Source organism: Cryptomeria japonica, chromosome 10 (assembly GCF_030272615.1).
Source record: "Cryptomeria japonica chromosome 10, Sugi_1.0, whole genome shotgun sequence".
Taxonomy (NCBI): domain Eukaryota; kingdom Viridiplantae; phylum Streptophyta; class Pinopsida; order Cupressales; family Cupressaceae; genus Cryptomeria; species Cryptomeria japonica.
The window spans coordinates 817,697,602-817,841,780 of NC_081414.1; the positions used below are offsets into that span (position 1 = coordinate 817,697,602).

Here is a 144,179-nt window from a genome sequence, read left to right on the forward strand (position 1 = left end):
GTCAGCAACCCAGTCAATGTGAGATGAGTGGCACTTGTCTTCTCCTTCCCCCTTTCTCTCAACCTTCACCTTTTCTCATAACCATTCAAATCTACAGATCTAATCATGACTGTTGATCTGAGCCACATCATCTAATCCTCTCAAGGTCTATAAAATCAAGAGCTTCAGTTGAGAGAGTTAGTCTTCAAAAATAGTCTTCAAATCAATCATATGCATCCGTGAGTTTTTGAAGCAAATAGCAATATCATATAGCATTTTAGCATAATCATGTAGTATTGCATATCATAGTATCAGTTAACTACAAGTTATCAGTCCATTCATATGCCATCTTGGAAGCCAATAGTGCATTGTCTGAGAGCACACCATCTGCAACCAAGAATAGTGGAGTTAGGACACAGTAAGACATAAATCCTGAAGGTAAAATAATGTTTTATTTTAATATGTATTTCATGTAGTTTCATTGGTGGATTTTGGATTTCCTATATACATTTCCATTTGTATTTTGTGAAACTAACTTATTGTAGGTAACATTCTAAGGATGAAATTCAAGCTCACACAATATGATATGTGGATTAAAGTGTTTTAGCTTGGAGTACATGTTCATTTGGTTTGTGTAGTGTTCCAGTTTATTTTCCTAGTGTTAGTTTGATTGGCAAGTGGAGTTATGTTTTTCTAAGTTGTATGGTATCAGTTGGTTTGGTTTGCAGTTGATTAAGGTGGTGTACCTTATCTGGATCATGACTCTTTGGTCCATATATGCATTGGAAGTTGAGTTTGGATGTTGATATGGTTCTCACCATGGTGTGTGTATATTGACATTACGTATTTTGCTTTGGAGATTATTTTTGGGTTGATTGATTAACATGTTTTCTTGTTGTTCTACATGTTACAATTGATGCCAACTTTGGTGGATGTTATAGCAAATCAGTTTGTTGAAATTTACTTTGGAGGATGTGTTGTGATGTGTTTGGGTCCACTTTATCTCTTGGGATGGACCACAATGAATTTTATAGGTCTAGGTGGCCAAATTTAAGTAATGTTGTATATTCTATTTGTGGTCAACCTAGTTGAGGTTTTTAATGACTAATCTTGTATATATAGGTGTGTGGATGTACATGAGTTGAGCATGAAATGTGTGTGAATTGATGTGAATGATATGCAAGCAAATATGATGTGAAAAATAGTTTTTTAAGAGCTTTGATGATGATATCTTTAGTGTGATAGTGTTTTGAGATAGTGGTTGATGTCAAATGTGTTTGTCATGATATTGGTCACTTGACACAGTGGTTCAAGGACAATTTCTTGATTAAGAGATCTTTGTTCATTTCAATACATCTATTCTCTGTACTTGTTGAAAGAAGATGTGTTCCTTTTGGTAGCTTTTACAGACCTTTGTATCTTGCCCTAAGGTTGTGCACCTTAGTCTTGCAAGTCCTATTAGGTGCAATAAGCTCCTTGACCTTAAGCCTAAAATATTTTAATCAATTATTCATATTATGAGTGTGATTCTCATTGTGGTATTTCCTTAATTAGGGTTTTTCACATAAATTTGGTGTTCATGTGCTTGTTGTACTTTGTGCTTTCATGTTTTATAATTGTTGTAATAAGTTAACTATAATTTGAAGTTTAAAATATCAAAAGTAAAGTAATTTAAGGTACATGGACTGATTCACCCCCCTTTTAGTCTTGTGGTGTGTTCAACACATTTCAATTAATGTCAGAATCCACATCTTGTCATAGTTATAGTCAAACCATGTTATATTGATTCAATGATGTTAGAACAAGATTGAAGACGTTCCATAACCAAATTGTTGTCAAGGTCACTCTTATAGTATTGAACTAGGTTTAGGACTACAATTATGGTTTTAACATGGGAATAGAAACATTATAGAAAAGGATTGACTCAAATAACTTCCTATAACCACTACAACCCTAACAAAATATTTAGATCTCAAATCCCAAAACATACAAGATCAAAACCAATAGACTCCTCACACATTCCTCAGATAATGCACCACTTGCAAAATTAATTCGTTTAGGTTAAATAGGGTGTCAGAAGATGCTTCTATCAGCTACTAGTCTTCATTCTCCTTTAGCTGTCTACACACAGTCAAGTCTCCATTCGATACCCCATATCTGAAATTCATCCAGGGCGATGTGACAAACATATTATTTTGTCGCTTCTCCTCCCTCTGCTCCCTATCCTCTCGCTCCTCTTTATTGTTCATCATATTCTGAACACCACCTGCCTCCTCAACATCTGACAGATCTTCATCCTCCTCTATCTCTCCTTCTGAATCAGAAGAAAAATAGTAGTTAGGATTAAAACATACTTTAAGAATACTCTCCTTCACTTCATTATGCATCTCACACACTACACCAGCCACCGCATCCCCATAGGCTTCATTAATGAAATCACCCAATATATCAATGCACCTCTCCTTGGATTCTAGAACATCCATAATCAGTGCTAAAACAACCTCATAGATGAAGTCGTCACACTAATGCCTATCCATATTTAAAGATATATCCACCATTTCTAAAATAGCCTCATAAATCTCATCCTCTGCACTGAAAAATGTTATGCACTAGCGTTCAATAGGCTCTGCACAATTTTTGCATGCTATCGCTATAAATAGAGCCATCCTAATCATACACTAGATATGTTTCCCTATACAGTCTCTCTCTTCATATAGAGATCCATTTCTTCTAGAAGCAAGTCATGCACGGACACCACTGTCTAGGAAATCTAATATAGATCTTTTGAATCTGCTAATTCTGACTGACCTGCCTCCTCTAAAAAAGTGTCATATCTACTAGTAAGTAACTATCAAATAATCTTATCTTCCCATGACTAAGACACTTCGTTGGTAGTACTGGCAAAGTCCTTGTTTGTAGTGCATGACTGAGTGAAAGAAATATAAAATTAGAACATAAATAAACTATTATATTGATTCAAGAGATTACATGAGCTTCTTGATCAACTGATCAAGGATCAGACTAACTAATAGAGAATGAATTACAACTACCTCATTATATAGAGGTTTTACATACATCTAGATTTTGGAAAACTTGTATTATTAGAAATAAAGCAAAAAACTAAAACTAAAAAACTAAAACAACTTTTATGCATAATCATCCCAAATAAAGCTGAAAAAACTAAAAGCATAAAACTATGCAAGTGGGAGGAATTACTAAACAATATTCCAACACTGAGAATGTCATATATATTGAAATGCTTAGATTTGTTATAGAACAATTTCATGCACATAGAATTAAAAAAAAAAAATTATTTTTTTTCACCATATATATTGAAATTCTCAAATTTCTTACCGAGTCAGAATAGAAGCTCAAATTTGGCCACAAATTTGTGCTACAAGAATTTTATTTTATTTGCAGTCATATATATTGAAATGCTCGAAATTGACGTTATAGAACAATTTCATGCACATACAATAAAAAACATATGTTTTTTCACCATATATAATGAAATGCTCAAATTTCTTATCGAACAATTTCAAAACATGAATGATAAAAGTATTAGTTGCTGTCAACAATTTTTTTTTGTCCGATAAAACTATATTTTATATTAATTTTGAAAATGTTTACATTCTAAAAGAAAAACTTTCATGGCTAGCTGACTACACTATCGAAGTCAATATACATAATGGTCCATACACAACACATTGAAAAACATTTCAAAAAAAAATAGTCCTTGCTTCAAAAAAGGTTGTATGTTCCATGTCACTACTCCATGTGAACAATCACCATGCCCTCTTCCACATCCGTCACTTCCATGTTCCTCACTTGGTTCATTTTCATCTCCCTATTGGAGCCTTCACTAAACTGCAACACACGACCTTGCTTAGCTCTTCCTCATCCAGTCGGTCGACCCTGTCGTTTTGTGCGTGCAAGAACTGTTTGTTGCACAAGTGCTCTATATTCTGACCAAGCTTCCCATTTTTCCATCTCCACACGAACTTTCCAAACATTGACCACCTCTAGGTATTCCACAATAGTATGCATTCCAGCATGTACTACACTTCTTCTCACCTCTTTATCGAATGTGGTGCTCTAGGGCAAGAATGGTCACAAGGGAGGAGTGAATTCACTCATGTGAATCCATGCTTCATCCACACTATCAAAGCCAACCATGTATCATGCCAAACCCAATAAACCTTCCATTCGCCCTAGTCATTCATTCTTGACACACCTGTTCATGATATCTCTGACTTTCATTACAGGTCAGAGCTCCAGACACCATTCCATAAATAAAGACACTATGTCTGAATTCGTTTTGTACCTCCATCCACTGTCTAGATACTCAGGTCCAAGGATTAACTTCACCACGGAAAGGAATGCGTTGTCTTCATAGATGAACAAGTTCATCAACCTATCATCGGTTATTCCTCCCCAAAATGCGACCTATGTTTTGCTTGTCTGTAAAGAAAAGTTGGCCTCCATATTTCAATTCGAGATACTTGTAATTCCAAAATGGACAAGCGAATCTATCAAACTAACAACAACGTCTATAAATTATTTCATTTTTTATCAAGCTATGCATTAATTTTTTAGTTCTTTCTAATAACTAAATTTATCCACCACAAGTTCCATGCTATTGCCCTTCTAGAATCTAAGTACTTGTCACATATTCAGCACCATAGTCTGTTACAGTGTTTGTACACTTACACCTATCTATGTCCCCTATACCCCCCATATAATCTTCTCCTATGAAGACCTTGGATTCATCATATGCACACAACTAATAGAAAATTTCATTCTAATATTGACTAACAAGGTGCATTATGCACTTTCGCAATTTTGTGCATGACCCCTTCATTGCATTCTCTACTACCATGAAGCAGCGATGAAGAGTAGCACCATGTGTAATGCACTTTTGCAATATCATGACTTCATGGCTGAATGCCATGTGTTGACCCACAGGATAGCAATTGTGCCTAACACACCATATTAGGTTATTTTGCACATTCACGTACGACCTATTAAACACATTCTCTATTAGTGCGAAGCAGCAATTTCAACTAACATGGTGTGAGTACCCTGTTAGAATTTTTCTATTTCACGGGTCAATAACATTTTTTGACTCATGAGGGGGTGATGGAGACTAACACATCATGTTGTCGTCATTCGCAATTTTGCGCATGATCTCTTCAATGTAGTCTCTACTACTGTGAAGCAGTGATGAATACTAACACTGCGTGTGATACACTTTCACAATTTTATGACTTCATGGGTCAATGCCATATGTTGACTCGCGAGACAACAATTGTGACTAACACATTGTGTTAGGTGATTTTGTACTTTCTCACAAGACCTGTTAAACACATTCTCTACCACTGCAAAATAGTGATTGCGACTAACACGGGTTGTTATGGGCTTTCACAATTTCATGAATTCATGGGTCAAACCATCTGACCACCTGCTGGATGGTGATTGTGACTAACATGTAGTTTTAAGCGCTTTCACAGTTTCACATTGCTTTGCTATTTTGCAGGTTAAGCCCAAACTGCTAACCCGCAAAATCGCGATTATAACTAACATGACTTGTGTTTGTGACTTCTAACCCTAACACGACCAATCGAAAACCTAACACAACTTCTAACCCTAATGCAACTTCTAACCCTAACGTAGCTTCTAACCCTAACATGACTAACCCTAACATGGCTTCTAACCCTAACCTGACAAACCCTAATGCATCTTCTAACTCTAATGTAGCTAACCCTAATGCACAATTCTAACCCTAATGTGACCAATCAAAAACCTAATGTGGCTTCTAACTGTGGGGTGGCTTCTAACCTAATCCTAGTCATCCAATCGAAAATCTACGGTTACAAAGATGGGACTAACATCGTGTGTTAGTCCCAGCTGGTTCATTACTTCACGAATTAAGCCCAACATGTTAACCCGCGAAACAACGATAAGGCAATATGTTTTATATATAACCCTAACGTGACCAATCAATGTGGCTTCTAACATGGTTGTGTCTATTAGGACTATCTATTAAGGCACTAAATGACTTCTAATGGCTTCTAACCTAGCAGAATCTCGGCCATCCAATTGAAAACATATGGTTCAAAAGGGGCAACTACCATCACTTCTTAGTCACGTCTTAAGGTTTTTTGGATCTAGCATGCATGTGTCTCGCGCGGTCTCTAACCCTAACATGATGAGATGCATCTATTCTAGCTCCAAAATAGGCAAATATTTGACATATATAGGTGATGGGATGGTTTTTTATGTAAACCTTAATGATTTTAAACAAAAAATCCAAAGCAAAACAAGAAAAATATGAGTTATAGAGGTGGATTTCAACATACCTCACTCCTTATTGTCTCTCCCATGAAACACTTGTCTAGCCCAAGCCACAACATGACACAGAAAAATGCAAAAATCCACCCTCAACCATCGAGAAATCCACCCTCAACCGTCGAGAAATCTGCCATTCAACAATAAACTTGTTTTGTGCTTCAACAATAATGTTTCCATTTGTGCATTAGTCTACCTTTTTCCACATTAGGCCCATAATAAAGGTGCCATGTTTGTATATTGTTTGACGAAGTTACAGTTTTTTGAAACCCATGCCCTCTTTTTCCCATTTGTATGTCGTCTAAATGTGCTTTCTTCATTAGCCAGTTGTTTCTTTGGTTTCTGGCTTTTAATGTGCATGTTATGCACAAAAAACCGTTGGTAACCATGAAGCGAGCCACAACCGTCCTCCGACATGTCCACGTAATTTTGCGTGGACCTAGAGGATTGAAACCAATGAGTCCATGACAACTCCACGTCAAATACCGTGGGTCTGGCCATTGTGGCAAATCGGCATGGTATGCATGTATCGAACATGTATGTTGATGCACATCGTTGGTACAACAAGTCCATTTTGGAGCTAGAATAGATAAGTCCCATCTAGACTGCCTGAATCAAATTTTCATTAACAACACTAATACCTATCCGTTTAATTTTCTTGAGATGGGGTAAGTTGTACACAAGATTGAATACTGATTTTTTTTATGAAATAATTACACATTTTCTTAAATTACTACAACAGAAGGAACACATTCTTTAAGGTAATATCCATTAAGATTTATGCAACAATTATGCTCGGTGAACATGTACAAACAACTAGCTTTAACAGAGAGGTATTCAAAAGATAGATAGTTGTTTGTTGTATATATTTGTTTTCTAAATCATCTAGCAAACTTTCTATTATTTTCTCCTATACAAACCCAATCCTCACCTATTGGATCTCAAAGCTACTTTGTAATATTTTATTTGATATGGATAGGTGACTCAATGTATTTATAAATAACTATAAATCAAGATTCCATTTCTTTGGGTATATATCTATTTGCAAGTAAATGTTTGAATGAGATGATCTATATAAAATAGTTGCGTAAATATAGCATATTATAGTTTTGACATTATTAGAAGCATATTTTTTTTCTCTTTTTATAAGTGTTGTAGAAATTATGCGTCTCACACGGCTATTGTTCTATTGCTTCCGATGTTGAGATTCTGGGAGGAGTGTGTGAACCATGTTCAAATAAACATTTTAGATATGGTCAGATTGTTGATTAAGTCTGACCCAAAATACTTGACAACCTGCAAAAGTTTTCTCTAGTTAGAAAATGTATCCACCTCTTAACCAAACTCATATTTTTGTTGTTCTTTTGAATCATTTGAAGATATATGCTAAGATGTGTAAGTTGCTTATTTAATGTATATAGATTAGGGATTTATGTTTCTATGAGTTGAACAACAAGATTCACATGTATAAGGATATAGAAATTATTTTTACTCTATTCTACCTATATCAGCCATATTACTGAAATTTTATGACTTGTTCATTAAAATATAGTTGTCTCTATGTAAAACGTGCTTATATTTTTAGTATGATGGAATTCCTTAATCCTTTTTTTGCTCAACCTTATCCTACTATTTTGGTATTGCTTTGTTTTGAGGTGTTTCATGATGCAATCTCATATTAACTCCACATAAATTTACATTTTAAGTTGAGCATGACAGTAAGAGACCTCTACTATTAATTAAAATTTGTATAATTTTCATTCTTAGCCTCTTTGTGGTTTTAAATTCCCTTAAGCATACTCATAGGGTGTGAATACACAAAAATATTGTCCTAACTTTATAAGATCTTATCTCTAGAGAATGATACATTCAACATGAGAACCTTTTTTTTTACAACTTGATAACCATCCACACTAATTATTTCATGATAACATGCCAGTGATGTCAAGTTTGTACTTAACAAAAAATGTAACTCTTAATGAAAAGATAGGGGGATACCCCTTTTATCCTCTATCTTAGAGAAATATTTTTATTCTCATTAAAATTATGCCTATGGAAGAAAACAATGGTAGGACTTTCTCTTCTCCCTTCTATCACTTAAGAAATCTCTCAACCAAAACCATCATAAAGTATCTCATCAATTACCATCTTTCAAATCAACACATATAATCATCATTAGATATATTACAATGGAAAATAAATAACAAAGGCTTGCTCTTTCATTACACAATAATTTTTTCTGTTTAACTAAACACTTTGAAAGATATCACAATCATATATGACAATGAGAAAACACAAAAATAAGGCTTTCTCTCCTCCCAACCATAATAGCGTCATGGAGCCTCACAAGATCTAGCCATACCCCCGAGCAAGAATATTGATTTAGACCCATGATAGTGAGGTCTCACACACTCCATAAATTTACTCTCATCCTATAAAACCCTTTCATGACTCTAATAATTTTTCTTCATATAAACACTACATACTAGACTTTGTAACTACATCTCAAACTTGTAACAATAACAAAATGGATTAGAGGAAGTAGAGAACTTATCTCTATAAACTTATACATTTGTTTTCCCTCCATCTCTCCAAGGATGGACTCCTTCCTTACCTCCAATCTATTGTCTTTCTCAAAATCCTGCAAGAGTTCTCTAAAATGGAGAAGTGGGTAACACCCAACTTCCTCTTCACAAACCCAATATAAGGGAGATTAACTTGAAAGACTTGTATAGGGAGGTGACACTTGTCACCTTTCTATCTGTTGGCATTTTTGATGTTTATGTTGTGATTGTCATTGATGGACACACACTTGCTATGAGATCACTTTTTGTATGTATGAATTATGCTCAACTGGTATTTGTTTGAAACCGGTATTGCATTATAGTCTATAGGCTATTGGTGTTTTGCAGAAAGTGTTTACCAATCTCAAGCGGCATGAAAAACTCAAGCGGTTTGAGGATCTCAAGCGGAATGGAGCAAAGGAACTAAAAGTGGCAGTTATCATTTTCCTAGTCTTCATTTTTGTCAACCGGTAATTTGTTTAATAATTAAACCGGTATTACTCTAAGTTACCAACCGGTAATCGGTAAAGTTGTACAAACCAATAATACTCGGTGATGAGTTACCAACCGGTATATTTTTGTGATGAGTTACCATCCACCGACACTTTGACGTTGGTTTTGTGTCATGTTACCAAATGTGTCTAGATACACTGAACCTAGGAACTTGCATTATAATCCTATTGGACCGACATGAGATCAGACTCCTCTTAAGGACATCATGTCTAGGGTTTTATGAGTTGTTAGTGTTCAAGGTGATTATTGAGGTTTTTACATGTGCGATTATAGAAGAAGAATAGGTGTGTGTGAAGAAACAGAGTGTGGAGATATTGAAGACTGAAGTAATGCTGAAATGCATTAATAATGAGCTATCAGGGATCTAACCAAGCATACTATGCTAATATTTAGATCACTCACTTGTTGATTACACACATCTTTGACAAGTTTGAAACCTTTAACTAGGTAGGCTTGGCAAAGCCTTTGTAAATCCTCTAACAAGGTGGTTCACATTTGTGGATCTGGAATCCTCTTACAAGGTAGTCTTTAATCGGACTTATCTCCTAACAGAGATTGATATTCCTAATAGGATCTATTCTGGTGAAGAACATTGTATGACCTTAACCGATCTGACCTTAATTGGTTTGGTTACTATTCTATAGATAGTTACTTGTGAGTTTCATCTCACCATGGTTTTTCCCATTTGGGTTTCCACGTCAAAATCTCGTGTTATGGTGATTGTGCTTATGTGGGTGAATGCCTTATTTGCTATTTGGTTTGCATGTGTGTTAAACAGTGTGTTTGCAAAACTATTTTACCAGTTTACTGCCAGACTGTTAAAGTGTTTGAGTTCAGTAATTTTTGGTATACTAATTCACCCCCCCCTCTTAGTATTCATCAATTGGTATCAAAGACAACCTTTCTATAAGTCTAACCACTTGGAAAGAGATATGGGGGAATATATTGTGAGGGAACTTACTCATCGGCTCACTCAGACTGAGCAAGCCTATGATGAACTTAAAGTCAAATATAAGGCCTCTCAGGAAAAAAGAAGAGAGCATGCTGGAAAACTAATGGAGCTAACTGAAAATAGTTCTTTTGATGAAGCAGACATGGAAGGCCTAGTTCAAGAAGTTGAAAAACTGAATGAGTCCAATGCCAACCTTAGAAGGGAACTTCAAGGACTAACTATCAGAATGTGTCAAGAGCTTGAGAACCGGAGGAAAGCTGAAGATCTGGTAAAAGACAAAGATCATGAGATTTTCAAGCTGAAGCAAGAGATCAGTGCACTTACCGCTCATCTTCATGAAAGTAAAGTGGAAAAGGAAGAAATGCAAGGTGAACTACACATGGTTGTTTATGAGATTTCAACCTTACAGGAATCCAAAGCTGCTATTTCCAAAGAACTCATTGAGTCAAAGGAAATACTTGCCAAATTCAATAAGAGCTCTATTAAGCTAGAGCAAAAGCTTGAATCAACTAAACTGGTAAAGAATACTAATGGACTTGGTTTCTCTGAATATGAGGAAGGTGAGTCCTTTGGAATAAAAGATGGAGCATCAAAGAAGCAACCAACACCAAAGGATAAAGGTAAGCAAAAGTTCAAACCTGTTTGCTTTAATTGTCTCAAGGAAGGACACACTGCTAATGTATGTAGAAGTAAGGCTTACAATAATTTTCCTTATTTTCTAAGCGATAAGCCTAGACCCAATAGATTCAATGGTAATTCTTATGCATGCAACAAGTTTGGGCATAGAGCATTTGAATGTAAGTTTGTCATGCACAACACCGAAAGGTATCCTCAAAGGAGTCAAGGAGTTTTCCTAAAACCTCTAAGAACCAGAACCCAAACTAGTTTAATACCTATAATCATCAGTCAAAAAGTGGTGGCTATAAAGCAGCAACCATATGGAGAGCAACCTATTTTATTTGTCATGGTAGTGGTCACACTGCTGCAACATGCAGAAGGAAGAATGGAAACATGAATAATGGACCTTGGAGAACACCTAGGATGATTTGCTATCATTGCAACAAACCAGGTCATACAACAAGATTTTGTAGGATGAGAAAGAATTTATCAGATGATATACCAGTAACTCTAGAAGGAAAGATTGATGTTGAAACTGTTCAAGTGGATATGAAGAAAGCGTGGAAAAAGAAGCCAGAAGAAGTGATTCAAGAAGAACCGGTTTCTGCACCTAGTGTGGAAGTCATTGAATCGGCAAACTAAGCATTAGAAAAGCTTAGGGGGAGAAAAAGGTGAAACGCTTCGAACCCCTATTTTACACCGGTAAAAGACCTTAAACGATATGTGATACCTGACATTTGGCAGAAGATCAGAAATGGTAAAAGGAAAATTAGGGTTTATGCCCTAATAGTGGAGCATTTATTGTGGTAGGTGAAGAACTTGTTTAAAAGGAATTTTCAATTCATTTTTCACTTATCATTTTTTGAGAGAAGAAGTTTTCAAGAGCAGAGTGAAGAAAGGCAATTTGCATTACAATTCAAAGAATTTTCAAAACCCTGAAGGAGAATCTGAAGCTAATATCTATTGGTCAAGTGTAGAACTCAAAGTGGTATTTCAACAACCAAAGGAGTGTGTGGTGAAGAGGAACTTGCAAGCCCTAAATTTTGATTTACAAAGGTGTTTTTTGAATTTCTCTGTTTATCATGGCTTCCGCATCACACTCTAGTTCTAGTATACCCGTTGATTCGGTAGATTTCATCCAATGGAAGGCAAAATATAATGCCCTATCTCAAATACCCGTTGGTGTTATAGTAGAGGAAGGTATTTTGGATTACATTGACTATAAAATTGAAGACCTAGGATCTCTAGTGATCCATTCTTAGTTGATTTTGTTCTGTGGAAAAGACAAGAAGATCAAACCAGAATTTAACATATTGGAAAAGAAGAATCTTCATAATGTAGTCTATTTCCTTGAAGAATTCTCAGATGATCACATTCGCATCATTCTAAGTAGGGTACATGGTGACAAAATGTATTTAGAATGGACGCATGACATCACACCAGAAGCGATTCATGTCATCATCAGTTTCTATAACATTGGGTAAGTACCAGCCCTAAGGAAGATCAGCAAGACTGAAATGACCAAGCTCACCGGTTCTATGAGTGACCAATGGGAAATTACTATCAATACCATCAAGGATGATTTGGTCAAGTATGCCTACATGGTGATAGGTTACCAAACATTCTATGCTAGCAGGATCAACTCTGTCTCTGCTGCAGCGGTAAATGTTGGGTACAAGATGATCATGGAAGATGCATCATTTGATTTATGCACCTGTATGCAAAGGCAACTTCTAGTGAACCTGAAGTTGATCAAATAGGACAATGCCTTGAGATTCAAATTTGGAAAACTATTGGTCGGATTGTTCTTCTACTTTCAAGGCTACATTCCAGGAGTGGGTGATATTCAGTGGTCTGCTGACCAACCAGTTACAAAGCAAATCAAGGAAAGTCTACAAGCGGTTGGAACCGGTTACCCTGAAGTTCTAAACAAATACTTTGATGAGTTCAGATGCAAAATGAGCCAAAGAGTGAGAATATCAAGTGATATTGTCAAGAAATATGAAGATGACATCTACTTCACCATCAAAGTTGATGAGTGCATAATGGAGGCAATGGAGCCTAGATAGGAAGAAGTGGAACCCATGGGATATGAGGTAATGTATGACATGCTAGATGGGTATGCCTCTACCCTACTCACCTTGCCCCTTAAACCAAAGTCAAAGAGAACCGACACTTATTTGGAAAGGGTAACATTGGTTGAAGAACCTTTTGTAAAGAAGGGAAAGGAAGTGCCTTCAATATCAACACCGGTTACTACAGCAAGTCCCAAAGTGACCAAGTGGTCACCAGCAAAGAAGAAACTAGAAGCTACACCTACCAAAGTATTTGAGAGAAAGTAGAAGACAAAAGGAAACACACCAGACTCAGAGAACACTGTGTCTGAAGAACAGCCTAAGAAGACTAGGCAAATGAGGAAAAAGACAAAGACAACTAGTAGTGAACTGGCAACATCTGCACTGGTAAATATTGATATTTCCTCCTACAAACCTTTGACACATTGTCAAAGAACTGTTAAAAACATTAGAAGAAAAGTGCTTGGTGATTTGAAAGAGTGCTTTGATGATTTTAATGATGATGAAAAGGAAGAAGTTGAATAGGAAGTCATCAAATATTTATGTATTAATGACCGGTGGCCATCAGAAATTAAATCTGAGACACCTGATTCTTTATATAATTATTTAGATAACAAATGGCACATTGCCATAGAGAAGGAATAGGAAATAAGAGAGAAAGTATTTGCACAATACTTTCTTGATGTGCCTAAATCAGAACTTTATGAAGTAGTGGAAAGATATAAGGGCCTCTTCTTCATGAGAAGAAGGAGACTCCTGTTGCTAGAAGGAAAAGTCTAGGAAGTGGTAAAAGATACCCACTCCCTTGCTCAATCCGCTCTAAGGTTGCACCAAGTGGCAGAAGCCAACAGGAAAGCTGAGAAAGAACTAAAAATCAATATACCAGATGAGGTGTGTGACAGTAAAGGAATATCAGTCACTAATCAAATGGAAACCATTGATGTTGATGCCTTGAATGGTGAAGATGTTACTCCGGGTACACCAATAGAAGCTATAGGACAGGAAAAACAAGCAGAGGAAGAAGAAAAGAAGAAACAAGAAGAAGAAGAAGAGAAGAGGAAACATGAAGAGGACAAGAGAAAAGAAGAGGAGAATAATAGACAAGAGGAAGAGAAGAAGAAGAAGAAGAAGAAGAAGAAGGAAGTGGAAAAGAGAGAAGAAGAGAAACAGAAGGAAGAAGAAAAGAAACAGGAAGAGGAGAAGAGAAAGGAAGAGGAGAAGAGGAAGAAAGAAGAGGAGAAGAAGAAGGATGAAGACGAGGAGAAGTGGAAAGAAGAGGAGAAAAAGGAAGAAGAGAAAAGAAAGACAGAGGAAGATGAGAAAAAGAAGGTAGAAGAAGACAAGATAAGAGTGAAAGAGAAGGAGGAAGCGACATAGAGCACTCAAGTGGAGAGCCCAAAGGCAACCGGTAGTCAAGCCAAATCGGTTGACATTACCAGTCCCATTGACCTCCAATCTACAAATGAATCGGAGCTACTGCAAAGTATTAAACTTGCTCAAGAATGCTTGGAAGTGATAAGGAGGAAGAAGGAGCAAGACATGATCCAAGCTGCGGTGGACACTCTTACCGGTTTCATACCTGGTACCAACCTCCCTAGTACCGACTCCTCTCTGGGCCAACTAAAACTCTTATGCACAATGGTGGAGGACCAGGTACAAAGCTTGGAAGAAGTTGTTGAAGCTAGTGTACAAAAGAAGCATCAAAAGGCTTTGAACACTACCTTGGTGAAAAAGTTGAATGAGCTTTGATCAGAACTTCAGAAAGAACAAAAAGACATCAGGGATGCAATGGATGAGGGGAAATTATTGCTCAGTAATATAGGCCAACCCCATCTATTTTGTGATGATGTGCTTACTCAAAAAGACAAACTGCAAACTGATTTGCAGACATTCTTAAGCACCTTCAAGACACCATATGATTCATTTATCGCTTATGGGCAAACCATTCACCGGTTTCAACTTCAGGCTGCAAGAATTGATTTGGAGATCAGCAACTGGACTAGGGATTTGTAGGAACTACAACTGGTTCTACTACCAAGACTGCAAATACTTCAAAAATGCTATCTCAATCTGGATGCCTTGACGACTACTCAAGAGATGAGTACCTTGGACGCCATGGAGGAACAGGTATCCCAAATGCAAACGGATAATGAGGTTTCTACCTCATTGCTTGAGTCATGGTCCTTATCCATGAAGCAATTTATGCAGGACTTTAAATCTATTTTTGACAAGTTTCACTCCTTATTGTCATAAACACTTATTCAGCTAATAGAAACAGGGGTTATTCAGCTGCATTTTGTCATTGTTGGCAAAGGGGGAGAAGTATTCTGGTATTTAAAATTTTGATGCATGCTATGTATACTTTCATGTTTATCTCTATAAGGGAGTAGTATATATTGTATTTTTTGCAAAGGGATAGTGTATATGCTTAGGGGGAGTAATTTTGACTATGGCATATTTTTGTTGTAAAACACTTAGATGTCAAAATTTTCCTAAGTGTTGCCATCAATGCCAAAGGGGGAGATTGTTGGCATTTTTTATGTTTATGTTGTGATTGTCATTGATGGACACACACTTGCTATGAGATCACTTTTTGTATGTATGAATTATGCTCAACTGGTATTTGTTTCAAACTAGTATTGCATTATAGTCTATAGGCTATTGGTGTTTTGCAGAAAGTGTTTATCGATCTCAAGTGACATGAAGACCTCAAGCGGTTTGAGGATCTCAAGCGGAACAGAGCAAAGGAAATAAAAGTAGTAGTTATCATTTTCCCAATCTTCATTTTTGTCAACTGGTAATCTGTTTAATAATTAAACCGGTATTACTCTGAGTTACCAACCGATAATACTCTGTAATGAGTTATCAATCGGTATATTTTTGTGATGAGTTACAATCCACCAACACTTTGTTGGTGATTTTGTGTTGTGTTACCAAATGTGTCTAGATACATTGAACCTAGGAACTTGCATTGTAATCCTATTGGACCGACATGAGATCAGACTCCTCTTAAGGACATCATGTCTAGGGTTTTATGAGTTGTTAGTGTTCAAGGTGATTGCTGAGTTTTTTACATGTGCGATTACAAAAGAAGAATAGGTGTGTGTGAAGAAATGAAGTGTGGAGATATTGAAGACTAAAGTAATGCTAAAATGCATTAATAATGAGCTATCAGGGATCTAACCAAGCATACCATGCTAATATTTAGATCACTTACTTGTTGATTACTCACATCTTCGACAAGTCTGAAACCTTTAACCGGGTAGGCTTGGCAAAGCCTTTGTAAATCCTCTAACAAGGTGGTTCACATTTGTGGATCTGAAATCCTCTTACAAGGTAGTCTTTAATCAGAATTATCTCCTAATAGAGATTGAGATTCCTAACAAGATCTATTATGGTGAAGAACATTGTATGACCTTAATTGGTCTGGTTACTATTCTGTAGATAGTTACTTGTTAGTTTCATCTCATCATGGTTTTTCCCATTTGGCTTTCCACATCAAAATCTCTTGTGTTATGGTGATTGTGCTTCTGTGGGTGAATGCCTTATTTGCTGTTTGGTTTGCATGTGTGTTAAACGGTGTGTTTGCAAAACTATTTTACCAGTTTACTGTCAGACTGTTAAAGTGTTTGAGTTCAGTAATTTTTGGTATACTAATCCACCCCCCCCCCCCCACCCCCCTCTTAGTATTCATTACTATCATCTTCCTCCATGAGGTCTTTTCCTCATTTAATAGGGGACAACAATTAGGACACCCCATTCCCCAAAGTCTTCCCTCATAAATGAGGTATGGGGGTGGAGTGGGTACCCCTCAACTCATCTTTCCTCCAAATTCGTCACTCATCTTAGTGAGGAAATTTGGAGAGTGAAAACAAGTCCTAGAGCCTTTATTGCATGCCCAATAGGCCCCCACCTCAAAGGTATAGACCCTAGGGGTCTATTTTTGTAATTAAAACATGGTAATTGACTCAAAAATTGTTAGGATTCCCAAAGATATTGAGAGGGGGGAAGCGGGGGGGTGAATCAGTATCTAACGGGTTAATGGATTTTTTAAACTTATTAAATGAATTGCATGCCAAAATAGTGTACTGGTAAACCAGAAATAATGCAGTAAATAAGATCAGTAAACACAACATAGAAAGCACACCATAACACAATATTTTTAATGAAGAAACCCGGTGTGGGAAAACCTCGGTGGGATTTGTGACCCACAGTATTCACTCACTGGCCAATAAGTGAATATTACTGAAACAATAGGGGCCTGCACATGAAGGAAGGCCAACTGCCTAAAGCTCACTACTTAAATACAAAAAGGGAAGTCTCACTGAATTACAAAAATGGATTATGTAAATCCAATATCATGTACTACTTCAGTTCAACATCTGCTATGCCAAGTTCAGTACCGGTTTAAGTTCATACAACTTCCATAAACCTTATTCCAAAATCTACCTTAATATTCGCATCTGCCTATTACATTCCTTCCATTTTTTTCTCTCTATCTATTACAAATTATTTACAAGATCTCATACTTATATGAGTCCTAATACAATTCGCCTTGTTGGCTTACAAAAAAATTTTACAATTAAATACAAAATACAATAAACAAAATCCTATCAGCCAGGGGGCTGGTAAACATCTTTGTCGTTGTCACTACTAGTGTCTGTGCCTGTGCTGATATCTGTCAGTGCCATAGGATTGTAAGGTTGCCATCAATGACAATACCTTCAATCACCTACAATTTCTCATTGGAGTGTGCATTTGCCAACAAAAATACTCATTAAGGACCCACAATAATAGACTCATAGACATATAGATATGTTCGATAACAAACCTCATTTCCTTCTAATTAAAACATAATGGTTAGACTTGTAACTTCTCATAAAGGAAGTTAATTTGAAATTAGTTGTTTCTCCATTCTTCCATTGTCCTCTTTACTTCCTGTACATAACCAACACATTCACGAGCATAGTTAGATCCCAATTATAAACCATATTATTTTCTACCATTTCTTTATCAAGTTCACTAGGTAATGCTAAGAATATTGTCATAAAATCATCTCATTTATAATCCCTTATTCTATCTAACCATTTATTGAAGAAAAGCATGTAACTGATTATGGTTGTATTAGCTATACACGAGGCAGGGTGTTATAGTATTGCTATGCTTTCAATAATTAGACGTATGTATTTAACTTAACAAGCAACATGATAAATTATGTTCTAAAATGAGATGCAGATTCTTATGATATAAAACTTTATTTTATCTTATATGAATATTTACAATAAAAGTCTTGGATATATGATTCCTATTAAGTCATATGAAAAATAATGTTAAAAATTATTCAATTTTTCCACAGTAATGATTACCTAGAGAGTTTCTTCATCTCCATTATATATATATATATATATATATATATATATATATATATATATATATATATATATATATATATATATATATATATAGAAATCCAATTTGGCCAGCTCTAAAATGATTTTGTCCTTCAATCTGAAAAATTAAAAAGTAATATTTTTTTTTAGATTGTGATATTTCTAACTTCAAAACAATAATTTTTATAATAACATTATACAACTCTTACCTTGAGCTATCCAATTCATATATTTCTATATAACTTTGTGTCTCCCATCTAGAAAATTAGAAGGCCATTCATATGGGAGGGCATACTCAGCCTATAAAATTAAGAATGAACATAAATATAGTCAATATAGAATTTGAGACTTATTATTTGTGTTTTTTTAATCTCTACCTTAGATTTAATATCTATTATTTGGAAAAAAAATGAAACCAAAAATCCATTACCTCTTTCAGAAAGGTTCTCAGCTTTATATCATAAGATTTTTCTAACAATTGTTTAAGACAAGCAGAGCTGGAGACTTTAGCATCTTCCATAACTGTCTCTCCAAGAAATGCTAGACTTTTTAAGAGGTGGATGACCCTTCTCATCATGTGTTCCTCTCTTATATCAATTGGATTACTATCATTACTTCCTCTATGGGAAATGAACAACCCATTTTTGTCCTTGAAATTCTTCAATGCATCTTTTTAATATACAACATATTAATAAATAATTAATTGTTGGTAAATAAGAAGATGACTCGGTAATTGATCTTGCTAATGTGACAGTGTGGATCTGAAATCTTAATTATAATTAAAGAACTTGCGATTTCAAATTGACCAATAAGTAGAATTTTGAAAAAGGCAAGAAATTAAGATGCTCAATTAATAGATTTTCTTACACAATGAGTTAATTGAACACCTGCAGAAACATGATAATGATGGAGTTGAAATACTCTGAGTACTGAAGTTGTGGCTTTCAAATCCTTTGTAACCCTTTCGCAACCTATGATTTGAAATCAACAAATAAGTAGAATTTTGAAAAAGACAAAAAATTAAGATGGTAAATTACTAAATATTCTCACATAATAAATTAATTGGATACCTGTAGAAACATGATAACGATAGAGTCAAAGTACTCTGAGTCCTAAAGTTGTGGCATTCAAATCCTTTGTAGTGCTTTTACAACCTAATCCAATCCCCACACTTCCATCCAAACAACTACATCCATTTAATAGAGAATTTTAACACACTTTTTTTATTTTATTAATCCAAATCTTAATGTTAATAGAGAATTTTAACACAATTTCTAATTCTAACAATCCAAATGTTAATATTAAGAGAGAACTTTAACAGACCAGTAAACGTAATGAAGAGCTTCTTTTATATCGGCCTCAAAATATCAATCTATTCTGAGGCATTGTAGTGCATCAACCATTTCAAGCTGCTCGATCAGTCTGCATTTCATTTAACAACATTTTGACTTGTTTAACTAGTGTTTCCACACATTCGTGGTATTCAGATGCCTGCAAAATATACAATCAATAATCTAGAAAAGAAATAGAGATAGCAAAATAATGTAGAAAACAAATAGAGATAACATAGTAATACAATGAGTATAAGTAGATTAGAGTAATGTAGAAAAAAAAGTATTGGGTATGATGTTTCCATAGATTGGACAAACTCATCATTCCACAAATTTAAAGATTTTTGTGGTGTTTCCATGAAAGAAATAGAAGAAATTTTATCTCCCTTCAATGTAGACATCGAAGAAGAAATGTTGTGTCCAAAATAGTTGAGGTCAACAAAAATTTATAAGTTGAATGCTTGTGCTCAACATTACAAGCACACTAATATTTATATTTTCCAATGCGAAGAGTGGAATTTGAATGCTTGCATGATATTTATTGTTCAATGAACGTGTTTGAAGTTTTAGCCATTTATTTTTCTAGAAATGTAATTATGCTAAGTGTGTTCGGAAATGTGAAATGCTTTTCTCTTCAATTCAACTAAATAAATACTTTAATTCACTTATTTAAATTACTTTGATTATTTTAATTATTTAAATTTGGCTATCCTAATTAAATAATTACGCATTGTTTAATTAATTAGCGTTCCTTCCTTCTACCTAATTCAGCTTATTAATTACACTATAGTCCTTCTTTTATTAATTATTTGACAATAATAAATCATATAATTAATTAAATTTGACCCTCTTCTTCTATTAAATAAATCAATGCATAATTTGATTATTTAATTCACTTATGTCCTTTCCTCCAAATATTCTCTTATAAAATTAATTAATTCTATTTCCCCACATGTCTCCTAATGCTAACCCTTACCTAACCCTTTCTCTATCCTAACCCATCTAACTAACCAAGGGTTTTAGTCAACCCTATCCATTATCCCTCACCATATTTGTGCACATTAAAAAAATATCCCAAATTTTTCCTTTGAATCTATGAGAAATTTCCTAAAATTTGGGAAAATATCCCAAATATCCTAAAACATGGGAATATCTCTCTTTTGGAATAAAACCTTCTTATTTGGGTGTCTCAATCCCAAATAGGCATGTATCCTAAGAGACAAATGCCATTCCTTCCAATGACACATGTCTTTCTTAAGGACACATGTCATTTACATCCATGACACATGCCCTTCTTAGGGATACATGTCTCCTTCTCATACCCCTCCATATCCCATTCAAGCCTATTTAAACCTCCCCTCATTTTCCTTTTTAATTCATCCACTTTCATTTTTCATACTCTCATAATGCAGAATTGTTCATCTACTTTCATTTTCATACTCTCATAATGCAGAATTGTTCATCCACTTCCATTTTCATCCCTCAGAATGTAGAATAGATTACTCACCATTTTGCACATCCATTAATTTTTCACATCCATCTTGCATCCCATTTTAGCTTAATTTTCATCTTGCGTTCAATATCATGGAGCATAATTGAGTATGTATCATATAGCAAGTACAAATCAAATCAAGGCACTATCAGATTGAAGGATAATCTAGAGTTTGTTGGCATTTTTTATGTTTATGTTGTGATTGTCATTGATGGACACACACTTGCATTGAGATCCTCTTTATATGTATAAGTTAGAGAAAAACCCGGTATTTGTTCCAACCGGTATGTTGAATTATAGACTTTAGACTATTGATGTTTTGTAGAATGTGTTTCCCGGTCTGAAGCGGCATGTTGACCTCAAGCGGTATGAGGGTTTAAAGTGGCATAACACATTTCTACCAGTCTTCATTTTTGTCAAACTGGCAACCAACACTTAATATGAACCGGTATACTTTGTGATGAGTTACCAACTCGCATTGTGTGATGAGTTACCATCCATTGATTGTTTGACGGTGCTGACACTGTAGCGGTGCTTTTTGTGACGTGTTACCAAGTATGTCCAGGTTCATTGAACCTAGGAGATTGTAATGTAATCCTATTGGACCGACATGAAATCAGTTTCCTTTATAAGGACATCATGTCTAGGGTTTTAGGTTGTTGTTGTTATTGTTATTGTGATAGTTGATATTGCGGCTAGGGTTTAGGGTGGTTGAAGAGTTGGAGAGATTATGAGTGTGTAGAAGACTGAAGTAATGCAGGAGTGCATTAAGAATAAGCTATCAAGGATCTAACCGAGCAGTCTGTGCTATTAGCTAGATCAAACACTTGTTGATTACTCACATCTTTGACAAGTTTGTAGCCCTTAACCGGGTAGGCCCAAAAGCTATTTGTAAATCCTCTAACAAGGTGGTTCACATCTGTGGAGCTAAAATCCTCTAGCAAGGTAGTCTTTAATTGAACTTATCTCCCAATAGAGATTGAGATTCCTAACAAGATCTGTTCTGGTAAAGAACATTGTAAGACCTTAACCAGTTTGACCTTAACTGGTTTGGTTCCTATTCTATAGATAGTTACTTGTGAGTTCCATCTCACCATGGTTTTTCCCATTTGGGTTTCCACGTCAAAATATCTTGTGTTATGGTGTTTTTGCTTCTGTGGGTGAATCCATTATTAGCTATTTGGTTTGCATGTTTGTTAACCAGTTTGTCTGTTAAACTGCTTTACCAGTTTACTGTTAGTCTTGCAAAGTTTTTAAGTGCAAATATTTTTGGCATACTAATACATCCCCCCTCTTAGTATTCATCAATTGGTATCAGAGCTAACCTTTCTATAAGTTTAACCACTTGGAAAGAGATATGGGGGAATACACATTGAGGGAACTTACCCACCGGCTCACTCAGTCTGAGCAAGCCTATGATGATCTTATGGTCAAATACATGGCATCTCAAGCAAAACGAAGAGAACATGCAGAAAAGATGATGGAGCTATTTGAAAATAGTTCTTCAGATGAAGTAGACATGGAAGCCCTAATTGTAGAAGTAAATAAGTTGAATGAATCAAACTCCAACCTGAGAAAGGAGTTGGAAGGACTAACTATCCAGATGTGTCAAGAGCTTGAGAACTGGAGGAAAGCTAAAGATATGGTGAAAGAAAGAGATCATGAGATCTCCAAGCTGAAACAAGAGATGAGTGCCCTAAATGCTCAAATCCATGCAAGCAAAGTGGAAAAGGAAGACATGCAAGGAGAACTGAACACGACCATCTCTGAGAATGAGAACCTATTGGAAACAAATGCTGCTATTTCCAAAGAACTCTTTGAGTCAAAGGAAATACTTGCTAAGTTCAACAAGAGTACTGTCAAGCTAGAGAAAAAGCTTGAATCTACCAAACCAGTCAAGAATACCAATGGAATTGGTTATTCCGGTCATGAGGAAGGTGAGACCTCTGGTACAAATGTTGTAACATCAAAGAAACAATCGACATCAAAGGATAAAGGTAAGAAAAAGTTTAAACCTATTTGTTTCAACTGTCTTAAAGAAGGACATACTATAAATGTGTGTAGGAGTAAGGCTTACAACAATTTTCCTTATTTCCTAAATGATAAGCCTAGATCCTATAGATTTGATGGTAACTGTTATGCATACAACAAGTATGGGCATAGAGCATCTGAATGCAGGTCTGTTATGAATAACACTGGAAGATATCCTTAGATGACCCAAGGAGTTGGTCCTGAACCTTTTGTGAACCAAAATCACAACCGGTTTAATGCCTGCAATCATCAACAAAGAGGCGGTGGTTATCAAGCAACAACCGGATGGAGAGAAAATTGTATGATCTATCATGGTCATTGTCACACTACTACAACATGCAAAAGGAAGAATGGAAACATGAACAATGGACCTTGGAGAGCACCTGGATTGGTCTGCTATCACTGCAACAAACTGGGTCACATTGCTAGATTCTATAGATCAAGAAAGGACATATCTGATGATATACCAGTCACTCCAGAAGGAGACATTGATGTTGACACTGTTCAAGTGGATATGAACAAAACCTGAAAGAAGAAACTAGCAGTGTTACAAGAGAAACCGGTTTCTGCACCTAGTGTGGAAATCATGGAATCGACAAACTAAGCTTTAGAAAAGCTTAGGGGGAGAAAATGGAAAAATGTTTCGAACCCCTAGTTTACACCGGTAAAAGACCTTAACCTATATGTTATACCTGTTGTTTGGCAGAAGACCGAAAATGGTAAAAAAGGCAAATTAGGGTTTACGCCCTAATGGAGGAGAATTAATGATGGTAGGTGAGGAATATGTTTAAAAGCATTTTTCAAATCATTTCTCACTATCAGTTTTTGAGCGAAGAAAAGTTTTCAAAGAGCAGAGCAACGAAAAGGCAATTTGAGTAGAGATTTTGAGAAATTGAGAAACCGCGAAGGAGATTCAAATTCAAACTGGAAACGGTTAAGTGGAGAACACAAAGCGGTGATTCAGAAACCGATGGAGTGTGAAGTGAAGGAGAATCGACAAGCCCTAATTTCACATGTTTCAAAAGGTATTTCTTGAGTTCTTAGAATTTCTATCATGGCTTCCACATCTCTTACCAGTTCTAGTGCATCTGTCGAGTCTGCAAGTTTTATTCAACGAAAGTCCAAGTATAATGCCCTATCACAAGTTTTGGCTGGTATGATAGTAGAAGAGGGATTTTTTGACTACATAGATTGCAAGATAGAAGACCTAGGGTCTCTATCTATCCACACCTAGTTAGGTTTATTTTGTGGAAAAGATAAGAAGATCAAACCGAAGTTTAATATTTTGGAGAAGAAAAAGCTCCACAATGCTATCTACTTCCTAGAAGATTTCATAGAGGATCATATAAGGATCATTCTGAGCAGAGTCCATGGTGATAAGATGTACCTGGAAAGAACACATGACATCACACCACAAGCAATTCATGCAGTCACCAGATTCTACAGCACAGGGGAAGAGCCAGCCCTAAGGACAATAAGCAAAACTGAAATGTCCAAGCTCACTAGTTCAGTGAGCGACTCACAAGACATGATAGTAAATTCTATCAAGGATGATCTAGTGAAGTATGCATGCATGGTGATTGGATACCGGACATTCTCAGCCAGCAGAATTAACTCCGTATCTGCTGCAGTGGTAAATGCCACTTACCGGATGATAAAGGAGGATGCATCATTTGATCTGTGCACTAGTATGCAGAGACAACTCTTGTGGAATATGAAGTCGATCAAACAGGATAATGCACTCAGGTTCAAGTTTGGACAGCTACTGGTTGGGTTGTTCTTCTATTTCCAAGGCTACTTTCCAAGAGTAGGAGATGTCCAATGGTTTGGTGACCAATCGGTGACCAAGCAAATCAAGGAAAGTATTGAAGCAATTGGAACCAGTCACCCTGATATTCTGAACAAGTATTTTGATGAGTTTAGAAGGAAGATGAGCCAAAGAGTGAGGATATCAGGTGACATTGTCAAGAAATATGAAGATGATATCTGCTTCACCATCCAAGTAGATAAATGCATAATGGAGGTTGTTGAGCCTAGACAGGAAGAAGTGGAGCCAATGGGCTATGAGGTGATGTATGATATGCTGGAAGGGTATGCCTCTACCCTTATTGGCTCACCACTTGACCCTAAGGTGAAGAGAATCGACACCTACCTAGAGAGGATAGCACCGGTTGAGGAACCACCAACAATGAAAGAAAAAGAACCGACAGTAAAGAAGGAAAAGGTAGTGCCTGCAACATCAATGTCGGTTACTACTACAACTCCAAAAGTGACCAAGTAGTCACCAGCCAAGAAGAAACCGGAAGCTACACTAGCTAAAGTGTTCCAGAGAAAGAGGAAGACAAGGAATACCTCTCCAGACTCAGAAGAAACTGTGTCTGAGGAAAAGCCAAATAAAACACATCAAGAAAAAAGGAAGACAAAGATTGAACCGACATCATCTGCACCGGTAAATATAGATATCTCTTCCTACAAACCCTTGACACATTGTCAAAGAACAATAAATAATATTAGGAGAAAAGTGCTAAATGACTTACTTTAGTGTTTTGATGACTTTAATGAGGATGAAAAGGAAGTGTTTGAAAAGGAAATAATTCAGTATTTATGTGTTAATGACCGGTCGCCCTTAGAGATTAAGTCTCAGACACTAGATTCTTTATATATGTCATTAGACAATAGATGGCGCATTGCCATAGAAAAGGAACAAGAAATTAGGGAGAAATTTTTTGCACAGTACTTTCTCGACCTGTCAAATTCTGAATTGTTTGATGTTATTGACCAAAATAAAGGACTCTTCTTCACTAGAAAAAGAAGACTCTGGCTGTTAGAAGGTAGAGTCACTGATGTCGAAAAAGACACTCATCTGTATATAAGAGCTATTGTCCAAACTCACAAAGTGCGTCTAGCCAACTGAAAAGCTGAAGAAGAACTAGTTATATCCAAACTTGATGAAGTATTTGATGATGAAGGAAATCCGGTTGTTGAACTGATCAACACCATTGATATTGATGCTCTGGATGTTGAGGATGATACTCAGGAAACACCATCTGAGGCAACAGGACAGAAGCAACAGGCTAAACAGGTTGATAAGCAAGTCGTGGACAGACAGGAAGCGGCAAAGGAAGAGGAAGAGCAGAGGAAAAAGGATGAAGAAGAAAAGTGGAAAAGGGATGAAGAAGAGAAGAAGAAGCAAGATGAAGAGGAGAAGAAGAAGAAGGAGGAGGAAAAAGAGAAAAAGAGGCAAGAAGATGAAAAGAAAAAGAAGGAAGAAGAAGATAAGGAACAGGAGAAGAAGAATGAAGTAGAGAAGAAGAAGAAGGAAGAGGAAGAAAAAGAAGCAGAAAAGAGGAGAGAAGCAGAGAAAAGAAAGAAGGAAGAGGAAGAAAAAGAAGCGGAAAAAAGGAGAGAAGCAGAGAAAAGGAAGAAGGAAGAGGAGGATAAGGAAGCGGAGAAGAGGAGAGAAGCAGAGAAGAAGAAAGTGGAAGAGGACAAGGCAAGAGAAGTGGAGAAGAGCACCCAGATGGAGACCCCAAAGGAAACTATGAGTCAAGACAAACCAGCTGATCTCTCCAGTCCTATTGATCTCCAGTCTACAAGTGAAACAGAGCTAATGTAGAGCATCAAGGTAGCTCAAGAGAACCTTGAAATCATTTGACAGAAGAAGGACCAGGATGTAATTCAAGTGGCTGTGGATACGCTTATCAGTTTTATACCTGGTACAAATCTTCCCAACACTGATTCATCACTAGCTAAACTCAAGCTCCTATGCATAGTAGTGGATGATCAGGTGTAGAGCCTTGAAGAGGCAATAGAGGCTAATGTCAAGAAGGAGCATCAAAAAGCTCTTAATATAGCTCTGGTGAAGAAGTTGAATGAGCTCTGAACTAAACTGAAGAAAGAACAAAAGGATATAAGGGATGCTCTAGATGAGGGGAATCTGCTACTCAGCAAAATCTGCCAACCCCATCTATTCTATGATGATGTGCTAGCTCAAAAGCAAAAACTTGAAACAAACTTGCAGTCCTACTTGAGCACATTCAAGCCGCCTTATGATTCCTGTACAACTTATGGGAAAACCATTCACCGATTTCACATCCAGTCAACAAAAATGGAGCAAGAGATCAGCACTCGGTCTAGAGATTTGCAGGAGCTCCAACTAGTTCTACTCCCACGATTGCAAATTCTTTAGAAGTGCTATCTGAACCTGGATGCCTTAACAGTTACACAGGAGATGAGTACAATTGATGCCATGGAAGAATAGGTCTCCCAGATGTAGATAGAGAAAGAAGTAGCCACCTCCCTACTTGAGTCCTAGTCTTTGTCGATGAAACAATTCTTGCAGGACTTTAAATATGTTTTTGACAAGTATCATTCCTTGTTGTCATAAACTTTTATTATTTTTTTTAATATCAAATGAAAATAGGGTTGTTCAGCTGTACTTTGTCATTATTGGCAAAGGAGGAGAAGAATTCTATTTGGAGAAGTATATGGTAAACAAAATTTTGATTATATGCTTTGAATATCTCAATGTTTATGCTCTATATGCAAAAGTGCTATACATTGTATTGTTAAAGGGATAGTGTATATGCTTAGGGGGAGCAATTTTGCTAATGGCATGATTTTGTTGTAAAACACTTAGATGTCAAAATTTTATTTTCCTAAGTGTTGCCATCAATGCTAAAGGGGGAGATTGTTGGCATTTTTGATGTTTATGTTGTGATTGTCATTGATGGACACACACTTTCATTGAGATCCTCTTTATATGTATAAGTTAGAGCACAACTGGTATTTGATCCAACCGGTATGTTGAATTATAGTCTTTAGACTATTGATGTTTTGCATAATGTGTTTCCCAGTCTGAAGCGGCATGTTGACCTCAAGTGGTACGAGGGTTTAAAGTGGCATAACACATTTCTACCAGTCTTCATTTTTGTCAAACCAGCAACTGACACTTTATATGAACCGGTATACTCTGTGATGAGTTACCAACCAACATTGTGTGATGAGTTACCATCCATCGATTGTTTGACGGTGCCGACACTGCAGCGGTGCTTTTTGTGACATGTTACCAAGTATGTCCAGGTTCATTGAACCTAGGAAATTGTAATGTAATCCTATTGGACCGACATGAAATCAGTTTCCTTTATAAGGACATCATGTCTAGGGTTTTAGGTTGTTGTTGTTATTGTTGTTGCGATAATTGATATTGTGGCTAGGGTTTAAGGTGGTTAAGGAGTTGGAGAGATTATGAGTGTGTAGAAGACTGAAGTAATGCTGGAGTGCATTAAGAATGAGCTATCAAGGATCTAATCGAGCAGTATGTGTTATTAGCTAGATCAAACACTTGTTGATTACTCACATCTTTGACAAGTTTGTAGCCCTTAACCGGGTAGGCCCAAAAGCCTTTTGTAAATCCTCTAAAAAGGTGGTTCACATATGTGGACCTAAAATCCTCTAGCAAGGTAGTCTTTAATCGGACTTATCTCCTAACAGAGATTGAGATTCCTAATAGGTTTTGTTCTGGTAAAGAACATTATAAGACCTTAATCGGTCTGGTTCCTATTCTGCAGATAGTTACTTGTGAGTTCCATCTCACTGTGGTTTTTCCCATTTGGGTTTCCACATCAAAATATCTTGTGTTATGGTGTTTGTGTTTCTGTGGGTGAATGCATTATTAGCTATTTGGTTTGCATGTTTGTTAACCAGTTTGTCTGTTAAACTATTTTACCAGTTTACTGTTAGACTTGCAAAGTGTTTAAGTGCAAATATTTTTGGCATACTAATTCACCCCCCCCTCTTAGTATTCATCAGAGTTTGTAGTTTAATTGCTTCTATTTTGTTTATCTAGTTTTCTTCCTTCTTAATGTCTTAATCTTCAGTATTTAGTTAATATGTATATGTTTGATTGTTAATTTTATCTTTTCAATCTATTTAGTTTAGCATTCATAATATTATGGATACATTTCTAGCATGCTTGGTGGGACCCACTTCATGGGCCATTTTAATCTTGTGTTGTTGTTTTAGTGATGTTTGAATTATAGGTTTTGGCGCTTGGAGGCAAAAAAATGCATTCCTATCTTTCCATTTGTAGGATCTAGTAGGGTTTTTTGCATTAGTGACTGGGATTTCACATTCGTATTATCAATATTTTGCATGTGTATAATTTGTGTTTCACATTCATCTTGACAGTATTTTGTATTCACTCAAAAGTTATTTCACATTAGTTTGGTCGATGTTTTGCATGCATCATATGTAAAAGTGGGTGAGGTCTATAAGTCGGTTTTGTTATTTTTGGGGTCATGTGTCAATTTTCAATGCTGATTTGCTTCCAGTTTTAAGAATTTTTTTTGGAATAAGGTAGGTAAATAAGTTTACAATGCTTAACCATATGGCTCATAGTGTTAATATTAATCATGCAAGATCTGAGCAAATAAAAAAAAATTAGACAACTATAGAAATAACATCCTAAAGCCTTGCAAGCAGATCAAGTAAATAATGAACCAAAAGAACAAATCAAGTATTTTCAATATCGATAATGAAACCTAGTTTACATACATAAATGCATGATGCTTTCAGAAACACAATTATACTTTTAACGATTTGTCTAAAACTAATCTATCTATTTGGAGGACCTAATTTTTAAGTTTTACATAGAAACTAGTTTTGCATCTATGAAGTTATTGTTTCCCATTCATACGGGTGCTATTCCACATTCATACAGGTTATATTTCCCATTCATCTGGTAAAGTTAATTTTGTTTTTTCTCTATTTATTTCAATCCTTCGGGGTTTTTCTATGTTACTCATAATCTATCTTCAACATGTGAAAAGGTGGAGTGCAACAGAGGTGTTTTGATTAGTCAAAGACATAAATAATACCTCAAACTACTAAGCACTTGCTTGAAGAGGTAGATAAGGGGATTGTTTTCTATTTAGAGTAAACAATCTTTCAATTGGTGCTTAAAATGAATCAATGTCTTTGGTGTTCGGAAATATTGTGCATGTGAGTGGACCTATTTCTAACACACACTATCCTCTCCCCTAGCTCTCATGGTCTTGGGTGTGAGAGAAAAGTGTTAGTGTCACTCGATTTAGTTTTTTTAGGTAGAGGGCATGGTCTTTTGGTATATAAATATTTGTTATTTTGGAGAAAGCCATAATCAACTGGTATCATTGTGTTATACCCATACTTGTTGTTTGACTTTGTTCATCAATTCAGGTGTCCAGGTTGATTCCAGAGGCTTGTCATGAGGTTGTTATCTATTATATCAATGTATGGGGGTGATTAAGGCTTTATTTGTGATTTATTCATGTCTTTTTATGTGTTCCTATGCTTGGATATAAGAATATCACATGGTTATGGCATTTGGAAGTGAATTCATTGATGTATATTGATGGTAAGGCCAAGAGAGGCTCTATGTATGATCTATGATTCTAATTCTTGATTATGGATTCATGTATGATTCATTTGAGATATCTATGTTGTTGATGTTTATCATACCTTCAGATAAAACCCTAGGTTGGAGGTGTCTAGGTGTAGTTTAGGGAGAGTGGCTCTCAATGGGTGTTGGGGCCCTAAAGTGCCTAGCTAGGATAACTAATTGTGAGTTTCCTTAACTAGTGATAACTTAAATAGTGAACTGGGAGGGAAAAGGACATTAATCAAGATAATTGTGACTACCCCATTCATGGCCTTGTGTGCTTGTATAGACAAAGGATGAGATTGGGAAGGCCAATACATTTGGTAAGGCATTTGGAACTGACATGATCATGCAATACCTTGTCTTAATGAAATGATTGTTCAGTTCCGCATGGGTTCGCCATGGGTGTCGGGGTCTAGAGTTACAAGAGGGTCAAACTACCAAGATATCCCATGTGAGGCTATATGATGACACTCTTCCCTAATTACATCTTCAAACCCTATCCTATGTGGTGTTGTAGAAGCCTATGGTGAAACCTTATAATAAGCCATGTTTTCTCATATGTTTCCTTGTGTCTTCTTTAATGTTTGTTTATCAGCCTAGTTTTCTTGTGTTGTGTAGGGCCTCATGTTTATCTCCTAAGCATAGTGGGATGGACCTAAGGGTTCCACATGGTCAAGTGGTTGTTGCCAACCTCCATTGGGGGCTAGTGGACATGTTTGTGTGTTGGATGGGTCCTATGTCATCTTTCTATTTTTCCCCTAGTTCTTTGGGAAAATGATTCAATGATGTATTAAGAGATGCTGTGTATTTAATTATCATTGTTATTGTATCATTGTAATTGTTTCATTATCATTGTCATTTGGACACTCCCTTAAGGAGATTGATGTAATATAAAGTAGTTTGATGGAATCAAAATAATGTAATTCTACACTAGTCTTAAGTGGTTCAATGTTGTTACTGACCACTCTTGCGTGATTGGATGTATCATTACATCTTTGCAAAGGTTATCATAGGAATACCTAAATTGGTTAATTAAAATGAATCTAATGTTAGAGATGTTACTCATGTAAATGCTATGCCATGATGATTATTATGGTTTGAGTTATTTATGATGTTTAGAGTGTTTCTTAGGTAGTGATGTTACGGAACATAGATGAGGACTTAGTTAGGAGAGTTATTTTCTTTCATGTTGAGTTTGTAATGTTATGTAATTTTATTTTTAAAACAAAAAAATTGTTGTGTTTAATTTTTTAGTTAGCTGTCATCCTCTAGGGTTCTTTGGTGGGTTGTTACAAAAAGTATCCTTCTTCAACTATACTAACTCTTTGAAATGCATTTCAATATAATTCCTTTTGACTCTATCAATCAACCTCTACATAAAATAATAATATTTTTTTATAAGGCTATGATCTTGAGTAATTGAGTCATGATATCAACATTAATGCACTATTCATTTCAAGTGAAGGGTAGAAAACCCGATTTTCTATTATTGATACATCAAGCTTATGAAAAAGTAAGTATTTAGTTTGCAGATCCAAGTTTGGATTAAGCAATTTTTTAGTCCATAAATAAATAAACTATGAGCTATCCTAACTAGTGGTGGAGATATTTATGAGTATAGTTATGATTTAGCCTCCTCTCATTCTTAGGACTATTTATTAAATATAACATGCACAAATCATGATTATGTTGAAATATTGATTCATTCTTGTGGTAGAAGATTGCCATTTTCTTCCACTACCCATAGAAATAATTATAGGATTTAATTTGAATGTATAGAAGATTTGGTTAATAAAATTAATTATCTATGGTTTCCCATTATTCACCGATTTTGTGGTCTCAATTAATTCATTTTTTGCCTTATTTTCTACATTTATTACTTTTGTTTATTTGTATTTTGTGCTTTATTGAGGACTTGCTTTAATTTTCTTTTTTATCATTAACTTTGGTACCCTAGAGACAAGCAAGAAAAAGTATGTGATACTATTGTTATTATTTATAGCTAATTTATTTAGTAATATATCGCATAGAGAATAAAAGAATTCATACATAGGATAGAGAATAATATTTTTATTTAAATCGCCAATAATGGCATGTTGTGATGGTTAATTTGTTGTGTTGTTGTTCTTGCCATCAAGGTTCTAGCCCCACCGGTTCATAGCTTCAAATTAAAAGCATTTACCCTTATATATATATATATATATATATCAAATTGAATATTTAAAATAATAGCATACAAATGCTTGCTTGAATGATAGAGTATAACCTTTAGCATAGATTGCAATTTTTGAATAAGATTATTTTCATTAAAAAAGAGTATTTTTCTCCTTTGATCTCCTAAATCTAATTGTAGTACCCCTACCGTAATCGATCTCTAACCTGGGTTTAATCGTGATTAGTTATCTTGATATTATGATTATAATCAGATGTTGATTTTACGCATAGCTATCGATGTGGTTCTCACACTAGTTGTATGCAGGTTATTCAGTGTACCTAGTTCGTGATTTTAGTATCGGACTAACGCTTTCAGTAAATTTTATAAATGTATGCATGTATGATCTTTTGTTGCAGGAGATTTCAGGTACGAAGTCGCATGAGTGCGAGGTTCGTCGTCACCTGGTTTTGCAGGTTTGAGTGTACCCCTTTTAACCCCTAGAGTCGGATCAGGTGGTCGTAAGACCTTAGTCGACCTTAGTCGTGCTCTAGTGAGCATCGCCAGTCGTCGTCGATAATCCCTTCTTGTTTGGATTTGCGAGTCGTCTGTTTGGTTGACCTTCTCGGTTTGCGTGCCTGGTGTGTTTGGCTAATTGATGAATTAGTCCTTAGTAATTTCTTGATTAAATATGCGTTAGTGCATTGATGATTAATGGATTAATTAATCTGGTTTCCATTAGGCGATTTTCATTGATATTGATTTGCTCGTTTTTAATTGGGAGTGAATTCGATTAAATGGCTGATTTTGATTATTAAATGCATTATTTATATATGCTGATGAAAAAGAAGGATTTGTATTTAATTGCAAGAGGTTTAATTGCTTTCTGTTGGATTCTGGAATTTGAAAGGTTAAATTGAATTGATTGTGAAAGAAATCGATTTTTAATTGATTAAGCAAGTTATTTTGTTGATAGTTAAAAAGAAATAATTTTTGTGAATTATTGGAAAATAAGAGTTTTTATTCCAAAAATGGAATTTTTGGGTCAACTCTTCCATATTACCCAAATTTGGGGAAATTGGAAGGATGGACAATTTTGGAGGAGATTTTGGGGAATCTGACAGGTGGGCTCTCCCTCAGCCATACCAGGATTGCGAATTGAGGTAGGATTCTGAATTGGTTATTGAAAATCAATTTGATTGTTCATATGAATTTGGCTGGAAAATTTGGTTTTGAGTTTTTGGTTTTGAGATGCTAGTTATTCCTCCTTGATTTTGGGCATTTGAAACCCTTGGGATTTTGTAGAGAATGAGAAAACCCTACATGAGAACATGATATCTATCTTATTTTGTTTAATTCGAATTTAAATTGAATCGAAATTTATACTTTTTCCTTGTGCTGGGCGTTTTGTGCTGGGCGTTTTCGCCGTGCTTAAACCCGTGCGTTTTGTTTTATAATGTCGAACTGTGTTTATTTTAAGGAAAATGAAATCATGGATTAATCATATCGAACTATGTGTTCAATGGGTTTTTTTAACGCATTTTGTTTTGAGGCGAGCTGTGCGTTTTGGTTGTAACCGAGCTGGGCGTTTTATATTTTTTGTGTTGTTTCGGACTGTGATTCGGGGTTTGGGAGAGCGGGGAGCGGAGCTCCACCCGCTCCCCTCCCCTCCCTCGCACGTCCCCCTTGCTCTTCCCCTAACCCCCGCTCCTTTCCCTGTATCTGGCTGCAGACCATGGCGGCTGCGACCCACGATGGTGGCCGCAGGGCGCCGCGGCACCTGCGAGCACCACCGTGGCGCCGCCCACGTGTTTACCCAGGCGCTGCGGCTAGGGCACGGCCCGCCCTCGCCTAGGGTTTCTATGCGTTTCTTTTTCAAATCATAGTTTTTAATGTGTTTTTTTTTTATGTATTTTTTTTTATCATTAAGAAAAAAGATGCATTTGATTATAACATCATGTTTATGTAAGAGATTCTTAATGCTAAGTTTAGAAGTGCTCTTAATTAGGACTAAGAGGCAATATTTTGATAAATGTAAAATTGGATACTAATTAATTCTATAATGGAATTTATAAGTTAGTTATTATCCAAATTCATTTTGTGGCGTGTGTATTTTTGTGGTTAAGTTTTAAAATTGATAATTTCGTCATTGAATCTAATTGGCTATATTTTAGCCCAATCTTGGGTTAATAAGTTTATATCATGTGCGTTTGGGAAATGAGTATCTATAATTGAATTTCTTTTATATTTTTAATTCCGTAATCCGTATATGTATCTGGAATTGAAAATATGAAACTGAAGAGGTCGGTTTTAGACCAATGTGTTAATGATGTTTTTGCTGGAGATTAAATGTCTTATTCAGTCGATTAATGATTGTTTGAATTTTAATAATATGAATTGGTTAAAACTCATTATGGCTTAGTTTGCCTGTTCGTTGTTTGAATTTTTAACGAGTTAGAAAACCCAGAACGACTTATCCCTGGATAAGGTAGGTGACTGTAAGTTGTTTTAGATCTTGTAGAAAACTTGATCGTCGTTTAATGATTAAATCAAATTGAGGAAATATTGTCTTTTCTGATTATTGCATTGCGAGTTTAATTTATGTATTCGCCTTTAATTATGAAATGGCATGTTCTGCTTTGTTTAGAAGGACCCTGTCGTATGGATGATTTGGTGTTCCTGTTTTAGTCCTCGATTTCCGAGTTGACTGTTGTACTGTGATGTTGTCATAATTGGTCATATCCTCTTTATGTGAGTCGAATGATGATTCGTGGTTAACCTTAGTTGTCAGGTCTCTAGTTAGAGTACCGTTAGTAAGTGATTACCCTTGAGTCGTGTTTGACCAGATGATTGGTTCTCTCTTCTTGAACTCCGTTTGTCTTACCATGTGTATCCCTTGGTTCGAGTTCGTCTGAGTTAGTCTAGTGTCGTATGGGAAAGTGGCTTTCGATTGGGGGCCGCGCCCAAAGTGGCTGCTGGGTAACTCGTCGAAAGTGAGTCTAATAAGTGATAACCTAAATAGATTAGAATGAAAACTTTAAATAAGATAATGTGCCTCACACATGGGACGAATGCTATCATAGATTCGGCATGCTGTGAGAAGGCCTGAAATGGCAAACCATCTTCCTTGTCTTCATGAGAGGATGTGTGGGTCCACACGAGGCTTGGATGGGCCGGAAGTTCGGATTAGGTTGCCAGGGTTACCAGTGTATGGGTCGGGACCTATGAAGACTTGCCATGGTATCCATACCAGGTTGTGTGATGACACGTGTCCCTACGTTCGCTAGTGTGTTGTCGTTTTGTCCTGCTTTGAGTACCTTTGAGAGTCGTCCTTTTGGTCTCTACCCTTGTGAGTGTCGGTTTCAGGTTAGACCTTGGGTGGTGATGGTTCAGTTTTATGGATGCTCTCATGGACTCTTATGTTATTAGCTTTGATTATGTTCAGCTGGATCCTGTTCCTTGTAAGGATCGTTTATGTATTTATTGACCGGTGTGGTCGCTTGTATATTGCTTATGTATCGCCTTGATGGCTGGATTGTATAGTGTAACCTCTTGTACTCTTAACCTTATTATTTATCCGAGGGGGTCTTGCAGTTGCGCAAACCCGGAGATGTAGCCCTTTAGGGGTGAACTCCGAGATCATTACGGTGTTATGTGATGTATTCTCTTGTGTTTCTTTTATTCAGCTTTATCATGTATGATTAATTTATGTAAAATGGTTAAGTGGATAATGGAATTAACTTTGAAATGCTTATATTCAATTCTATCTTGAATGCCATGTGGATCGAATGCATAATTGGTTGAGATGCGATTTATCGTAATGCATGGGTGATATCGTCCTTTTAATGCCATAAGTTAGAATATGAATGAATGTAACTTAGAGTAATGAATTATACTCAGTTGTTGTTAGGAATTTAAATATGCTTGGAAAGATCTCTTATGCTTTGATGAAATCCTAGTGTATTAGAATGTAGATGTATGGGTTGCAATTTTTAAATGAAAAGCTTGAATGAGAATTAGGAATGGTTCTTAATGGATGAATCTTTATTGTGATTTATATTTCCATCCTTTGAAAGAAATTATCCTGTTTATGAATTATCTCATTATTAAGATATTCAGCTTTTGGATTTATTGTGTGAGTTAAGTGAATTGTGAAATTTAAGTAATCTCGTTGGGAAACTCTTTAGGAGTTAGTTGAAGTCTTCCGCTATGTAATCTGAATCTTTGTTATCTTGTTGCATCTTATGTGTTGTAACTTTATAAAAAAAAAAAATTTGCACTCTATTCTCGTTATTGTGGCTTATCCCTTCCGGGTTTCCTGGCGGGGCATTACATTTGGTATCAGAGCCCATGTTGCAAACATTGGGATCTCTGGTGTCGCGTGTGCCCTCTATTTGTGTGAGGTGTATCGACCTTATGTATATGCTTGTCCTCCTTTTGCATGTGAGTGATTGAGCAGATCTTGACTGGTGTGTAACGTGTGTGTGTTCACACCTTGTTTTCGCCTTCTTGATGTTGGTGTTTGAGTGCTTATATGTGCTTTGTTTGTTTATTGATGTTTTGGTCTACGATTACTATTATTTTGATAGAGAGTCGTATGTACCTTCCCTTCTTGAGTGTTGTACTCTTTAGACTAATCCGTTTGGATTGGTCCGTGCTTGTCTTGAATCTGAAAGTGCGAATTGTGTTTGTTTAAAGACTATGATATAGCTTAATGATGTCCACTTGAAGGACTTGTATGGAAATTATTGTATGCTTATTTTGTAGAAAATTAAATGATCCTCTCTCTCTTTCTGGAAATTAAAATGATTAAGATATGTGTAATTATCTTTGATTCGAATTTTCTTGTTTGCAAGAGAGAAAAGGTTGTGACTTCTTGAACCCTTGTGTGAGCCTTATGTCACTTATGTTTTTAGATTATTAAATGGGCTATGGGTTTAAAAATTTATATGGGGTGATGGGAGAAAACTGTATGTGTATGTTTAAAGAATTCTCCATGTGTATGTTGTAGGAGTAGCATGATTAAATTCTACCTTAGTAAGGTGCATTAATATGCGAATAGATGAATTATGTGAAACTGCTTGGTTATAGAAGAAGTATTATAAAAGAGCATGTTATTGTAGCTCCAAGAGAGTATTAATGTGTTCTCTGAAAGATTGATTTATGTGTTTTCCGAAAGATTGTTTTCTGTGTTTCATTTAACCAGTTGATTGAAGATTTAGTTTAGCAAATGCTCCATTGAACTCGCTTTTGGGTATGTGGAATTACCTTAATGTGCTTAGAAAGTGCGAATGGAAAAGCTTGTTTGATGTGCGTGCATTAATATGTGTTATTTGGGGTAATAGCTTCTTGCTTATCTTTGATCGTAATGTGATCTTCTCTAATAGGTTGCAAATTATGACATGTGTCTATATTGTATTATTATTAAGCGAGTGTTCTTATGAGGTCTTGCATTATCGAAAATATTGTCTCTCTTGATCTATGCTTTGTTTGTAAACTAGAACCTCCTGTTGCAATCGTAAATATTGGAAATGTTTTGTTAGGCTGATTGTCATCCTTCAAAACGGTAGCGAAATGGAAACCGTGTAATTAAATGATAGGCTTATAGTGAGAAATTGTATAATGTAGCGTGATCTTGTTTGATCTTGCGTGTTTTGTAGGAAATAGTTTGGTTATCAAACTCTTTTTCCCTTCTCTTTGCCTAATCATGAGATTTTTAGAAATGGTATTAAAGAGTGCATTGATTTAAATAGAATGCTTATTAAACATGTGAAATTGTATGTTGCTTTTTGGCTTCATATTGATAGATGAAAGTCTTAAGCTTTAGAAGTGAATTTGCTTAGCTAGTAATTTAATTATGAATGTTTAGTGAGATTTGAGAAAGCTATAGGAATGATGTTATTTCCTTATATAATGGTGAATTGTTAATAATTTCAGTACTTGAATCTAGAGTAAACCTGATTCAATTATTTATATAGAAAGCATAATTGGAATCTTCCTTGAATAGATGTTAGCGTACTGAAAAGTATTCCCCATAAAAGTGACTAAACCAGTACTGGTGTATTTGTATGTATTGTAAGAAACCAGTGCTTATTATATGTGCCCATGGGTTGGTGAAGTAATCAACCATGGAGAATATGTTGTTTATGAGTATGGGAAACCATACTGTTTATGTAATGTTGCTTATTTGTTTCCCTACTGAGTACCAAACCTCGGGTTGTGGGTAACTCGGTATGTTAAGGGGTAGTATTCGAAGCGACCGTTCCTTGAATAGTATGGATTGGCGTGCGAGTAATGTCGACGCGAAGCGACTTTAGCTTCTCTACTTCGAGGAATGATATAGTTGTACTACTAAACTGTATCAAGGTGTACTCAATACTTTCCCTTTGATGAATCTATTTATAGGTTTATGTGTGTCAGCCTATTCTCTTCCTTATCTGAGCATATAGATGGTAGTTTTTGTGCATATTGTTGGATTCTATTGGAGTATCTGTTGCCTTGTCTTCTTGAGAGGCGTGTTATTATTCTTACATAAGTTGCCAACTGGCCTGTGTTGGTAGACTTGTGGGTAGACCATAGTCATGTATACCTCTGACTTACGGCGAGTATCCTTCTAGATACGTCGCTATGCGGGATGTGACCTGCGCGTGCTTTTTCCGCGAGGTGCACTACCATGCGGGATACATCCATTGTGTGTTTTCTCCACTTGGGGTATTGCCATGCCACGTGACGACGTGATGCGGGGTGATGTCGAGGTGCATACCGCCATGCCATGTGGATAGTGTGACTATGTCGCACCACATGATGAGCTACTGCAATAGCTAGTCAGTTGTTCCTTCCTTCCTTGTTGGTGGCTAGATGCTAGTCACACAGTGATGTTACGTGCAGTTGTGATATTCTTTATATTTCTTTGGGGATCAGCAATTTATTTTTTTTACCTTGACTGTGAAGGTTTAGCCATGATCTTGTGATCTTTTGCACTTTGATTTGGTGTTGAAATTCTGGATTATTTTCTTACCTTACTGTTGGAATTGATGATTTATTATCTTTATTCATCTGTGCTTTGGTGGCTGAATTGGTTTATCCTTATTGTTTTCGGATGCTGATCTTGTGTCGAAATGTGAAATTCCTCTCCAAGGACGTATGATACGGAATTGGTAGAGTGTGTGCGAGGAAGTTGTTATAGGGAACCGTGAGGATGGGGGTATGTGAGGCTGTGATGCAGCTAGTATCCACTACCTACCTTTGTGTGGTGACTATCTCTTGGAGGCTAACCACCTTGCACAACAAGGGATGTTCACAAAGGTCTTGTATGGAAGGTAGCACCGCTATGGTGTGCCTAGCACCATCGAGCCTTGAGTGAGATATTGGATATTTATGATCATATTGTTGTTTTGAGATCAGGCATAGAGATGCTGATCGTGCATGTTATCCTTGACCGAGCATTAGACATGCTCACATGTGGCCTTTTCTGTTATGCATTCCAGTCATGTGGATGGTTATTATTTGTATCATGGAGTAAATTGTGTTAGCTTGTCGCTATGTTATGGGACATAGTCTTTGGAAAGGTTTTCTTATGCCTGGCAAGTGTAACCATTGAGTTATTTATGTTGCTCTTATTTCATGAAAGTTAATTTGGTTGTAGAAATTGATATTTTGAGTTAGTTCCATTTGATAAAATTTTATGATAAAGATGGATTGGTAAAGGAAATTGATCTTATGGCATGTTTTTCTGTCATTTTTGATCGATGATTATGGTAATTGTTGGTTACCTCCTTGTAATGTTTTAATTTGGTGCAATGAAAGGAAGGAATTTCCTGTTTCTCTGCTATGATTGTGGATAATTCCTAGAATATTTTATTAAGGAATGTATGGTTTTAGATGTATTTGGCCAATGGATAATGGCGTTTGTAAAGGATTTTGCAATAATATTTCATTTATTTATGAAAAGATTTCTATGTGCAATTTGATCTTTGTTGAATGAGTTTCAGGGCTGATGCGTACGACATGTTCTCCATCTAGCCTTACGACTTCCAGGAGTAAGTCGGAACCTAGGGGGGGAGAATGTAGTACCCCTACCGTAATCGATCTCTAACCTGGGTTTAATCGTGATTAGTTATCTTGATATTATGATTATAATCAGATGTTGATTTTACGCATAGCTATCGATGTGGTTCTCACACTAGTTGTATGCAGGTTATTCAGTGTACCTATTTCGTGATTTTAGTATCGGACTAACACTTTCAGTAAATTTTATAAATGTATGCATGTATGATCTTTTGTTGCAGGAGATTTCAGGTACGAAGTCGCATGAGTGCGAGGTTCGTCGTCACCTGGTTTTGCAGGTTTGAGTGTACCCCTTTTAACCCCTAGAGTCGGATCAGGTGGTCGTAAGACCTTAGTCGACCTTAGTCATGCTCTAGTGAGCATCGCCAGTCATCGTCGGTAATCCCTTCTTGTTTGGATTTGCGAGTCGTCTGTTTGGTTGACCTTCTCGATTTGCGTGCCTGGTGTGTTTGGCTAATTGATGAATTAGTCCTTAGTAATTTCTTGATTAAATATGCGTTAGTGCATTGATGATTAATGGATTAATTAATCTGGTTTCCGTTAGGCGATTTTCATTGATATTGATTTGCTCGTTTTTAATTGGGAGTGAATTCGATTAAATGGCTGATTTTGATTATTAAATGCATTATTTATATATGCTGATGAAAAAGAAGGATTTGTATTTAATTGCAAGAGGTTTAATTGCTTTCTGTTGGATTCTGGAATTTGAAAGGTTAAATTGAATTGATTGTGAAAGAAATCGATTTTTAATTGATTAAGCAAGTTATTTTGTTGATAGTTAAAAAGAAATAATTTTTGTGAATTATTGGAAAATAAGAGTTTTTATTCCAAAAATGGAATTTTTGGGTCAACTCTTCCATATTACCCAAATTTGGGGAAATTGGAAGGATGGACAATTTTGGAGGAGATTTTGGGGAATCTGATAGGTGGGCTCTCCCTCAGCCATACCAGGATTGCGAATTGAGGTAGGATTCTGAATTGGTTATTGAAAATCAATTTGATTGTTCATATGAATTTGGCTGGAAAATTTGGTTTTGAGTTTTTGGTTTTGAGATGCTGGTTATTCCTCCTTGATTTTGGGCGTTTGAAACCCTTGGGCTTTTGTAGAGAATGAGAAAACCCTACATGAGAACATGATATCTATCTTATTTTGTTTAATTCGAATTTAAATTGAATCGAAATTTATACTTTTTCCTTGTGCTGGGCGTTTTCGCCGTGCTTAAACCCGTGCGTTTTGTTTTATAATGTCGAACTGTGTTTATTTTAAGGAAAATGAAATCATGGATTAATCATATCGAACTGTGTGTTCAATGGGTTTTTTTAACGCATTTTGTTTTGAGGCGAGCTGTGCATTTTGGTTGTAACCGAGCTGGGCGTTTTATTTTTTTTGTGTTGTTTCGGACTGTGATTCGGGGTTTGGGAGAGCGGGGAGCGGAGCTCCACCCGCTCCCCTCCCCTCCCTCGCACGTCCCCCTTGCTCTTCCCCTAACCCCCGCTCCTTTCCCTGTATCTGGCTGCAGACCACGGCGGCTGCGACCCACGATGGTGGCCGCAGGGGCCGCGGTGGCCGCAGGGCGCCGCGGCACCTGCGAGCACCACCGTGGTGTCGCCCACGTGTTTACCCAGGCGCTGCGGCTAGGGCACGGCCCGCCCTCGCCTAGGGTTTCTATGCGTTTCTTTTTCAAATCATAGTTTTTAATGTGTTTTTTTTTTATGTATTTTTTTTTATCATTAAGAAAAAAGATACATTTGATTATAACATCATGTTTATGTAAGAGATTCTTAATGCTAAGTTTAGAAGTGCTCTTAATTAGGACTAAGAGGCAATATTTTGATAAATGTAAAATTGGATACTAATTAATTCTATAATGGAATTTATAAGTTAGTTATTATCCAAATTCATTTTGTGGCGTGTGTATTTTTGTGGTTAAGTTTTAAAATTGATAATTTCGTCATTGAATCTAATTGGCTATATTTTAGCCCAATCTTGGGTTAATAAGTTTATATCATGTGCGTTTGGGAAATGAGTATCTATAATTGAATTTCTTTTATATTTTTAATTCCGTAATCCGTATATGTATCTGGAATTGAAAATATGAAACTGAAGAGGTCGGTTTTAGACCAGTGTGTTAATGATGTTTTTGCTGGAGATTAAATGTCTTATTCAGTCGATTAATGATTGTCTGAATTTTAATAATATGAATTGGTTAAAACTCATTATGGCTTAGTTTGCCTGTTCGTTGTTTGAATTTTTAACGAGTTAGAAAACCCAGAACGACTTATCCCTGGATAAGGTAGGTGACTGTAAGTTGTTTTAGATCTTGTAGAAAACTTGATCGTCGTTTAATGATTAAATCAAATTGAGGAAATATTGTCTTTTCTGATTATTGCATTGCGAGTTTAATTTCTGTATTCGCCTTTAATTATGAAACGGCATGTTCTGCTTTGTTTAGAAGGACCCTGTCGTATGGATGATTTGGTGTTCCTGTTTTAGTCCTCGATTTCCGAGTTGACTGTTGTACTGTGATGTTGTCATAATTGGTCATATCCTCTTTATGTGAGTCGAATGATGATTCGTGGTTAACCTTAGTTGTCAGGTCTCTAGTTAGAGTACCGTTAGTAAGTGATTACCCTTGAGTCGTGTTTGACCAGATGATTGGTTCTCTCTTCTTGAACTTCGTTCGTCTTACCATGTGTATCCCTTGGTTCGAGTTCGTCTGAGTTAGTCTAGTGTCGTATGGGAAAGTGGCTTTCGATTGGGGGCCGCGCCCAAAGTGGGTGCTGGGTAACCCGTCGAAAGTGAGTCTAATAAGTGATAACCTAAATAGATTAGAATGAAAACTCTAAATAAGATAATGTGCCTCACACATGGGACGAATGCTATCATAGATTCGGCATGCTGTGAGAAGGCCTGAAATGGCAAACCATCTTCCTTGTCTTCATGAGAGGATGTGTGGGTCCACACGAGGCTTGGATGGGCCGGAAGTTCGGATTAGGTTGCCAGGGTTACCAGTGTATGGGCCGGGACCTATGAAGACTTGCCATGGTATCCATACCAGGTTGTGTGATGACACTTGTCCCTACGTTCGCTAGTGTGTTGTCGTTTTGTCCTGCTTTGAGTACCTTTGAGAGTCGTCCTTTTGGTCTCTGCCCTTGTGAGTGTCGGTTTCAGGTTAGACCTTGGGTGGTGATGGTTCAGTTTTATGGATGCTCTCATGGACTCTTATGTTATTAGCTTTGATTATGTTCAGCTGGATCCTGTTCCTTGTAAGGATCGTTTATGTATTTATTGACCGGTGTGGTCGCTTGTATATTGCTTATGTATCGCCTTGATGGCTGGATTGTATAGTGTAACCTCTTGTACTCTTAACCTTATTATTTATCCGAGGGGGTCTTGCAGTTGCGCAGACCCGGAGATGTAGCCCTTTAGGGGTGAACTCCGAGATCATTACGATGTTATGTGATGTATTCTCTTGTGTTTCTTTTATTCAGCTTTATCATGTATGATTAATTTATGTAAAATGGTTAAGTGGATAATGGAATTAACTTTGAAATGCTTATATTCAATTCTATCTTGAATGCCATGTGGATCGAATGCATAATTGGTTGAGATGCGATTTATCGTAATGCATGGGTGATATCGTCCTTTTAATGCCATAAGTTAGAATATGAATGAATGTAACTTAGAGTAATGAATTATACTCAGTTGTTGTTAGGAATTTAAATATGCTTGGAAAGATCTCTTATGCTTTGATGAAATCCTAGTGTATTAGAATGTAGATGTATGGGTTGCAATTTTTAAATGAAAAGCTTGAATGAGAATTAGGAATGGTTCTTAATGGATGAATCTTTATTGTGATTTATATTTCCATCCTTTGAAAGAAATTATCCTGTTTATGAATTATCTCATTATTAAGATATTTAGCTTTTGGATTTATTGTGTGAGTTAAGTGAATTGTGAAATTTAAGTAATCTCGTTGGGAAACTCTTTAGGAGTTAGTTGAAGTCTTCCACTATGTAATCTGAATCTTTGTTATCTTGTTGCATCTTATGTGTTGTAACTTTATAAAAAAAAAAAATTTGCACTCTATTCTCGTTATTGTGGCTTATCCCTTCGGGGTTTCCTGGCGGGGCATTACACTAATTATTGTTGTCTACGATGTCACTTTATAGCACAAATAAGCTATAAATTCTAACACCCCATTTCATCTCAAGATAGTAATTTAAAAAATAAATAAAATCTTTTCCTAAAAATAACCCACACTTATCATGATGTCATCCATTAACTCATCGTAAATGGCAACTCTTTTATGAGAACACCTACCACTTTATTTTAGAATTACTCTCTTATATAATTTATTGACAATACATAACCTCACTTATTAAATATTATTCGATCAAATTTATAACCCTACAATTAAATTTCTTTATTTCTTACTCTCATTAATTAAAAATAAAAATTGCACCCACATAAACCAAATTAACTAAAAAGAAACATTACAATTACTACTTCCTCCCTGTAATCTCCTAGAAGTGATGAATCTTATGTTTTAGAATCTTTATATAAATTTTATCTTTTACAGATTAAGAGATAATCCGAATAATCTCTGGTCCTTTGCAAATTAAAATTTAAAATCTTCATGTAGCTTGTATTGCTCTTTATATTAAAAAATTTAATGACGTCAACCCTTTTATGATGTCCTTACAATGACTTTGGAAGTAACCATCTAAGAGGAGGGCAGGTTATTCAATATACATAGAATTATGATTATATCATTCAAAGAGTTTAGAGAGATTCAAAGGGAAGTGTGTGTATTAGAGTCTTAGAGAATTAGATTTAAACATATCAATTGTTAGATCTTCATTAGACAAACACCAAAATAATTAATTTGGCATTGAGTGTGTTTTGTTTCTAACATTTATCATTTATTTATTTGAAATGAATCTATAAGCTATTTGTTTTCATCTAATAACATTTGAGATCTTCTTCTAGCCCATTTTAAAGGTGATTTGATGAAGAAATATATTTCAATAATTAAAAATGAACATTAATTTCAATAAACTAATTTATATATAATTGTTTTCTATTAAAATATGTAGGGAAGGCCCCCAGCCCATTATAAATTTGAAACCCATTACATCGTATTTTGAATCAAGGCTTTGGGACTACTTATGTAACACTCTAACTTGAAAAATAAGAAGACTTGTTAGTGGGATATTTCTTCTAATAATATTTATATATTCTTACTCAATTTGAAAATCAATATATAGATGGTGTAGTAACAATAACAAATCAATATATAGACCTATCTAGTAAGAATGAAAATATTGCTACAATGGAAAAGAGGGACATTCTCTATAAATATATTATATAATTTTAATAAGAATATATATCAGATAACTATTATATAATAGGATTTTATCTTTTGGATGATAGAAGCTCTACCTTTTTAGAATTTTATTGGATCAACACGAATTTTCTTTATCCATTGCTTGTTTCCTTTGTCATGATATGAAAAGCCATCTCCAAATACATAGAAACATTGCAATCCTTTGTTGAGGTTGAAGCTTATCTTTTCCCAATCAAGCAAAGCACTATCTTGATTTAGAAATGTTGTGCCTATTAAGTGTGATACCTGCAACTGCAACACAAACACTCAATAGACCATTACAAGCATGGTTAGCAAATTAAAAGAAACTGAAAGGTAAACCATGACAAAGTGACCTATCATCTCCTAAGAGATGAGAGTATGGATTTGATCTTAGATCCGGATAAGCAATCCTAGTGACTTGACTACACCTAGACAGAGGATTTGAAATGATGATGTTGTGCAAGCTATATGAGATTGATTATGCTAGATTGATCCAAGAGTCTAATTAAGCTAATGATATGCATGATTAAGCTATGATGATGATGTAATTAAGCTAGAAAAGAGATTGATTAAGCTACATGATTCAACAATTAAGCTAGAAAATGATCAAATTAAGCTAAATCTAAGATGCAATTGCCTATAACAACAATGCTCAAATGATATGCCTATAGTAACAGTGCCGAAATTGATAATGAGATGGGATCATTTGTGCTCCAAAATGGGGGATATTTATAGGATTTCCAAGGCTAGGGGTGAGGTGGTAGGAATCAATAGTTAAGATTGAGTCTGAAGATATCAAGGGTGAAATTGGAGGTTGGAGAAGAGGTTGGAGGGAGGGACACTTGTCATCTCTACGGTGACAAGTGTCAAGGATCCTTGCTCATAAGAGGGAAAGTGTCCAAGAGAGGAGACATGTGGCCAAAGTGCCATGTGTCTCAAGGGGAGAATATCCATACCATAGGAGGTTAGGATAAGGAGGTTAGAATGTGCAAGATAGGATAGGGTTAGGCAAACCCAAGGTTAGGTGGAATGGGTTAGGTTAGAGGGATGGTTAGGCTAGGTGGTTAGAAGTTAGGAGGCATGTGGGTAATTTGAATTTAAAAATTCAAATAATAGGAAAAGACTAAATAATTTTCAATAACTCATAAATTGATTTGTTTTAATTAATAAGAGGATTAGAAGAATTGATTGAAAGTGGGGGGGGGGGGATTAATGAGTTTGAATTAATTAATCAGAGGGGACCGTTGAAATGAACCTATTAAATAAATCCTTAGATTTATTAATAAGTAGATAAAATGGAGAAATTAATCAAATTGCTAATGAATTCAATTAAATTAGGAAGGGGGATTAATTAAATAATTGCTTGTTTAATTAATTATCTTCAGACCATTTTTAGGTGTATACATTTTGCCCCTCTTTGAAGCAAGGTTTGATGACGCATTGATTCAAAGAATAATCTCCTTTTAATGATGATATTGGTTCGATAGGATGCCCCAGACATTGATTAATAAATTGTGGTACAATGATGCCCCCTCAGGAGATCAATTGAGATAATTTATTTTTGGAGTGTGTGAAGTGTTATGAAATTGATGTCCCAATTAGAAATAATTCGATTTGTACAACTGTGGTTGATGAAAGTGCGAGTTCTACGATCAGGATGATGTGGTTATTGATTATTGATAAAGCTTGATTGAGGAGATTGATAAGATCAAGATTCAGTCTGGTTTCAGGAATGACACCATTTGTATAAGACAAAGATGATCAAAGCATTTGGTTTCAGGAATGATATATCCTATATAAGACTTGATCAGAATGTTTGGTTCCAGGAAAGATACATATTGTATAAGACATGATAGAATTGATTTAGATGCGATCGATTGATAGAATTGATAAGGTTTATTAAGTAAAGAAGACAGTTTGTTGATATCAAGTTGCAGAAAGATTCAGATATGCTGATGTTGGTTCTGTTGAGGGAGTAACATAAAACTTGCGTTGGGTCAACAATATCTAGAGAGAGATGAGTCATCGGTCTAATTGTGTATACACTTATGATGATACCTTGATGATTCTTGCGATAGATTTAACCTTGGATATGATGATCGTGCGGGAACCCATGCAAGAATGAAATGCAAACTAAATGCAAAGCTACGACCGGACCAGTCACTGGGTTATTGCATTTTGGCATCATTGAGATTTTTTAAATGTGGAAAGTGGGTGCAAACATCAATGGTATAATTAAATCATTATGACTAAAGCATTACTTTCCTGGAGTTTGATATTGTAAGTTAGCACAAGCATCGAGGTATAATTGAACCAAGATGACCTGAGTGTTACTTGCGTAAAACAGGTAGTATCAACCATTTCAATATGCAAATTGGAAATGTCTTCGATGATACTCTAATGATCATGTCCCGAGACAAATTTGCACATATTAATGATTAATTTACAGACAATAGACAAGAAAAATATCATGTTCCTTCCTTGTCCCTCTAGTCAGAGACATCATGGAGTCACTGAGAAATCATAATAGCAAAAATCAAGATAGAAAAGTTGAACCAAAGTGTTAAAATCCTTATCCAAAAGATACCATCCATTGAAAAGTGTGTGATGTGCTTAGACTGACATGTGATAGTTAGATGGTTAACAATTTGATCTCGTGTTCAACGTTGGATGTGTCTCTATTTTTGCTTGATAAGAGTTGCCTAACTATTGTTCTACCTGTTTGAATAAGATCAAAATGATCAATAATTTTGCCCCTAGCTAGGAGCAGGATTTTTCCCCAAGCCTAGAAACAAAGTCATTATGATATACTGAATGATCCAAACCATGGCAAGAAGCCACCCAGGATGCCTACGTATGTACAAAGGCTTATGATGGATATGAACAACACTGATGGAAAATGAATGCAAGCGGAAGGATGCATGAACTAATAGATGGAAGAGCTAGCAGATAGATAGCACCTATTTGCCAAGTTTTCACCATCTGTTTTTATTGCATTTTTTCTCATATTTAATTTTTTTTTTCCCTGTTTTTCACCATTTTTGCATTTTCTGATTATTCACTATTTTTGGATTTTTTTGCTTTTTCACTGTTTTGGATTTTTCTGCTTTTTCACCATTTTGGGATTTTTTGCTTTTTCAGACATAAAACTTCTTGAGATGCATGTTATTGATGGATTCCTCGAGCTGATCCTCATCCTGTGTTGATAGCTGATATACTCTTGACCCAAACACTATTGTGACCACAAATGGACCTAACCAGTTTGGTTCAAACTTCCCTTTCTTTTCTCGATCTGCCTAGTTGTGTGGATTTTCTTTGAGCACTAGTTCCCCTACTTGAAATGTTCTTGGTTTGACCTTGTGATTATAACTGCGGCACATTCTTTGTTGATATACCTTTAAATGATCAAAGACATTTTGTCTTCATTCAAGGATTAATTCTAACTCCTGCAATCTAGATACTATTAGGATCCCCAAAGATACTGAGAGGGGGGGTGAATCGGTATCTAATCGGTTAATTGATTTTATTAACTTATTAAATGAGAAGCATTCCAAAACTATGTACCAATAAACCAAAATTAATGCAATAAATAAGAACAACAACCACAACATGAAAGACACATCATAAAACTATATTTTTAATGAGGAAACCCGGTGTGGGAAAAACCTCGATGGGATTTGTGACCCACAATATTCACTTATTGGACAATAAGAGAATATTACTGTTACAATAGGGGCTTGCACATGCAGGAAGGCCAACTACCTAAAGCTCACTGCTTACATACAAAAGAGAAGTCTCACTGACTTACAAAAATGGATTATGAAAATCCGATGTCATGTACTGCTACAAAAGGGCATCTGTTATGCTAGATCTAGTACCAGTTTAAGCTCTGCAACTTCCAAAACCTTATACCAAACTCTACCTTAGTATTCGCACATATTATCCATCATATATCCTACATACAAATGTTCTCTAATATCTCACACTTATATATGAGCCTTATTAAAATACGCCTTGTTGGCTTTCAAAAAGATATTACAATTAATTACATTTTGTAATAAATAAAATCCTGTCAGCCAGGGTGTCGATAATCAATCTTTTTGGTGCTGGTGAATGTATGCCAGTGTAGAGTTTGTCAGTACTGATGCCTGCCGGTATAGTATGATTGTAAGGTTGCCATCAATGACAATACCTTTAATCACCTACAATTTCTCATTGGAGTGTGCATTTGCCAACAATCTCCCCCTTTGGCATTGATGGCAACACTCATGAGAAAAATCCAAAAAGTGTCCAAAAAAAGTTTGTCCAAAAGAATCTACCAAAACTGTATTACCAAAAAGTGTGCTCCCCCTAAGCTGATGATGTCTTCTGCTAATCATTTTTCTCATCTCCACTACTCCCCCTTTGGAATCAATGACAAAGGTTGTCATTCAATGTCAATTGAGTGTGGTTCTTGCCTAGATCCTTGTAATTTGTTTATTACAATCTGATAAATTTCTATTAAGGCAACATTTAGAGTGTATTTTCTCTTCTGGTGTCTTAAGTCTTGGAACAAGAGCCTCAAAAATATCTTTTCTCAAAGACATGAGGATATCCAGTTTAGGACTTAGTTTGCATTTAAGTTCTTTTGCCTTAAATTTTATCGTTTCCTTGTCTTTCTCAAGCTTTTCTATTTTCTCTTCAAAAAGTGCAATTTCCTGTTCAATTATTGATATTGAGTTTGATGATCCTATCAAGTTGTCAACAATATCATTTATTTTCTTATGGGGCTATGCCGATATCTTTATCTATGTCTTTTGTCAAAATGTTTGTTTTACATGTGTCTCTATACAATTTCTTGAAGTCCAAAATTGCTTTACCTAATATTGGTAATAAGGTTTCCATATGTTCCTTATTATTCTTAACTTTCTCCTCAAATAATTTTTCCTTCTCCTTATTCATTCTCTCAGAAGGTGTCTTCATTTATCTAATCCAATATTATTAGGTTGTCGGTTATATACTTAGACAATGTGTATAATTGGCTCAAGGAATCTTTATTTTCTATGTTACACTTTGGAGCTATCATCTTCAAAATTGGTAAAGTATCATTTGTAACCTTATACGCCTATGCATTACACTCTATTATTTTCTTTATTGAATCTAAGAGTACCTCAGTTACATTGGTTGGTCTAAATTCAGACATAGATGTACCAGATGACTGTCCAACTATTTTCACAATCTGTAAACCATCGGTGGTTCTGATAGCTTTGCTTTCCTCTTTCTCTGGAGGATCTGTTTGTGTTTGCATTTCCACTACCAAAGGCTTAGGTTTGTCAGATGTAGCCAGTGGTACTATCTAAGTATGTACCTATGAATCCTATTGCTCTACCTGTTTTTCAATGTTTTCCTCAGCAAGAGCCTGTTGCTCTGATGGTTTCTCTTTGTTTATGCTTTAGATGATTTCATTGTGTCATCCACTGCTGATTTCTCTTTGTTTACCTTAGTACTATCTACTGTCGGTGACTTAGTAGCTACATTAATGTGTGTACGTGTGATATTGCCTTTCCTGTATCCAGGAGATCATTTGGTGCTTCAGTTTGTTCTTCTGCCCCAATTCCAATGTTTTCAACTGCAATAGTTTCTATTGGTGGCTCTATTGCCACATCCCTCTTGTCAGTTGTTTCTTTATCTACCACAATATTGACTTCCTATCTATCAATGTTCATTGTGTATAACACCTTAGAGTCAGGATTTGTTTCCTCGTGTGGTGTATTCATACTCTCTGTTGCCGGTTGTGTGTCAGTAGTTTGTACCGGTGGAGTATCAAAGGTTGGTGGGGGTAAATTATCTGTTATCTTTAGGCTTGGAGGTCCACCTACCTTACCTTTCCCCTTATCCTTTTGGTAGACTTTGATAGTCTTTGGTCTCTTTAGTTCTTCTTGTTTTTCCTTCTCAACAAAAAATATGTCCCACTTATCTGCATCTCTTATGATATTTCATTTACTCTTCCTACCATTAATGCTACATGTCGGTGTCTAGTTGAGAATACTATCCGGTTAGATTCATTGATTAGCTCATCAATCTCTTGAGTGGAGTTCATTGGGTGAACTGCAAGTAGTTTTTCTATTTTGATTTTCTTATCTAGTTCAACAATAGCTAGCCTTCTAGCTTCTAATCCTCTATACAAGTCATTTGGTATATCATCTACAATCTCCATCAAAAATCTCTTATAAATGTCTAAGTGTAAGATTACACTATTTTATATGCTCTCCTTTTCATCATTGGATAGTGTATTATACAGTTTGTTGATGTTTGTCATTTTTCCATCTTCAGTGATCTCTTCCAAAAGTTTGTCAAAAGGAGGAATAACCCATTTTTGTTTCCTCTTCTTTGGTGTCAATTTCTTAGCTGGAGGCCTAACTACCTATTGTTTTTCTCTTGTCTTCCTGGGTGTGGGTGAGGGTGCTGGTGAGGGTTTTCTCTTTCTTTCTACCCTTTTGAATTCAACCAGTATCTCATTATCAGAAGAAGTAGCAACTGGTGAGAGATGTATCTCCGGTTGTAGTCCTTCCAATTCACTCTCCTTAATACCAGTTTTATTCAAAACATCTTCCTTTATTGCTTTAGCCTACCTTGAACCTCTTCTAGCTATCTGCTTAGTTTTCTTAACTCTTTTCTAAGATTGAATGCCGCTTTCAATTGTTTCAGCATTGCCAAAAACTTTTTCTGCCAGTTCCTTAGGGGCTTCTAAGAGGGCTTTTGCATAAGTTTCAACTATATTGTCATCTTCCTCATATCCCATCTCTATAACCCAAACAATTCTAGGGATAACTGCCTCCATCCAGATTTCATCTTTCTTGATCACAAAGCATATCTCCTTTTGATACTTATCAACAATTTCTTGAGATAGCCTTATCCTTGTCTTCATTCTTTCTTTCAAAGTTTGAATGTATTCATTTATATTTTTCTCTCTGTCATCTCCCATATTGTTCAGTATATCTGACAGTTGTTTTCCTATCGATATATCAAAACCAAAGTCTTTCCTACCAATACCGGGTACTTCCTTAGTAATGTACAACATTAAGCACACAAGCAGGTTGCCAAATCTAGAAGTTCCTTTCTTATCACCTTTGATTTTCTTCATGTTGTCTATCAGTTCATCTTTAAGCCACTCACATACATCAATTCTTGCATTGTCATTCACCATCTCATATGCACTTTTAATACATAAGCTAGAGACTGAGTTTAGTCTATTTTCACGTGTAGCCTTATAACCAAGAATCATGCTAACAAATCTAACATTTATATCTTTCACATCATTTACTCTTAGGGATCTTTTATCAAATGTTGCACTAGTTAGGGTCATCACAGTGTCATTTTAAACTTTCTTTGTTCTATCAGGCTTTCTATCAGTGGAAGGTAAGCCTGTCACTGCCCTAACTGCCTCTTTAGTAATCTTATGGATGGAATCCAACTAAAATAACTCACCATGTACTCTGCTCAAGACTACCCTTATCACATCTTTAGGAAAATCGGGGATACTAAGAATGTCCACAAAGCCTAGGGTTTCCACAATCTTGTGTTCCGGTTTAACATTACCATGTTCATCACAAATTACAGTCCTATACATGTTCATTATTTCTTCAGCTCCTAGTTCCTCAATATGACAATGTATATACATTCTAGGATCTTCTGCATAAACTACTCCCTTAGGTACTTTTGAGAATGCTCCTAGGGTATCATCTTTCTTTGCAATTTCGGGAATAAGTTTGAACATGGGTCTAGGGTGCTTGATAACCTTAATCACAATAGGGTTTGTAATAAATTCAGGTGCAGATGAAGAAGCCATAGTTATAAATACCTTAATCTTCTTTTAGGATGATTGCTTGGATGAATTGCTTCACTTTTTGCTAAGGATGCCTTCACTCAGGATTTTCGTGCTCTCTGGAGATTTGAATGCTCGGTGAATGAAAAAAGAGCCAAAACACTTGCTTTATAATGTTATTTCTTTCAACTACCACATTTAATGCCTGTCAGTTAAGTCAAAACTTAACTCATCTTCAGATAAAGAAGTAATCCAACTTCTCACCATCAACCGAGGGTAAACTAGCATGTTTTTCAATTTGTTGTCATACCCTCAAAGGATTATTTCTCAATTAGATGAAGGATCTCCTTCCGGTAGAGTGATACTCTGTTCTACTAGTAAAGGAATAGCTTCACTAACATTCATGTTAGACTTTCTAATCCAATGTTTTGAAGATTCTTTCTTTACCTCTTCAACCTTTTCTTTACCTTTCAAGCTGGGTCCTTTGTTATTTGTCGGCGATGCCTTCTACAAAATTTTGCAATATGTGCAATCTTGTTACAAGCATAACAAGTCACATTGTTTTTCTAAATAGCTTTCCCATATCCTATGCCGTTATGTGTTCTGCATTGATTAGATAGATGTCCAAATATTCCACAAATATAACATCTTACATTCATTCTACAATTTGCATTTAGAGCATTGACCGATGGGTGCATTATTATTCTGATAGTTTATAGATCTACAATAATTTTCTCTATGACCGTACTTGTTACAGTCAAAGCATTTTTCATTGAATTTATAAGCATTAGGTTGTCTTACCGGTTTGCTGTGATCATGTTTGTTTGCAGTGCCGAAGCTTTCACCAACTTCAAAGCCAAGGCCATTAGTGTCACCATTAGGTTTCTGATTCTTCAGCATGTCATCAAGTTCTTCTGAACTTTTCTTGAATTTCTCCTTGTGTTGATTTGCAGTAGCCAACTCATTTTCTAAGAAATATTTTTGTCTCATGAGTACAGTTTTATCATGTTCTAAGTGAATTAGATCTGTCTTTAGCATATCATTCTCATGACTGAGTCTTATATTTTCATTTTCATCGTCATTGATTCTTCTAGCCAAATCATCTTGAATCTTCTTTCTATCTTCAATGTCCTTACAAAATCTCATAGACATATCTTGCATCTCATTCTTCATTGTACTATTTTATTGTCTTAGTTTGTTCACCAGATCATTAAGAGTTTCTTTCTCATCATCATCACTCCGCATCTTCTCAGAAAGTTCTCTTCTTTTGTTCCTAGCAATAGTGAGATTTTTCTGAAGTCCTTGAATGATTTCCTGTGCAGCCTTTAGATCATCTTCAAGTTTGAAATTGTTCACTTTTTCTGCATCATAATCTGCAAGAGATGTTTCTAGTTGTTTCCTCAAGTTTTCCATCTCTACCAGTGTCAGAATCTTCCTCAAGTTGTTAGGCTTTTGAAAATAGAGGACCAAGCTCTAATACCAATTGTTAGGATTCCCAAAGATATTGAGGGGCGGGGGGGGGGGGGGGTGAATCAGTATCTAACTGGTTAATTGATTTTCTTAACTTATTAAATGAGAAGCATTCCAAAACTATGTACCGGTAAACCAAAATTAATGCAATAAATAAGAAAAACAACCACAACATGAAAGACACACCATAACACTATATTTTTAATGAGGAATTCCGATGTGGGAAAAAACTCGGTGGGATTTGTGACCCACAATATTCACTTATTGACCAATAAGAGAATATTACTGTTACAATAAGGGCCTGCACATACAGGAAGGCCAACTACCTAAAGCTCACTGCTTACATACAAAAGAGAAGTCTCACTGACTTACAAAAATGGATTATAAAAATCCAATGTCATGTACTTCTACAAAAGGGCATCTGTTATGCCAGATCCAATACCGGTTTAAGCTTTGCAACTTCCAAAACCTTATACCAAACTCTGCCTTAGTATTCACACATATTATCCATCATATATCCTACATACAAATGTTCTGTAAGATCTCATAGTTATATATGAGCCTTATTACAATACGCCTTGTCAGCTTTCAAAAAGATATTACAATTAATAACATTTTACAATAAATAAAATCCTATCGGCCAAGGTGTTGGTAATCAATCTTTTCGGTGCCGATGAATGTATGCCAGTGCAGAGTCTGCTAGTGTCGGTGCCTATCAGTATCATATGATTGTAAGGTTTCCATCAATGACAATACCTTCAATCACCTATAATTTCTCATTGGAATGTACATTTGCCAACAGATACTCATTGTTCTTCATTTGGGATAAGACCTTTTAATGATACTCATAGAGAAGGTATCTCTACTTCTATTGGTAGTATTGCTTGTGATCCATAGATAAGAGAGAAAGGTGTGGCACTTGTTGGTGTGCGGATACTAGTATGGTAGGCTCATAGAGCAAGGTTCAATTGAATATGCCAATCTCTTCCAACATCATTCACTATGTTTTTGAGGATTTTCAGAATGGTTTTGTTTGATGCTTCTGCTTGCCCATTCCCTTGTGGATAGTAGGGTGTTGAAAATCTTTGTAGGATTTTGAATTTCTCACATAGCTCTTGGACATCTTGGTTCTTGAAAGGTCACCCATTATCAGTGATAATGGTCATGGATATTCCATAGTGACAGATGATGTAGTTCAAGATAAATGCAACAATTTGTTTTCATGTGATATTGATGAGAGGTACTACCTCAATCCATTTTGTGAAATATTCTATAGCTACAAGGATGAATTTGTGACTATTGGATGAATAAGGATTTATCTTTCTTACTAGATCAAGACCCCATTGGAAAAAAGGTCAAGATGTTGCTAAAGCATGAAGTTCTTATGCCAGTGCATGAATCAAATTCCTATGGATTTGACATTGTTTGCATGTTTTAGCTATCTGAAAAGAATCTCGTTCCATAGTTGGCCAATAATAGCCCAAGCATATGAGTTTTTTTGAAAGGGTAAGACCACTTGAATGAGTGCCACAAATTTCATTATGGACTTCACGTAAGCCCTTCTCAGATTCTTCTTGTTTGAGACATCTTAAAAGAGTACCGTCCAGACCTCGTTTAAAAAGGGTATCCATGACAAGAGTATAATGGGAGGATTGACAAATAAATTTTCTCTTTTGATTCTTTGATAAGTCAGGAGGGAGGATATTATCTCATGTATGTGTAAGTTTGGCCATAGCAAGAGGAATCATGCCCAACAAGGTCACAAGATAGTTTGGGAATTAGGACAATTATGTGCAGGGTAAAAAAACTCTTCCACCAGGAATTCGTAACGCTCTTGAATTTCTCGTGTCTGAAGGAGAGAAGCAAGTGTTGCCATGGCATCTGCTGCTTTGTTTTCATTCCTTGGGATCTACTGAAAAGTTATTTCTACAAAGTATTTCTTAACATCATCAACCATTTTCTTATAAGGCATTAACTTTTTATCCTTTGTTTGATAATCATCATTGATTTGATTAATGATGAGCTAAGAGTCTCCAAAGACTTGAAGTTGTGTAATGTTCCATTCTATAGCCATTTTCATACCTGTAACCAAAGCTTCATATTCTTTTGTATTGTTGGTACATGGAAATCTTAATTTGTATGCTTTTGGAATTGTATGACCTTGTGGTGTGATGAATAGAATGCCTGCTCCTGATCCATGTTCTGTGTATGAACCATCAAAGTATAATTGCCATGTTTTGTGGTGACCGTTAGGATATCAGCATCAAGAAACTCAATTTGTAAAGGATGATCATCTTGAAGTGGTGCCTCTGCTAGTTGGTCTACAGTGACTTGCCCCTTGATAGCTTTTCTGTCAATATACTCAATATCAAACTCACTTAGAATCATGATCCATTTTGCTAGTCATCCTATTAATGTTGTCTTGTTGATTAAATACTTCAATGGATAGATTTTAGCAATCAACTTGATGAAGTGAGATAGTAGATAGTGTCTTAATTTTTGAGAAGAAAAAACTACCACCAAGCATGCTTTTTCTATTGGAGAATGGTTGATCTTGTATTCTACTAATGTTCTGTTGATATAGTAGATGGCTCATTCTTTTCCTTCATTGTCCTGTTGTGCAAGTAGAACTCCTAATAATACTTTGGTGTGGTATACATAGAGTAACAATGGATTTCCTGGAATTGGTGACATTAGGATGGGTGGTTGCACGAGATAGGCTTTGATCTTATTGAATGCATCCTCACATTGATGGTCCCACCTGAAATGAATATTTTTATGCAATAGATGAGTAAATGGTTGGCATTTATCTACTAGCTGAGAAATAAATATTATGATTGACTGTAGCCTTCCTTGAAGTGATCTTAGTTGACCGATATTTTGGGGAGATGCCATTTACATGATTGCTTTGACCTTAGCTAGATCTACTTCGATACCTCTAGCTGAAACAATGTATCCCGATAGCTTTCCTGAAGTGACACCAAAGGCACATTTCTTGGGATTGAGTCATAGCTTATATTGTTCTAACCTGTCAAATATCTAGTATTCCTATATGGTCTTCTTTGTTGTATGATTTGGCCAATATGTCATCCACATAATCTTCCATGGATGTATGCATCATGTCATGGAATATCATTGTCATAGCTCACTGATATGTAGCACTTGCATTCTTTAGTCCAAAAGGAATGACGTTCCAATAGAAAGTACCCCATGGGCTTTCTTTTCTTGATCTTTAGGTGCTATTTTAATCTGATTGTATCCGGAGAAACCATCCATTAGAGAAAACATGGAGTGTCCAGCAGTTAAATCTACAATGATGTCAATGTTAGGAAAAGGAAAGTCATCCTTTGGACATGCATTATTAAGATCTCTTAAGCGTGTGCATATTCTGATACTTTTATCTAGTTTAGAAATAGGAATGATGTTGGATACCCATTGAGGATAAGCTACAGGTCTGATAAATCCAACATCCAATAATTTCTTTAGTTCTGCTTTGACTAGAAGAGCAATATGTGGATGCATTTTCCTTAATTTTTGTTTAACTACTTTGGCTCCTGGACTGACATTTAACTGATACATAATAAGATTTGGATCCAATCCTAGCATGTCTACATATGACTAGGCAAAATTTATTTGTCACCATTTGAAGAATTCCATATATTGTTGCATTTCTTGCTATGACAGAGAATTTGATGGATGGAGAATTTTTGGTTGCTCTGGTGTCCTAATGTTAAATGCCTCTATTGGTTCGATCAAAATGGATGACCTTTCTTGATAGTGTGTAGGTAAAGTGTCAAATCTCCCATCTTCTAGCACCTTGAGGAGGTTTTCACTATTAGATGCACCCTTTCTTTTTACTTTTTCTTGATCTAATGTTGCCAAGAAATGGTTTTCAGCATTAGACTTGATATTGTTTTCTTTATTTTCAATTTTGCGACTAGAAGATTTGGCACCCACTTGACTGGAAGATGTGTTGTTGAAATTCCTAGTGAAATTTGTTGTGGGTTTGATTGCATTAAGATATACAGATATGGCATGGTAATTAGGAAAGGTATCAATGGCAGTATGTCTTTCATTTTCCCAATCAATAAGTTCAGGGTAAATTAGAGGTAAGAGGTCATCAGGCTGAGATGTTTCAAGGGTATCAAGGGTCATGATAGATGTGTCAAAATTTTCAATATGTATGTCAATGTCTATAATGGTACTCTTGTCAGAATGACCTCGCACAAGGAGCTCCTAATTGTCCTCGATTAAGTCCAAGTTAGCTGAATGTGATTCTAATTCAATTGAGCTAGTTCCTAACATTTGCCCTACATACGTGTGAACTACATCAACTCCTAAATCTTCTTCAAAGCAATTTTCTTCAGCTGATTCTTCAGAGTGATAGGAATCCCATTCCCATTCATTAGAATCTATCTCACTTGCAGCTTGCAATCGACAGATTTGTTCATATAGTGTTTGATTTGTTTCATCTACTTTTCTTTCTATATCTTTTCTTCTTTAATATTCAACCTCTTCTGGAATGAGATTGAGTTTTATCAACCTTTCTATGAGTTCTCCTTGAGTAGTACTAGGTTCATGCTTTTTTTGATTGAGAGTTAATGTTGTTTGGGAGGTGTTTTTAGTTTGTTTTTCCTATTGATTTGAAGCTTGCTTCTTTTGCTATTTCATGTTTGCTTGTGCTTGTTGCTTGGCTGGTAAATCTTCCCTTTCAATTGCAAGTTGTTCTTTTTTGTTTTCATATTCCTCTTGTTGTTGGTTGGACGATGTGTCTTCTAGTAGAGTAACTTGTCCATACCCTAAGCCTTCTTTGTCTATAGCCTACTGAGTGTAAGGTTGGATAGGTTCTGATATACCTTCTTTTCTTTTTCCTATAGGACCTGTTCTAGTGTATCCCATTTTTCAAAAAATATTAAATCCTTTTCCATACTTTTTTGTGGGTATGCAAACATTATTGATCTTTTGTTGGACTTCTTCATCCTTGTATAGCCACTGTAGTACATCTTTGTCTTTTGTTTCCTCTGATAAGGTCCCAACACTAACAAATGCTCCATCAAATATTGGAAGATGTTTCACAATTGGTTGTTGTTTAAAGTTTGATGGTTTTTTATAGGACTTAGGAGAGAGTGGTAATTGTGATATTGAATATCCTTCATTCTCTCGATCTCTCATCTACATTTGTTTTTCCATACTTGACAAAATTGAGGCAAATGATTTTTATTTGGATTGTGTGGTTGAAGATGATGCCTCCCTATTATGAGGAACAATGAATTCTTGAACTAGTTTGAGATTACTACAGTACTGAAATGGATTTGAATCTACTGAGATCGTGATTTCTTGCCCATTGTAGGGAAACATTAGGCACTAATGATATGTGGATTGAATAGCTTGTATGTCTTGTATCCATGGTCTTCCCAAGAGTATGTTGTATGATAACTCTAAGTCTAGAACTTGGCATGTTGTGTCTTTCTATAAAGGTCCCACTCTGATGGGTAACATCACAATTCCTTTAGAGGAACGCTCTTCTTCATCATAGGCTTTGATGGTGATCTTTTTCCGAGGATCAACTGTATCTTATGAATGATGACTTTGATATGAAAGGGAGAATTATGGGGATGTTTCAAGGACATGTTGTCTTCTTCGATAAATGATAAGCAGTGAGGGGTTGTGAGGTGCCCCACCATGGTTTGGAATTGATATATATCAAGATCTTTAGACACTATTGTATCTACTAATGCTTGTTCAAGAATTTCTTTGTGTGCAGGTGAGATCTTTAAAAGTTCTAAGATGGATATTTGTGTGGGCTTTTTCTATAATTGCTCCACTAGATTATATTGTTACACAGTGGATGATATGTTAGTGGTAGGACCTAGAAAAACAACTTTAGCTTTGCTTCTGGTGATAGCATGAGAAGGTTCTTGATTTTTCTTTTCTTTTACTACAATCACATTTACCACATTATCATATGTATGAGCGTAGTTTACCTTTGCTTTACCCTTACCATTATGTGTTGCTGATGATTCACCCTTCTCATAGTTTGGAAGCAGAGTTTTAAAAGTTGTATGAGATTCGTTTGTAATATGTCCATCCATAGTTATTACTCCATTATCAATAAAATCTTGGATGACATGTTTCAACCATTGACAATTATCCATGTGATGTCCCTTGTTTCGGTGGAAATCATAATAATGGTTATCATCCCACCAAGGGGGTTTTACTTGAGGTTCGTAGTTCCTTCCTTCTGGAAAAGTAATCAATTAGTTTTCAAGAAGTGTCTTTAGTGCTGACCCAAGTGGTTCACCAATGTTTGTAAATTTCCTTTGAAAGAAGTTGTTGAAAGTTCATTTTTGGTGATTGTTGTTTTGTTGAGTTGTTGCTGAGTGAGTGGATAAATTGAAAACTGGTTATTTTGGTTTTACATTATTGTTATCCACTATTCCATTGTTGACGATATTTTGATTTCTATTCCAAAATTTAGGCTTATCATTGTTATTGTTGCTAACATTGTTGTTAGGAGGATTAACACACTCTTTGTATAGCTTCAACTCACCATTCTTTACCATAGCTTCTTCCATTCTGATACATTATCGATCATCTTTTCAAAATTTTGATGGAATTGCATTTTTAGATGATAACTCATTTGTCCATTTAGGTTGTCAATGAATATGTCTATCTTCTTGTATTTCAGCACCGTTCGAGGATATCATGAAGCTAATCATCTCCATCTCTGTAGAAACATCATGAAAGGTTCTCCACTCTTTTGTTTAGTGTTACATAAATTGAGCATTGTTACCTCATGTTGAATGTTGTAAGAGTACTGTGAAACAAACTTATCCACCAATTCTGTGAATGATCTAATTCCAGGTGGAAGTTTTGAGAACCATTCCATATCTAGTCCACTTAAGCTTTTTGGAAATAATCTCATTAGATAGGTATACTCAGCATGCAAAATTCTCGTATATGATCCTGGGATCAATGCTTCCATTATATTTATCATATCAAGGAGTTTCACAACCTGTAGTAAATGGTATCATGTTTAGATTTCTATCAAAGGGGCAAGGACATATTTCTTGAAGCGAGTATCTTCTAACAGTTCCTCTTTGCATATCTTGAATTTGTGTTTGCATCATTTGCATTTGTTGTGTAAGAGCTGTGATAGGATTATCAACATGATTTGTCCTTGTATGAGTGTGTGTTCTAGTATGATCTTGATCTCTTCTTGTGTCATCTCAAACCCTTCTATTGTCTTCATTAGATTTGACATGGTTGAGAATGTCTATGTCATCCTTTTTGGGAATGGAAGTTTCCTCATTAGTTCTTGTGTTATTAGGAATTGATGTGTCATTCATTTTGAGACCAAAAATATCCTCATGTCATATCAGGGGAAGAGTCACTTCTCTTTTGTGCTAATTTTCTCATATCAAAATATTGGGGGAGTGTAGCACCAGATCTAGCTAACATTAAGAAGTATTTTTCTTTTTCTCCCTCCAATATTTTCTCCATAAATTTATCAAATTTAGGATCTTGTTTGATTTCTCAGAGATGTTGTTCCGTTATTTCCCCTTCTTATTGTATTTCATTTTTCGAGTTCCATGTTCCTATAATCTTCAGTTATTTTCAATGTTTCGATTTTCATTTCTACGATCTACCATCTATGCGCTCTAGTTAAAACGGGCATACACGTGTGTTTAGATATTGTGCTAGGATTCAATTGTCTAAAATTTGTTTTGATAAGTGATCAACTATCAATGTAAATGTGATAGAGTGATATGACACGAAAAGATGATTCAAGTTTTTAAAAGTTTGCAAGTTTTTTGATCTTCGATTTTGGAGTGTAATGATGATGATTTTGATAAAACCAAGTCCAATAGGAACGATATATCCTACGATGTGGGACAAGGTTTTCCTGACCAAATGTTGTAGTTTCATGATGGAGGATGATAGATCTTGATGAGAAACTATGTTTTGAGTGATCTGTTTATCAAAGAGGGTGATAATGCACTTTGAGATGTTTAGATCTTGAACTTGTTGAAGGCAAATACTTGAAAATATTGAGGTGTCTATTTCTAGAATCTGATTTGACAGATGATAACTTGACCAAGTGAACCAAGAAAACAATCTAAGCACATAATGACAAATATCAGGTGTTTATGCTCACTGTAAATTGACCAAACAAATATGATAGGTCTCAAAAGACATGGAAGAAGATAGCTCTGGACTGACAGAGACAAAAATTCATACGACACCTTATACAACTCTGAATGATGACTTAGACAAGCCAGTACGACAAACCAAAAATCTCGCACGACAAAAGGCATAAACTCGTACGATCTTTCTCATAGAACCAGACGACAAAAGATGACACAAAATTCTCTACCAAACTGACTCATACGACAATTCCCATTGGACTAGATGATAAAAGATAACACAAAGTTTTCTACTAAGATGACACATACGACTAAGGACAGAACAGAGACAAAAATTTTGTTTGGACAAATTTTTGATCAATGAAGTTTGATGTTTTGCTTCTATTTTCTAATTTTTTAGATGTCTAATTTTCTATTTTAGGGATGAAGACACATCAAACATGTGATATGATAAGTAACCTCAAGCACAACATGCTAAATCCTAAGGAAGTTGGCTAAGAGAGAAAACATTTGCTTGCAAAATTAGGTACACACCCAATAGCTAATCAGAATACGACCGTTGAGTCTCATGTAATGGATTCTCAACGCCATATTATCTGACTCCAAATGTTAATGGGGGCACGATATGGCAAGTGTCTTGGGAGAGTTACTATCTCTCTTGCACAAAGATTATCCCCCTTTCGGAGGGGAATCGGGTAGCCTCTATCTTAGGGTTCGTAGTAAGGGTTTCCATTTGAAATTACCCCTTGTAGTTGTGCAAGCACGATTGAGGCCTATAGCCCTACAAAGTACCAAAACAAGAACTAGTCACACAAACATGATTGAGACCACGAGGCCCTACTAAATGTATGATATGAGAGATCTGAAAAGAGAAAACTCAAATAATCCCATCCTCCAAGACTTTAATCCCGAGAGGCCTATTTTTTAGAGTGAGTCAAAAAAGCTTAGGTCGAGTTGTACTCACTTGGGTCGTTCTCATAGGGCGATTACTTTTTCCCACTGTGATAGGCCTGCTAAAGTTAATCAAATATCAAACATAGAAGTGCTTCAAGGGTTGGGATTTCCGATTTTCCAAATGGACAAGAGCATACTCTCCTACCTCTTAGACAACTTCTCAAACATAGAAAACAAGATGTTCATTTACCATTAGCAAAATAAGTGTGCCTAGAAAACTTAAAGAAGACACAAAGTTTGGTTGAGTCCTCCTAGGCAACCTGCAAAATAGATACATTAGTAGTCATGATGTGTTTTGATGAAATGAAGCTTTGACAAGCATAATCTTCAAAAATCGTCCTACAAAAACCAGTTAGGCTGTCGAAAAACTCACAAATAGACCAAGGTTAGCATTAGTAATAATCAAATTGAAGCATGAAAACCCTAAAATGCAATCTATTTTGAAAACATGGAAACATAAATTTGTACGACAATTCTCACCTGTTTGTATGACAATTCTCACATGCTCGTACGAGGGAACAAAGGAGCTCATATGAGATAGAAAGGGAACTCATACGAAATTCTGATTTAGACCCGGCTAGAAACCTGCTAGATTGAAAATTTGATGATGTTAAGAGGCCGAAAATGAGATTTTCGGCCCCACGGTGGGCACCAAAATTTCATGCCTATGAAGTGTGATACCTATAGCTATCACCTCTTAAGAGATGTGAGTGGATTTGCTCTTAGATCTGGATAAGCAATCCCAGTGACTTGATTACACCTAGATGGAGGATTTGAAAGGGTGATGATGTGCAAGATATATGAGATTGATTATGCTAGATTCATCCAAGAGTCTAATTAAGCTAATGATATGTATGATTAAGCTATGATGATGATGCAATTAAGCTAGAAAAGTGATCGATTAAGCTACATGATTCAACAATTATGCTAGAAAATGATCAAATTAAGCTAAATATAAGATGCAATTTCCTATAACAACAATGCTCAAATGATATGCCTATAGTAACAATTCCTAAATTGATAATGAGAGGGGATCCTTTGTGCTCCAAAATGGGGGATATTTATAGGATTTCCAAGGCTAGGGGTGAGGTGGTAGGAATCAATGGTCAAGACTGAGTCTGAAGATATCAAAGGTGAAATTGGAGGAGGTTGGAGAAGAGGTTGGAGGGAGGGACACTTGTCATCTCTGTGGTGACAAGTGTCAAGGAGCCTTGCTCATAAGAGGGCATGTGTCCAAGAGAGGAGACATGTGGCCAAAGTGCCATGTGTCTCAAGGGGAGAATATCCACACCATAGGAGGTTAGGATAAGGAGGTTAGAATGTGCAAGATAGGATAGGGTTAGGCAAACCCAAGGTTAGGTGGAATGGGTTAGGTTAGAGGGATGGTTAGGTTAGGTGGTTAGAAGTTAGGAGGCATGTGGGTAATTTGAATTTAAAAATTTAAATAATAGGAAAAGACTAATTAATTTTCAACAACTAATAAATTGATATGTTTTAATTAATTAGAGGATTAGAAGAATTGATTGAAATGGGGGGGGATTAATCAATTTGAATTAATTAATCAAAGGGGACTATTGAAATGAACCTATTAAATAATTCCTTAGATTTATTAATAAGTAGATGAAAGGGAGAATTTAATCAAATTGCTAATGAATTCAATTAAATTAGGAAGGGGGATTAATTAAATAATTGCTTATTTAATTAATTATCTTCAGACCATTTTTAGGTGTATACAAGAAATTCCCATGTTAATTCTTTAAGTAATTGGTCAACCATATAGTTGATGTGGTTTATTGCCTCTTCTTCTGAACATTCAAGATGATCTATCATATAACAGGAAATTGTTGAGGTTGTCTATCCATGGAGTTTATCATCCTTCATTACCATAACAAATATGTTAATATGCTAATCTTATAAGTATAATATCATGTGGTTTTGGATCTAATCACCAATTTAAAAGAGAAAGAGTAAAACCTAGTAATCATAAACATCATCAATTAAACGTGTACACAACCATATGAGCTCATAGAATCTACGTTGATTATTAAATGTCTTCTGAATAGTGTTGTCTTCTAAATGTTGAGCTGCCAAGAGAAGAGGGTGCAACAATGATGGTTCAATTGTTGCAGTTGTTGATGCAATCTTAAGGTACTCATTATAGGTTGGAGCATGTTTGCTTATGTTCCACGGTTCTTGTTGTAAACTAGCTTCAACATAATCTGCCCACTAAATCATAATAAACTTGAATTACTAATTCAATCTCCTAATTTTATTTCACAGTTTATATATTTAATTTGATCTTAAAAAGTACTCACAATAAATTTGTCCACAAAAATAATACAAAAATAATATCTCTTATATATTTTACATGCTTAGTGTACTTTCATTTCACTTACTTTTCTAAAAGAAATTGAAATTTTTAAGTATTATAAAGAAATAAAATTGAAATAAAATAAATACTATCAAATAATTAAATTAATTTTTAAATAATTTAAAAAATTTATGTTCACAATAAAGTAAATAAAAATAATCTTATATTAAAGTAAAATAACTCTTAAATAAATAAAATATGATATCTATACTACTATTAATATTAGTTTCTATAATCCAATACTGATATATACAATAGTTCATATTCATGCAAACATGAGTATTATTTTAATAAATTATCTCAAATACCTCATCTATTTAAGGGTAGGTGTTGTATGGTATTACAAAATCCTAATTGTGGTTGTACTTATTTAAATAGTAAATATTTTGTATCAGACCTTTCTAAAAAAGGCACTTCAACTGGAGAATCTAGAAGATTATTCATTCATGATACCATTTATATTTTTCTAACTAGCTATAATGAAGTTGAATGGCTCCAAATGAGCCCACCAAGGATCAAGTCTTGCTACGTGCAAAGCTCCAACATCATAAGGGATGAGGTCGGGATCGTGCCGCAGGCAAATATGACGGAATGGATACCCCTCAGTCCTTGGCTATTAGCCAAAGAGGTTCAACCTATCGGCTTGTGCCCCCATATCGGGTGACAAAAAATACTTTGTGAATACCCTCGATGGGCTAGCACCTCGCGGGCTTCATGCCCTTGTTGGGTTGTCATGCTCGTAGGTGTAGACCTCCATAAAAAAAAAAAAAAACTTTCAAATTAAGTCGAGATGTGATCTAGATTGGTGGTAGGATGAAGTAATTCATAGCCTAACTTTGAAATAAAAATAATTTAAAATAAATATTTATTTTTAAATATATAGACTTCAAAATCTTAAAATATCTTAATGTCTATCATGAAACAATTAAAAGTTAGATATAAGTATATAATATGTACTATATTTTTTAAGTAAAAAAATCACTTCTAATTTTACATTTTAAATAAAATAATGAATGTAGATTTTTTTAAAATATAATTAAAAGTTACATACAAAATTAGAAAAAAAACATTACTAAAACTAAATTTTAAGATGAAATGAAACAGTTTTAAAATTAAAATTAAAACATATTTATAAAACAAAACAATTCTAAACTAAAAGAGAACAAGAGTTTGTTTTTTCTTATTAATGTTGAATCTAAGGTATTTTTTAATTATTATTATATCATGTAATATTTGAATTAAAAAAAAAGAAGCAAATAATAAATTCATATTTTAGAAAAGTATACTTACTGCTTTTGTAATAAATGGCATCATGTCATGTCCTTGCTTTCCAGTTGCCTCATTTACCAATTAATGTACTGTTTGAAAAATAAATTCTAGAATTCTCCTGAAATTAGTTGGAATATCTTGTACAATAGAAATATCCCAACCTTGAGTAATAGCCCTAACAACAAGTTCAGCTTGCTCAAATGTTAATTAATCATCAAGAAGATCGTCGATTAAAGAAAGAAGTGTTGTTGATTTGGTAAAATCCATTCTACTACTATAAAATTCCTCTTCATCTACAACACTAACTCCTAACAAATAATAATCTATGGGACGTTGTCTAATTGAAATCAATTTAATGATCGTGCATTCTGCCCACCAACTGTCATAAAAATAAATTAAATTATTACGTTCTTTATAATAATTAATTTTAAAATTGATAGGTTTAGAATAATTGAATTTTTCTTTTAACTATATCCATGCTCTTATCAAGAATACAAATGTTTTAAATTGGCAGTTCTCATGCTCAATGCATGATAAACCTTGGTTGAATTCATTCAATTATATCAACAAAGTAATCAACTATTTAATTTATAATTAGATCAAACATTAAACTATTGCATAAATATTTATAATCTTTTCATTATTATTTGTTTTTGTTGCTTTCATATTATTTAAATCTATAATTTTCAAAAAAAATTATTTAATTTGTTTGACAGTGATAATTACCTAAAGATTTTTTTCATTTCCATCTTGTACTACCAATTTCAGAATCTTGTTATCCTTTAACCTGAAAAAAAAATCCCTTAATTAGCTTAAAGAAGTTTAAAATCTATTATTAATTGAAAAGTTGAAAAACAATTGATAATAATATTTGTAACTTTTACTTGAAATTGCCCTCTTCATATATTTCAATGAAATTTTGTGCCTCCCATCTAGAAAAGGTACAAGTCCATTCATACAAGAGTGCATATTCCACCTATGGAATTGAAATGATAAAATTTAATAAATATCCATTAACCTCTATTTTAAGAACATTCTTAATATAATAATTCGATTTAAATTTTTTTAAAAAAACTTACCTCTTTCAGAAAACTTTTCTTATATGTATTTTCAAATTTTTGTAACATTTGCTTAAGATATGCTGAGCTAAACATTTTAGCTTCTTCCATAACTTTTTCTCCTGGAAATGCCACACTTGAAGCTCTAAAGAGATTGAGAATACTTTGCATCCCATATTCCTCTACAATAATATTCTGATTATTATCATTGTTTCCTTCCGAGAAAAAGAACTGCCCACTTTTATCTTTGAAGTTATCCAACACATCTTCCCACAGTATAACACAAACAAATCATTAACCATCTTTATGTAAGTACCAAAAAATAATAAAGAAATAATTAAGGTTGATAATGAAAGAAAAAACACTTTAAAAGTACAGTGAGTTATTGGAATCAGTATAAATTTATCAAAAAAAAATTAATATATGTTCTCTGATAGTTGTAACTTACATATATAGCATAAGGATTGAAAAACATATTTAAATTATATTACGCTATTTGGGTACCTATAGATATACCATAACGATGGAGCCTAAGAAGTTTGAGTCCTAAAGCTGTAGCATTCAAATTCTTCATAACACTTTTGGATCCTAATCCTATGCCCACACTTCCATCCCAACATCTGCATCCATTATTAACTAAAACTTTTTGTTAATGTAGTCAATCATGTAAAATCCATTGCAAAACTATTTCTATCACAAGCGAGTTGTGTAAGCTCAATAGATATTTATCGCCTGTATAGAAACTCTAACATTAACAATCAAATAATATGTTAGGATTTCCATCACAATTTATATATTTTGTAAGCAACCCAAATGGTAAAAGAAAAATTCAACAAACCTGTAAACATAATCAAGAGCTTCTTTTATTTCAGCCTGAAAATATCGATCTATTCCGAGGCATTGCAATGCATCAACCATCTCAAGTTGCTCGATCAGATCACCATCTAATCTAGTCTGCATTTCTTTTAAAAACATTTTCACTTCCTTAACTAGTGTTTCCACACATTCTCGGTATTCAGATCCCTGAAAAATGCACAATCAACAAGGAAGAAAAAATAGCAGAAGAATCTACAAATGAAAACTTTGTTGAGAATAGAAAAGAAGTTATTTACCCCATATGGTGTTTCCATAGATTGGACAAACTCATTATTCCATAGATTCAAATATTTTTGAGGTGTTCCCACAGAAGAAACAGAAGAAATGTTGTGCCCAAAAAAATTGAGACCAACAAAAATTTATGAGTTGAATGCTTGTGCTCAACTTTACAAGGATACTGATATTTATATGCTTTGCATGGTATTTAGTGTTTAATGAATTTGTTTGAAGGGCCTCAAAAATGACAATGAAAAGGAAACAAACATAAGAGGGAAATTGATCCTACACCACTAGGTGCTCTTGCATCATCCTATCTTCTACCATTAATCTATCTAAAGTTTCAAGATAATCAAGAGGTAGACCATCCCTTCCACTAAAATCCCAACCATCAACATGCTCTGAAGCCCACTTGGCCAAACAATCAGCCACTCTATTCCACCCCCTGGGAATATGACAAAAGGAGACAAATTCCAATGTATTACACAGTTGTAAAATTTGTCTAACCACAGAATCTAATTGCCAACTCACATCATTTGAATTTTTTCTGTTCAATATGTCCACAACAATCTGAGAATCCGACTCACAAATAATCTTCCTCCATCCTAAAGAATAGCCTCGCTCAACAACAATCTTAATAGCTAGGGCCTCCATAATATTTTTAGAGTTGTGCCCAATATAAATAGAGAAGAAAAAAACTGCACAACCATCATCACCTCTACCTATACCTCCAATACCTACATGTCCAGGATTCCCACGGGAAGAGCCATCTGTATTAATTTTTTAAGATTCCCACAGGAGGGGGAATCTACCTTCCATCTCTACCTATCCATTGCTTCACATGTCGAGATCTATTTCCAGCAGCATAGTCCATTTTAATGTTTTCCAATTGCAGAGTCCTTACAGTAGTATAATCACCTGGCTCAACATTTTCAGACAAATTGCACTTAGCTGAGATTGTCTCCTGAAGCCTATTAACTATCTTCTGCCACAACCGAAGACTCCCTATATGTGAATCACAAAAGACCCTTTGATTCCTTTCCATCCATAAATTCTAGATAATAAGGGCTAGCCCAATAGCCTAGGCCACTTGAAGAAAAGAGGTCTTTACTGAGGGTCTACCCAGGCTATCCCAAAAGTCAATTAAGGAGGTAGCATGAAAACAAGCATGTTGCCAAGCCTCCCACCACTTGTGCCAAATCTCCCTAGAGAAAGGGCATAAAAAAAACAAGTGGGAGAAGTCTTCCTCATTATGCATACAAAGATAACAGATGGATGGTCCCTGGAAGCCTCTCTTACAAAGATTCTCCCATGTGAGGCATTTCCTCTAAGCAACCAGCCATAAGAAAAAATTACATTTCGGCCAAGAGAAGCTATTCCAAACCTTCTTCCACCAACAAACATCCTTCAGGCCATGCAATTGCCTATCAAGTTGAGCATAACCTTCAGCAATAGAAAAATTGCCTTTTGGGTTAGGACCCCAAGCCAAAATATCTCTCTCCTTGAGGTAACTACATAACCTACTCTCCAATATATTAACCAACGCCACATGATCTTCATCCGAGACACCCAAGGGCCATTCAAGAGGATCCTTCCAAAAAGTCACCTCAACCTATCCAATGCACCTAATTGTTTTAAAATTCTCCACCTTAACCCATCCAGCATCAGTGAAAATGTTGCAAAGAGGTTGAAGGTGTGGATAACTAGATAGAATAGGAGGGTGGCCATCCCAAGAGTCCTGCCAAAAAAGAGCTTCAGAGCCTTTATTACAAATCCAGAAAAGACCATCTTTAATAAGTTGGGCACCTTTTTAAAGAGTATCCCAGATACAAGAGCCCCTGCCCACTAAACTAAGATGAGGTACCGCATGATCATTAGTCCTAGGGAGATACTTGTGGGTTAAAGTCTTGGTCGAGTCTTGATCCTAACTGTTACACCACCTCCAATATAGCTTAGTCGCCAAGGCTTTGCTAACCAAAGCAATAGATTTGAGGCCAAGACCCCCAGCATGTCCTGGTCTACAAATAGAGTCCTATTTAACTAAACTCCACTTAGAAGGAAGAAAACTACTAGACCAAAGAAATTGATGGGAAAGAGCATCAAACTCTCTCACAAAGCTAGATGGGGGAGCCTACACAAAACATCTATTAATGAGAAGTGCTTGCACCACAGTCTTCAGAAGAATTACTCTTCTAGCAGAGGATAACCACCTGTAATTCCAATGATTAACCTTGCAATGAAATTTATCCAAAATTCCTTGCCAAAAATCTCTACATCGAACCCCCAAATCTAAAGGAATCTTGATGTACAACAAAGGAGGGGACCCTCTCTGAAATTTGAGGATCCTAGCAATCCTATTCTAAATAAGCTGATGGGTGTTAAATAAATATATGGATGATTTATCTTCATTAATTTTTTGACCTGAGGCTTTGCAATAGATATCCAAAGCTCTTCTGAAATTCATTGCCTCATTGGTTCTAGCCCTACCCATCAAACATGTGTCATCCAAAAACTAAAGATGGGAGTAGGGAGGTAGAGCATTGCTCCAACTCCAGCCCTGAGTAAGACCATGTCTCACCTGAGAAGTGATAAATCTGCCAAGACCTTCAACCATGAGAATAAATAAATAGGTAGATAAAGGTTCCCCTTGTCGAAGCCCCCGTGAAGCGCTAAACAATTATGAGGATTCTCCATTAATAAGAATTGAGAAAGAGGTAGAAGTCACAAAACTAAGAACCCAATTCACCCACTCTTCTACAAAACCAAAAGCCAAAAGGATCTTCTATAAGAAATCACAACTCACCCTATCATAAGCTTTGGCCATGTCAAGTTTAATAAACACAGCCTTCTCCTTACTCCTTAGAGAAAGCCATCAAATGAATAGCCTCCATTGCTATCAAAACTCCATCAAGGATATATCTTCCATCAATGAAACCACCTTGCTCTTTAGAAACCAAAGTGCAGAGGAGAGGTTTGAGTCACTCAACAATCAATTTAGTGATTATCTTGTAGACAACATTACATAAAGCAATAGGCCTATACTAATCCAAGCTATTAGCCCCCTCCTTCTTAGGAACAAGAGCCAAGAAGGTAGAATTCATAGATTTGAGCATTTGTTTATTTCTATAAGATTCCTATACCACATCTAGAAGATCATAATTTATAATATCCCAAAATTCTTGAAAAAAACTCAATAGGAAACCCATCAAGGCCAGGAGCCTTGCCTTTTTTCACTTGAAACACAACCCCCTCAAGTTTAGACAACAAAATGGGGTGCAAGAGAGCATCATTCATTTCAAAAGAGACAAGAAGGGGAATACAGTTCAAGATGGCCCTCTCTTCTACCATAGCTTCAGGATCCTCTTTGGTAAACAAATTAGAAAAAAAACTGACAACTTTCGTAACAATTTCTTCTTTAGATGAAAGATGAACCCCTTCTGAAGATATGAGAGAGGTAATAGAGTTACCATACCTACGAGCCTTAACAAAATTATGAAAAAAAATAATGTTTCTATCACCTTCTTGGAGCCAATCCACACAAGACTTTTGTTTCCAGAAAATCTCCTCACGCAACTCCCACTCTTCTAGGTCCTTTAGAGAAAGGGACTCAACCATACTGAGCTCCACAGTCATCCCTTGATCCCTAATTTGACACGTAACCTCGTCTAGCTTGGCTTGAGCTACCATCTTGTATCTATGCAGATTCCCAAAACATTGTTTATTCCACCTCTTCAGCCTATATTTCACATGTTGTAATCTCTTCCCAAAGGTGTACATATCCTACCCATGGGTAGGGACCCCTTCATACCACCAATCAACCATAATATCCCTCAATGACTGATCATGAAGCCACATAAATTAAAATTTGAAAGAGGGATTTTTGGAGGTTCTAACAGATGTAATAGAAATCTTAATAGGCCAATGATGAGAACCCCTCCAATTAAGAATTTTTGAACTAGTGGACCGCCTTTCATGCACCCAATAGCAGGAAACCAAAAATCTATCAAGCCTTTTAGAGATAGCCTCAACACGACTCCTATTATTCCATGTAAAGACACCATTAATTGGCTTCACATAAATGAGATTCAAGAGACCAATATTATCTCTGAGTAAATTTGAGGAAGGATCAAGCCTGAATAACCCACCTTGCTTTTCATCCAAACTGGTAATGACATTAAAATCTCTAGCCAAAATCTAGGGGGATAAAAGGATCTTGAGCCCGAAGATTGATGTGAGCCCAAAGATGTGACTTACCCATAAGATCAGTAGGAGCATAAATATTAGAGAAGAGGCATCTTTCTCCAGTTTCAAAGCTAGAAGCGACCATAGAAATGGAAGACCTACTAGAAAACCACCACAAAGGGGAAACTTTCCTTGGGTTCTTGAAGCAATCAACCCCCCCTGAATTGCCATGAGAGCTCACTCCCTGCCAAAGGCCCTGGGGCCAAACATGAAAAGCACAACTGGCCAAACCATCCATTGAAAGTTTGGTTTCCTGAATAAAAACAACATCAGGAGACTCAAAGTCAATTAGTCTATGAACAACCTTTTGTCTAGGGATGTTGTTCAACCCCCTCACATTCCATGAGAGCACAATCATTTATGTGGTTGAGAGAAGTAGGAATCAATGGGCTTCATAGACCCTGACTCAACCAAAGTATCACTAATAAGCTTAACCTTTTTCTGATCCATTTTTCATCCACTCCTTAAAGGTTTGTCTAAAGAACCCTTTTTGAGGGTTTTCTGCTGCAAGCCTAAAATAGGTGGGGTTTTGTTACTCTTCACAGAACCTGAGGCCACTATAGTGGAAGGAGGAGTAGATGCCATGACCAATGCACCTTCAGGGACTTGTGACCCACTAAGATCTTTGTTGTCCTGAACATGGGAAGGCAAATCCATAACCATTTGAACATCTTGTTGATTCTCCAAAGATAGGGCCCGACCCTCTTTCTTGGAATCCCCATCCACCACCTCATGCTGACATTGGGCACCCAAGGACATTTCAACTGGAACTCCTTCCTCTTGGACCAAATCCTCTAGAACTTCAAACCTATTTAGGGTGACATCATTTTTCCTATCCAACCAGGTTCTCTTCTTTCCTTCGTCTTTATTCTAAGGTTTGATAGGAATGAAGCTATCTTTATCAACAAGACCATTAGGTATAGGGGCTCTCCCCTTATCTTCTCCTAGAATAGAGTGAGGAGGATTGGAAATGGACAGTTTAGAAGATTTATTTCTGGGACATCTCTGCTGTAAATGGCCATATTCATGACAAATTTTGCATCTAAATGGCAGGGTCTCATAGTCCAACTATTGGATCCAAGAAGATGTCCCCAAATAGATTTCCATAGAGTCTAGCAAAGGATTATTTAAATCAACTTCTACACATATACAAGCATAGGAAATTACCTTTCGATCTTGAGTTTATGAGGCCGAACCCATAGGTTTACCAAGAAGCAATGAGATTGAGTGAAGAATATCTTCTCTCCAGAATTCCAATAGAAGCCTCAACAATTGGATCCACATGAGAACACGAGAGGGAAGCTCCTCAATAGAATTAAAGCCAATATGCCAAGGTTTGATAAAGAGTCCCACCTGGTTGAAAAAATAAGTGACACCCTCAAAAGCCTTGTTCCTATCTGCCAAGTTGGAAAAAATAACTAGAAAATAGTTATTGGCTGCCATAAGTAGCTCCATGTCTCCTTCATGATTCCAGACATGGCGTGCCCAAGATTCTAAAATAGGTATAGAGAGGTGAAGACTAATAAACTTGCATATGAGAGCATGATTACACCAATATTCAACATCCTCCAAAATTTTCTTAGGTTGAATAACCAGAACTGGACGATATTGGGATCTCTCCAAACAACCATTCACCTTTTTCATACAAAAAGGCTCTTTCAAAGAATAGACACCTACCCTTGATTGGGAATGACTAATGTGTTCCTTTCCACATGAATGCATCAAATGAGATAGATCTGCTATATCTAGATCTCTAGAGATCATCTGAGAAGAGGATAATCCTCTATTCTCCATGGACCTAGAGATAATACAAAAAGAAGAAAAATAAGAGGGGTGGAAAACCCAACCACAAAACCCCACACACCCCCAATGGCAACCCAAAGTAGAAGAAATAGAAAAGGGTTGCAAAAAAAACCCTACGGCAGCCCAAAAAACCCGACCATGGGAAAGCAAAAACTGACCCCCAACAAGCAAGAAACCCCCCCGCGCGAAAGGAAGCAAGCAGAGTGTAGGTTACAGGCTAGAGAACGACACCCACTCTATTTGATTGATATGTAAAATTAATATATATTTATCTTTCATTATATTGGAATTAGTCGTTGTATCTAGACCACACACTCACAACAATATTAATTAGTCAATTTTTATTGGGAATTGTTACTTTTTTATTATGAAATATGTTATCAATTCTGACCTACTTTTATTGAATTTTTTATTTATGCATTAAATATTTGAAAGGGAAACCAAGTAAAAAATCTGAAAAACCAATTGTCTATGATACTTTTTCTATAACTTACCAAAAGTTTAAAGCAATATTTTAGTTGTCTAATTGTGCCATAAAATGGGTCCCATTATTAATTAATGACAAATGTCAATACAACTTATCTTTCTTACCAACTATGACTTGCTTTAATTGAATCTTTCACTTATCCATTCAAGATATGAAAGGAAAACCAAGTAAAAAAATTCACAAATCAATTGTCCATGATAATTTTTGTATAACTTATCAAAAGTTGAAAGCAATATCTTGTTGGCATATGATGAAGCAGTGACAATGTATGTCGTCATTGATGTCAATAAGTGAACAAGTATGTGGTACCCAAGCAAGTGAACCGGTATGAACCAGTATGAAGATTGGAAGCAACTATAGTCAACCGAGATGGAGTGAACTGGTGTTGGGGTTCACAATTTGACTATCGGTTGGTAGTCTTATTTCAGCTCTAGGGTTTCCAGTTTGGCTTGTGCAGTGCAACCGATGATGTTTTGTGATGTGTTAGTTAAGAACAAGGATAAGGATCAAGATGCCACATCAGCTATGTGGACATGAAGGATTTCTTCGAGGATCTTGCTCATGAAGATCGAATTCATTGAATGTCTACCTTAGGAATGTGAATTTTTCTTAGAGGTATGAGAAAAGCGTGTGATGGGTTACTATTTTCTAGTTGCGGTGAAGATTGGACGATGCAGAATGACTTGAGATATTTCTCAAATTGTTTTATTCTATGCAAATCATTTTAATGGTTAGGATTGGACCTCTTGTAATTGTAAACCTAAAATGCTTAGGGTTTAGGGTTTATGCTACCAACCTAATTGTTGTTGTCTATAAGGTCGATGATGTTTGTTATTGTTTGAGTTGGCAAAAGTTGTGTTTGTGTCCGCATAAAGAGATACTTTCCAAACCAGGGTGTGGAATCTGCAGAGTGTGACTGCAGAGGAGAGGAATTGAAAGGGATCTCCCTTAGAAAGTAGTGTTGTTATCAGATCAGAGCTTTACCTGTTGACTTCTAACCATCTTAATAGAAGGAAAATCCCTTGACCAGGTAGCTTTAACAAGCTTGTTGCAAATCCTCTAACCAGGTGACTCAAGCTCATTGAGTTCTTTAAATCCTCTAGCGAGGTAACCTTTAATAGGGTTTATAGCCATCCCTTAACCAAGTGATCCATAAAAGGATTAGCTCCTAACAGAACCTTATTGTAAATTCTTTAACCGAACTAGGCTCCTAACAGAGCGAAATTCAAAAGAATTCAAAAACAAGCTTTTGGGTATTCATCCCCACCGTGGTTTTTCCCATTTGGGTTTCCACATGAAAAATATGTGTGTCATGGGCTATGTATTTTTTATGTGATGATTGAGTAGGTTTTGTTCAGTTGTATATGCATGCAGAGCTAATGGTTGTGATATTACTAACGCAACTCATGCATGTTCAAACTGGTAAAATAGCTATCTAGATTTGAAAAGTGTTGTATGCTATTTGATGTAATTTTGTTTTACCGGTTTAGTTGTCTGAAGCATTTCTATTTAACCGGTATTGCTATGGTTAAGTATAGTGGTATAGACAACTAGTTATCTATGTTCAAAGAGTGTAAAAATATTAAAGCAAGTTTTTGTCTATACTGATTCACCCCCCCTCTCAGTACTGGTTAGAGTATTAGTTGTTCATCATTATTCATCAATTGGTATCAGAGCAACTCCAAGTCCTTAGTGATATAAGCCTAACCACTTGAGGTAAAAGATCCCACTTTAATGATGAAGAGGGAAGGTCCTAAGTTCAATAGGGATAACTTCAAAATATGGAAGGACAAAATGAAGATTTATATCAAGAGTTTGGTTGCTCAACACTAAAATTATGTTGAGAATGCCTATGTAATCCCTACTGGCACTCTGACCGATGATCAGAAAAGAGAGATTCAAGAAAATGGGCAAGTCATGGAAGCCCTTATTAGTAGCCTGCTTGATATTGAGTTCATTGATGTACAAGATAAGGACAGTCCTAAGGATGTTTGGGACACACTAGAAACCATTTATGGCAGTAATGAGCATGTCAAGTAGGCTAAGGAAGAAAGCCTTAGAGGAAAATTTGAAGACATGAGGATGGTTGAAGGAGAAACCATTCAACAATATGGCATTAGGATCAAGACTATGGTTGGAGATATCAAGAGCACTGGTGAAACAATTTATGATGCCACCGTTGTTAGCAAAGTTATAAGATCATTGTTACCAGTCTGTGCAATCAGGGTTGCCACTATTCAGGATCTAAGGTCTATCGACAAAACCAAGGTATCTTTAGACTCTATTATTGCAAAGTTGACTGCATATGAATTGAATAGCTATGATGGTAGTGTTCAGAAGACAGAGTTAGCCTTTAGAGCATCTATTTCTTATGCACCAACCAGAAAAGGAAAAGAGGTCAGTACCAGTTATGAATCAAGGCCAAGTAGAGATATGGATGATGAGGAGATTCTAATGGAGTTTGAAGCTCTTCTTGCCAAGAGACTTCCAAAAGGAACCGAAAAATACAAAGGTAAGATTCCTCTAAAATGTTTTCCCTACAATAAGATAGGACATATAGCTGTTAACCATCCTAACAATGACAATAAGGATAAATCGAAAAGGTTTAGAAAGTATAAAGGAGGAGGTAGGAGAAATTGTCTTGTTGCAGTGGATGAAGGTGTTACCAATGAAGAATCCGAGGATGAAGAGAATGAGGACATAGTGTTTGTAGTTGTAAAGGAAGAGGTGTCTACTTAGAAAGCCCTTGTCTCTCGCATTGACAACTCTAATGAGTCGATCATTGATAGTGGGTGTTCTCACCACATGACTGGTGACCGGACAAAGTTTCTGACTTTGGAAGAATATGATGGAGGTATTGTCCGGTTTGGCAATAATGCATCTTGCATGGTGAAAGGAAAACGATCCATCTCACTGAATGGAAAGAGCAGTGTGGATGACATCTACTGGGTAGAAGGCCTTAAGTACAACCTTTTGAGTGTTTCTCAGCTGAGTAACAAAGGACTTATTCTAGAATTCAAAGGTGGGGTCTACAAAATAATCAAAAAGAGTGGTGAACTTATTGCCACTGGTAAGAAGAACAAAGGAAACCTGTTTCAGCTAAATGCCAAGATTAGTCAGTGCCTGATGGCAAAATTTGATGATAGTTGGATATGGCATAGGAGACTCTATCATATGAATTTTGATAATATTGTAAAAGCTAGTAAGATCACGACAGTAAGAGGATTGCCTTTGCTGAACAAACCAGAGAATGTTAGCTTGGGAAGATGTCTTCCTCAACATTCAAAGGTAAGTTTTTTTCAGCTGAGAACTTACTTTATCTAGTGCACCCTGATCTATGTGGTCCGATGAAAAATAGAAGTATTCAGGGAGATCAGTATTTCATGATCCTTACCGATGACTGCTCAAGAATTATGTGGGTCACATTCTTGAAAGACAATTCTAAGGCATTTGGAAAGTTAAAGCTTTTAGAGCATTGGTGGAGAAAGAAAGTGGTAGAAGAATAAAATGCCTAAGAACCAACAGGGAGGTGAATTTACTTCTGATGAGTTCAACAAGTACTATGAAGAGAATGACATCAAGAGGTAGTTGTCTACCCCAAGGACACCACAGTAGAATGGTATAGCAGAAAGGAATAACAGGATTGTAGTTGAAGTGGCAAGAACTATGTTGATCCAAGGAAATGTAGCTCACACATTTTGGAGAGAAGTGGTGAGCACTGTAGTCTATACTATGAACCAGGTACTCATCAAGAAAGGTAAAGACAAAACCCCCTATGAGTACTAGAATGAGAGAACTCCTAATGTGAGTTATTTTAAAGTGTTTGGCAGTAAGTGCTATATCAAGAGAGGTGAGAATTTGAGCAAGTTTGATGCTAAATTTGATGAAGGAATATTTCTAGGATATTCCACCAAAAGAAAAGCTCTCAAATGCTACAACAACAGGACTCAAAAAATTGTTGAGAGTATCAATGTCAGGGTTGATGAATCCCCTGAGGAGCCTGAGGAAACCAGTAGCAAGCAAGCAGAAGATGAACCGGGTGTAGCCTTCTAGGAACCAGTTAAGAAGGAAATAAGTTGCAAACACTAGAAAGACCTCAGTGTTCCTATACTGGTAGAATTTGCAGTAGGTGAAGAAGAAGAGGAAAAGAAAGCGGAACCAACTAGGGTCATTCCTAGGTATGTGAAACTACATCATGATCTGAAGCAGATCATAGGAGACAAAGATACAGGGATACTCACAAGGAGAAAGGTGAAAGAAAACTCTTGCATGATTTCAAAATTTGAGCCTCAGACCACTAGAGAGGCACTTACCAATGAAGATTGGATAAAGGCAATGGAAGAGGAGCTGAACTAGATAGAAAAGAATGCAACATGGTCCTTGGTGCCCAGACTGAAACACAAGAATGTCATAGGTGTTAGGGTTCCCATAGATACTAAGAGGGGGAGGTGAATTAGTATCTGGCCGGTATTCAAATTTTCTTTATGATAAAACATGCAGAACATAAAGTAACAATGTACCGGTATGCAAGAATTAATGTAATAAATAGAATAAAAAACATTCACATGAAAAGAACACCATAACACAAGATGTTTAACAAGGAAACCCGGTGTGGGAAAAACCTCGGTGGGATTTGTGACCCACAATATTCACTTACTGGCCAATAAGAGAATATTACTTACAATAGGGGCCTGCACATGCAGGAAGGCCAATTGCCTAGAGCACACTGCTCAGTGAGAAGTCACACTGACTTACAATGAGGATTATACTAATCCAATATTTTGTACTGCTTTATAATAGCATCTCCAATGCTAGATTCAGTATCGGTTCTTTCTCTGTTCTTTATATATACCCTTGACCTATAATTCGCACATTAGGTCTGTCTAATAATTTTCTTTATGCTCGCTTACCTATAACTACAAATGTCTATAATGATCTCCTTTATATACAAGATTCATTTTACAATTTGCCAAGTCGGCTTGCAATAATAATCAAAATATTACATATCAAAAATCCTGTCGGCCTTTGTGCCGGTATACATCTTTTCTTCTGTGTCGGTACTAGTGCTGGTGTAAAGTGGTCTTGTTGATGCCGGTGCACTATCTTGCTTGAATAATGCTTTGCCGGTATGATGTCTTGCTGGTGCCATAGGATTGCAAGGTTGCCATCAATGACAAAACCTTCAATCACACACAATGTCTCATTGGAGTGTCCATATGCCAACAATCTCCCCATTTGGCATTGATGGCAACACTCATGAGAAATTCCAAAAAGATGTCCAAAAATGTGTAGACCAAAAATTTACCAAAAAAAATGAGGGGCTCCCCCTGAGCATATGATCCCTGTGTTTTGAATTTTCTCATCCTACTAGTCCCCCTTTGGCATCAATGACAAAGGTTGTCAAGATGTTAGTAGAGTTTGTAGTTATACCAGTCCATAACCTCAACCTTGTAGTTGGGTAGTTATTATCTGAAAAAGATTGCCCAAAATTAAGTTTATACTATCCATAAACTTTTTGCTATCTCTTATTTTTGTTTTAGTTCTCTTCACAGTGCCGGTGAGATGCTGTAATTGCTCTACCGGTGTTTTACTTCCCGGTGTTAATGCCTTTGAGATTTCCTTCCATAGAGATGCTAGATAATCCAATTTTGGACTCAGTTTAGATCTCAAGTGTTTTGGCTTATTTATTATTGTCTCTTTCTCTTTCTCCTATTTAAGTAATTCTGTCTCAAAATTTTCTAACTTATCTTCAAAAATAGATAATGAATCCGGTGAGTTGACAAAATTGTCTGCAAGCTTGTTTATCTCTTCCTGTGTCTTGCTTATTTTCTTGTCTATATCTATAGTCAGGAAGTTTGTTTTGCATGTGTCTTTGTACAGGTTTTTGTACTCTTTTAACAAACTACACAGTTCCAGTAGAAGTGTGTCAAAATCTTTGTTACACTTCTTAATTTCTTCCTCAAAGAATTTCTGTTTCTCCTTTTCTACAATGTTCTTTACAGATTCTACCTTTATTTTCTCAATATTTCTAGAGATGTATTTACATAATGTATCCAACTATCCTAAAGAATCTTTATTATCTATATTAAAATTAGGAGCAATTTTTTTTAAAATTGGTATTGAATCATCTATTGCTTTGTAAGCTTGTGAACTATAGTCAGTTATTTTCTTGATGGATTCAGGTAATACCTCAGTCACATTTGTTGACTTTGATGGTGACCCAATAAACTGAGTACCGATGGTAGTGACCATGCTTGTATTGACCTTTGGCAGGTCAGTTTGTGTCTACATTTCCTTTAGCACTGGTTTTCCTGCTTCATTGCTTACCGGTGACATCTATTCTGGAGCCTTTAGCTTTGTCGGTTTCTTTGTTTGTGCTTCAGATTCCATCTTTTTCCCTGTATCCACTGCCGATTGCTCTGTATTTCCTATTACCAGAGGCTCTTTGGCCATATCTAATTTTTCACTTGGGTCTTTATCAACTGTTATGTTGATCTTTTGGGTATCAACATTTACAGTGAATAGGACTTCAGGATTTGTATTGCTATCCTCTGCATCCATGCTTTCAGCTGCCGGTTGGTTTTCAGGGATTGCAATTTTTACAGGTGGAGGTAGGTTATCTTTAACCTTTATGCTTGGAGGTCCATCGACTTTCCCTTTCCATTTGTCCTTATCCTTCTGATATACCTTAATAGGCTTGGGATTCCTATATTTTTCTTGTTTTTCTTTTTCAACCAAAAATATGTCCCAACCATCTTCTGTTTCCTCTTAAACCTCTGTAAATCTACTTGCCATCAGTGAAATATGCCGGTGTGCCATGGAAAAAACTATCTGGTTGGCCTGAGCTATCAGATCATCAATTTCTTTTGGGGAATTTAACAGATATACAGCAAGTAGTTTTTCTACTTTTATTTTCTTGTCCAGTTCAATTACTCCTTGCCTTCTGGCCTCAAGTCTTTTGTATAAGTCATCAGGAATTTCATTTATGACTTCCATCAAAACCTTTTTAAACATGTCCATGTGTGGTATTACACTCTCCTCAACTTGCCCTTTCTCATCAGCCGATAGAGTGTCATAAATTTTCTTTATGTTCTTCAGTTTTCCTTCCTTTGTGATCTCATTTAACAAAATGTCTAGAAGTGCCAAGTCATTTTTTGCCTTTTTCTTTTTCTTAGGAGTCAGCTTCCTTTTAGGTGTGACCTTTCTGACCGGAGATCCCACAGCTTGTTGCTTCTGCCTTGTCCTTCTAGGTGAAGGAGTGGTTGCCGGTGAGGGATCTCTTTTCCTAACAACTCTTTTAAAAGTTGTTGGCATATCTCCTTCTGAAGAAGTACCTATCGGTGATAGATGAGCTTCAAGTTGTGGGGCTGCCAACTCATCTTTAGTTATGCTAGTTTTCTTTAATACATCTTCCTAAATGGATTTTTCTTGTCTGGATCCTTTCCTCACAACTGCCTCAACCTTTTTCACTCTTTTCTTTGATTGAATTTGGCTTTCTATGGTTTCAGCACTACCAAATATTTCTTCTTTAGGTTCATTGGGGGCTTCCAGAAGTGCTTTGGCATAAGTTTCAACTATGTGGTCATCTGTTTCATAGCCCATTTCTGTTACCCAGATTGTCCTGGGGATGACTGCTTCCATCCATATTTCATCCTTTTTGATAACAAAGCATATATCATCTTTGTATTTGTCTACAATCTTCTATGATAACCTTGTCCTTTTCTTCATTTTCATCTTTAGTGCTTGGAAAAAGTCATGAATGTTGTTTTCCTTATTCTCACCCATGGTATTGAATAGTTCTATCAATTGCTTTCCTACTGGTATGTCATATCTGAATTCTTTATATCCTATACTGGGAACTTGTTTTGTTATATGAAGCATTAGACACACTAACATATTTCCAAATCTGAAGGTTCCTTTCTTATCCTTCTTTATCTTTCCAAGGTTGTCTATCAGTTCATCCTTTAGCCATTCATAGATGTCAATTTTTGCATTGTTGGTTATTATGTCATAAGCACTCTTAATGCATAAACTTGAAATTGAGTTGAGTCTATTGGCATGAGTGGCTTTGTAACCTAATATCGTGCTTATGAATCTCACATTTGTATCCTTTACATCATTAACCCTTAAAGATCTTTTATCAGATGTTGCACCTGTTAGGTCAATGACTAAATCATTTGAAACTTTCTTGTTTTTATCTGGTCTTTTACCGGTGGCCGATAACCCTGTGATAGCCTTTACCGCTTGCTTGGTGATCTTATGAATTGCATCTAACCAGAAAAATTCTCCATGAACTCTACTTAACACTATCCTAATCACATCCTTAGGAAATTCAGGAATACTAAGGATTTTTGTGAATCCTAGGGTTTCAATGATTTTGTGTTCAGCTTTGATATTGCCGGTATCATCACATATCTCAGTTTTGTACATGGTTTTGATTTCCTCATCTCCTAGCTCTTCAATATTGCAGTGAATATACATTCTAGGGTCTTCAGCATATACAACACCTTTAGGGATTTGAGAGAATGCACCTAAGGTATCATCTTTCTTTGCTATTTTGGGGACCAACTGAAATACGGGTCTAGGTCTTTTAATTACTTTCACAACAATAGGGTTCGCTATGTATTCAATTGCAGAGGTGGATGCCATGATAAAATACCTTTTTCTGTCTTGGATGAATGATTGCCTAGAGTGTGCTTGCTTCTTGCTTGAAATGCCTTAGCTCGGAAATCTTCGCGCTCTCTGAAAGTTTGAAATCATGGTGAAATGAAATGGAGCCAAAACCTTATTTTATAAAGTCTTTTTCGCTACCTACCACATTAATTGCATGCTGGTAATGTATTCACTTAACTTTATTTTCCGGTAATAATTGATTTTCAAAAAAAAAAAAATTTAACCGAGGGAATAATAGCACGTGTCATTAGATTGCCAAACCCTCAAGACAATTTTCTTCAATTAGATGAACAGCTTCTTGCCAGTGGAGCACTGCTCTGTCCTGCTGGTGGAGCATCACATTGTCCTACCGGTGGAGCATTTGTTGGTTCAACCGGTGGAGGAGTATTCCCAATATTTAGATCAGCTTTTCTAATCCATTTCTTTGAGAATTCTTGCTTAACCTCTTCAATTTTTTCTTTACCTTTCAAGCTAGCATTTTTGTTGTCTATCGGTGTACCTTTACTTCTACAAAATTTAGCAATATGCCCAATCTTGTGACATGCATAACAAGTTACATTATTTTTCTGAATAGCTTTCCCATAACCTATGCCAGTTTGTGTTCTGCATTGATTTGATAAATGTCCAAATCTTCCACAAACATAACATCTTACATTCATTATGTAGTTTTCAGAGTTATGACCAACTTTGTTGCATTTGGAGCATTGACCGGTGGGAGGATTGATATTCTGATAATTCCTAGATCTACATTCATTTGCCCTATGACCATATTTATTACAGTTAAAGCATTTTCCATTGAATTTATAAGTATTAGGAGGTCTTACCGGTTTGCTATGATCCTGAGTATTTGCAATACTGGAGCTTTCTCCAACTTCAAATCCAATTCCAGAAGTGTCACCTTTGGGTTTTTGATTCTTCAATAAGGTACTAAGTTCTTCTGAGCTTTTCTTGAATTTTTCTTTATGTTGATTTGCAGTTTCCAATTCCCTTTCCAATATTTCTTTTTGTCTCATTAGTTCATTCGAGTCATTCTGAGTATGCATCAGATCCATCTTCAACATGTCATTTTCATAGCTATTGTGTTCTCATTTGCTGCATCACTTAGTCTTTTGGTCAATTCTTCTTCATTTTTCTTTCTGTCCTCAATCTCTTTGCAAAATCTCATAGTCATATCCTGCATTTCATTTTTTGTTGTCATGTTCTCTTGTTTCAACTTGCTTATCATATCATTAAGTGATTCCTTTTCATCATTCTCATTTTGCAATTTTTCACAAAGTTCTCTTCTCTTATTTCTTGTAACAGTAAGATTTTCTTGAAGTGCCTGAATGATATCCTGAGCTACTTTTAAATCATCTTCTAATTTGCTATTTTTCAACTTCTCTGCATCATAGTCAATAAGAGCTCCTTCAAGTTGCTTCATCAGATTTTCCATCTTTACCAGTTTAAAGATCTTCCTCAAGCTGTTAGGCTACTGAAAATAGAGGACCAGGCTCTGATACCAATTGTTAGGGTTCCCACAGATACTAAGAGGGGGGGTGAATCAATATCTGACCGGTATTCAAATTTTCTTTATGATAAAACATGCAGAACATAAAGTAACAGTGTACCGATATGCAAGAATTAATGTAATAAATAGAATCAAAAACATTCACATGAAAAGAACACCATAACACAAGATGTTTAATGAGGAAACCCGGTGTGGGAAAACCTCAGTGGGATTTGTGACCCACAATATTCACTTACTGGCCAATAAGAGAATATTACTTACAATAGGGGCCTGCACATGTAGGAAGGCCAATTTCCTAGAGCACACTGCTCAGTGAGAAGTCACACTGACTTACAATGAGGATTATACCAATCCAATATTCTGTATTGCTTTATAATAGCATCTCCAATGCTAGATTCAGTACCGGTTCTTGCTCTGTTCTTTATATATACCCTTGACCTATAATTCGCACATTAGGTCTGTCTAATAATTTTCTTTATGCTCGCTTACCTATAACTACAAATGTCTATAATGATCTCCTTTATATACAAGAGTCATTTTACAATTTGCCAAGTCAGCTTACAATAATAATCAAAATATTACATATCAAAAATCCTGTCAGCCTTTGTGCTGGTATACATCTTTTTTTCTGTGCCGGTGCCGGTGCTAGTGTAAAGTGGTCTTGTTGATGCTGGTGCACTATCTTGCTTGAATAATGCTTTTCTGATATGATGTCTTGCCGGTGCCATACGATTGCAAGGTTTCCATCAATGACAAAACCTTCAATCACACACAATGTCTCATTGGAGTGTCCATATGCCAACAATAGGTACCAAATGGGTCTTCAAGAATAAGTTGAATGAAGAAGGCATAGTGGTAAGGAACAAGGCAAGACTTGTATGCAAGGGATATGCTCAGGAAGAGGGAGAAGACTATGCAGAAACCTTTGCCCCAGTGGCAAGACTGGAAGGTGTCTAAATGCTACTTGCATTTGCAGTGTTCAAGGGATTCAAGGTATACCAGATGGATGTGAAGTCTGCATTCTTGAATGGAATCCTAGAAGAAGAAGTGTATATTGAGCAACCAGATGGGTTTGCTTTGTCAAAATATATTAACATTGTGTGTAGATTACACAAGGCCCTGTATGGATTGAAACAAGAACCAAGGGCATGGTATGAATGGTTACACTCTCATCTTGTGAATATAGGATTTCAGAGAACAAGTGAGGACAACAACATCTACTTGAAATCTAAAGGTGATCAGATACTGATCTGTGAAGTATTTTTAGATGACATAATCTTCGGAGGAGATGATGAAATGAGTCATGCATTTGTAAATGAAATGAAGAAAGAGTTTGAGATGTCTCTAATTGGAGAGATAAGGTTCTTCATTGGTCTACAAACTGAGTAGACGAAGGAGGGTATCTTCATTACCTAGTCCAAGTATGTCAAAGAGGTATTGAAGACCTTTGGCATGGAGGAGAGAAAACTGGTTGGAACACTAATGGTGACTAGCTACAAACTAACAAAGGAGGATGATACAACATTGGTGGATGAGAAGGAGTATCGGTTGATGATCAGTAAGCTACACTATGTGGTGCACAACAAACCGGATATTTCTCATATAGTGGGCATAGTGGCCCGTTCTCAGAAGAGTCCAAGAGAATCCCACTTGGTAGCGGTAAAGAGGATTCTTAGATATCTGAAAGGGATAGTTGATTATGGATTGTGGTATCCATATAATGGCAACTTTGATCTCAAAGTGTTTACTAATGCAGATTGGGCAGGTAATGTGGATGACTAGAAGAGTACAACCAGTGGAGAGTTCTTCCTTAGTGGGAAACTCGTCTCATGGACAAGTAAGAAGTAGAGCTGTATTTCCTAGTGTACAGCTGAAGCAGAGTATGTGGCAGCATTTATGAACTACACTTGGGCAATCTAGATGAAGCATGTACTAGATGGCTTCAAAGTGACTATATCTGAACCGGTGAGTATTTTCTGTGATAATACTAGTGCAATCAATATTTCCAAAAATCCGGTATTGCATGCTAGGACCAAGCATATTGAGCTCAAGTATCATTTATTGAGAGAAAAGGTTCAGAGTAAAGAGGTTATATTAAAACATGTTTCTAGTAAGGAGCAGCTAGCAGACATATTCACTAAGCCCTTACCGAAGACTACATTTACCTATTTGAGAGGTAAATTAGGGGTTCTGCCCCTTCATGAAGTGAACTAAAGTTGTGTGCTCCACATCAGTCAAGTACTACTGTGTCAGATCTTACATGATTGATGTGTTGAAGGATGCTACTCCATATGGGGAGCAACATAGTGGAGATTGGAAGCTTGTGCCTCCACTTTGGCATTGTTGTCAAAGGGGGAGAAGATATATTGTTTGGAGAGAAGATGTTGAGCATATACACACTGATCAGTCCAGGTAATGGTGATCCTTTAAGTTGCATAGGTATAGTGTCAACTGGTGTATACATTTTTAATTGAGAAATGATTCATTGAGTATTGCCATCAATGCCAAAGGGGGAGATTGTTGGCATATGATGAAGCGGTGACAATTTATGTTGTCATTGATGTCAATAAGTGAGTAGGTATGTGGTACCCAAGCAGGTGAATAGGTATGAACCAATATGAAGACTAGAAGCGGCTATATTCAACTGGGATGGAGTGAACCGGTATTGAGGTTCACAGTTTGACTATTAGTTGGTAGTCTTAGTTCAGCTCTAGGGTTTCCGGTTTGGCTTGTGCAGTGCAACTGATGATGTTTTGTGATGACTTAGTTAAGAAAAAGGATAAGGATCAGGATGCCACATCAGCTATGTGCACTTGAAGGATTTCTTCGAGGATCTTGCACATGAAGATCGAATGCATTGAATATCTACCTCGAGAATGTGCATTTTTCTTAGAGGTATGAGAAAAGAGCGTGATGGGTTACTATTTTCCAATTGCGATGAAGATTGGACGATGTAGAATGACTTGAGATCTTTCTCATATTGTTATATTCAATGCAAAGTATTTTAACAGTCAAGATTGGACTGCTTGTAATTGTAAACCTAAAATGCTTAGGGTTTAGGGTTTATGCTACCGACCTAATTGTTGTTATCTATAATGTCGATGATGTTTGTTATTGTTTGTGTCTACATGTAGAGATACATGCCAAACCAGGGTGTGGAATCTGCAGAGTGTGATTGCAAAGGAATAGAATTGAAAAGGATCTACCTTAGCAAGTAGTGTTGTTATCAGATCAAAGCTTTACCTATTGACTTCTAACCATCTCAACAAAAGGAAAATCCCTTGACTAGGTAGCTTTAACAGGCTTGCTGAAAATCCTCTAACTAGGTGACTCAAGCTCATTGAGTTCTTTAAATCCTCTTGCAAGGTAACCTTTAACAGGGTTTATAGCCATCCCTTAACTGGGTGATCCCTAACAGGATCGGTTCCTAACAGAACCTTATTGTAAAGTCTTTAACCAGACTAGGCTCCTAATAGAGCGGACTTCAAAAAAGTTCAAAAACAAGGTTGTGGGTATTCATCCCCACCGTGGTTTTTCCCATTTGGGTTTCCATGTGAAAAATCTGTGTGTCATGGGCTATGTATTTTTCATGTGATGATTGAGTAGTTTTTGTTCAGTTGTATATGCATTTAGAGCTAATGGTTGTGATATTACTAATGCAACTCATGCATGTTAAAACTGGTAAAATAGCTATCTAGATTTGAAAAGTGTTGTATGCTATTCGATGTACTTTTGATTTACCGGTTTAGTTGTTTGAAGCATTTTTGTTTAACCGGTATTGGTATGGTTAAGTACAGTGGTATAGATAACTGATTATCTATGTTCAGAGAGTGTCAAAATATTAAAGCAAGTTTTTGTCTGTACTGATTCACCCCCCCCTCAGTACCGGTTAGAGTATTTGCTATTCATCATTATTCATCATATTTTAATTGTCAAATTGTGCCCTAGACTTGGTCCCATAACTAATTAATGACAAATGTCAATACAATTTATCTTTCTTTTCTCTTTTTGTTTTATCTGATTTTTGAAATATTGAGATCATCTTTTAAGTTAATAAAACTCGAAAGTGATCTAATCTTAAATTACATGCATTTCAAATAAATTTTTAATAAAATTTCAGATTACTTCTTATTTTAATATTATTTATAAAAATAGAAATAAAATTTATAGAATTAATTTATGATAAGTAATGATTTATCATTCCTACTTGCTATTACGTAGTTAGAATATGTTTAATGCTTTTGCTCAACTTTACAAGCACACAAATATTTATATTGTCAATGCGAAGAGTGGAATTTGAATGCTTTGCATGGTATTTAGTGTTCAATGAACGTGTTTGAATTTTTAGCCATTTGTTTTTATAGAAATGTAATTATGCTAAGTGTGTTTTTACAGCCATATAATGACAAAAAGCATATATTGTGAATTGTGTGGTAAGAATCCATCAGAGATAAGAAATGCTCTTCTCTCCAATTCAACTAAGCCAATTCTGATGGTAACGGTATTTGATTGATACATAAAATTAATAGATATTTATCTTCCATTATATTGGAATTAGTTGTTGTATCTAGACCACACACTCACAACAATATTAATCAGTCAATTTTTATTAGGAATTGTTACTTTTTTATTATGAAATATGTTATCAATTCTAACCTACTTTTATTGAATTTTTTATTTATACATTAAAGATTTGAAAGGGAAACCAAGTAAAAAATCTGACTAATCAATTGTCTATGATACTTTTGCTATAACTTACCAAAAATTTAAAGTAATATTTTAATTGTCTAATTGTGCCATAAAATGGGTCTCATTATTAATTAATGACAAATGTCAATACAATTTATCTTTCTTACCAACTATGACCCGCTTTAATTGAATCTTTCACTTATCCATTCAAGATATGAAAGGAAAACCAAGTAAAAAAATTGACAAATCAATTGTCCATAAAAATTTTGTTATAACTTACCAAAAGTTGAAAGCAATATTTTAATTGTCAAATTGTGCCATAGACGTGGTCCCATAATTAATTAATGACAAATGTCTATACAATTTATCTTTCTTTTCTCTATTTGTTTTATCTCATTTTTGAACTATTGAGATCATCTTTCAAGTTAATAAAACTTGAAAGTGATCTAATCTTAAATTACATGCATTTCAAATAAATTTTTAATTTTCATTAATTATTTTTTAATAAAATTTCAGATTATTTTTTATTTTATTATTATTTATAAAAAATAGAAATAAAAGTTTATAAGAATTAATTTATGGTAAGTAATAATTTATATATAATAAATGATTTATCCCTCCCACTTGCTATTATGTAGTTAGAATATGTTTAATGCTTGTGCTCAACTTTACAAGCACACTAATATTTATATTGCCAATGTGAAGAGTGGAATTTGAATGCTTTGCATGGTATTTAGTGTTCAATGAATGTATTTGAATTTTTAGTCATTTATTTTTCTAAAAGTGTAATTATTCTAAGTGTGTTTTTACGGCCATATAATGACAAAAAGCATATATTGTGAATTGTGTGGTGAGAATCCACCGGAGATATGAAATGCTCTTCTTTCCAATTCAACTAAGCCAATTATGATGGTAACACTATTTATCTTCCATCGTATTGGAATTAGTCATTGTATAAGGACCACACATACTGATAGCAATATTAATTAGTCAATTTTTATTGGGAATTGTTACTTTTTGATAATGAAATATGTTATCAATTCTAATCTATTTCTATTGAATCTTTTATTTATGCATTCAAGATTTGAAATAAAAACCAAATAAAAAATATGACAAATCAATTGTATATGATACTTTTGCTATAACTTATCAAAAGTTGAAAGCAATATATTAATTGTCTAATTGTGCCATAAAATGGGTCCCATGATTAATTAATGACAAATGTCAATACAATTTATCTTTCTTATCAACTTTGACCTGCTTCTATTGAATCTCTTACTTATGCATTCAAGATGTGAAAGGAAAACCAAGTAAAAAGTCTAACAAATCAGTTGTCTCTGATAATTTTGCTATAACTTACTAAAAGTTGAAAGCGATATTTTAATTGTCAAGTTGTGCCATAGACTTGGTCCCATAGTTAATTAATGACAAATATCAATACAATTTATCTTTCTTTTCTCTTTTTGTTTTATCTATATTTTGAAGTATTGAGATCATCTTTTAAGTTAATAAAATTGAAATTGATATAATCTTAAATTACATATATTTCAAAAAAAAATAAAAATTCATTAATTAATTTTTAATAAAATTTCAGATTATTTCTTATTTTAGTATTATTTATAAAAAATAGAAATAAAAGTTTATAAGAATTAATTTATTGTAATTAATAATTTTTATATAATAAGTGATTTGTCACTCCTACTTTTTATATAATAAGTGATTTACCACAATGCAAAAAACAACACTACAACAACATTAATAGAAACTAACAACAAAAAGAGACCAAGTCTTAGAAAATAAAAAATAGTAGTAGAAAACACCAAAACAAACTATAGGGGTGCCTTTCGCACCTCAGTGGCATCAATGGCACTGTTCCATTCATTAGACGGGAACTTATACATCTCCTTAGCCTCCTTCTTATCCTCCTCTGTGTCTGCAGTGCATTCCCTCAGCAGAGAGAGGGTGAGCGTCGAGCTATGTAAAACCTACAGATGAAATTTGTTAAGGCCCACAATTTGGGAATCCCAGGCCTCCATCTTGCTCTTGAGCCGATTGACATCATCCATGATAGCCTACAATTCAAGCACAGGGCCTAGGTTCTCAATCCTCTGTGTGATGTCCAACATGTCCGTGCGCAACTTTTATATTTGCTCCATAGTAGGGATACCCTAGGGGTTCACAATAGCCATGTCATCCATAGTCTTATCCATCACCTTGGTCACATCTTTAGTAGGGGAATAGTCGATATCATTGCCCAAGCCCATTAGGGGAAGAGAGTTCATCACCTGTTCCGCCATCTTTAAATCTGAGTCCAAGTTACCAAAGTCTGAGGATTTGGTATCAGAATTTTCCTCACCCATGACACCCATAGTGCCCATGTTCATATGGGCCCTATCCTTAACATCAACAGAGTCTTGGGCTTGCATCTCAGAATTGCCTGTGCCAGCGACACCAACAGTGTTTAAAACCATGGGGTTCCTAGTCATATCCACATCCACAACATCCTCACTAGGGGCCCCCATAGTGGTATTAGGGTCCTCTCCCTCCTTGTCCATAATGGGGTCCTCCTCCGAGTCAATATTTTCAATCACAGGGGTCTTCTTTTTGCACAAGCTTTTGGAAGCCAATCTGGAGGATCTCCTTTTAACCTTAGAGTCAGGGGAAGGATTGTCATTCTTAGCATCCTCAAAGGATGAATTGTCATCAAAGACAATGTGTTTGCATTTAACAGGGGTTTTGCCTTTGCCCTTGGATAGGGAGTGGGAGACAATGGGAAAGGTGAACAGAGTCAAGCTGGGCGAGACCGTAGATAAAGAAACAACAAAGGCATAAGCAGGCAGAGACATGGAGAAATTGGCTATAGCAAAGCCTTCATGAGGATACTGGAAAAATCTAGGGAAGGCCATACACAGGGCAACAAGCTGTTGAGGAGTAGGCATGGGGGGCTGAGAGAACGAGAGGTTCTGGGGGGGGGGCAAAGGGCCTCATAAAATTTGTATAGCCTATAAATGAGGCCCTATTGAAGGAGGTAGGGTGGCTTATCCCCATGCTTGGGTTCCATCGTATCTTTAATAGAGCTTTCAATGGAATGTAGTAAATAAAAGGGCAGATAGAGAAAATCATTATTGCGAAAATGATTGAGAAGGGGCAAATGATAGTAGTAAAATTATTTATGTTATTTATTTTGACAGTCAATAATTTAGGTATGATTTATTAAAAAAATGTTAGTTGAAGTTTATTAAGTTAATTACATTATCTAATTATGTTTTTTTTTAGCTTTTTGTAATGCTCACTTCTTACCCAAGTGAACATTACTAAAATGTAGAACTAATTTTTTTTATATAATATATTACTCTAATTAAGGCAAAGGAGATCATTATCATACTCATTATAACATTCAACTAACATTTACGATACCAATGAATCTAATTGGAACAATAGCTTATAACAATACTCAATTAACAAAACTGGCATTTCCTATCCAAGTTCACTTTTTGTATAGTAAACATTGCACCCTGATACATGTACCTACATACCTATTTACACAACTAGATGTACAATACAAAATGTATCAAAGGTTAGATACATAATCATCAAGATAAGTCATATCATTACTTTAAGTGGATCAATCATACAACAAACCTAAGAGCTAGACATAAAGTCTTAGGAGCTCATTGTAGATGGCCTTGCCTACATGAATGCGCAGAGTCTTCATAGTTCGACTTTAAAAAAAATCATATAAATTTATAAAGGAGGGTACACAACCCTTTCTAGGGCCTCATACCCTAGATAGTTCTCTTGTCGGCTACCACCCACTACAGTGAAATAGGGACACAATCTTAGGTATTCTCTTTCTCTTTTATAACTCTATACATAAAAATAAAGGAGGTATTATGCTAATATAAATTATAATTTTTATTGACTAACTTTTATTTTATTTTATTTTTTATACAATAGAGAGACCATTTGTTCTTCTATACTTCTTAAATTTTGAAAGTAAAAGGTCCATCCCTAAAATTACCAATTAACCATGTGGGAGACATAGTATTGAATTTTTTATTATATTGCTAGTTACTTTAATATCACTCCTTTAAATTCTTTGATATGGAAGTATCATTAAATATTAATAAAAAGAAATTATATTAACATCGATGTTAGAATTACTAGACAAGATGTAAATAAGTGGAATAAACAATCAGGAGCAAAATCATTTCTTAACTATTTTAAAATTCAAAATAAATATTCTTTCTTTTTTTGCCAAATAAGAACTCAAATTATAGTATGGAAACAAATCTATTATCTTTTGATATCTATTTTATAGGGTAAAATAAAATAACTCTTCATTCTTTTTTAACAAAACTCTCTTTTTAATTTTTTACATCAATATTAAATTCATTATCTAAATCACTAATTTTATATCAACATTAATCTAAATAATAGGTTAAAAACACAAAGTTGTGTCACACTTTTATAAAGGAAATGATCAATGCTAATTTAACTTTTTAAATTGAATCGATAGAAAGTGAAATATATGTTTTGAATTTTGAAATGATGTAAGCTAATAAAATGTAATTTTTTTTCTGTATATTTTATGTTTTTAATTTTTTTAAAAATTTAAAAAACTATTTGAAGATACTTTCTTTCAAAGTAAAGACTATAATTTAGTTGTTGATAAAATACTAAAATTGAAGTTACATGAGGTGTAACACTTTATGTAGTAAATTTTACCTTTTTTTGTTCATTTTTTTTGTGTATATTGATATCTTGAAACTTTACCGCAAAAATGTATTTTTAACTATATATATTTGAAAAGTTGTGTCTACTGAAATATAACTTTTTATGTTCGGCATCACTTTTTTTCTTAATTATTTATCCAAATTAGAAAATAATTATATCATCTTGACATAGACTCTTTTCTCTAGTACATTTTTTTTTTAATTTTTAAATAAATTTTAGTATTTTTCCATTACAAGATAATCAACCTCACATTTTAGTGTTGATGACTTACTTTAGATAAAAATAAAATATAAAAAATAATTAAAATATTAAAAGATATATATATAGTCCAAGGGGTTGAGCTTAGTTGGTTAAAGCATTGAGTTCTCAATGTGGAGACCCAAGTTCAACTCCCATGAGGGACACCTTTGTGTAGAATTCTAAGTTGTGACCCTTGGTCTTCCAATTGTTGTTTCTAGTTTGGTGCTCAAAAGGAGCTAGTATTTGTAATAAGTTTGCTCAAAAGGAGCTGGTATTTGTAATAAGTTTGTAACGTGGATGCTCGAATGAGCAAAAAATGAGCTTTGTGATTCTATGATACACATATATATGTGTGTGTGTGTGTGTGTGTGTGTGTGTTGGAAAATTCACTTATAGATCTATAAAAGGGTATTTTATACATTTAAAAATATATATTATTTACTAGAGTAGGAGTTGTTGAAACATCAAATTTAAAAAAAAAAATTTTAAAATTGGTAATTAAGTCCAAAGTGGTATAAAATATATATCTAGTAGACAATTCCAATTGGAAAAGTTGTGGCCCATATATAAGATAGCTATAATGAATCTTTATCAGCCATATGTTTGACTAAAATTAATTTTTAGTTAGAATTACTTAAATTCACTTGTTGTAATCAGTTTGTCTTAAACATGACACAATTATGTGTTTTTACCCAATAGTGTTGATAATATTAAATTCTTTAATTTCATAATAACACTACCCTCATAACTATTTTACTTGTTTTGAATAATAAACTCCTCCTTTTACACTAGTGACCAGTAAGAATACATTTATTTATTTAATATATCAACATAAGACCAATAATACCACATTCTTATATCAAATTACTTTTTAACATGAACTAAAATAAATAGCTTTCCAATGAGTAAATTCAACACATATATTTTTGTAGAATAAATACATATTCAAAAGAAGTAATTTTCTAATTTCCAAAGATCTAAAGAAAAAAGAACACAAAAGATTTAAACAAAGCAACTTTCTAAAATATTATTTAGTAAAGATTCAAGAAGATAACTTCCTAAATTCAAACAAGGTAAATTTATAGAATATTATTTCATAAGGATTCTAATAAGATAAATTTCTAAAACAATAATATTGACAAATTTTCAAACAAGATAACTTCATAAAATAATATTTTAAAAGAATCTAATAAATTCGCTCCTTTTTTTTTTTCTTTTTTTTTAAAGATTAATAGTATGTTCTAACAAGGTAACTTTCCAAAAAAAATTAATTAATAAAGCATGTTTCGAATCTCTAGTTGCTACATGGTGAAGTAACTATATTATTTTAAATTCTCTTTTCTTATAAGGAATACGATTAAAAATGTGCCCTATGTAGTCTTATAATTCTACATGGCTTATGTTGGAGCACAGGTAACCAGGAAAAATGTGTTATAATCTAAGTGATCATGCGCAAAAAACCCTAAGTATAATACTCGCTTCCAGAACTATATAACACAATGAGATATTAAACAAACAAAAGATTATCACAATATACATACACATGGATTTACATTGGCAAAAAAATCTAACATTAGTGAAAAACCAATTAAACTTTATCCTACAGTATAATTTATATAATACACATTAGTATCATTTATTTAATAAAATACATACAAATTATAAAATAATAATATCACCAGAATCTAGGATTTGTATACAACCATTCAAAAACATACTGAATTAACTAAGATCTCATTACAATCCTAACAATCACTATAAACCCCTTCTTAATAAGTGTATCAGCCCCTCACAAAGAGGTTTTGTTTCGGGCAGGCAAATTCTTGATGCAATCATTACTACCCATGAGGTCATCCACTCCATGGAGAGAAGTCGCAACCCAGGTATGGTTCTCAAACTTGACATCTCTAAGGCTTATGATAAAGTTAATTGGAAGTTCCTGTATGTTGTCCTCTCTAAAATGGGTTTCCAGGAAAGATTCATCAATATTATCACGGTGGTGATGGAAAGTGTTCAATATTTGGTGATTGTCAACGACACTCCTTGGGGTTTCTTTAAGGCTAGGAAGGGGCTAAGGCAGGGGGACCCCCTCTCACCTTACTTGTTCATTATGGTAGGTGATGTCTTGAGTAGGAATTTCTCCAATTTAATTAGGATGAGAAGAATCTTAGGGGTGAAAGCTGCTTCCACCCTTCCTCTTGTGGTTTTGCAGCAATTTGTTGATGACACCTTCCTTTTTGGCCAATCGTCTGTGATAAAAGCTAAAGAATGGAAACATTTGTTGGAGGAGTACGCCATTGCTTCTGGTCAACTTATCAACTATTGCAAGAGCAAAATTTACTTTTTCAACATAGATAGAAACCTCCAGGGTAAACTTATGCAAATCCTTGGGTGTTGTGTAGCTGATCTCCTTGATTCCTACTTGGGTCTCCCCCTCACTATTAAGGAGGTCACCTCCCATTTTTGGGAATCAATTTTAGAAAGAATGTAGAAGAAACTTATTGGCTGGATCAGAAAAACTCCAAGTAGTGCAAGTAAACTCCAGCTTCTGTTGGCCTCTCTTCAAGATGTCCCAGTCTACTTTCTTTCTCTATTTAAGATTTCCATTGCTATGGTTGAGAAACTTGAGAAAATACAAAGAAGTTTTATGTGGTCAGGGTTGGAGGAAAAGGCTAGCATTAGCTTAGTCAATTGGGAGATGGTGTGAAAACCTAAGTGCATGGGAGGTCTAGGGATTAGAAATTTTTTTTATCTGAATAAGGCCTTGTTGACTAAAATTGGATGGAACCTTATGAAGGACAAAACTAACTAGAGCAAGATTATAAGTGTCAAGTACTTCAATCACTCCCCCTTCTACTCTCTTCTTTCCTCTAATGAGCTCCCTTCAAGGTCTAAGATATGGAGCAACATTGTAAAGAACAGGAAGCTACTCAAATAGGGTCTAAAATGGAAAGTTTGCAATGGTGAGAAGATTAGATTCTGGGAGGACAACTGGATTGGCAATAGACCCCTTTCCTTTTCCCATTTCAATTGTCTCAAGGACACTCTCAAGGACTCGTTAGGCTCTCTCATGATAAACTACATCTCTCCCTCCCGCTACTAGTTATGGCTCATTGATGGTCTGGGAAACAACCCCCAGTGGGCCCATTTGGTTGGAGAGTTACAATCCTTTCTTGAGAAGATCAGGATCCCCTATTTCACTCACACTGATAAACTTGTTTGGGTTGTGAACCCCTTAGGGACTTTCAGTGTCAAATCAGCCTATAATCTCTTGTTTACCCTCATGAATGATTTCTACAGTTGGAGAGAAGTTTGGAACTCTCATCTCATCCCTAAAGTTAACTTCTTCTAGTGGATGACCCTTCATGGGAAGATCCTTACTATCGATAATCTCAAAATGAGGGGATTTCTGCTAGCCAACATGTGTGTCATGTGTAATTGTGTAGAGGAAAGAATAAATCACCTCTTTATCCATTGCCCCTTTGCTTCTATGGTCTAGCAAAAAATTTTGTAGAAATTTAATTTGGCTTGGACCTTCTTAGAAGACTTGCAACAATTTATCAGCAACTAGAAGTGCCCCTCTGCTCACCCATCGATCCATCTGTTTTGGAGACTCATACCTCCCCAGATCTATTGGAATATCTAGAAGGAAAGGAATAATCAAATATTTCATGGTACCAATAACTTGGTTGACATGATGGCTGACATAGGCGAGAAGCTCCTCAGAGAGAATACCATGATCTGCAAATGGAAAACTCCACAATCTGCCCCTATGGTTTTGGATCGCAACTGGATTAAAGCTTAGAATCTGCTAGATAACTTCCTTCGATATGAGAATTCAAAAAAGATGGAGAGGATTAATACCAGATGGTCAACACCTCCCCCTCCATGGCTCAAACTTAATTTTGATGGTGCTAGTCACAATGGTTTTGTGGCAGGAGGTGGAATTATCAGAGACAACATGGGCAACCTAGTTCTGGCCTACGTGATAAATTTTGACTCTGGCTCGAGAAACATGGCTGAGGCCGAGGCCCTTTCTCTCTTCTGGGGGCTTAAGCTAGCTCTTGGTATCAATTCTAAAAGATTGATCATTGAAGGGACTCTAAGTTGATTATTGAGGTAGCTAAAGGAGCTTCAGGGGTTAGCTGGATGATCAACATCGTCGTCAAGGACATCTGGTCCATGATAGTCTAGCTGAAGGAATTTCAAATTCAGCACATCTACAGAGAGGGAAACACATTGGCAGACTCTCTGGCTATGATAGGTCTGGAGATAAAAGGTACGAGGTCTTGGAGACACCTTGATTCTCTTACTGACAAGTAGAAGTACCTTTTTAGGAAACATCAAATTGCCTCTACCAATCAATGGTGTGCCATATATTTTCTTATAAGGGGTCGCATTGGGCCAGCTACTATCCTAAGCTGTTGGAGGGAAATTTATATTCAAATTAGGTGGGCTATGCCAAGCTGGCCTCATGTGGTCCCCACCCTCTCCATCTGATGCCGACGTGGTGGGACACCGAATTCTGTGTCACCGAAGGATTGAAGTGCCAAATTTTAATCATTAATCACAGCAAGGACACCACTTATTACCATAACTAGAACTTAAGATCTCTTCATAATGATGATCTTTGCAAGTTGGTGGAGAAATTAAGAGGTGTCCCTTCACATGCTTCCCAGAGCTAGCGGACACATGCCTTGGGAAACACCACTAAAAATAATTATTGCAACTCACACAATACTTTGGCTATTTCTCAGTCGATTTCTCTTATCTCCAGCTCTGGTTTTTCCCTCTGCATATCCTTCTTCAGGTCTGCACTGCATCTCAACATCACTCTGGAGGAAGCTATCATGGGGGGTGATTTAGTCTGGGTGGAGCTGGACACTATTGATGACTATTTTTGTAATGGCCCATGCGTCTGGATGTATGCTAAGGAAGGGGGAATCATCCTATTCATGGAAGCCATGAGAGGGTTTGACGAAAGCCTCTCCATGCATTTTGTCAACAAGTGGAATGATAGAAGAGTGGTCATGGGGGAAATTTCATTTAAAATCAGTGAGGAAGTTATCACCCAGGCTATGGGTCTCTCTATGGAGGGCAAGAAGTGGAAGAAAAAAAGAAGGGTTGCGGATGAGAACAACATGAACCGCTTATTCAAAAAGGGTGAGGAACTGGCCAAAATGCGTGGGGGTTTCAATAGGGAATGCTTACCCTACCTATGGGACCTGGTGTGCAAGATAATTATGAAATACTTTACCCTCGAGGGAAGGTATGGTATCTTTTACTATTACCATTTCCCATTGCTCAATCACTTTTGCAACCATGACACCATCTTTTTCTGTTCTTTCTCCTACATGCCTTAGAATCTACTGTTAAAGATGTCTGCCACTGCATGAATCAATAGGGTAATTATACCATCCTCCACCAGGGGCTGATGTTTCGAATTTACAATTTTCACAAGGCCCTATATCCCCCTAAGCCCATCTCAGTCCAACCTGCTCCCTCCATCCAAGGTCCCTCTACTGGTTCTAAAAAAGGCCTCAAAAAGACTTCAAAAAAGTTGATGATGCCTTGTCAATCCCCTAACCAAGGCCCACCCTTCCCCCTCAAAATTGGGGAGAAAAATTAAAGCGACCCCTCTACTATGAAACCCACCACCAAGAAACCTAGGAAGGAGCCTAAAATCCTTCTTGTCAAGTCGGATGCAGAGGAGGGTATCACCCTGCGACAGTCCCACAGGTTTGCTAACAAGCCCCAGATGAAGCAAATCATCATGAGAAAGAACTATGCTAATGAGGAAGAGGATGACTATGAGAAAGTGGAAAGTGCAAAGGGGGAGGAGGAAATGGAGGCTACAGAGGGCTCAAATTCCTCCAAACTGGGCAAAAACATCCCCGACTCGGAGACTTTCAAGGAGAATATTAAGAACACCTCCCTTGTTTCTAGCACTTCCCCACCACATACCTCTAAGGGAGATGGAAGGAATTATGAAGGTGGGAAGACTGCTATAGATGGTGGGGAGAAGGAAGAGGTGGTGCAGTGTATGGGTTGCAATTCTATCTCTGATGACTTAAATGGTGTTAAGAAAAAACTGGAGTATCTAGAGTCCTATGTCAACAAAATAGGGAAATTCATCGTCAAAGTTATGCACTCTTTGGCTACCTCTTTCTACTTGCTCCACCAGGAAAAGGTGGAACAAGGTGGGCTAGAAAGCGACACCAATAAGGAACTGTTCCAGTTCCTAGCGGATGAATGGACCGAGCTTATGCTCTCTAAGCACATGCATGTTGAAAAACACGATTAATGGTTGAAACTTTTCCTTTTTTATATAGTTTTTTTCACTAGAATGGCTGGTTTCTTGATAATCTTTCTACTTTTAACAGTTAATATAGTTTAAACAATATGCTCATTTACTACTACTTAAGGTGCTTTTTGGATGAGATTATTTTCAATATTGGGTTATCCATTAGCAGTATGCAGTTTTTATTTTTGAGGACTAAAGTAGGGGTTGGCTGACTGTCGTCAAGCAGCTATGTGTGTGTGTGTTAGTAGTGCTTTTTTCTATGTCTTTGGGTCAGCCCCCTTGTCTTAGCTTCTTTATAATAAAAAAAAATCACTATAAACCCTAAATAACATATAAAATATTAAAAAAACCCAGAACATAGAAATGCACTTATATACATCTCATACATCTAGCCAATCCCAAAATATAACGAGCACACATTAATATGCTAACACTAGCTAGTGATAAAGATTCACTGCCTCCATAAGGAATAGAGGCCCTCACAATATCACAAGGGGTATGGGAGGTGTCCCCATCCCACATAGGTGGGAAGGCTCCCCATGTTGCATGGGAGATGTTAGACAATTCAAATAAATGGAGGACAACTAAGAGGGGGGCGTGAATCAGTTGTCAGTAGATTACCGAAACCTTAAGCATTCAAAAATTTATTACCAGAACATATAAAATCAATACTGAAATGCATAAACCAATTACTAGAATAGTAAATATAACAATTGAGCACAAGAAATAATTAGAGAATAGTTACCATCCATTCATAACACATGACACCAAGATTTGTACGTGGAAAACCTAGTAAAGGGAAAAACCATGGTGGGAAGCCTACCCACAATCAGATAATACTTGTGCAGTAAGTATGTGAGTACAAATTGAGGGGCCTGCACATGCAAGAAGGCCAATAGCCTAGAGCACACTGCTCATCACAAAAGGAGCCTCACTGACTACAAAAGAAATCCAGACTACAATTCGGAAAGAAGAATGAACTGCAATAATAGCATCTCCTATGCTTGAGTACAATTTTGGTTAAGCTCAATATCAGAGGTATTAAACCTCTTGCATAAGCCCAACTCAATCATCTATGATTGACCAAATCCTCTACATGAATGACTATTACATTATTTGCTTCCTTGCATATGATCTAAAATGAGATCTTACACATATATACGAACCTTAGATCTAAATAATTAGGTCGGCCACCCAAATACTAATTCAATAAACCCATTACATAATTTTAAAATAAAATCATAAAACATGTTAGACTGACTAAGGCCAAACAAATATCATCCAACCAATAAATCATCCTGAAAACACATCGGAGAGATCCAACAACACGTTTCATGAAACCGGTCCATAATCTAGATAGTACTAGATCCAATTTAGGTCCACACATGCTAAAGAAATGATTCCATTTAGTCAAGGCATGAACACAATCACCATCAGAATCCTAAATCCCTACAAGAAGCCACACCAACACCACTTATGCATAACATCAAAAATCTTCAATAAAGCTCTGCCGATGAAACCCTTACCATATCAAGAAACCAGGCTTACAAGAATATAAGATAACATCTGATCATTAGGACAATACCAACTAGTTGAAACATATATTTGAATAGCATGAATAGGAGATCTAAGCAAATTCCATATACCAAAGCATATCGGAGTATACCGGATTAACATGATCATTCAACCAGAAACCAACCATCCTACCGGATACCGGTAAACAGCCAAAGCAGCTAGTGTTGACATCAATGACAGAACATCAATGCAACACATAATCAATTCCTTCATATTGCCAATAATCTCTCCCTTTGGCATTGATGGAAACACTAGATGCGAAAAACATCCAAGTGCCAAGAAATACCAAACAAATCTCCCACAAAATAATGTAAGAATGAAATTCTGATTCATACTTTCCTTGTGAATGATATTTTAGTGAAGCTTTGCAGTTCTCTCCCCCTAATGTATATAACTCCTTATGTTTTTCATATGAATATCTCTCCCCCTTTGACATCAATGCCAAAGGTCTGACATAAATATCAAAGTAAAATCATAAACCACTGAATCACAAGACTAACTTCCCCTTGAGTAGTAGCACCACCACATCAATCAGAAATCAATAATAGCTATGATAATGCATACTAGACTAATACCAAACCACATCAATCAAGTTTCTACCAGAGGGGCAAAAACCCCTAATCTGTCTCTGAGGTACTCAAATGATTCTTTAGGAAAAGGTTTAGTGAAGATGTCTGCAATCTACTCTTTAGTGTTCACATTAACCAATCTAACTTCATTTGCTTCCACCTTTTCCTTCAAAAAGTTGTATTTGATAGATATGTGCTTTGTCTTAGAGTGGAATACCAGACTCTTTGATATGTCTATAGCAGCATAGTTGTCATGGTGAATAACTACCGGTTAATTAAAATTCACTTTTATGTCCTTTAACATTTGCTTCATCCATAGAACTTGTGTACAGTTAGTAGCAGTAGCAACATACTTAGCTTTAGTAGTAGATAAGGAAGTACATGACTATTTCTTGTTGATCCATGAAATAAGTTTCTTTCCAAGAAAGAAAGCTCCATCAGAAGTTCTCTTTTGGTCATCAACATCACTTACCCAATCTGCATTTGTATATGCACATAAAGTAAAGTTATCATCTTTAGGATACCACAAACCATATTCAGATGCAAGTACCTAAAATTCCTTTTCACCGCACTTTCATGATTTTCTCTAGGATCACTTTGATATCTTGATGCAATGCAAACTGCATTCATTATATCTAGTCTAGTTTGAGTCAAATATAGCAGACCTCCAATCATAGACCTGTATCTTGTAGGATTTACCGGTGTTGATTCATCTTTCTTTGTCAATTTCTCACGTGTAACCATAGGAGTACCAACCAATTTAGACTTTTCAAGACCAAATTTCTTCAACAACTCCCTAGCATACTTAGTTTGACAAATTAAAATACCCATATCAGTCTAAGTAATCTACAAACCTAAGAAAAAATTCATTTCCCCAATCATAGACATCTCAAATTCATTCTTCATATTGTTAGAAAATTCCATGCACAACTTATCCTCACCTCCAAAAATGATGTCATCAACAAATACCTCAATAATCACTATATCATCATTAGTGACTTTATAATATAGATTACTGTCAACATTACTTTTAGTGAAACTAAGCTTTAAAAGATATTTATCCAATCTTGCATACCAAGCTCTAGGTGCCTGTTTCAATCCATATAAAGCTTTCTTTAGCCTGCAAACCATATTTTTATCATCTGAAAGTGAAAATCCATCAGGTTTCTCAATATAAACTTCCTCATCAAGATCCCCATTCAGAAAAGCACACTTAACATCCATCTAATAAACCTTTTAGTTTTTATGTGTAGCATAGGCAAGAAATAATCTTACAGCTTCAATCCTAGCTACTGGTGCAAAGGTTTCATCATAATCAATTCCTTCCTTCTAAGAATATCTTTTACAAACTAGTCTATCTTTATTTCTCACAACTTGTCTAACTTCATTCAATTTATTCCTAAAAACCCATTTAGTTCCAATAACATTCTTATTTTTAGGCCGGGGAACTAAAGTCCATGTGTTATTCTTTTCTATGTGATCTAATTCTTCTTTCATAGCTTTCATCCAACATTCATCTTTACATGCTTCAGTTACTAATACTGGTTCAACTTGAGAGATTAAACATACCTCATTAGCTAATGTTGGTGTAATTATTTATTCATGTTGGATATTATTAAACCTTACTTAACTTTACTTAGGATAATGCATTTCATAGTAGTTTGGGTATGAGACACTTGGGTGTTTGTGCCACATTGGGATAGTGTGTGTAGGATAATTTCCACCTTTTATGGTGTGATCTTGTTACTACTCTATCATATCCACTTATTATGTAGTGATAATTCCACCTTTGGTGGGTGATCCACCTCACGTGGAATATTATATTGTTTCTCCTACCTACCACACCTATTTCCTACCTACCCTTGTTTCTTATTGAGCCACATGTCATGTTTGTGTGCTCAAATATCCATATAGCCTTGCCTATATAAGCAGGCTCATATTCATTGTATGTAACAACTATTGAACAACCATTTTTATCTATTGATGAGAATATAGTTTATTCTTGTCCTATATTTTGTACTTTTCATTGAGCTCTTGATCTTGGAAAAATCTCCCCTGGTATCAGAGACATTAGGGCATCATTGATTCGTCTTTGAGAGGCATTATTATGATGTCAAGAGGAAGATATGAGGAGTAGCATCTTTTGGAGGCATCCTAGACCAGATCCGACCTTGCCATCACGTCCGAGTGACCATTTCCATAAATTTTGACTATAAATTCGCCTATATTGGGTGAAAGTCAATTTTGGGGCTTGGAGGAAAAATTTAGCCAATTTGGCTATACAGTACGGAATTATCGAAAAAAAAAAATTAAAAGTTTTTAAAATTTCATTATTTATTTTCGCAGTTTTTAAAATTGTAAAAGTTTATTTAAAAAAAAAAATCAAAAATTTGCATTTCAGGGGGGTTGTTATTCACCCCCACCCCTAGGACACCGTACTCTACATATTTAATTTTAGCAAGTGTTTTTGGGGCCCATAGCCCTATCAACCTACACACTCCACACTAGTACATTTGGGCCTAATTTTTGACTACTAATTGTTGGATTTACAACAACCAAACATCGGACTTCCGACCAACTTTACCTTTGAAAACTCATTGTCGAGCTTCCTCACAATGCCATTTGCATCGATCATCCGAGGATGTAATGAACTCATCTGACGACGGCTATATTTGCACCCCTCACCACAAATATCAATGGAATTCTGACGGATGTTATGATTGCTCCTTGACGATCGTCTGACATGTAAGTGACGTCGGATATACAGCATCCTTGTCGAACGTTTCATTAGTTGTCATCGAAATTCCGACAATGAGAGATGATGTGGGTCAAACGGCTTTGCCACCGGTGAATGAAAGCATTGAACGAGTTCTATTTTTAAAAATTGCATTAAACATTTATTATTTATTTGATTCAGTGTTATTTGCAAAAAATGATTATCAATGATGTTTCCTTTCTCCAAGAATTGTCTAGGATCTTTTCGTCAGATAATATGTAACATCGAATGACTAAGTATTTTCTTTACAAATGCTTATTTTATTTAATTATTATTTGAGCATGAATTGAAATTTATATCTATACAGAAGCAGAACATACAAGCTTTAGAGTCATGTGCAAGCAAATTTCCTAAAAGAAAGCAAATAGGCATTATCTTGAATGACATGGAAACAAGCTCATCAGCTACTTAGAAGAGAGAAATTGGAGAAAAGCAGAGGAAAGTGTTAAAGGGTGATAAATAGATAGAGAGTATGCAATACAAACAAACAATGTCTAGAGTTTTTGATGTGACATCTCTAATTTATGTCCGGAGGGACTAACTTGTTTTGGAGTTCTTGCGAAACCTATTGGGCCACACTTTGGAGGAAATCAATGTGTTCATGCAAGGAGAACCTTTTTTCTATTATGAGAATGATGCTTTTGCACCGAAGGATATTTGGAAGTCAATATCCAAAAATTTCTATAGTGTGGAACCAGAGTTGGCAGACTCGAAGTAATTGTCGGCTTTCAAAAGACCAAGAGGTTATGTACAAAATCTCCCAATAGAAGGGCGATTTCAAGCATTACCTCTCCCTCCCATGACTATTCAGGAAGCACTTCCTCAAACAAAGAACTATTGGCCTCCATGGGATCAAAGAAAAAAATTGAAGCATAGACTCTAGACGATGTGGTGGTGTCCTTCGTGAAGAACTCTGCACTATAATTGAAAATTCACGAGGGAAACTGCAAGATTGTGAAGAGAAATAAAATCTTGAAAAGTGGCAAGAATGGATCTTGGTTTGGGTGGGGCCAAGTTAGGTGGCTCCTCTAGAGGTTGACGAGATAGAAATCATAATAGGATTTGAAAAAGATCACACTCGTGGAACTTCGTGTGTGAGTGATCAATTGCAGTGTTTGGGTAATGCATTCCAACTAGATACAATTGCATGCCATCAAGATAAAAGTCTTTAATCAAGACATTACCCATTTGGAATGCAACTGTATCTATTTGGAATGCATTACCCAAACATCGCAATCGATCACTCGCACATGAAGTTCCACGAGTGTGATCTTTTTCAAATCCTAATATGATTTCTATCTCGTCAACCTCTAGAGGAGCTACCTGTCTTGGCCCCACCCAAACTAAGATCCATTCTTCCCACTTTTCAAGATTGTATTTCTCTTCACTATCTTGTAGTTTCCCTCATGAATTTTCAATTATAGTGCAGAGTTATTCACGAAGGACGCCACCACATCATCTAGAGTCTATGCTTCAATTTTTTTCTTTGATCCCATGGAGGCCAATAGTCCCTTTTCTGAGGAAGTGCTTCCTGAATAGTCATTCGGGGGAGAGGTAATGCTTGAAATCTCCCTTTTATTGGGATATTGTGTACATAACCTCTTGGTCTTTTGAAAGCTGAAAATTACTTCGAGTCCGCCAACTCTGGTTCCACACTATAGAAATTTTTGGATATTGACTTCTAAATATCCCTCGGTGCAAAAGCATCATTCTCATAATAGGAAAAAGGTGCTCCATGCATGAACACATTTATTTCCTCCAAGCATGGCCCAATAGGTTTCGCAGGAACTCCAAAACTAGTTAGTCCCTCCAAACATAAATTAGAGATGTCACATCAAACACTCCAAACATTGTTTGTTTGTATTGCATACTCTCTATCTATTTATCACCCTTAAACACTTTCCTCTGCCATTCTCCAATTGCTCTCTTCTAGGCAGCTGATGAGCTTGTTTCCATGTCATTCAAGATAATGGCTGCTTGCTTTCTTTTAGGAAATTTTCTTGCACATGACTCTTCAGCTTGTATGTTCTTCTTCCATATAGATATAAATTTTAATTCACGCTTAGATAATAATTAAATAAAATAAGCATTTGTAATGAAAAGATTTAGTCATTCGATGTTACATATTATCTGACAGAAAGATCCTAGACAATTCTTGGAGAAAGGAAACATCATTGATAATCATTTTTTGGAAATAACACTTAATCAAATAAATTAAAAATGTTTCATGTAATTTTTAAAAGTAGAACTCGTTCAAAGCTTTCATGCACCGACGGCAAAGCCATCTGACCCACACCATTATCCATAATAGAACAAATCAATATAATAGGCTATTATAAAGAATATATACAAAAATATGAAAGAACATTAAATTACCATTACAAACCCATAAACCATTAAATAGTGAAAATAGATATAAATTTGTAAATGTCTCCCTATAAACACCACAACCATAACCAAAACAAAAAAAATTCTTACCCGCAAAAACTAAGTAGCTGGTGAGTTGCAAGTCTACAACATCTCTCAGATGATCAAACTGTTTCTTAATTTTGTTCTTCTGATTAGTCAATGGATTTAGTTGCATGTACAAGTTTTCTATTTGAAGCCTTTCATTTCCCTATATTTGAGACTTAATTAAATTCTTGTGAGTAGGAAATTGATTCAGGAGTTACGTGTGAAGAATTTGGCAAAGTAAATGATGACAATCAAACTCAAATTTTATCTGTTTTGAAAGCTTTTATCTTGATGGCATTAAATTAAAGTTCTTTCTCTATTTTCTGGTGATCTCTGGAGCAGAGGTTGCTTTGCATCAACCTGGGATACATTTGACTTGTGTTGTATCTACGGAAATATGTATCCTAGGATGATGCAATGTAACCTCTGCTCCACCAATTCTAGATAGAAGAGAAATTACTTTAATTTAAAGCCACTAGGATAAAATGCTTTCAAGACATATATTAGGTATAAAAGGAAGCCTACCCTGTCATTTGAAGGGGTTTACCTAAAATTCAAGTGATCTCTTAATTATAAAATCAATTCAATTCCAAGTGAATAGGCAATCAAGAATTCATCAAGAATTGAAGGAGAAATCAAGTTAATAAAGATATTTAATAGAGGAGATATTTAATAAAGATGTCATCTTTTAAATTAAGAAATGGGCAGGAGATTAAGAATACAAACCTTCCATCTTGCACACTTCAAGGTATATGAAATCAGTTTAAAGTGTATTCATTTAGGGACCTTTCATAAAATATTCTCAACTTACACATCATAAAAGGATCTTAAAATATTCATTGTTTATAATGATAAGAATTTGGTTGTTCCATACACCTTCCTTTACTATTTTAAAAATATCATCAACTAAAGTATTGTGCAGCAGTAGTATGGAGTGCATTTCATCTATTTTATGACAAAATATTTCATCATACCACTTTCTTTTCAAAGGCGACTAATCGATTGCAGTGTTTGGGTAATGCATTCCAAATAGATCTAGTTGCATACCATTTATCTGTCTTGATTAAAGACTTTTATCCTGATGGCATTAAATTAAAGTTCTTTCTCTATTTTCTGGTGATCTATGGAGTAGAGGTTGCTTTGCATCGACCCGGGATACATTTAACTTGTGTTGTATTTGCAGAAATATGTATCCTAGGATGATGCAATGCAACCTCTGCTCCACCAATACCAGATAGAAGAGAAAGTACTTTAATTTAAAGCCATCAGGCTAAAATGCTTTCAAGACATATATTAAGTATAAAAGGAAGCCTAACCTGTCATTTCAAGGGGTCTACCTACAATTCAAGTGATCTCTTAATTATAAAATCAATTCAATTCCAAGTGAATAGGCAATCAAGCATTGAAGGAGAATTCAAGTTGGTGTAGGTGCATTTGGAAGACCAAAGGACTCAATGAAGCCATTAAAGACTTTTGAAGGTCTTAGGAGTGAAGAGCCAATCAATTATGATGTCTTAAGGGGGCAGCCTTATACAAAACACACTAAGCTTTGACTGCTTAGGTGTGCTATGGGCCCATTCCTTCCCTTGACATCCCTTCCCGTTCATTTTTGTTAAAAAGACAATCACTGTTAGCATTTGAATTCAAACAGTGTTCTTGCATTTGACTACATAGAACAAAGCAAATGGCATAAGAAGCTCTCATCTACCTCGCAGCTATCATAGAATACCTCCCCAAGGAGATATTCTCATGTCCTTTCCTGCTTTATGCTATCGACGAAATACATAAACGTCCTCACAATGCAATCAATGCAACAAATAGATTTCCATTTTGATCAGTTTTATTTGCCAACGTACTCTCTACCTATGCCAAAATGGGATATTTGGAATAGAGTATGGGCTTCCATCAAAGCAGAAGGTAAGGGAAACTAATATCAGATGCTTACGGTTGGAAATGCTCTATTTGACATGTTTGGAAAATGTGGAAGTATAGACATGAAAGCGCATGAACTGTTTGGTGAGATGCATCAAAGAAACATGATCTAATGGAATGCTATGATTGTAGGATATGCACAAAATGTGTTTGAAATGGATTTAGAAACTTCCAACCAAATGTGATTAGTGAGTATAGATGTAGTGCAACTACCCAGGTACACATGCATGCAAAATATGTAAGCTTAGATAAGGCACATGAACTGTTTGACACAATGCCTCAAAGATCACCCAATATCCAATGATGGTTGGGAGAAAGAAAACATCAAATTTTTGAGAACCTTAAATATTTCTTTATTCATCACTATAAATCTATTATGAATTTAGTCTCAATATTGCAGAAGTTTATTCTATTATGAATGAAATATTTAAGGATGTAATCTTTATATTTTTTTTTTAATTAGGAAAAGGTCCTAATAGAATCCCCAACTAAATAATCTAGAGAAAGATACCACTAAAGAAAAAAATTAAATCCTCACCACTATGGTCTTGAAGGCTTTTAAGACACTTGGATTCCTATTTTGGCCCACTTTTCCTTGACCCTATGTTAAGATAGTAAACTAGTTTGAGAGAATCTGTTGGGTGGAAAATTGTGTATGGTTGCAATTATTTTCATGCATGGAAAGTGATTTAAAGTTTGGACCAATAGAGGATAAGTATTTCTTGAACCTTTGAGGACATGTGTAGAGCACCGCATGGATGTTTCTCTATTATTGAACTCTTTGAATATGTAAGTAAATTATTTTTGGTTGATGACATAGTAAGTGTGGTATTTGTCTTGTCGATATGTTGTGGATAATATTAATCAAATATGGAATTTTTTTGATGCTATATACACTATGTTTTGGATTGAACTGAGGTAAGCAAAGAGGTAATGGAATAATAAAAGAGGTACAGAAAGGAAGAAGAGTGAAATAGGTGGTTTGGGATGGAGGTTACAAGTATATATGATAATGCGTATGGATAATTTGTTGTCTACAAAGAGGCAAATAAGCTATCACAACTTCAACATGAATGAATGCCTCATCTACAGAAGCAAAAGGTACCTCTAATAGTTTCAAAATTTGTCAAAATAGTTATGATATACCAAATAATCAAGTGGAATATCCTTTAGGTAACTAATATTATCTTCAAACTATTTATTTTGGTTTTCATCATATATGGACCTAATTGCCCCACCTTTAGGAGATAACTATAGGAGATAATTTATTACATTTAAAAGTCCATCATAAATAAATTAATTATACATGCTATGTGAATGTTTACTATCACAAATTTATTTTAACTCATTTATCTACATGAATACACTCTTTATTTATTAGTTCTAGGAATGGAGCACTCACATGGGCAAACAAAATGCTAGGTTTGATAAAAATAGTTAAGAGATTGGATATATTTTTTTATATTTTCCAAATGGCTTGAGTATAATGATAATATAATTTTTAAAATAGGTTTATATCACTTTCCTTTGACTTGGTCATGGAAGATCATCTAAACCCCGAATGCACCTTCATCTTTAAAAACATGTAGTTTAAGGTCAATCATTCATATCTATCTTATCAAACATTAGAAGAGTGAGCTTCTAAAAGTAAGAAGTACCAAGATGTGTGGTCTAGTAAAAATTTTGTAGTCCTAAATCACTCAAAATCAGAACCAAGGTTTTTGTATTGCATATCTATCATTTATTTCAATTTATTATTAAACCAAAGAAAATAGGATTCATTAAAATCCATAATTCCCTTTAAAATATTATTCATATATAAGAAGGCATGGAGTGGGATGAGTATTCATAGAAATAACCCTGATGAATACTAAGAGCGGGGGTGAATTAGTATGCCAAAAATATTTGTACTTAAACACTTAAACAGTCTGAAGATGAACCGGTAAAACAGTTTAACAAATAGACCGATTATCACACATGCAAACCAAAAGGTAAATAAAGAATTCACCCACAAAAGCAATACAACCATAACACAAGATATTTGACATGGAAACCCAAATGGGAAAAACCACAGTGAGATGGAACTCACAAGTCACTATCTGCAGAATAGAAACTAGACTAGTTAAGGTCTTACAATGTTCTTCACCAGAACAGATCCTATTAGGAATCTCAATCTCTGTTAGGAGATAAGTCTGATTAAAGACTACCTTGCTAGAGGATTTTAGACTCACAGAGGTGAACCACCTTGTTAGAGGATTTTAAAAAGGCTTTTGGGCCTACCCAGTTAAGGGCTACAGACTTGTCAAAGATGTGGGTAATCAACAAGTGTTTGATCTATCTAATAGCATAAACTACTTGGTTAGATATAGTATTGCTCACAGTTAATGCATTCCAGAATTACTTCAGTCTTCTCTATCTCTCTCTCAGTTACAACTTGATCTTCTCAGATAAGATCACTCTTACAACTCAACAACCACCTTAAACCCTAGCACGACATTAACCCTTTCAGCAACAACCTAAAACCCTAGACATGATGTCCTTTTAAAGGAATTTGATTTCATGTCAGTCCAATAGGATTACATTACAATTTCCTAGGTTCAATGAATCTAGACATACTCAATAACACAACACAAAAAGCACCATCAGTGTGTCAGCACCGTCAAACAATCAGTGGATTGGTAACTCATCACACAGTATTACCAGTTCATACAAAATACCGGTTGTTGGTTTGACAAAAATGAAGACTAGTAAGAATGTGTTGTGCCACTTTTCTCCCTCATACCACTGGAGATCTATGAACTGCTTGGGGTTGACATGCCGCTTCAAACTAGGAAACACATTCTGCAAAATCACCAATAGTCTAAAGACTAGAATACAACATACCAGTTGGAATAGATACCAATTGAGCTCTAGCTCATACAGATAAAGGGGATCTCAGTGCAAGTGTGTGTCCATCAATGACAATCACAACATAAACATCAAAAATACCAACAATCTCCCCCTTTGGCATTGATGGCAACACTTAGGAAAATAAAATTTTGACATCTAAGTGTTTTACAACAAAAACATGCCTTTAACAAAATTGCTCCCCCTAAGCATATACTCTATCCCTTAATCAATACAATGTATAGCAATTTTGCATACATAGCATAAATAGTGAGATATCAGAGCATATAGCATATATAAAAACTTTAAAACTAGATACTTCTCCCTCATCTTCTCAAAAATAGATAGAGTACTTCTCCCCCTTTGCCAACAATGACAAAGTGCCACTGAACAACCCTGTTTCCATTTGATATTAAAATAATAAAAGTTTTATGACAATAATGAATAATACTTGTCAAAAACCAATTTATAGTCCTACAAAAATTGTTTCATGGATAGAGACCAGTACTCAAGAAGGGAGGTCACCACTTCTTTCTCTATTTGCATCTGGGATACCTATTCTTCCATGGCATCAACTGTGCTCATCTCCTGCGTAACTGTTAGGGTATCTAGGTTCAGATAACACTTCTGAAGAATTTGTAGTCGTGGAAGTAAAACCAATTGTAGCTCCTACAAATCTCTAGACCGTGTACTGATCTCTTGCTCCACTTTGGCTGACTGGATCTGAAACTGGTGAATGGTTTGCCCATAAGTTGCAAAGGAATCATAAGGTGGCTTAAATGTGCTCAAATAAGACTGTAAGTCCGTTTGAAGCTTTTGCTTCTGAGTTAGCACATCATCATAGAATAGATGGGGTTGACAGATTTTGCTTAGCAATAGATTTCCCTCATCCAAAGCGTCCCTTATATCCTTTTGGTCTTTCAGAAGTTTAGACCGAAGTTCATTCAACTTTTTCACCAGTGCAATGTTAAGAGCCTTTTGATGCTCTTTCTTGACATTTGCCTCAGCTGCTTCTTCCAGGCTCTGTGCCTAATCATCCACTATAGTACATAGTAGTTTGAGCTATGCTAGTGATGATTTAGTGTTAGGAAGATTGGTACTGGGGATCAAACCGGTAAGGGTATCTACAACCGCTTGAATTATGTCTTGCTCCTTTTTCCTTCAAATGACAAGGCGCTCTTGAGAAACCTTGATGCTCTACATAAGCTTTGACTCACTTGCAGACTGGAGATCGATAGGACTAGAGATATCAGCCGGTTTGGCTTGACTTCCAGTTGCCTTCGGAGTCTCCATCTGTGTGCTCTTCATTGCTTTCATTGCCTTGTCTACTTCTTCCTTCTTCCTTTTCTCTACTTCCTTCTTCTATTCTTGTTCCTTGTCTTCCTCTTCTTTCTTTTTCCTCTCTGCTTCCTTCCTCTTCTCCTCTTCTTTCTCTTCCTCTTCCTTCTTCTTCTTTTCTTCTTCCTTCTACTTTTCCTTTTCTTTATCCTCCTCTTCCTTATTCTTCTTTTCCTCTTCCTTCTTCTTTTCCTCTTCCTTCTTCTTTTCTTCCTCTTCCTTCTTCTCTTCCTATTCCTTAGCCGCTACCTGTCTGTCCTCGGATTTCTCACTGCCCTATTCGGCCTATTGCCCCTATTCTGTTCCCTTAGAAGGTATGTCTTGAGTGACATCTTCTATGTCTAGGGCATCGATATCAATAGTGTTGATTGGTTCTTCAACTAGGTTTCCTTCTTCATCAAAAACTTCATCCGATTTGGATATGACCGGTTCTTTTTTCGCTTGCAGGTTGGCCATACTTGCTTTGTGAGCTTGAATAGCATGATTCATATGCTGATGAGTGTCTTTTTCAACATCATCAATTCTTCCCTCTAACAGCCAGTGTCTTCTTCTCCTTGTGAACAAGAGTCCTTTATTTTGGTCCAAAACATCAAATAATTCTGAGTTTGAGAGGTCAAGAAAGTACTATGCAAAGACTTTCTCCCTAATCTCCTGTTCTTTTTCTATGGAAATGCGCCATTTATTATCTAATGCTTTATATAATGAATCTGATGTCTGAGATTTAATCTCTAATGGCGACCGATCATTTTTACACAAATAAATAATGATCTCCTACAGTACTTCATCTTTCTTCTCACCATTAAAATCATCATAATAATCTATCAAATCATGAAGTAATTTTCTCCTAATGTTCTTTACTGTCCTTTGATAATGTGTCAAAGGTTTATATGAGGAGATATCTATATTTATCGGTGCAGATGCTGTCTAGCCTTCTTTGGCTTTTCATCAGACTCAGTCTCTTCAAAGTCCAGTTCATTTGACTTAGTCTTTCTTTTTCTTTCAAAGACTTTTTCCAGTGCCACTTCCAGTTTCTTCTTTGTAGGTGACCGCTTGGTCACTTTTGGAGTTGTAGTAGTAGCTGGTGCCGATGCTGCAGGCACTGCCTTGGCTTTCTTTGTTGCCGGTTCTTTTCCTTTCTTAGCAGAGGGTTCCTTAGCCGGTGCAATCCTCTCCAAATAGGTTTTAGTCCTCTTAGCCTTAGGATCAAGAGGCAAGGCAATAAGGGTTGAGGCATACCCTTCCAGCATATCATACATCACCTCATATCCCATTGGCTCCACTGCTTCCATTCTAGGTTCAACAGCCTCCATTAGGCATTTGTCCACCTAGATGGTGAAATAGCTATCATCTTCATATTTCTTAACAATATCATCTAAGATCCTCATCCTTTGGCTCATTTTTTGTCTGAACTCATCAAAATATTTGTTCAGCACATCAGGGTAACTGGTTCCGATAGCTTGAATGCTTTCCTTGATCTGCTTGGTTACCGGTTGGTCAGGATACCACTAGACATCTCCTACTCCAGGAAAGTAGCCTTGAAAATAGAAGAACAACCTGATCAATAGTTGTCTGAACTTGAATCTCAATGCATTATCATGTTTAATTGACTTCAGATTAGATAGGAGTTGCCTCTGCATACTGGTCCATAGGTCAAATGATGCATCCTCTTTAATCATCTGGTAAGCAACATTTACTGCTGCTGTAGATACAGAATTAATCTTGCTGGTTGAGAATGTTCTGTAACCTATCACCATGCAGGCATACTTCACCAGATTATCCTTGATAGGATTAACTATCATACCTCATGAGTTTCTTGTTGAACTGGTGAGCTTGGCCATTTCCTTTTTGCTTACCATTCTTAGGGCTGGCACTTCCCTTGTGTTGTAGAAACCGGTGACTACATAGATTGCCTATGGCATGATATCATGCGTCCTCTCTAGGTACATCTTGTCACCATGGACTCTGCTCAAAATGATCCTAATATGATCCTTCGTAAAGGCTTCCAAAAAGTATACTACATTGTGGAGTTTCTTCTTTTCTAAGATACTGTATTCTAGTTTGATTTTCTTGTCCTTGCCGCAAAATAAACCTAGCTGGGTGTGAATAGCTAAAGACCCTAGGTCTTCTATTTTGCAATCAATATAGTTTGAAATTCCCTCTTGTACTATTACTCCAGCTAGAGCTTGTGGTAAGGCATTATATTTGGACTTCCTTTAAATGAAACTTTTCGACCCAATGGATGTACTAGAATTGGTATGAGATGCAGAAGCCATTGTAGAGTATTTCAAGAACACGAAAAATACCTTTAAAATGTGAATTTAGGGCTTCCTAATTCTCCTTCACTCCACACTTCGTCGGTTTCCAAATCACCACTTTGTGTTCTCCACTTGACCATTTGCAAACTGAATTTGAATCACCATCAAGATTATTCAATTTCTTGAAATCTTAGCTCAAATCGCCTTTTCTTCACTTTGCACTTTGAAAAACTTCTCTTCGCTTGAAAATAGATAGTGAGAAATGATTTGAAAAATGCTTTTATACATGTCTCTCACCTACCGCCATTAATGCTCCTCTATTAGGGCATAAACCCTAATTTGCCTTTTTACCATTTCCGATCTTCTGCCAAGCAACAAGTATTGCATACCGGTTAAGGTCTTTTACCGATGTAAACCGGGGGTTCGAAAACATTTCACCATCAGCTCCCCCTAAGCCTTTTGAAGCTTAGTTTGCCAGTTCTGATATTTCCACACTAGGTGCAGAAATCAGTTCCTCTTCCAACATTGTTGGTTTCTTCCTCCAGGTTTTGTTCATGTCCATTTGAACTGTTTCAACATCAATTTCTCCTTCCTAAGTGATCGGTATATCATCAAATATACTCTTTCTGCTTCTGCAAAATCTTGCAATGTGACCCGGTTTGTTGCAGTGATAGCAAACCAATCCAAGTTCTCTCCAAGGTCCATTGTTCATGTTTTCATTCTTCCTTCTGCATGTTGCAGCAGTGTGACCATGACCATGATAGATCATACAATTTTCTCTCCATCTAGTTGCCACTTGATGGCCATTGCTTCTCGACTGATGATTGAAGACATTAAACCAGTTGTGGTTCTAGTTCACAAAAGGTTCAGGACCAGTTCCTTGGGTCCTTTGAGGATATCTTCCAGTGTTATCCATCACAGACCTGCATTCAAATTCTCTATGCCCAAACTTGTTGCATGGATAAAAATGACCATTGAACTTATTGGATCTAGGTACATTGTTAATAAAGTAAGGAAAATTATTGTAGGCTTTGCTCCTACATACATTGGCAGTGTGTCCTTCTTTAAGATAGTTAAAGCAAACAAGTTTGAATTTTTGCTTACCTTTTCCTTTGAGTGTTGGTTTCTTCTTTGATGCTTTAGTATTTGTTCATGAGGATTCTCCTTCCTCATGTCCAAAGAAACCAAGTCCATTGGTATTCTTTACTGGCCTAGATGACTCAAGCTTTTGCTCTAGCTTAACAGTACTTTTGCTAAACTTAGCAAGTATTTCCTTTGACTCAGAGAGTTCTTTGGAAATAGCAGTATTTGTCTCTATTAGGCTTGCATTTTCAGAGATGGCTATGTTCAGTTCATCTTGTACTCCTTCTTTTTCCATTCTGCTCTCATGAAGGCGAGCAGTCAGTGCACTAATTTCTTGTTTCAACTTGGAGATCTCATGATCTCTGTCCTTCACTAGATCTTCAGCTTTCCTCCTATTCTCAAGCTCTTGACTAAACTAGATAGTCAGTCCTTCCAACTCCTTTCTCAGGTTGGAGTTTGATTCATTTAACTTATTTACTTCTACTATCATGGCTTCCATATCAGCTTCATCTGTAGAACTATTTTCAGATAGCTCCATCAGCTTTTCTGCATGTTCTCTCCTTTTTGCTTGACATGCCTATTTGACCATAAGATCATCATAGGCTTGCTCAAACCGAGTAAGCCGTTGAGTAAGTTCCCTCAAGGTGTATTCCCCCATATCTCTTTCCAAGTGGTTAAACTTATAGAAAGGTAGGCTCTGATACCAATTGATGAATACTAAGAGGGGGGGGTGAATTAGTATGCCAAAAATCTTTGTACTTAAACACTTAAATAGTCTGAAGATGAACTAGTAAAACAGTTTAACAAACAGATTGGTTATCACACATGCAAACCAAAAGGCAAATAAAGCATTCACCCACAAAAGCAATACAACCATAACACAAGATATTTGACGTGGAAACCCAAATGGGAAAAACCACAGTGAGATGGAACTCACAAGTCACTATCTACATAATAGAAACCAGACCAGTTAAGGTCAGACCAGTTAAGGTCTTACAATGTTCTTCACCAGAACAGATCCTATTAGGAATCTCAATCTTTGTTAGGAGATAAGTTCGATTAAAGACTACCTTCCTAGAGGATTTTAGATTCATAGAGGTGAACCACCTTGTTAGAGGATTTTACAAAGGCTTTTGGGCCTACCCAGTTAAGGGCTACAGACTTGCCAAAGATGTGAGTAATCAACAAGTGTTGGGTCTATCTAATAGCACAAACTACTTAGTTAGATCTAGTATTGCTCACAGTTAATGTATTCCAGCATTACTTCAGTCTTCTCTATCTCTCTCTCAGTCACAACTTGATCTTCTCAAATAAGATCACTCTTACAACAACTCAACAACCACCTTAAACCCTAGCATGACACTAACCCTTTCAGCAACAACCTAAAAACCTAGACATGATGTCCTTTTAAAGGAATCTGATTTCATGTCGGTCCAATAGGATTACATTACAATTTCCTAGGTTCAATGAATCTAGACATACTTAGTAACACGACACAAAAAGCACCGTCAGTGTGTCGACACCGTCAAACAATCAGTGGATTGGTAACTCATCACAAAATGTCAGTTGGTAAATCATCACAGAGTATTACCAGTTCATACAAAATATCAGTTGCCGATTTGACAAAAATGAAGACTGGTAAGAATGTGTTGTGCCGCTTTGCTCCCTTGTATCGCTTGAGATCTACGAACCACTTGGGGTCGACATGCCGCTTCAGACCGGGAAACACATTCTACAAAATCACCAATAGTCTAAAGACTAGAATACAACATACTGGTTGGAACAGATACCGGTTGAGCTCTAGCTCATATATATAAAGGGGATCTCAATGCAAGTGTGTGTCCATCAATGACAATCACAACATAAACATAAAAAATTCCAACAAACCCTTTATCCTTTCCATGTGCATTTCCTTTGGTTTTTAGTCCCATTTTTTCTTTATTTTATTCAAAACAAAATTTATAGATGCCTCTACTTGTTTCACCATTCATTAATTGTTTGGGATTTTCATTCCATTCACCAAGGTTGGCATCTATTCTAAGACTTTGTGTCATGGACAAGCTAAATGATTTGACTCTAGTTTCTCTCCAATCTAGTCACCTAGTAACATGTGAAATCTATCTCTTCCTAATTATTATTCTCTCCATCTTGTTAATGACCATTTCATTAATGAATCCTTCCTCATAATTTTGGACAAGTTAGACAATGTTAGCTCAAGGAATCTTTTCAATCCTCTTTCAAGATTCTTTCCCAAGTAATAATCTTGCATATTGGAAAATAAGTTATGCTTTATTTTTCCAAGCTACTCTTCCTTATAATGTTTATATTTACTCTAAAGCGCTCATTGTGACTCATGTTTACTACTCTTCCTATTAGTCTCATTCCAATATCTCCTACAAAAATATGGAATGATTACATTTATATTTTATTTGTGTCTCCTAAATATCCACAAAATTTGGAACAATAATACAATTTTTTAATATTTAATTGTAAAAGAAAGCATTAAAATGGAACTAAACACTCTAAATAAATTAATCAAGGTTAAAGGGATAAACTAGGATCAATTAATGAAGGCAAGATCTGTTATCTCAAAATTAATAGATTCATGCAAGAAAAGAAATATTAAATCTAGAGATAAAATTCTTGAAAAATTTAGCTAGCTAAAAGTGAAAGAATGTTGTCAAGCTCTCATTTTTGTATAGACTAGAAGAATGCTGGCAAAGGTTATAGAGGGTAAAGGCTACTGGCCATTGTAGGGTCTGACTTTATACCCACCAATCAGATTTCATTGAAATTTTGTAAATCCATTTCAACAAACATTGTTTGTGCATATCCTGCATTCATAACATTTCATTAGACCACATTTCTTTGAGGCATTTGACCAAATAGTTCATTTCTTAATTATAAAATCAATTCAATTCCAAGTGAACAGGCAATGAAGCATTCATCAAGAATTGAGGGAGAAATCACTATTGAAATTACCCCTATCTCATATAACCCTATGTTGGCTAGGCCCCACAATAATCAGAAGATCCTAATTACTACTGTCCTAAACCTTGCATTGATTGTCACAATTTCATAGTGAGTTGAGTTAATTAGTCCATTAGTGAGATTGGGAAAGAGTTTGGTATTGAGTTAGGTGTTGGTGGAAGGTTTAAGGAGGTACACTATCATCATAATTAATGTTAGAGAGTGTTGTGTGAAGAAGAATGGTCACGAAAGGAGTGACTATCCTAAGTGCTTGAGACTGTCACAAAAAGTGAGTGTTGCAATAGTGAATCTTCCTTTGGCCTTTGTGTATTTGGGAGGGTAAAGACCCATGGTGGTATATTTTGAGTGGTTGGGAGGGTAAAGACCCACATATCAACTATCTACTTTGACATCCTAGGATGGTGTCCACCTACTCTAAAACCTTCTGGGCACTCTCTGTCTAATACTAACATATAAATAACATGTGCCTCTCATATAACCCTATGTTGGCTAGGCCCCACCATAATTAGAAGATCCTAATTACTAAAAACACGAGATTCTCCCCTAAAAGGTTGTTGATTCATAGAAGGCCTAGCTTGATAGCCCTATAGTCTCTCATACCTAAAATGAGAGACTTTTCCATAGCTGGTTACAAACTTCTCCCATGCCTCTTGTGTCCTCCCATGTACCTCTTGTTCCATAAGAGACTTTGCCATAGCAACCCTAAAGTCATTTGGATTGGCCATGTGTAGGAAAACTGAAATATTGGGCTTTCCATCCATAATGAAATAACTGACAAGTAACTTGTCTTGAATGTAATATACAAACTACAAGAACTCCAAAAACTAACTCTCATGTTGAGCCACTATGAAACCTTATTATGTAAATTGTGAAACTCATCTATGCATCTCTGTCAAAAACATTTTGAAATAGAACACACTTTGAAGCACTCCAAAATGGTATCTGGAGAGGGTTTCCAATGTGAGTTGGTGCATTTTATCCTCCCAGTACCACAAGGTGGAATCAAGTCCTCTCAAAAATTGCATTGAAAATTATGCATTTAAGTTGCTCACATATAGATGCAACCCAAAGCATAAGTCCAAGCTAAGTAACCAAGACTTAACCTCAACCCCATTTGTGGATCTTAAAAATGTAGAGGATTGGAGATGAAGCAACTCTCGAATATGATCCTTTGGCTCATGATATGTGCTTGCTATAGTCTATACCTCTTGTATTTATGCATGATGAGGCTAGGTAATGTGTATTCATCAATATTTTATCTCCTCTATGTGTATTTCCCAAATTCAAGGTGAACTCCTAATAAGCTCCCAAGATGCAAGTATATGCTCCTCTACTACAAGTGGATCCTCATGGCTTGTAAGATTTGAGGTCCCCATTCACTTTCCTACCTTCCAAACCCCTAACATATCCTAACTTACTCTTTCACCATTACATCCTTCATCACTTACCTCCCTATCTTACCTCCCTATCTTATCATCTTTCACCATTTTATACCACCTTCCTAATAGTACACTTATGCTCCCTTCCAAAACACCGGCAAAAAATAGCACTCGATCACTACACAGTGCTCTCATGGTTCTGTAGTAGGGATATCACCTTAATTTGTACATATTCACCTCAATTTGAGTAGTAGCAGATATCGGAGCATAGAGCAGTGAAGGACAACTATAGTAGTATTTTCCCACAGGATCACGAGATGGATCTATCACCGAGGCTGATTTCTTTGTTGCCTTTGTCAGATGAAGGGAAGCAGTGAGGAACAACTAACACCTCTCCTTGCAAGGGTTCCCCATTCCAGATGGGGGCTCACCTTCACTGCTTTAGATTCTGGGATAACCTTTATTCAATGTGTGGTGTAGGTTAGGGTCATTGATTTTGGTCACTTCACCAATCATGTCTGCGAGAAAAATGATCAATTGATCTATGGTTTATTAGCTAAATGGACGTTGGTCACTTCTACTGTCATGTCTGTGAGAAAAATGATAATTGGAGAGAGGGGTTATGTCGGGGCCCCTACTATTGTATGCCCCTACTATTCTATGGTGGAATAAGATCTATTCCATCTAATTTTTTTCTCGTTGGAGGATCAATCCACAATTGTTACGCTCCATCCCGGGGAAGAGGGATTGAAGTGAGGAATCCATCGCAGGGAAGAGGGATTGAAGCCAGTCCAAAGGATGAAGGTAGTTCACCCCCGGTTGAGGAAGTTAGGTTCTCGACAATTCATTTGAAGGGAGGGAGGCTCTTAGGGAACCCCACTTAATTCTATTTTGTTACCCCACTGGATTGTTCTCCCTCATTATCAAAACATGCCCTTATTACATTAAATAATGCCAAGACTTGAAAATTCCTAACAAAACACAAAAACAAAAACACAACAAAATTCCTACAATGAAACTGGAAAGTTTCCCATTGCCTGGTATCCTAGTATAGCTATTCTTGCAGCACCACTTCATTCCACGACTGGTTCCCTATAGAGGCAGGAGGAAGTAATGGCAGAGGTCGATGGGACGAAGACATGGGATTTATGAAATGACTTGGTCTTTTCTTTTTTTTTGAAGTAATGCACGCGGTCGTCAAAATTTTGATGAACGCGGGCACTTTTTCTAAAAAAACCAAAATTTCATTGCCAATTCCTTCTCCGTCGAAACCAAATGTTGCTTCCTCGTCGGAATTATGACGAAATCGGGCATTTTTTCAAAAAAAAATCAAATTTGATCACAATATACCTTCTCCATCGGAAACCTCCATTAGAATTTTAAGCCAAATGTATTAGTGCCACATCATTCTCCATCCTCCGTCTGTATGAAACCGGTGATTGCCATTTTACATTGACCTCCTACCACCGATGTTGATTTTTCCTTGACATCCCCCGCTTTCGACCCTCCCACCAGACCACCGGCATCCACCTGTCATCTCCTGTAGGCTTCCTTGTTAGTCATCGTCGACTACCCGTGGCCTCACACCCACTCACCAGAATCTCCCATTGTCGGCCATCCTCTTGTCAACCTTCTCACCACTCGGTGACCGCTGCATCCTCCGACCATCGTCCAATGGCTTCGGCGACCGTCCAGCAACCACCCGTGGTCCGCTCCAGCACTCGTTTTTCCTTCCCCAATGGCACTACCATCCGTTGCACCAGAACTTCCCTGGTAGCATCCTCGGGGGGCCCTCCAACCTACACAAAGCCACATGGTGGGACATTACTTGCCACATCAGCTTGACACCGTACTGCCAAGTCATTTTTTCTACCAATCAGATTTTGATACATCAGCAGTCTGTATCCTACGGATGCACAATCAGCAGGGGAGGTGAAGTTTTTGTGACGACCATCAAATTTAATGAAATTTTTTGCTGATGTCATCATTTTTTCAAAAATTTATCAGCCCCCTCTCGTTGAGCTTTTCAATTTTGCAATTCAACTTTGGAAGGCCATATCTTGCTCATTTTTGCTCCTTTTTGGGTGCAATGTTTTTTGAAATGGGATAATTTTTTGTGTACTTTCTCATGGTGGAATTATTTTTTGATTTTGATGAACATATTTTTCATAAATCTTATTTTTTGGTGACTGTACTTGTCCAATCCTCAAATCTACAATTTTTGAGACTCTGTTTGGGCTCATACGAACTCCTTTTTAGGTGCCATTTTTTTTTAAAGTACATAATTTTTCCTCTACTTTCATAATATGCTATCAGTTTGTAGCGATTGTGGGTAAAAATTGTACTTTTATCATATGGTCTTTTTTGGACGATTTGGCACTTATATTGCATAGATCTATCTTTTTGGTATTTTGCATTATTGTTCTTAGCCTATTGGGGCAGTTGTAAAACAAAATTAGAAGTCCACCTTTCCATTGTTTGCAAGTGGCCTATTATACACGCATGACATATAAAGTGCCAAAATCATCATTTGTGGGGGGGGGGGGTACTTTGATTGAGTGAATTTGGGGGGGTCTCTCTTGTGCTCTTGTGTTCTTTCCTTTTTTTTGCTATGGGTTCTCCTAAGTTTCCTCTCTTAACTCCTCATAATTATGCTACTTGGAAAATTGATGCATGGAGTAAACTTGTGGAAAAAGGACTAACTCATTACATTGATGGAACTATTGTTGCTCCCGCTGATCCTATTGCTCACTTGGATTGGCTCACTAAAAATATCATGGCAATTGGTACCTTAAGAAAGTATGTATCAAAGGATCTCATTTTTCATATTGAGAAATGTACCTTAATTAAGGATGCTTGGCAAAAGTTTTAATACTTGTATGGTCAAGTTGATGAAATTAGGGGATATTAAATTGATAGTGATCTCACCATGTTAGATCCCAAGAAATTTGATAATATACATGATTATGTCACTAAGGAAAAAGAGTTTAGGGCACAACTCAAAGATTGTGGCATTGATAAGAAGGATACTCAATTAAACTTCAATTTGATGGGAAAGTTTCCACAAGAATATGCAACATTTGTTTATAATTTCTAAACCCATAGGATGACAATGGGTTCAAGATACACAATGCCTACATTTGATTCTTTCACTGAAATGTTGATGATGGAACAAACTAAGTTGATAAGCATGGGCATTCTTAAGACTTCTAAGTCTCAAGCATTAGTGGCTAATCAAGGGAACAAAGGAAATAAAGGATAGGACAACTCAAACAAGAAGAAATGGCAATCAAAGCCTAAGGACAAAGCACCACCTTCTCCACAACAAGGAGATTCATCCTCTTCCAAGAAGGACAATTCACCAAAAAGGGAGAGACCTACTTGTTCCTATTGTAAAATGATTGGTCATGAGGAGTGACGTTGCCACTCTAAGAAGATTGATGAGCTCTCACATATCCTCAAAAAGCACAACATTTATTTGCCTAATTCCTACAAGAAGGATGATTCATCAACTTCCACTTCCTCTCATTCAAAAGGGAAAGGGAAAGCATTCATGGTTTCTACAAGTGGGAAGACTCACTCTTTTTGGACAAGAAAAGGAAAATCTCTTTGTCCTACTACAAGTCATTATTCAGGGAGATGGCTTCTAGATTCAGGGGCTCCTCATCATATGGCATCTTCGTAGTCTATGTTTTCTACATTTGAGCCTTGCACCATGCCGCATATTTTTATGGGCAATCATACATACATGGATGTGATTGGGAAAGGATCTATTTCCATTGGGGATAACTCCTTCAATGATGTGTTATGTGTACCCCATTTGACAAACAATCTCAATTCCATCTATCAAATCACACATGGGGCAACTAAGTGAATTGTGGAGTTCACACCTGAGTTAGTTTTCATTAGAGACTTGAAGACTAGAGCTATCATTACAACTGGGGTGGTTGATCATGCATCTCGGTTATATTCCTTTTCAAACTTTGTTGATGAGGATGATTTCACATATGATGATGATGACACTTCTTGTGGTGATTCATATTTTGAGGAGAACTTTGGGTACTTGAACTTGGGGGATTCTCACATGTGACCCCATTCTTGAGCCTTGCATTACATCTCCTCCTCTTGATATCACATCACCTATTACACATGATGATGTGGATAGTGTGACAATTTTTCCTTCTTGTGATTCAGTGTAGCAGGATATATCTTGTCTTCCAACTTCAGTTGATTGGGATGATTACGTGACAGACATTGTAAGTTTGTTTGTGGAGTCCTAAATTGCAGATTTGGGAGACATCATTGATGATATTTATCTTCTCTTTGATGAAGATAATCCTTCTTCGATTGTTACAAGGGAACACTCTGACCCTCTTGTTCATTCTCTACATGATCATTCTTTCGAGGTTGACATGATTGTGGATTCTTATGTACATCAGTTGGAGGAGGTCTCTTAATGATTAGAGGAGACATGTGAGTCTTTGGGACTTGTTCTACATTCATTTCCACTAGATTTTGGAGTGCCTTTTTCAATAGTGTGGAGTAGTTCACCACCTTTGGAGGGGGTATCTTTCAGCATCGACATGGGGACACTTGAGCAGTTAGAGACTTCATTCATCATAAATTTTTTTAATACATCTTCCCTTCATGATTGGAGAGACTTCATGGATACACCTTTGGTTTTGTTTCTTCCCAAGGTGAGGAACATTGTTCGACGTTCATGGAGTAGTTTCTTCATTCATTCCCAATCTTCTATCATTAGTTTAGATTCTACATTGAGGGGGGGCTACCTAGCTTCTCTTCTTCTCTCATATGGGGGGGACTTTTTCATCACATGGGGTTTTGTTCCTCACACACTTCTATGAGAGTTCTCTTGTATAGTTTTCATCTCTCTTTTGGGGGAGGGTTTTTTCCCATTGGTTATTTCTCTCTTTCCCTACTTTATGAGAGATTTCATTGCATTACTTTGCATGCATTTTCATTTGTACATGGGTACCTAACATGGCCTCATAGCTAGGACACATTTTGCATTGTTTAGTTGCATTGTAGATTTAAGTGCATTCCCCTAAGTTGCACTTAAGGGGGGTGTTGGTGTAATTATTTATTCATGTTGGATATTATTACACCTTACTTAATTTTACTTAGGATAATACATTTCATAGTAGTTTGGGTATGAGACACTTGGGTGTTTGTTCCACATTGGAAAAGTGTGTGTAGGAGAATTTCCACCTTTTATGGTGTGATCTTGTTACTACTCTATCATATCCACTTATTGTGGAGTGATAATTCCACCTTCGGTGGGTGATCCACCTCATGTAGAAAATTATATTGTTTCTCCTACCTACCACAACTATTTCCTACCTACCCTTGTTTCTTATTGAGCCACATGTCATGTTTGTGTGTTCATATATCCATATAGCCTAGCATACATAAGAAGGCTCATATTCATTGTATGTAACAATTATTGAACAACCATTTTTATCTATTGATGAGAATACAGTTTATTCTTGTCCTATATTTTGTCTCTCTATTTTGTACTTTTCATTGAGCTCTTGATCTTGGCAAAATATCACAACTACCAATCTTTTTCCTGTCATCACTCCTTTGTTCTTATCCCCAATGATCTGATCTTTTGAATGATTCAACCTTACATACCTAGGAGGCTTTTTATTTTTTGTTCCTCTTCCCCGATCTTCAGTTACTAATGAATTTTTTAATACTATCAAAGTAATTAATTCAACACTTTGTTCTGGTATAGGTGTTACCGATTCAATTATGATCATTTCCACCACAGGTTCTTGCTCATAAGTTATGATTTGACTTCCACTCTGCTCATCCAACTTGACAGTAGTGCCCTCCATAATTCTCTGCAATCTTTTGTTATAACATCTATATGCTTTGGTTTCATTGGAGTAACCAAGAAATATTCCTTTATCACATCTAGGATCAAACTTGCCAATGAAATCATCTCTTTTGATATAGCATTTACTACCAAATATTCTGAAGTACTTAACTATAGGTGTATTAACAAACCATAACTCATAAGGTGTCTTACCAGTTTCTCCTTTGATATGAACTCTGTTGAATGTATAAATTGTTGTTCTTACTGATTCTCTCTAGTAGATATAAGGTAGATTAGCTTCCATCATCATGGTTCTAGCAGCATCCAAGATAATTATGTTGTTTCTTTCCATAACTTCATTCTGTTGAGGTGTCTGAGGAGTAAAAAATTCTCTCCTTATGCCATGCTTCTCACAAAAGTTATTAAACTCACCGGATGTGAATTCTCCACCATGATCTCACCTTAAGCACTTAATCCTCAATCATGTCTCTATCTCAACCTTAGCTTTAAATATTTTAAACTTTTCAAAAGCCTCAGATTTCTCCCTTAGAAAAGTAACCCACATCATTCTAGAATAATCATCAATGAATAGCATAAAATATCTATCACCTTGAAAAATTTTGATTCTAGAAGGACCACACAAATCAGTATGAATAAGATCAAGAACATCACTATATTTGTCTTGTATACTCTTAAAAGAAGTTCTGACCTGTTTTCCCATTTGACATTCCTTACATACCAGATTATAGGGCTTCACAATCTTAGGTATATCTCTAATTACCTTAGTTGAACTGATTTTTACAATGCATTCAAAACTCACATGACAACGCCTCTTATGCCAAAGCCAACTCTCATCAATTTGTGCAATCAAACATGCCTTCTCACCAGAATTCAAATGAAAGATATTACCTTTTGTCTGTGTACCGGTAGCAATCTCCAATCCAGATGTATTAATGATCTTGCATTTTCCATCCTTGAATTGTAATTGAAATCCCTTATCTACCAACTATCCTACACTCAAAAGATTATGCCTTAAACCTTCAACATAATAAACTTTATCAGTATTGTGCTTACCATCTAATGATATAGTTCCTTTTCCCTTGATCATGCATGCTTTGTCATCTCCAAATCTAACCAGACTACCATCAAATTCTTGCAAATATAGAAACTTCCTTTTATCTCCAGTCATATGATGTGAACATCCACTATCAATTACCCATTCATCCTTATCTTCAATTTTAGTAGCAAGGGCCTTTTCTTCAGGTACATTCCCTTCTGGTACCGGATCATCTTTGTTGATAGCCAAGAATACCCATTCCTTTCCATTGCTAAAACCACTAGCAGAGTCTTGTGTTGGTTCATCATCAGAATCAGTCACACCTTCCTCATCAACAAAGTAACATGATTTGTCTATGTTTCTCCTATACTTATGCTTGTTTTGGTATTCAGGGTTAGGCTTAAAAGATCTTCTAGCTCTTTCTTCAAATCTTGAATTCCTTTCGAGACATCTAGATGCAAGATAACCTATCTTATTGCATGAAAAACATTTAAAGGGTGATTTTCCTTCATACTTACTTACTATCGGTCCTTTAGGTACCCTTCTAGAAAATAGGGCTTCAAGTTGCTCAAATTCTTCATCTTCCATCTTCGTATCCTTGAATTCCTTTGCATACAAAACTTTCCAATCTTGCTTGTTGGTTGATGATGTAGATGCATGAAAAGAAAGTTCATATTTCACAGCTCCAGAAGGTCCAAATTCCTCAAGCTCAAAAGAAGATAATTTCCCAACCAAGGTATCCCTATTGACAAAAGTCTTTGCCATTGTTCTAAACTCATTAATTGCAGTAGCCTTCATCTTGTAAACTAGTGGTAATGCTTTCAGAACTTTGGAAACTATTTCATCTTCGCTTAGAGATCCACCACAACATTGAATTCCCATGACAATTTCATTTACCCTTTCCATAAATATAGTAATCCTTTCATCTTCTTCCATCTTCAAATTTTCATATCTCACCCAGTAACCATCAAGTTTAGCAATCTTAACAGTAGGATCACCTTCATTTAGAGTCTCCAACATGTCCCATATAGCCTTTGCAGTTGATTTATCAGTCAATCCCATTATTTGTTGATCAAAAAGTGCACACAAGAGGGCTTATCTATCTCTACAATCATTCTCAAGCTCCTTATCCAAGTTTGTCAGAGGAGGATTATCGGATGCCAGATTATGAGGTGTAACTCCTTTCTCATTGATCTCCCATATTTCCTTACCAAGACATCTCAAATGAGTCTCCATCTGAATCTTCCATACTCTGTAATTTGTTCCATCAAGCCTAGGAATTTCTCTCCGGAAGACAGCTGCAGATGAACTAGATGAAATTGAACTGTTAGATGCCATAGGATCTTCCTCAAGTAGTTAAGCTTTTGCAGAGAGGACCAAATCTCTAATACCAATTGTTAGATGGTTCAAATAATCAGAGGACAACTAAGAGGGGGGGTGAATCAGTTGTCAACAGATTACTGGAACCTTAAGCATTCATAACTTTATTAATGGAACATATAAGATCAATACCAGAATGCATAAACCAATTATCGGAATAGAAGATATAACAATTGAGCAAGAGAAACAATTAGAGAATAGTTACCATCCATTCATAACACATGACACCAATATTTGTATGTGGAAAACCCAATAAAGGGAAAAACCACGGTGGGAAGCCTACCCATAGTCAGATAATACTTCTACAGTATGTGATTATAAATTGAGGGGCCTGCACATGCAAGAAGGCCAATGGCCTAGAGAACACTACTCATCACAAAAGGAGCCTCACTGACTACAAAATAAATCTAGACTACAATCCAAAAAAGAAGAATGAACTGCAATAATAACATCTCCTATGCCTGAGTACAGATCTAGTTAAGCTCAATATCAAAGGTCTTAAACCTCTTACATAAACTCAACTCGATCATCTATGATTGACCAAATCCTCCGCATGAATTATTATTACATTATTATCTTCCTTGCATATGATCTAAAATGAGATCTTACACATATATACAAACCCTAGACCTAAACAATTAGGTCGGCTACCCAAATACTAATTCAATAAATCCATTACATAATTCCAAAATAAAATCATAAAAAATGTCTTCCTAAGGCCAAACAAATATCATCCAACCAATAAATCATCCCCAAAACACATCAGAGAGATCCATCAACACGTTTCATGAAACTGGTCCATAACCTAGATAGTACCGAATCTAATTTAGGTCCACACATGCTAAAGAAATGATTCCAATCAATCAAGGCACAAACACAATCACCATCAGCATCCTGAATCCCTATAAGAATCCATACCAACACCACTTATGCTCATAAAAAATTGTCAATAAAGCTCTACTAGTTAAACCCTTATCGAATCAAGAAACTAGGCTTACAAGCACATAAGATAGCATCTGATCATTAGGACAATACCAACTGACTGAAACATATACCTGAATAGCATGAATAGAATATCTAAGACAATGCCATAAACCAAAGCATATCGAAGTATATCAGATCAACATGATCATTCAACCGGAAACCAACCATCCTACTGGAACGTATCAAATACCGGTAAACAGCCAAAGTAGCTAGTGTTGACATCAATGACAAAATATAAATGCAACACATAATCAATTCCTTCATATTACCAATAGGAGAGATCCCACACTACGTGGTCTCCCCATGCAGGTGGGTGAGCCCCAACCTACGTGGGAAAGAGCTCATGCTAGCATGGATCTCCCCATGCAAAGGGAAGGCCCATAGTGGGGGGAAAATAAACACCACCCCACCCAACACATAATACAAAAAAAATAAAACTGCATAGAACACAAAGCTCCAAACCAGTGGGAAAAGGTGTTAGGAAGGAAGATATGTAGAGTTACAGACATACATAAACTAGATCTCAAAAAATAGAATAAAAGGAAAGAAAATAATATAGGATTATTGTCCTCTCTACAAGATGTCATAGGATGAATCAAAAAGAAGATTTAGATTTAAATGATAGTACTATCATTACAATCAGCTCAGATCATGCTATAAATTAAATCTAAAATAATTTAAGATTAACCATAACCAACAGTAATACATAAGGACATGTATGCATCAAAATTCCATCCATACATATACACAGACAACAAATTTTATTTTGGTAATCTACATGAGCACAAAGACACTAAAATCCAAACAACATGGGCAGAAGAGATTAACGCCTACTTGGAAAATGAAATATTCCCAAACTTGAAAACATGCTCTAAAATCTCTCAATATAGTCCAACTCTTCAACAACCTCCTATCTTCAATCCACTACCACACCACACCAAAAATTCTCCTCTAAAATCTCTTCCCAAGAATAGGTAAAAAAAAAAACACAATTTTCCATTTCCCTTTTTTTTTCAAGAAGGAATTGGGAACTATATAAAACTCCTCCCATTCATAACCAATCTGCTATAATAAAGTTAATTTGCCATTAACATTAACTTTTGATTATCTATAATATTAAAGTAATTTAATAAAAGCTATATTAATCAAATACATTTAACTTTTAATTATTTAAACCATTAATTTTGTGAGACTTAATTAATCAATTATTTAAATCATTACCTAAATTGAATTAATTGTATCAAACTTTAAACTATTAATCTTTATTAAGTAAATTTAATTTATTGATTACGTTTGAAAACTATATCGTTATTAAAGTTACACATGCATATTCATATGCATATATTTATTATTTGCCTTTGTAATGTTGGTGAAAAATGAGTGAATGAGAGATCTAGAGGAAAGCTTTTCTTCCCTCCGAGCAAAGATGAAAGTTTCACTATGGATTTCCTTTCAAACACTTTTCATGCATTACATTGGAAGAGGGCAAGGTAAATTCGCTAGATTCAACCTCTAAAGAAGGAGATTGAATTCTGATTGAAATGATAAGAGAATGATAAGTTAACCCCCTCTTCTTGGAAAAGAAAGGATTGACTGAATTGTGTATTATGACTAAGTGGAAAAGTGGCAAAGATCTTATTATAACTCGAGATAGAAGCATGGGATGAATTTGTGCACCTGGATCTAGCAATAATATGTTGAGACAAAGCTGCCCTGCGAATTTGAAAAAAAGTTGTCTGGACCATGGCGAAAGTGTACACGGTCCTTTGAAAAATCTGCGAAATGAAAAGGGTTTTTTCGCCTCTGCAAATGGATTCCAAATATACAAACATAGTTGCGCACCTACAACCTACACATAGAAAAGAGAGGAAAAGGGGATGGGATTGGGATTTTTCCTTCAGGTCAAACCCTAGTTTTGGAATTAACCAAATGATGAAAGAAAGTACTTGCAAGTAAATGTAAATGAAAGATTGAAATGTAAATCACCTCAAGGGAGGTTGTGATAGAAATGTTGATAGAATTACTTGTATGAAGTTGAATGTTAAAATGGATCTCCTCTTCAATGGTTGAATCCTTCACTTGAATGCAACACCTAGCCTTGAAGGGAGACTTGAGATGCTCAATGCTTGAAAGGGATGCTTAAATGCGTGGTCTCATGAATTTCTCACTTATGAAAATGGGAAAGTGAATGCAACTTATATACTCGTCAATTAGGGTTATTTATCTGATTTTTCATCACAAGCCGACACCGAGGGAGTTTTCCCACTCAATATGAAACCTCCAATGCAAAATTTGAAGGGTCCAGCCCTAAAATAGGGAAGGGACAGGGGCTTCACACCCTTATTCTACCCCTTTTTCCAGGATAAGAAGTAGTTTAGGCAATGCAGAGGGCAACAAAGATGCATTTTTCAAGGGCTAAGCAATTCTTTGGTCTCCGATCAAGTTTGGGGATTCGGTTCGCATGCATGACGACCCTAATGTGATCGAAAATTTTAAGGGTCACAATTTTATGACACTACATTTAGCCCCCACTTTAACATGAGTATGAGCATACACCAATACTAATGGTATAGTACAAGGAAATGAGATTGAAAGACTTCTACCATGTCAAGAAGGCAAGATGCACCAAGCCCTCAGTGGAATTGGGATCTTACGAATTCAATTGACAAAGTAAAAGGGAAGATCAAGAAGGGGAAAACCATGACTACAAGTAGCAAGGTTCCCCTCACTATGAGTCATGAAAGAAAGGATACCTAATATTACAAAGCAAAACAAAGTTCACTAAGTAACTCTTAGTATCAAGAAGAAAAATATAAGTGGAGTGTATACCCCCACATTAAAGAGATCGCACACGCCTTATTGGGAATGATGGATTTAAGGTAGGATACGTCCAAGAGAGAGAGAGAGAAGAGAGGGATCACATTATCACAAGGATTTAGCCCCTAGTTGAGGAATAAACCAAAGGATAATGAACACAAAACATGAGGTAGTTTATCTTTCCTAGGGGTCAGTATGTTGTATAATAACTCATGTATATCATATATGTATATGCATATAATAATTGTCATTCCCCAAAGAAAGGAAACTTCCTTGGAAGAAAGGGAAGACAAGAGTCTTTTGAGTCAACATGAAAGAGATTGAGAAAATATCTCAATTCTTTGCATCATCCTCAAATAGACATTAAGGGAACAATAGAAGAGCAGGGATACACATAGAAGAATGGTCACAAAAGAGCAAGGAAGGAGAGGGAGAGAAGATCTACTATCCTAATGTTACTAATCTAGCACGACATTGACCTCCCAATCTTGCTGATAACTATTTTGGGAAGTTGGGTAACATGCCAAAGGAGCAACATCGAGCACAACAGATAGAGCTATCATAAGATCCGAACAAGGACTATTCTCATGTGGTAATTCACTTTGTTCGGCTCTAGGAGATAGGATTAGGGCTTTGGAAAATTCAACTGATAAATTCTTGTCAACATCAACATATTCATAATCATGATCAGAAGCATTAGGAGTTGTATTTCCATCATGAATAACATCACCACTTATTTCTGCATCAAGATTTATAGATAGAGGACCTTGTACATGAATAGAAGTAAAACCATCACATGTTTTTTGCAACTTATGTTTAGGAGATTTAGGTTCAATATATTTCTTAGGAGAAAAGGGAATCATGTCAACTATTGGAGTTTTAGGAGATTGAATAGTTTGAGGGATAGCTTCACGAGCTCGAGCACGATGTCTTCATCGGTTTTCTCTCACACAATGATTTCATCGAGTCTTTGTGGAAGGCTGAGAAGGAGCAAGAACATTTGTTGAAGTGGGAATGTTTTCCTTTTTGATGATTGAAGGTTTAGGTTGAGGTCTTTTAGGTTGGACAAGACGATAAGTAGGCCTCTTCTCTCTATAAGAGAAAGGAGGCGGAACTGCACCATATAAAGGAGGAATGTTAGGTGTAGGAAGGAGACTAGGTCCATCATGAGGATGAAGTACAGGTCTAAATTTAGGTGAATTTTTTGTTTGTTTGTTAAGAGAAGGCATAGACACATCCATAGGAATAGATTGAGGATCTTCCTTAGGAGGAAGATTAGTTCTATCCATGAGGGGAAGAACTTCATCTTCCAGAATGATAGGAATGTCAAGTGTTGGGGATCTAGGTTGAATTAAGGACAATATCATATCTTTCTTCCATTTTTTATAAGATTGAAAAAGAGCATCACTCCTTGATGGAAGAGATTGAAATTGCTTAGGCCAAAAGAAATCAATAGTAACGCTAGGGCTTCTTTTGGATGGTCTAAATAAGCTATGGTTCATAGTTATGATTTTGCCATTGTGAGGAAATTTCAAAGACTTATGGATTAGAGAAGCAATAACCTTCATGGAAGATAGACAAGGATAGCCCAACTTCACATGGAATTGCTCGGAAGAAGGAATGATAAAAAATTTGACATCCATAGATTTAGTGTGAACTTCAATAGGAAGGGTGATAGAACCAATGGTAGGACAAAAGAATCCATCAAATAACTTCACAAGCATAGTGGAATCATCATATATTGGTTTACACAATCGTAAAGTGAAAAGATACTCTTGAGTGATGACATTAACCATGCAAGAGGGTAAACAAGGGCACCACGATAAGGTATTGTTAGGGTTTCAAGCAGATCCGAAGCAAATATAAACTAACAATTATATGAAGATTTAAATACAAAAGATAAAGGAATAAAATAGGACACAGATAACAGAGAAATTTAACATGGTTCACCCAGAATGGGTTACGTCCACCATACATAGCCATCCAATCTTTCTTATTATTTAGCAAAAATAGTACATCAACCTTACAATGCCTTAAGCATCCTAGTCACTTATAACATGCATTTTTAGGGCAACAAACAAAGTTAGCCTTTTTTAGGGTTTTATTACAATGTCGGTTTTCATCAACAAAAACATCCAAAACATACTTGCTAATACGTGCTGAGTGTATAGTACTTTGCTGATCAGTCACCACATATCAACAATCTCCCACTTGGAGACTGATACTAGATGACATAATTGTACTTGTAGCATCCGTTGGATAAAACACTTGGACTTGATTGGTATAAATTTCACAATTATCAATCAAGAAGACCAACAAAAACTGATGAAGAAATCAACTTCTCCTGTGGAACTGCCTTCATGAACATATCTGCAGGATTCTCACTTGTGTGAATCTTCTCAAGCCGTAACTGGCCCTCCTCCAAAACAATTTGGATGAAGTGGTACCTGAGCTGAATGTGCTTTGTCCTTGAATGAAAAGTAGAGTTCTTTGCAAGATGAATGGCACTCTGGCTATCAATATACAATGGGCTATCCTCCCGTGTCTGACCCAATTCCTCTAGAAAACATTGTAACCAAATCATCTCCTTGTTGGATTTTGTAGTAGAAACATACTCAGCTTCAGTGGTTGAAAGTGCAACAACCTTTTGCAACCTAGAAATCCAACTGACTACAGTTCCCCCTATAGTAAAAACATACCCTGTAGTACTCCTCCGTGAATCAATATCACTTGCCAAATCAAAGTCAACAAATCCACTCAAAGCAGAATTAGATCCTTTGAAACTTAATGCCTTAGTAGTAGTTTCTTTCAAATACCAAAGAATCCATTTCACAGCATTCCAATGTTCCATATGTGGATTACTCATAAACCTGCTCACAACTCCCACTACATGTGCAATATCTGGCCTTGTGCATACCATTGCATACATCAGACTGCCAATAGCTGATGAATATGGGATGTTAGACATTTTATTTACCTCTTCCTGTGCCTTTGGGCACATCTCCTTAGTCAATTTGAAATGACTAGCCAAAGGTGTACTAATTGCTTTTGCATCCTACATGTTAAATCTTTTCAACACCTTCTTTATATACTCACTTTGGGACAAATTCAAGGTTCTATTTTTCTTGTCCCATGTAATCCTCATACCGAGAATTTGTTTAACTGCACCCAAATCCTTCATAGCAAATGACCTGGCTAATTTCTATTTAAGATCATTTATATGTTGCATGTTAGACCCAACAACAAGCATGTCATCAACATAAAGCAACAGGATAATATAACTGCCATTATCCAATCTCTTAAAATATACACAATGATCAGAATGACATCTATGATAACCATGTTTAGCCATGAAACTATCAAATTTTAAATACCATTGTCAGGGTGCTTTCTTTAGGCCATACAAGATTTTCTTCAACCTGCACACCAAGTTCTCCTTACCCTTGACCTCATATCACTATGGTTGCAACATGTAAATTTCCTCCTCCAAATCTCCATGGAGAAAAGCTATTTTGACATCTAATTGTTCAAGATGTAAATCATCTATAGCCACAAGACTAAGTACAGTTCTAATTGAAGTCATTTTTACAATGAGAGAAAATATTTCATCATAATCTATACCCTTTTCTGTGCAAAACCTTTTACCATAAGTTTGGCCTTATATCTATTCTGACCTCCTTCCTCCTCCTTCAGCCTATAAACCCATTTTTTAAGCAAGGCTCTTTTTTCTACAGGTAAAGGGACTAAGTCCTAGGTCTTATTTTCCATCAAGGAGTCCACCTCCTCTTTCATGCCTAGCTCCCACTATTGTTTGGCATCCACCTGCATTGCTTCTTCATATTCTTCGGGTTCACCAGAATCAGTTAATAAAATAGAATAAAAAGAAGGAGAAAAAATTTCAGGGGGTCTACTTAATCTTGTAGAATGTCTAACACTTGTAGGAGTTTGTGGAACAATTTGTTGTTGTTGAGCATCAGGTACCTGTGGCATTTCATTTTTAGAAATCTCATGCAACACCACATATTCTTGTTTGTCCTATTCATGCTTCTTTTCCTGCATCTATTCTTTATACATGACCTTCTCATTGAATATGACATCTCTACTTCTAATTATTTTCTTATTTTCAAAATCCCACAATCGATAGCCATATTCATCTATCCCATATCCAATGAAGGTACATTTATGAGATTTAGCATCAAACTTGGTTCTGTTTTCTTTATCAACATGCACAAAAGATTCACAACCAGAGGTTTTCAAAAAAGAATAATTTACCTTTTTACCAGTCCATGCCTCCTCTGGAATACCACCATCCAAAGGGGTTGAAGGTACTCTATTTATCAAATAGACAACAATATGTACAACATCTGCCCAAAAATGTAAGGGCAATCCAACATGCAATCTCATGCTCCTCACACATTTCATGATAGTCCTATTCATTCTCTCTGACACACCATTTTCATGTGGAGTTCCTGGAACTATCTTCTACTTTCAAATCTCATTTAAGGAGAATTAATCTTCAAATGCTTTGCTACAATACTCACCTCCATTATCCGATCTGAGACACTTCAACTTTTTTCCTGTCTCATTCTCAACCAAAGCTTTCCATTTCTTAAAAGTTTCAAAAACATCTAATTTTTGTTTTAGGAAATATACCCATGTTTTTTTGGTTGTCATCAATAAAAATAACATAATAACAAGAGCCACCAAGAGATGATACCTGAGCTGGTTCCCATACATCTGAATGCACAAGCTCTAACTTCTCACTCTTCTTCTCTTTCCCAACCTTGAGAAATATGACTCTTTTTTGTTTACCATAAACATAGTTTTCACAGAACTCTAAATCAATCTTCTTTAGTCCTAGAAATAGATTTTGGAGTGAAGGATTTTCATCCCTTTCTCACTCATGTGCCCAAGCCTATGGTGCCACATTATCGAATCTGTTCTTGCAACATATATTATTGTTGTCCCTGCGGTAACTTTATCTATAGTAGCTAAGGTAGAGTAAGTGTTACTAGTACATAGATATAATGTGCCTACCTTCACACCTTTAGCTACTACTAATGATCCTTTAGTGACCTTCCAGATACTGTCTGAGAAGGTAACTATGTAACCTTCACTACCCAGTTGCCCTGCAGAAATTAAATTTCTTCTTAAATTAGGAACATGTCTTACTTCCTATAGAAACCAGTCATTTCCATTTTGCAACTTGATCTTTATCTTTCCTTTTCCAACAATTTGACAAGGCTCATCATAACCCAAATATACTTGTCCAAAATCACCTTGAACATAATCTAGAAAATATTTTCTATGGGGTGTAGCATGAAATGAAGCCCCAGAATCTATTACCCAGGAATCATTAACATTATCCAAACATAAGATTAAATCATCTTGTAAAGTATTACTTGCAATATTAGCTTCCTTACTGTCATTTTCATTTTTGTCTCCTTCTTTTTTTTTGAGACCAACAGTCTTTCTTTAGATGACCAGGCTTTCCGCAGGACCAGCAATCTTTCTTACCTCTAGATTGAGAGCATCCTTTCTTTGACTTCCCTCGTGACTTCTCATTCCAAGGGCCTTTTCCTCTTTCCTTTGATCTTTCTTTGTTCTCCACATTCAAAACACTACTTGATGATGTTGAAGTCTCATCTGTGCTTTTCCTTCACATTTCCTCACTTAGGATAACACCAACAGTATCATCAAATATCAAAGTATTTTTACCAAAGACAGAGTTACATACAACCATAACCAATTTATTCCATCTTTCTGGCAAAGAACATAAAATCAAGACAGCCCTAACCTCTTCTACAAAGGTATTTTTTACTAAAGACAATTGACTGGTAATTGTATTAAATTCATTTAAGTGCTCTGCTACAGATCCTCCCTCACTCATTTTCAAATTAAGCAAACACTTCATAAGAAATACCTTATTCAGAGCCGAGGGTTTCTCATACAACTTAGCCAATGTCGCCATCAAATCTACAGTTGTTTTTTCTTTTGTTACATTGAATGCTATAGAGGGTGCAAGGCAGAATCAAATGAATCTCAGTGCCTTTCTATCTAAAATGTCCCACTCTTCATCTGACATTGTGGTTGCTTTCTTTGCCTTTCCTTCCAATGACCACCACAAATCCTTTTGATACAGGTAATCCTCCATCTACATTTTCCATAACTGATAATTCTGGTTGTTAAACTTTTCAACCTTGAATTTGGAATCCTCCATTGCTCCCACTCAAATCTGAGAGTCCTGCCAATTTACAGAAAACCTCACTCTAATACCAATTGTTAGGGTTTCAAGCAAATCTAAAGCAAATATGAACTAACAATTATATGCAGATTTAAATACAAAAGATAAAGGAATAAAACAGGACATGAATACCACAAAGATTTAACGTGGTATGTCTTTCACCTTCGCAACTATGTATAAAGGGCCATCGGGTGATGGTTTCACTAGGGTGAAATGTAATACAAGGATCCTTAGGTGTTTCTACCATGTTGACCAAGTTCAGAGCCATAGAAGTGAATTCCTTAGAAGAGAAAGAAGGATGTTCAGTTTCAATCATGTTAGAGGTATGAGAAGGCAAAGGATCAGTGAAAATCTTAAGATTTTGTTTAGGAGGAGCTACTGATTTATTTTCCTTATCATTCACACATGCCACAGATATAATATTATTATCAATCAAATCTTGAATCTTACTTCTCAATGCAAAACATTTCCCAGTATCATGACTAGGATGACGATGAAATTTACAAAAGGAATTGTTATCAAAATAAGGGGATGCAAGCTTAGAAGGATCAACTAGTTTTATAGGAGGAAGTTTAAGAACATTTCTTTGTAACAATTGAGACATAATACTATGTAAAGATTCATTCAAAGAAGTAAATTGTCTTTCTCTTTTGAAAAATTTAGAAATAGGAGGCACACTTGTTGTAGCATTCACATTGTTGTTGTTGATTGTATAATTGAACTTGATGAAGCCTTTTCTTGGTTTGAACTTTGCGAACAGTTGTTGAACACTCTCCCCTTTATCACTTGGAGCCATAGGAGTGGATTTTTCCATTTGACTAATAGGCAGTTGATAATTGTGGAGTGTTGCACACAACTACAAAAAGGAAGTAAACTTAGACAAAAGAAGCTTTTCCCTAATATCTTTTTGAAAATTAGAAATGAAAATTCTTTGAATATAATTATCAGGTACATGAAAAGAAATTTGAGCACACAAATGCTTATATCTACCACTAAAATCAGTCAATTTTTCTTTAACACCTTGTTTACAATGCATTAAATCAATCAAAGTGATTTTAGGACCAATGTTATTTTGAAATTGTTGGATGAAAGCATTTGCTAGTTGTTGAAAAGAAGTGATAGAACAAGGCAGCAAAGAGAAATACCATTGTAAAGCCTTATCTCTTAGTGTTCTTGTAAACAGTTTTGCAAGCAATCTTTGATCATAAGCAAAATCAATACACAATGTTTGAAATGTTTTGATATGTGTAAGAGGATCCCCTTTTCTATTATAGATTTTTAATTGAGGGACCTCCACATGCTTAGGTGGGAGGACTTTAACAATATCAAGAGAAATTGGGCTCGCAACATCAAAGATGGGCACACTAAACTTGGATTGACTCATAGAAGCAATTTGTTGATGTAAGGAAGACATGGTTTGAGAAAGATTGTTAATTGTTTCTTCAGTAAAATAAGTGATGTTA

General features: G+C 35.9%; 1 pseudogene; it reads right to left on the reverse strand.

The window, feature by feature from the left end:
- Positions 1–46,385: 46,385 nt before the first annotated feature.
- LOC131036559 (longifolene synthase-like) lies at positions 46,386–94,812 on the reverse strand (annotated as a pseudogene).
- Positions 94,813–144,179: the final 49,367 nt, after the last annotated feature.